Source organism: Ischnura elegans, chromosome 3 (genome assembly GCF_921293095.1).
Source record: "Ischnura elegans chromosome 3, ioIscEleg1.1, whole genome shotgun sequence".
Taxonomy (NCBI): Eukaryota; Metazoa; Arthropoda; class Insecta; order Odonata; family Coenagrionidae; genus Ischnura; species Ischnura elegans.
This window is the reverse complement of record NC_060248.1, coordinates 82,124,241-82,265,077: the sequence shown is the minus strand read 5'-3', so window position 1 is coordinate 82,265,077 and position 140,837 is coordinate 82,124,241. Positions and strand designations below refer to the sequence as shown.

The following is a 140,837-nucleotide window of genomic DNA, read 5'->3' as shown; positions in this document are numbered from 1 at the left end:
GCCATGAATTATCTGACTGAGAAAGGTAAGAGAAATTCCCACGGAGACAATAAACTATGTACCTATTTTACATAATAATGTACATGGGGATACTCACATGAGTATTCTGTGGTACAAGATGAGCATTATGGTTACAAAAATGCCACAGGCTTCGCCCACATCGTGACACTATTCAAATTTGCTGTGTGAATGGCAACAGAATAGGACCCAGGGTGGGTCCTTAGGAGGATACAACGCACAAGGGTCAGGAACCAAATATGTATCAGACCTTATACGCCTAGTCATCCATGGAAAAGGTGTGGAGAGGAAGGAACAAAATGGAAGGAAGTGCTGCTGCGATTAGGAACCCAATGATGCCTCCAGGGTTAGGATAGGGCTGGAAGGGAGGGGAAAGGGAAATATTCACCACTCCTTCATTAGGATGCTGTGGGCCACTATGTATTAGCAAAACCATACTTGAATGTTTCTATGGAAAGGAAAGATTTTCCTATGGAGAAGGATAGCCCTACCTTTTTTCCGAAGGTAAATGCATTAATGATAGTGAAAATTCTCTTGGATTAGGAACCAAACGGCAGCCCTCTTCCTTCCTGGACCACTGAGCCGACCACTATGATATCTATGTTCCTTAAGGGAGAGCTTGAAGATGTAGCATTAAATTAAACTGCCAGAGGAATTATGGCAATCATTGCAAATTTCTCCTCCAGCATTCAACCTTATCGTATTTTTTATCTTAGATGGTAGAGCTAACACCAAACTATGCCTTTGCTGTGTAAATATCACACATTAAGGTTATGGAAACTAGTCTCCATCCAAAGGGAACCAAAAATTTAAAATGAAAGACACACAATCAAAAAGCCATACAACAAAAACTTTCCAATCTGGGAGTGGAGAAGGGAGAGCTTAATAATGATAATAATTCCATGTATGATATGTTGCATAGACAATTTTTCCACTGCTAATAAAAATATATCCCCATATGAACTCTTCATTACAGAAAATATCCATTCTATTTTCAGCTCAATAACCTTTGCTACTCTACTCACACTGTTCTCTTCCATCTAGCTCCATCCTGTATTAAGGATTTTGTGAATCCGTCAACTTTGTACGTGGCTACAAAACCACTCGCTCTATCTGTTAGTAAGTCCTACTGACAGAATTGCCTCCTTACCGACAATTAGAATAAAAATTCAGAACATATAAAATGTCATCCAGTATACTCATAAATGTAGTTTTAAAAATCAGAAGAAGACAAAATTAAAGGAATTTATGCATATGTTTTTTATAGAATAAAAGGAAATATCTAATGGGATAAAATAAACCTTATAAAAACATTGAACCTAACATCCTTGCTTAATGTGCATCTATATCAGCTAGATATACCTACTCTTAACTATAAAGCTATCACCAGTAAATTACAATACCTGGGTAATGTAGCTATAAGAGAACTTGAATGGGGTGGGTGGAAGTAAACTATGAAGCTGTCTCTTGCTGAAGTCCCTTTTTAAGTTTTTACGCATCATACTGGAGATATCTTTCAAAAATTTCATTATAAATTATGTAGAGTTAAAGTAAACTATAATGGTTAAAACAATCTGAGAAATCATTCCTTACAACAATCCTTTTTTAATGTTAGCAATGATCAGTCAGGACATCACACTTTATTCAGAGAAAAATAATTAACACATGCTTCTTACCAGTCATTGTCTTAAAATGTTCCCAACTAACATTCCCAAAGGACATCTTAGCTCACTGCATTCAACACGGATGATATATTCACAGGCACCACACATAATTTTTATTTTGCACATCCGTAAAAAAAACAGACAATTTAAAAAAGATGTCAACAACTATGATAGTTCCCATGTGGGTACCCTGTAACTGCTAGAGAGAGTAGAATTAAGACAAAATAAAAAAAACTTTAGAGATAAAGAGTGTTTGGCATTGAGTAATTTGTACCACAAGGCAAATAGTTACTGCAAGTCAACGATTACTATCTCCGTGATAGTTTAAATGAAACAGAAGAAAAAGAAGAATGACACTGATCATGAGGCCTGGGATCCCAATTGACGCACTGAAGCAACTGTTTCAAACAAAAAGTAAGGATTAGTTGTGTGAGATTCGCACTGATTCCTTTGCTTTTAATTGGAATGCAGGAAAAAACATCTCCACAGGAGTTGCAACATTGAAGGGTGTTTGGTGTGAAATGAGAATGGGTCTTAACCCTTTTACTGCCAATGGGGAGATATATCGGCCCTTGCTGGTTGAGCGAAAACTGCCAGGGGCTGATTTATCTTCCTATCTGTTGCCTTATTTCACTTTTTTTCATGATTGTGGCCTTTACAATGACTGTAATTTAAGTGAACCATAATCTATCTATGGTTAGAAGATAGAAATATGTATATCTTGCAAATTGAGAAAAAATCTAGACGTATGAAACATTAACATCTGAAATGTTGCAAATTCCAGAAAATAGCCTCAGCAGTCTTCGTACATCCCACCTGAAATGGGCTGGCAGTAAAAGGGTTAAAGCCAATGATCAGAATGACACGCATGATATTATTTGATGAAATCTTCTCAGGTTTGGCACTGGATAAGGCTGTTTAAGGTCAATATTTTGATGAGAAACTCCCTCATTGTCATCAGGGCTAAGACTGACTGCAGAGTTAACTCCAAACTTAAGATTCTCAATAAAAGGATGACGCTGAGTCAGTTCAATGTAAGAAATCTTTTAAAAAAATTGGGTTCAAACCCCTTAACTCTTAAGGGCATACAGACTAAGGAGATTTCCCTCCAAATGAGTCTATCAAATAAGGAATTCCTTTCTGGAAACTCCTACAAAGTGCATTCCCCCACTCCAAAAATTCCCCCATAACATTTTTTGGCTATAGTCTTACTACCAAAGACCAATATCACCAGATCATGATGACAGAAACAGAAATAATAGGACAAATAACAAGATTATACATAATAACATGCAGTGGGGTAACTACCTCCCAAATAACCTGGGATAGATACCTCCCAAAGCCTCAGAAAAATAAAAAATAATATAAAACTATTCGAAAATGAAAAGGAGACTTTGTTGATTTCCACTAATTTATCTTGCCCGTACGACATGTTTTGAACCATAGAGGTCATTATCAAGTACTTAAGTAAGATAAATTAGTGGAAATCAACGCAGTCTCCTTTTCATTTTCGAATATTAACTTCCACATAGTTGAGCCTAATACAATTGAACGATATAAAAGTATTGTCTATGACTTCCCTTTTTCGATGATTTCCCACAAAATTACGCATGAAACCCAAATTTTAAGAGCCAAGATGATGTAAAAATGTGTTTCCAGGCATGTCATTTTTCATAATTTTGACCCCCCCTCTATTGCCTGGGGGAGGGGGGGGTCATCCCTTCTTCTTCTTCTGGGCCCTCCCATCCCTTCCGAAGCATATCCCTAGTTACACCTCTGATTATATGGGGGCTGTTTTTTTCAACCTCCGCCGGGTCATGAACAAAAGATGAAGTGATTGATTAAAAATTATTTCATTGCTAAATATAATCACATACAAATTGGTGGTGTCCTATCGACATAGATGTCTCGGCGATTGAGGAATTGGTCGTGCCTATTGACAATATTTACTTTACCTTCTTTGAAGAATGTTGCCCCAAATGACTTCCAATGAATTTTGCCTTTAATTTGAAGCTCATCATCCGTTTGAAAGTGCTTCCCTCCTAGTCACATCTTCATTTCAACATAAAGATGGAAGTCACATGGCACTAGGCCGGCATTGCACAGCGGGTGATCAAAAATTGCTGTCTCTCTCAGTGCACACTTGTTGGGAGAATCGATTGAGGCAGTTTAGTTAATGAGAATGCTACTAACAACTCACGGTAAGAAATGATTTGAGCATGTGGTGCGGAGGACGCGTAATTACCCTACCTGTGCAGTACTCGCGTGTCTCTGGTATGGTGTTTCTGCTGAGCTATCAGAGGTTGAAAAAAAAAATCCCTCGTATTTCTGTAGCGGGATGAGTTATGCGTGCTTGGTGAGAGATAGCCCTTACTACACTTGTGCTCGTGTCATTGTGGTTGCTGCTACTTGTTACATAAGTAGATACATCTACGGGAGAAATACCCACCAACCAGCCAGGTATGTACTCCAGAGGTGGCTGGCAGGGTATCACATGGATGAAACACATAGAGTTACATATAACAAACAGTATTGTAGCAATCACATTGTGTCGTGCACTTTTGTAGAAGCTTTTTCATGCCCTAATCCATCTATCGTCTCTCTCCTACAAAAAGACTGCCCTTGTACAAATGTGATCTCTGCTAACACAAGGAATGCCGCTGTTCTCCTGTCCAGACAAGGATACAAGGAGAGAAATTCTCACATTTCATACAAAAAATGCAGAAGTACAACATTTTTCAGGAAAAATAAAACCCAAAAGAATACTTATAAATTTATGAAAGTGCTGATTCAGCAATTGCAGTGCTCACTACATTTTTGGCACCTAAACCATCTAGGTTGCATGGGCTGGCCTGGATTCATAAGGAAGGAATCATCATAGAATATCATGAATTCTGCCCAAAAAATGTACACTTATGGAGGAAAGACTGCTATTACCAACAAGTTGGGAGTACTACCAATGGGTCACTGCTGTCACCAATAGTGGCTAATATTTTCATTGAGGATTTCCAAAAAATACCCATTGAGTCCAATGCTAAGAAACCATGACGAAGGTATCAGATGGAAAGATACTTTTTTTATCAGGGCAAGATGGATGCATGGCCTTTCTGGATGTAGAAGTATCAAGACACAAGGATACCTAATTCTCATGACCTCCCAGTCTACCAAAATGTATGATGACAGAAAGTTACTAGCAGTCCTCTTCCCTTCACAACCCTCAAATTAAAAGATATCACATGTAAACCCTCCTTCCCCACAACAAAGCCATTCCAGTTGAAAAGTCATGACAGTGCCCTTAGAAGGACATGTATTAGGACAGTACTGAAGGATAAGACAACAAAGTCAATTGGCTTTGCCATGTTATCTTACATTTGGGGATCTAATAAAAGGATTGGGATAATACTAAAGAAACACAATATGATACCTCCACTGCAAAAACTAAGCAAGAAAGAACTGAAAACTCACATACATTGTCATAATAATATAGGATTGGCAGTATAATTCATTAAATTTGTTCTCTAAAATATAATCATGTATCATCTCTAAATTCAATCAATATACAACAGTAACAAAGTTGATGAGGTAAGAATTTTGGGGCAGCTATGTGCATCAGTGGCTGATAGGTTGTGGGTGGTAAGATACTGGCACTAATGCAGTGGTATAAATGCCAATGGGAGGCACTATAACACAACTGGATACATTATGCAATTAGCAATACTCTACAATCATTCAAGCTGCAGACTCTCACATTCTCCTATAGGGAGCCCACTAAAGTAAAGGCATAATTGTTTCAGCTAATTGGTAATAGCATACATTTGCATCACCAGCCCATGTTAGTTATAATTCCTATAGCAACAATTAAATCAAAAATCTTGTGGAAAATATCATAACATTCTGCCTTGGTGAATCATTCAGGATATATTAGGAATCAGTCCCCCTCCATGAGATCAGAATAACAAGGGCATTTTAATTACAGTGAAAGTAAACCCTTGCAAATGATAGAATTAATCATCAGAAATTATGAATAGATGGATTTCTCAATAAATAAAGGAAATGAGAAGGAATATTAAAATTAGAATTGCAGGATATGAACTCCTGTGAGAAGTTTCAGAATATCGATGGCTAAGTTCTCACAACACCTGTCTCAAATTTGGCCATATTGAGACAGGTATCTGAAACAAAGTGTAATAACACTAAAAAAATAAAATACAAGCAAAAAACAACCTTATATACTTCACGACCCCTTATTATGTATATATATATTTTTTTTTATCACGAGATTTAAAATATAATATATAATATAGGTGATATAAAAAAAAATATATATGCAAAAAACAACTCTTTGTTTGCAAATGAATGCTTCTTTTTCGGTTTCGTGAACTTTTGGTTTTTCTATTCAGTGTACAAGTAAAAAAAATTAATAGTTTTTTGCTCTCCTGAGAAGTTGCTATTTTTGAGATACGTGTTGTTAGAACTTAGCCATCGATATATGTGTCCAAGAGTTTTCCAGCGACCTTAATGCCTCTTCATATCCTTTTTTCTGTGATTTTTCAAGTCCCCTGAACACAAACCAATTTCATATTCTCTCTTCCTATCCTCTCACCCAAACTCAACACTAGGCTGAATTTCACCAACTTTCTGCCTCCCTCCACATGCCACAGGTATTACATGGTAAGGTATGCCTAAATGCTAACACAAATTATTGCGTTTCAACTCTCCATAGAGTCATAACCCACGTCGTTGCTAACGGCTTTCAGGAGCAGCTGCGTGTTGCGCTTTGTCGTGTGAGCCTTCACGTCCATTACAAGGTGCATCATCAGGTGATGAGTGAAAATTCGGAAAAGGTTGTCAATTAATATACTCGTCCACCCTCCCCCATCTACTAGAGTAGTGAGGGGATGCTGATGTCAGCAGAACTCTCAGCCCTGTCCTTGAGTGGCTAGCGGACTCTTCCAAGTAGCTGGTGAATAACCTTGCTTGCAACATAGTCGCCGTTTTCTCTTCCTGAAAATTCTCTTCCAGGTCTGGCTGAGTTTAATGCCGTCAACTTGGTTGAAATTCTGGGGGCATTTCTCAATTTCAGTAGCCTCCCGAATCAGTTGTCTATGATAAAATTTCTCTTGGGCTGACACCTGCATCTTGTCGAATAAAATTTGATGCTGTCTTCTGAGTAAGCATGCTCCGCTACAGCCAACTTCTCCATGTCACGATTTAATATGGCCCGTTTGTGTTCTTTAATATGGGAAGTCATGGAACCCTGTCTGTCCGACGTAAGATTTCCCGCATGAGCACGGGATTCTATAAACGCCTTCCATGTTGAGGGGATGGAGTTGGTCCTTAGCAGAAGGAAACAAGCAACCCACATGGCAATGAATATCTCGGAGACATCTCACCATACTCTCAAATATCTTGAACATCGTGATTGTCTCAGAGACATTTCAGAGAGGTAATCATGGTGCATTAACCCTTAGAGTGCGGGAATGTTTTTATATATTTTTCATGCTGACTGCGGCATTTACCCAAAATGTTTATTGCTACCACGTTATCTTGCACTCGGGCACTCTCCCTGACAATAAGGATCGCTAAGGGGCTTAACCTTTTCCCTACTATACACGTATATATACGTGTGGACGTTTCCTGACCCGGGAGACGACGGCCGTTTATTTACGTGTGAGATTTTCCTAGCCTGGAAAACGAAAGCCGTTTATTTATGTTTTCTAGCTCTCCCCCTTTTAGGACGGTCGTGGGTATGCGTCGACTTTGTCTCGAGACCCAACCCTGCGGGGTTTAGGATTTACCCTCGGAATCTGGCAGCAGGTACCCAGATCCCTCGTCTTTTATAACCCCGCTTAGCGATAAGGGACAGCGGTCATACAATTGTTTATCCAGTCAGGTTTAGAAATAAATATTTGTTCATTTCTCAAGAAAAATAAACTAAGAATTGAATTATTTGTCTTATGAACCGCATTTACAATTTTTAAACGAAATTCTACCATATATATTAACTTATATCTTGAGTTATGTATAAACATCAGCATGGAAATGTTTATGCTGCATTAAATGTTTTATTATTGACCTTAGAACTTCGTTTAAATTTTGACAATGCTAAGAAAAAAATGAGGAATTCTATTCAAAGTCTGCAATTTACGTGCAAGCAACAATTATCCATTTGCTAAATACATATAAGCAATACATAAGTTGAACGCAAACCAATGCTGCAGGTATGGTCGTAAACCCGGCAATGAGGGAGCACAACTACTCTCGGAGTCCGAGATAATGCGTGGAGGGGTCGAAAGGTTCAGCGAGACCCTTCTTAGTGAATGTCCTCCAAAAATGCTCCGTACCACGAGAAAGAAGTCTCTTGGGGCTCAGTACAGCAGTCATGCTAAGACGAAAACTCCGCCGTCTCGAAAGGGTTAACTCTTCCAGAGCAGTCTTGGTGGCAAGGGGTGCCTCCTGCACAAATCCCAAACTCTCTCAACCTTAGGGTTAAGAAAAGAATTATATCTTACATATTTAAATGCTGTCGTTATTCCTTCCATGCTTATTTTTCGGAGCAATTCTAAAGTTGTGGTAATTAAAATCGCGACATAATTGTTTCATTCATACATGCAAAAACTAATAAAAATTGTTAGCATTCATTTTTAATTATTGATCCAACTGTCTTGATATTGCCGAAAATCTAGGTCCACTGGAATGAAGTTGTCTTCCAATGAGGACCATAGGATTCAAGCAGTGGCAGAAGATTGATAATATCCTTTTCGTATTTCTTGTACTATATATTTTATAGTTTTAATATATTAATTAAAACGGCAAAATTATTGTAGTCAGGCCATGAACTGAGGCCTCCCAGAGACGATCCTGAGATATCTCAAATGCATCTCGAATGTCTCATTATACATTTCGGAGACTTTCCTGAGATGTCTCATGTGAATAACAGCGAAGAGGTACGTGAAAATTTTCCAATTTTGCCCAATCAAAGGTCCTAAATGCGATATTACAACAAGAAAAATAAGGAAAGGGCGAATAGGGAGGGCCATGATTCGATAAGCATTCACGGCCATTTTACTCCATTAGGAAAATAACCGTTGAATCCCTCACCATGAAAGCAAAACATCTTTAAAATTTGATATATATTCTTTCCGAATATATCCATCAACACGTTGAACTAATAATAAAAAGTAACTATACATATTTATCTGTTGAGAGGTTTTACTTACGTACAACAGACCTCATCCATCGAAAAAAGCCCAGTATCCGGCATCTTTTCTTGTTTTGAAAGAATAATGGCTAATTTACCCGTCTTAAGGGCCATAAAAATGTTGAAAAATATTAAAAATTACCTCGTTAAAGCTTACATAGCGTATATGAGGCTTATTCGAGTTTGAAATTGCATTCTTCACGGTTCCGGGCTTCGTTTGTTTTTGCAAGGTGAAACATGCGAGAAGCCGTGCGTACCAGTGCTTTACAACCTCAGAGTTTTACAACCGCGACAAATAAAAGTAGATATTGTATACTCAAGCACTATGAACCCAAAAAAATTATCATTTAAAGGAATAGAGCAGCATAAAACATTCAAAAATTATAGAATTAATATTCACTTAGATTAAGGCTATTGGTATAATTGGTTGAATATGTCTATGAGAAATTCTCCCATTTTCGTGTCTATTTTTCTTATATTTTTGGGATGTGCTTGATAAAGGAGAGGTAAATAAGAAATATAAAGAGTATAAACAGATCAATGCATCATAAAACAATATATATTAGCTATGAGACTTAGAGGATTTCCTACAAATAGATGATAATGCGTGCCGCTTTCTATTTTTTTTAAATTATTTGTTTCATTTTATTATATTTTTTTTATAATTATGAATTAATTCAGCCGTGACCAGTGAAGGGCGGGATCAGAGGGTTCCAACCCCTCAAAGTGTTCAAAGAGTGAAGTCCAAAATGAATACTCTCTAAATTAATACCAAATTACAATGTATTTCCCCTTAAATTTTAAATCCCGATCCCTCCTTCCCAGATAAAAATCTGTTTATGTATCTGTATATAATGTGCCAGGAGTCTATTGGTTACGGTATCCCAAGGAGGAATGAAAAGTCATTTTGACATCATCTTGATGTCATTTTCAAGTCATGGCTTGGTAGTCACGGTGACCTCAAAATGGTCCCTTGAAATGACATCCTTCGTGACTCATGATGATGTCAATATGACCTTAAATGACTACCTATCATTTTGACCTCATTTTGAACTCACTTTGACTATTTGTGACCAAACCTATTTGTTCTTCTAATTTCCCCAGACGGCACAGAACCCTCCGTATCTAATTCGTATGTACATAGTACCCATTGACTAAGGGGATACTATGCCGCTCCGTCGCTTTTCGTCAATGGATACATTCCATTCGCGGCCTGTCGACGAAGCGCGTACGCAGCATGTGAATGTCCGCTACTAAGCACGTACGATTGGATACAAAGCGCGCAGGAACACGGCACTCAGGCTAATCTCAATCGATTAGGTCGAAATTAGTTATATCGTAACTCGCACGATCGAAAAATGTATCGAACGCAACACAATCGATAACTACCGACCGTAGCGAGAACCTTGATACGAATCATTATGAATTGTAAGTTCTCAATAGGTAAATAACACCATATCATGAATTCTAATTACCATGAAAGACTCACGACCGACAAAGTTTTTGTCGGTTGTGAGTTTTTCATGGTAATTAGAATTCATGATATAGTATTATTTACCCATTGAGAACTTACAAAACTTACTCGGCCACTTAAATAACTCTGCGAAAAATGAGATTCTCACGGCTAATTCACGCATCCCCAGCATCCAGAATTCTTAAGTGGCTCGTACTTAGATGGAAACCTTGAGATGTTAATGAGAGTAAATTCTTATTAATTTTGACACTAAATATAAGACATCACATAGCCCACGAGCATTAAAAAGCTTACCCTAAAGCCTGACGAAATAAAAGTTTTAAATAAAAATTGCCGATGAAACAGGATTGCTGACACATCTGCTATTAGTATGATCGAATTCATCAAAATGCAAGCAAAAATTAACGTATAGTTCAGTCTCAGCTACTAAAACTTACCCATATCAGGCGCTAAAGTATTTGAAAAATTATTTGGGATGAGTAAAAGTCTCTAGGTCACTGCAGTAAATGTATCAACCTATTAAAAATATGAAAGTCCTGCCAAATCACCAGCATAAACACTTGTAAAATAAAACATGTTATCTCTTAGATCACACCTCCGATTTTATACTTACTTTGCATGCAGTCACCACCGCAAGAAATTTTAAAGAGGCAGGAAAGAAAAAACCCACAGAAATACAATACATATATTATGTATTTTCTATTGTCAACCACAATAATATTTCCAATTTTCTCTTCTATCCCACATCTAATTTAGCGAAACAATTACTCTTATTCTCTTTCGAATAGAAAATTATTTAAAAGAGGACTGGTCGATACATACAAACTATCGTCAATACTTTCTCCGATGAACGTCCACTATCACTGCACCAACTTGCACAAATCAAATCCACATCCACAAATATGTCACTTCTGCCACAATGTCTGTCTTCTTGGCGACAGGTAACAGTGAAGCAATGGTACCTTCCTCCAATCTGGGTAACTTCAATTCAGCAAGAATTTTCTCCTCGTCTTCTCGTCCAAGGCCACAGATTATTTTCTGATATCACAAGGTGAATCTCACACACCTAAAATTAATAAATAATAAAATACCATGTAACTTATTAGGTCAAATCATTTCCAATTTTTGGTATTTCTGCATGAGAAATCAAATTACTATAGGCTCGTAAATATAGTAAATATTTGTATGCCTGATATTTTTATTGTTTTAAACTATAGCATAAGATAATTAGAAATGATGAAAGCCGACGTGTAATACACCATAGGGCAAGCTAAGAAGCAATATTCGATCCTATAAACTTGGCAGCTTATTCCTAGTTTCTCCTTTAACCACACGTTTACCGAATGAATTAATACAAAAAAGACAACTAAAATGCAAGAATTTTCAAAAGAATTGCTGCTACAATATTTTGAATCACCATTTTTAGTACTGAATAGTACTATAGTACTTCAGTACTGAATAGTTCGGGATGTTGATGCATCAACATCCCGAAGCCACTTCTAACTTAAAATTACATCCAAATAATTACAGCGAGAAAGAGTACATACCTCACAGTTTTTCGTGGGGGTGAAATGTTTTCTTCTTATCGCCCAAATGCACTTCTTCTTCAACTCAGGATCTTTTGGAAAGCTAAAAACTTGAGCCATGTCCCGGAGATTCCATTACATCCCGACATTACACACACGGAAGGCATTTTTAACAAAAATATCTCACAAACACGTTTCTGAAGCCCAGAGAATGAAATTAAAGAATAAGGGAAACTTCACCATTACCAGACACTCTATTTTTCACAAACTTAACCACAAAAATCCCTGAAATGTGGTGAGACGTGACGTAAACGATGCAACACGATGCAATCTCCAACGGCTTGTGAAGGCATGTGATCTTTCTAGGAGGATATGGCACGATGGCACCAGATGGCACCACCCGCGAAAGAAAATAGTCCCAGACCGAATACAGTTTTATCGATGAGATACAATTTTATCGATGCATATGAATTTGCCAGTCCTCTTGCATCTTTTTTCGTCATTAAAGGAAATAAAGAAACAAAACCTTCTAAGTAACTTCCTAAGCGCGATTTTTGTATCTTGATTGTCCACCCTCGTATTTAGGTACGAAAACTTCCTGTGCCGTCTGGGTCAATTCATACTAATAATTTCTGTATTTATATTGTCATTTAGGGATAAATTAAACACTTCAGATATGAAACTCCACCTTTATTAGGATTTATTGCAACAAAAAACAGATAGATTTTACAAGAAGAAATTCCTCAGGATTTGTTTTTAATTTTCCTTTTTGTGTTCCCTTTCTCCCTCTTCAAATACAAATCAAGAAAAATCATCTACATTGGCCATTACAGTTGATTCTGAAGCATTTCTTTTCCCTTCAGTTGCCTCTAGTTGCTTAAGCAATTTTGTTGAACCACCGCTGAATCTTTGCCTTCTTCTTAATAGGGAAATTGCATACTTTTTATAAACAGTATGCTGATATACTACAGTAAACACTTAGTACCGCAATATACTTTTTTCCGCTTAAAATTCAGTTTTTACCCTAGAAAATGACTCCCAAAAGTCTCCCGAGTTTCGCGGGCTAAAAAATACCGCCCCCACTAATCTTTGGCCGTGACGTCATAGTTCAGTACGAGTCCAAGATCCAAGCCCAGTAACTGCAGGTTTGGAAGAGCCACGTTGCGTTTAAAGGAGAACATGGCTGAAATAAGGAAAAATTACAAGTGGTGCATTGTTCCTCTGTGCAATAACACCCCAGAAAAAATTTTCGTCTGCATTCCCACGGAGGAAATTAGAAGAAAAGCCTCGATGCATGCCGTCTGTCGGGATGAGCGTAACGGAAAAATAAGAGTATAATAAACGGAATGATAAACCCGTGTGCTATGTGAGCGAAGATAACTTTAATATTAATAATATATCCATATTTCATTGACTGAATAACTTGGAACTGAGATTTTTCGATAATTCGGCCGCCGTAGAATAAAAACTCAACTTCACAACAAAAATCGAGATAGGTGTTTCTCGATGGTTATGATGGACTCAAATTATTTATGGCACTTGTTCAATTTCAGTTACGGAAGGACATAGAAAATTCCATGATGTTTAAAATCAAGAGAGGAAATATGAAAATACAGAGCAACGTTGATCCTCATGCATTCGCGAGTGCCAGCCAAGAAGACAGCGTTTTCTTCTACTGTCGGCGTCAAAATGATGTGCCGCAGTACTTTGCAAATTTATACCCTGGCTTCACTGCATGCTATAATAATGAACTATATGTCATTTTAAAGGAAATTTTATCCTAAATTCTGATTTATTTTATTACAAAAAAATTGAAAAATGTATAGACACGGCCAGTGCAATATAAATGACTCCGCGCACCGAAAAATTAGCCGTTTTGTCAACTTCATGAACTTTGCAACTCAACCAAAGGAAAACTACTACGTCTACAGCATTCATCTTCCACATTAATTTACACTCGTCAGTGCGGATTAATAAAATGGCTTTTGGGTATTTTTAGAACTTATATTTTGTTATAAATTATAATGAAAATATTTAAACATCGTCTTGTCCCAAAGATAAAGGAAGTTGTAGATGGAAAAAGAATGGAATCCAGAGGTGGTCACAAAAAATGAATCGCAGCATTCTTTGATTTTATTCTACGCCGGCTTGCTTTTCAGAAAAAGTTGAGTCACAATGAGGAATGTTCCGCGGCCCTTGATTTGGAAACTGTGGAGATAGAGGAAGACGTGTGGATCAGCAATTTCCATTTAGTTGGTTGTCAGGATAAACCAAGGATCCATTTAAAGGTTGTTAGGTTATCGTATAAAGATAGGACTGATGTGCACCACAGGGGAAATGGGATGTTTGAGGGAAAGTCAAACCCAAAGTTGTCCAAAGAATGTGCAGTTCTATGTTGCTCTTTCCCAGTTAAAACCAAATAGAAATTGGATTGGGATGGTATTTTCACCACGGGCTCCAGTGATAGTGAGAGTGCAGGTGATCATGGTCATCGTCGAAGGTCATCCCTCTAGGATTTCCGATACGGAATTTTTAAGTGACAACCGATCGCAATGACGATGAGCTCGCCTTTAGAGTAGGTTTCAGATATATCGTGAGAAAAGCTCCCGAAATGTATTAAAGACTCTGTTTGGAAAATATTAAAATTTTAATGTTACTTTAGGAAGGCCTTCTAATTACAAAAGTAACTTATTAACACCTGAAGACGTTGTATTTATTATATTAATCGAAATGCGATTGACCGATTCTTTCTGCAGAATAGGAAGTGGTTTCGGAGTTTTGAGTTACAAGATGGTAGATTGTGTTGGAAGTTCGTCTATATTATCGCTACTAAATTGAAACATTAATAGTCTGGCTTCCTCAGAGCTTCCTGTCGCCCTCCAGGCAAGGTATTTTTAAGTTGAAAGTATCATCGACAGCTTCGAGGTGGAAATAAGTTCACCGTAAGACTCTCTACCGGACTGCCAAAAGAATACACATTTCACATGAGTATACGCTTTCGCCAATGTTATACGCAAGTCTCACTTTGTTATGAACTATAAAACATTTCAGATGCACATCGGTTGGATCCTTTAATTGCGACGATGTTGCCCGGGCGACCACCATATCGAATTCCCATCGTAAAAAATGCCCCAGATATGATACGCTAAATTTTTTTCGCGTATAGAGGCCGATATTCACTTTTAACATTGTTTCTTATGGGATATATGTTTCGATTAATGTCATTTCGTTTATCGTCACATTTTTCAGGAACGTTAAACGAGGACTCACTGTACTGGAACTAAGAAATGCCTCACAACCAAGCCGTCGCTTGTGTCCAAATGCCTACGCTGCTTCCTTCGCTTCCTCCTACTGAACTATGACGTCAATTTGCCGCTAGCCAATCATCGGGCGTTTTCGAGTCCCACTCGTATTTGAAAATTCTCTTGAACTTTAATGAATAAAATATGGCTAACGACATCAAAAAGTAATAAAACCTTTTCACTGTGAAACGCAAACATGTATTTCTACATGATTTTGGAGCTCACAACTGTTTCTGAAATGTATGCAAGTTCCCTATTACTTTACCCTGAGAGAAATTCTTCCATAGTGGGACTGCAAACAAAGGAAAAAATAACATCAAGAAGCTGAAAGTTTCTAATTTTGATGATACATTAAATAGAAAAATTGATACTAACTGCAAATAGCCTTATTGTTGAACATAATTTTTCCAAGCTCTCCATCCCAATTGATGCAGCGAGCAAATTCATTTGTACACATATTTCTGGTCACATGGGCTGAAAACTCCATCAGTATGATCAACTGCAATTTGTCTAAGATGTTAAACCTGTGAGAAAGGAAACCGAAATACATTTTAACTTTAACATATGGCACAAGAAGGAAAAATAGAAGGGTTAATTTGATGGATGGTGTAGAGCGGATAACAGTCAATTTACTCACAAATGATTTGAAGAGAGATGAGGTTTTTAGGAGCTCTTCAAAGTTGTTTAAATCCTTCTTGTCATCCAGAGAAGTTTTGGCATATTAGCTGCTTCAAACATCTCATCTTCTGGAGTAGTATAAAGCAAATTTTCATTTCCTTTTCCTCTCCTGTAGGTTGTAATCTCTCGTCTCGTTTGTAAAAACAAGCGTAAATAATCCGAGAAATGGCACATTACAGTGAAACAAACGCTCCATTGTTGATTTGAAATGAAGACCGATATTTATTATTGGCTATTATTTCCGTGGTGACGCACGTACAAGCTCTCACCGATAATACTATTGAAAACGAGGAGAAGCTTAATTATTTCTTATGCAAATGTAGCAATCAGCGACGATGAGTTATTTAAAAAAACCGCGGCGCATTCTAGTTTAGAAATGGCGCGTCACGGATTTCCTTCGAAATATTTTGGCGAACTAGGTTCGTTCCCGGGGACTTTCTTGCGGTAAAAGCGAGTAATAGACCATTTTTAAGGAACAATTATCGTAAAACGTCATTAAATCTCGGACGAAAATCGATAAAAATATCGAGAACAAAAAAGTCACGATAAATATCATCCGATATCCATTAAAATATTACGAAAGATATCATCAGAAACAAATGTCGGAGCCCATAAAAATCGCCTACCGATAAAATACCACGATGTATCATTTCATAAAAAAATCTCCAGCCTGATAAAAATTTGCCTTCAGATAAAATATATCATGTTATATAATTCGATGAAAAAATACCTCCTATTTAATATCGCGATGTTTCATATATTAGTGAGTTTTTAACGCACCGATTTATGGTCTAGCATAAATGAAGGCCAACCCTATATACATATTCTAGCCAATAACATTTTCCCAAACTAATTTCCCGATGCCAAAACATGATAATTTATCGTGCACGACGACGCGATCGGGTGATAAATCACGATGTTTTGTCGCGGCTGCGGCTTTTATGAGACAATAAATCGTGATATTTTATTGGAGCAGCAATTTTTATTGGATGATATTTCGTGATATTTTAGCAGTGGCGATTTTTTTATCGGATTATCAAGCGTAGTATTTTATCAAATAGCGATTTTTATCAGGCCCAATATTTGTTATCGGATTATATATCTTTATATTATATCGAAAGGATATATCTACCTTATAATATAGTAGTTCCGTAGTATTTTAACGGAAGACTATTTTTAACGATTCCGATATTTTTAATGGCTCAGTTAATTTATCGCACTCTACATTTTCATTGGACGATATATATCGTGATATTTTATCGGTTCCAAAATATTCTATCAGTCCCGATACTTTTAATGGGCCCTATTTATCGGACAATCATTTATCGATAATGTACAAAGCTCAAATTAGTATTCCCGATATAATTAATTATCGCGATATTTCACGATATATATCGCCCAGGGCAAGTGGCGCAGTCATGTCTTGGGGTACCAATATTAATAATTATCTGTAGAACTAGCCCAGGGAAAGGAACTGGCCCCCCTCCTTAAGGTGTGATATTCGCATGCGCGGTTGTGTGATTAAGTGTCAGGGGTGAGCTCTACCCTCACCTTTCCAAACCAACCTTCAGGTTGGAATGCGGGGAGAGTGAGTATCGTAGAGAATATTTGACAATTTTTTTTATAGATTCTCACTTTTAGTGAAAACTTGTACAAATGAATTCAAAGTCAAAATGACGTCACTTTGACATCAGAATGACCCGCAAAAAGTCACCTTCACAGTCCTGACTGAATAGTGACTTTTTGTGGGTCATTTTGAGGTCAAAGTGATGTCATTTTGACTTTTCTTCCTCCTTGGGGTAGGTTTATGTCGGGGAACATCAAATATCAATTTTTAATATTTTTTTCTTTTTTATGAATTCAAATTCCTTGTTTTCAAAAGTTTGATTACATTCCATTCCATCCCACTATTCCAAATCTTTCTTTGTCTTTTTTGGGAGATGTTTATGGCTAAAAACGTCGTTATTGGGTCTGTAATCGATTGATTTCTATGAAAATTCTAATTTTTACTATACCTTTCAATTTTTCCTTATGTCATCCGATTTTTAGCGACTTCAATATTTTTGCTTTATTTTTTGTAATAGCTATATATTGGAACTAAAAATGGACTAATTGGACTAACTAAAAATTGGACTAAAAATAAATGGAAATACTAGTATTTCCGTTAATTTTTAGTACAAAAAGTACACTTTATACTATTCAACACTTTCATTCATGGTGCCTGCATTTTACTTTGCTCAACTATCTAGTACGAAGAATGTTAGGGGTATTTTCTACCACTGGTATACATACCCAACAATCAGGGGTATGGTGGATGGGGAAAGGATGTTTGATAAACACAATGATGAAGCTCATGGTGAAATGCTTTGTACTGCATATAAAACTTTGCAGTTACAAAAGTAGATTGATCTTTGATCACATCGACCACATTGAACTAGTGGCCAAATTTTCCAACCAAGTCCAATCCATGGTCGTAAGTCACAGGGAGATAATCAAGGAGAAAGCAAACAAGCAACCATTACAATTGCTCCGTCAGTTTTAGTCCTGAACGGGATGGAAGAGACAGCATAATGACCAAGACGAACGCATAGTCACAAGATGACATGTCATCCGCTAAGAATATATTCCTCGAAAAGAATTTTTCTGCATTTCCCGGTAAATCCCTTAGTTGGGGTGCTCAAAATGTTCATGACGGAAGAAATTGCATTTTTCTCTGTTCTATTCTACTCTATGCTGAGTGGTTATTGCAGTCTTCAGGAAGAGTATTTTTGGGAGAGTGACAATGACGTCTGAAAAACTCTGGTGTATAATGCCATTTGCAGGGTTTCAAAATATAATGAGGGTTTTTTTCACTGTGCAGATATAAATCAGTAAGATAAAAGCCGTAAAATGTGCACACAATTAGGCCATTCATAAATATCATGATGGCACTGGAGCAGTTCGGAGAAAAAGATTACCCAAAGGTATCCCATTAATTGAAAAAAACAGCTAGCTAAGCAGCCCTGCTGCTCCCATGCTTTCGCACAGGAGAAAAACAAGAATATTTTTGTTGTTAGATGGAATAACTATTCAGTGGTGACTGTCTTGTCATCTTGCCATGGTGTACACCCACTCACAAAGGTCACTAGATTCCCACCTGTTACCTCAAAAAGGGTACAAGTTAGGCAGCCAGCAGTGTTCTCTAACTACAATATATACTGATCTCACGGATCAAAATATCAAAAGGTACAGGAATGTTATCTGAGGAAAAAAATGGTGATGGTCCACATAAAGCTATCTCCTTGATGCTGTTATTGTAAATGTCTGCATCTGTATGGAAAATTCTGGTTTAAACATACCGCAGTCAGCCTTTATGCAAGACATAGGGTGGTTTCCTATTATTTTTTTATTGCCTAAATTGAAAGATTATTACTCCTGGAGTACGCATTTCACGCTTTTAGATTTTTAAATACCGATATCTATTTTTCGCAATTAAATGAATAGTGAAAATTTTCAAGCGCGCGAAAACGCGACGCTTAAGTATGAATGTCGGGAAGTCTCTCCGCGTGACGTATTTCTGGTTCCCCCTCCCGCCCTGCGAGGTGACCTTGAGGCGAGGCTTAGCTCTGATACGACGCAGGCTGCTAGCGGCTAGCCTAGTACCCTGCTGGCTGGTAGCGCTTGGCTTAAATAAGGATTATTAATAACTTATCAAACGAGGAAAACTTTCCGACCTTAGCCAGTTTTAATAAGTGATTGTTAAGACATGTTTCCCTGAGCTCTGCGCCTCATGCATGCAATGGTAACCTCAGACGACGTATAACTCCTATCCTCTCGTATAGAAACTAGGTCCCTGTGACGTCACGTGGAGTGGCATCGCATGGGCGCCAATCTGGCCCTCTTCAAATGAGGATAAAAATGGACCATTGCCGTTCGTCTAACCCGGTATTTCTAAAACAAAATAATTTGTATATTTTGAATACACTAATGGTGGGTAACGAATCGCAATCAATGCCTTTCGTTTTCTTTGATGAAGGAAACCACCCTATTGCACAAGTGTTTTTGTAACGAATATGTATCTTTCCCAAACCTGGTGGTCGTGTTTGACATTTGCTATCAAGTGCAACCAATAATAGAGTGTCCGATGACATACTAGGTATGATGGCAGGGATCATCAATTTTTCCCGTGTGATAAACACCAATGTGCTTACAAAGAATGTTCTTCCAGCAAATGCTCGAAATATTGTAATTGTGATGTAGGTCTTTGACTTCAATAAAATTCTGACTATCATATATATACTCATGAAAACCCAATTTATAGTATTCAAAGACTCTACCAGAAGTATATAGGACTAATTTTGCTAATAAATTCATTGATAATGCGTTTTTCCATTCAATAGCTGTTCCCAAAACTGAGTTTTATATTATTAAGTTCCTTGGACAGCTAAAAAAAATGTTTAAACCGAAAAAGTAAAGTATAATGATTTGAACTTACTTCGCATTGACAAATGAAATAAGTATTATGGGTAAATGCAGAAACATATTTTTTATCATGCAATAAAAATGAGAATTATGAAGGTACGAACCATATTTCTGCAGAATGCAGACCAGTGGCTGGAATGGCTAGCATGTCCATATTGACACACACCCTCAAGCAAGAACGAATCAACAGAATTTTAAAACTAAGTGCTTATCAGAATGCTTGGCGAGTAATTTAGCAGTTTTTAAAGGAAAAAGAAAATAAAACTCGAAAATAAACTCCTCTGTTAAAGGGTTAACTTCAGTGATCATACAGGGACAGGTATCTTAATGCGGATATAGACCTTTAGCCAGTAAAACTAAAATTCAATTTTCAAATTTACACTTTAATTTTCTCTCTCCTTTTCTCTCAGCATCTTGAGCCAAAACTAGGTTGACACATACATACAGCGTAAAGATGGAAAATATGACAGAACACTGACAATTTTTCAATGAAATATAGAGAATCCACAATGATCAAATACACAAATATCATGATAAAATTCGAATTTCAACATGAATTACAAATGAAACACTCAGTCTTTTAAGCACCAGAAAATTTTCTGTTTTTTGATTGATGATGATTTTTTTTCAAGCTTATGTCCTATCACAGTGAGTAACAGCATCAAGAATGTGCTGGTAGCTCTGCATGATCTCAGAATCTTCAGCAGTCAGGGGCTTGAGACCCAAGGCATTGTCCTGGAATCAATGAAAATTCATTATAAAAATTATACTACTACATATGTATTTACAAACAAAGCATCACTCTTCTTTCTCAGTATATTAAACAGGGAAGCATTCCTTTGAAGGATATGTGACTTAAAATTCACTCCTACTTATTTGTAATAAACTTCAAACAATGGGCGAATCAAGGAATTGTTGTATTAGGGGTACCTTTCCGTGGTACCATGGTGACGTGCAAAATCTCTATAGTAGGCGATATTTATGTAATATGTCTGAAGTCTGAAATGAAGTCTGAAGTGGCTTTCATGTATTCATTTATTATTTATAAAGATTGCTTGCTAAACGGATTAAATGAAAACTTTCTTTGGAGAGCCACTTTAAAGATTACCATCTTATCAATTTGCAAAGGAATTATGTGGGGGGAAGATGATGTTCCTTCCCACCCTCATAATCTGCCTAAGATTCAAACTGGGACTGGGTAGAATGCATTAGAAAAGGGCTCTTCAAGAGATTCAATCAGAAAACTAAATGCTTGTTTATCCCATTTTTCCAAGTAAAAGGACAGTATGTATTCACAAAGAACTCTCTCAAACCAGCAAAACATTTTAGATTAGATAATTACAAAACAGTTTGGTTATTTCTAACTTACCTTGAATATAAGATCCTTGACACCCTTGTATGAGCCAAATAATTGGAATACCTCAGGACGCTTGTGGAAGAGGGAGCTGATGGACATTAGGATGTGGCGCATATTGGCAATCTCAGAATCAGTCTTAGTAGCACTGGTGACCACCTGTAGTGCAGATTTAAAAACATGGTAAATAAGTTCACAACTGTCATTCCAATGCATGCACTACAAATGCTCCATATTACACTTATAAATAAAAGCTCAATTAATTTACATTTGAATAAAAGCAACGGAGAATAAGATGGCCAAGTGATTATGGAGCACCTATGAAATAATATTTCCATTTAAATTAAATAAATATATAGTTGTGACTATATTTTTTCTAAAGTTTCATGGAGGTCTCAACTTTTTAGTCACATAGGTTCACCCATTCGATGAGAGCGCCCACTCACTTGTTATCCGTTTCCATTACATGGGAACAATAATCGCTCATTTATTACAAGTATGGTTTCTCTAATTAAAAAGGCGTACTTTATATGAATGCAGTGTTATTTTGCTTACCATGTGAGGAGGCACCTTGGCCAAGTTACAGCGAAGATAATCAGACACTGGAGCAAGGCCACCATCAGGACAAACAATTTTGAAGTCATCGGAGTGGAGACCTTTGGACCAATCAGCAAGTTCACCAGCCTCATCTGCAAAGAAGAGGTGGTTCATTACAAATATTGTTTAAGCCAGTATAAAGCATCACAAACATTGGGACTGAATGTTATATATACATATAGATATATTGCATGATTGTATGCTGATTTCGTATGTGGTAGGAGCAATTTAGTTGTCCATGAATGCTACTACTTTTTCACCAAAGAACTGAATTCAATGGTGCATTTTTCGGGGAAATTAATCGCTAAGTACCAAAAGAGAAGTATAATTTAGGCAGATAGTAATAAAGCCAGTTTGGCTATTAAATATAGTGGAAAATTACGAAGCCTATTCCTCCAACATCAACATTTTATCAATTCATTAGATGCAATATAAACTCCAAATATTTACTATTTCCAAGGATGCGTTACGAACTAAAACAGTTCAGTTATGAATGATATTAAGTATCCAATAGACATAGGTTATGGAGATAATAGGAGTCTGAATGTAGAAAATACATTGCAGGTAAAAATATTAAAAATATTGAGTATATGAGACATTATAACAACTAGGTAGGTACACAGCTAAGAAATCAGACCTACCCGTGTTTTCTTTCACAGTGGTGTGTCTGACAAAGGCAACATCTCCAAGTCCAGTAGCAAGGCAACGGAAAGCTCCAGAGTAGCCGCTGTAATCAGTTGCACTGGCATCTGAGCATCCCTCAGGGCAGAGAGCACATAGCGAGTCAGGGGCCTCAGGATGGGCTTTCTTGATATCTGGAGTACAACTTCCACCAGAGAAAAAGGAGGTAACTGATTCAGTGTATGGGCACTGAGTCTTGCTCACAAGGTCATGCTCCAACATGTAGTTCAGGGGGACATTCCAGCCTGTAAAATTGAAACAGGGACTTCATAAGAGGAATATTTCTCATGTCAAGATTGGCATAAAAATAAAAAATTCATAGTACACATTAATTATCTAGGAAATTGATCTGCTATTAAGGAGTTTGAGTAAAGAAATAGAGAGAATAAATATTATATGGATTAAAGTGATGATAATGCCTCACTTATTTGTATGAATAGTGGTTAGGAGTAATTTTGGACAAAAAAATTTTAAAATGCCAGAAAATTTTATATTGAAATCCAGTTGATAAATATTAAAGGTGCATGTACACACCAGCAGTTCGGCCATAGCCAGTGTGACAGGATTTATGTCCTCTCAAGTCAGCAAAGGATTGGACAGTTGAGTTGGCTCTGACAACAGCCACAGAGTAGTATCCAGCTGAGTGAGGTTCTGCGCTGTAAATCTCAGCAAGGAAAGGCTTAAGCTGATATTTCCTGGAAAGATGAAGAAGCAATCAATAATTCTGAGTAAAGTATGTTTCAAGCCAATAAAACATGTGGATAAATCTATCATTTTCCTAACAAATCAGGAAGAATTTGGATTGATTTTTAGAATTTCCCAACTGGGAGGAAAATAACCTTTGCATGCCCATTCCACAATATAAAAAAAACAATTAAAAGTATGACTGATTTCATTTAAGCAACTATACCTTCTAGCTTAAGTACAATGGTAATTCTCCTCAGACAAGTAATTCCATAAGGGCTTCAGATTAAGGAAACTGGATGAGCATTTTGAGGCATGTTTCTCCACAATGAAGAATGAAGATGACCACAATGTTTCATGCAGCCATTACCCCTCTTGCATGAAGTATATATTGCAAGAACAAATCATGTGCAGTAGCTAGCAAAACAATACACTTACTTTTGAGCAGTGTGAATTTCTCCACCGTCAAGAGTAACCACATCAGCTTCACCCTTAGAAATGGCAGCCATGCATTCATCAGAAGAGTGTTTCATGACGCATTCCAGTCTTGGTCTGATCTCACGGGGGAATGCAGCCAACTTCAAGGATTCACATTTGGCATGACCAATCTCAGACCATGTGCAGAATTTCAGAGGAGGAAGAGTTCCAAGCTCACGGCTTATGACATCAAGGTAACGAGCTGAAATCCAATCATTAGTAAAATAATTATTTACTTCGTAGAATCACAGTTAACACTGTAAATCAGGCTATGATCATCCCCAGAATTATTTTAAACTACCATACTAATGCAATCCCTCTCTGGTCATGATTTAATAATTGCAGTTTCAAAGAAGAGCTCTCATATTTAAACTAAGTTCTTAAAAAAATGAATGGATGTTCATTTTTTTAAGCACAAACTTAACAATCTTTTTATGCAACTTAGCATCTTTTTATGTGATTGATAATACATGAATAATGATAGAATTAGCTTGACATCAAGATAGTAGCAGCCATAATTAATTTTGAGCTGATGTATCAACTCCTCACAAATTCTAGTTAAACTGAGATTCTAATAAAACAAAATAGTAAAACATCTGACAAATTTGTGGGGTGCCAAAGCCCATATATGTAGTCTCCCATTCTATCCACAATCTAACTTTCATGAGGGCTTTGAAAAGTAACTCATGATAGATTACCCTAAAAATGATGACTCACCCTTCTTGAGGTAGTCCTCAGGGGTAGGTGGTTCAGGTCCATTCTCCACAGCAGTGGTGATTTCACGCAGGGCAAACACTGAGCTGAGCCAATCACCAGGTTTGCCATGAGTTTTGTCTTGCCAGAGATGCTCAGATTCTCCCATTTGAACAGCTTCGGTAATTTGCTCCCTGAGGTCTTCCATTTCCCTAAAGGAAAACAACGAGAGCGATTGCAATTATTAATGAGCAAAACAATCATCGACAAAATTTTCCATTGCGATGTGCAAAAAGTGAATTTAACGTCTTGGCTCTCATAACAAAGGCAAATGATCTGACAGCATAGTGACATCATATGCCATGCAAAAAATGGAGAAGATGGGTATCTTCAGAATTTAGTTAACAGATAAAATCTGGATCATGAGTGACAAAGTGCCACAAGTGATGTGAAAATATTGAGTAATACATAGACTAATTTTTATTCTCAGGCTACAGAACAAACAATCAAGAAGTACTGCAGCATCGATTTTCCTCACAATCAATGAAATAAAAGTTTGCTCTCAAAAGATAGGTGGCTTAATAATTATAGAAACAATATTGAAATGTCTTACTCAGCTGCCATTGTGTGAGCAATGTAGCCAGGCCATGGGCGTCCAGCCCAAGTGCATGGTTGGGCGGTCGTGAGAGGCTGCTTAGTGCCATCTGGGCAGAGGTAAGAGTAGAGGTCCAGGTTCATGAGAGGATCCTGCTCCATCTCTGGGGTTCTCGAGAATGGAGGAAGCTGCAATTGGAGGGTTGAGTATAAGCATTAGATTAAAAAATTCTCTGCAAGATCTGCAATCAGAAAAAGAAGAGGTGTCCAACAAGAGAAATATATTTCAACCAATAAGGCAACCGACTGAGATAAGTCCCTAATTTTCATCTGAGATGCAAGCTGATGTAAAGTGGCTCCATTCATAATAATTCTAAATTGGTGCGTCCTAAGATATCGGGTGAGATGGTGCAGAAACAATCCATCACTGTACTTATAATATAATATGCAATTTCCAACAGCAAACGTGATAGGAAAATTATAGGCGACAAGTGAAGAGAATTTTTCATGTGGATAAATGAAACCAGAATTTTCAAAAATTTGCATGCAATATTTTTTTAAGGAGTTGATTTCTGTATTCACTTTTCTTCTTCGTAAAAAAATAGATCAAAACATTTCGAACACGGCTTAAAAGTGTGCCCAATAAAATTACATATTCAAATTTTTTCATTCCTGATATCAACTAATACACATAAAAGTATCAACTTTTGATGCTTTAATATACACCTAGATTCGAAATATAACCACTCTCGGAAATAAATCAACGCATCAAGAACAAGGGAGTATTTTGGTCGTTTTTATTTGGAGGAAAGGATTTTCTGAAAGCCTGAAGGGTATGCAATACCTCCAAACAGAACAGGGGTGGAGGAGTATCTTTCCGAGAGCACTGAAACGCAAGGGATGAATAAGTACAACGCATACGCACTGTACATTGAACTGGTAAAATCAACACTTGTGTTGGAAATCCACGTCAATGATTACATATTTTTTCCATTTTCCCTGGTACAACAGACTATTGCTCCCTCTACCTCTTTTCCCTAATCCGCCCCTGCCCTTCTCAGTGAAAATGTCTCTAAATGTCGTGGCTCAGAGGGCGCTGCGCGAACAAATTATACCTTACCCAATATCAATAAAAAGTATACCTTCTTGAATGGAAACAAGTAAAAGTAGGCAGTGGCGCAGCGAGGGGGGGGTTTTGGGGGATAAAACCCCCCCCCAGAGCTCAGAGAAATTTTTAAGTTTAATCCATTTTACAGAATGGATTAGTATTACTTTTAGGATAGTGCTAGGATTAATCAAATATCCCTCAGATAGCCGTAAAACTCGCCATTTTGAATCATTAATCTTAAAATTTTTCTGCTGCAGGGCCCCCAACTCCCACTTACCCTGGCGGGTATGCAACACCCCCACATCCGAAGTATTAAATGCGCCTAAACCCCCCCCCCCCTAGCCTTAATTCTTAGCTGCGCCCCTGAAAGTAGGTACCCAAAACTTTTCCCTTGGAACTCTCCGTATCGGTGGTGACATGTTCCCAGTGGCCTTCCCCTTTTATCCGCGTCTGATTGGGTATTCATAGGACGCATCATATAGGTTCGACCGGTCTTTTCTCTTGAAACATTTTTTTTAAGTTCAAGCAACCATCTTGAAACATATATGGTGAGGACCAAAGGTAAACTTTTGGTAAAGTGGAAATATGGGAAAATGTTGAAAGTATACCATCAAAAGTTTAATCCAACTTAAGAATTAAACACATGTAATGCGTCAAGAAAAAATAACTAAATACGACCGGTCAAAAGGGACTGCTGCGTCCAATCAAGCGTATTCCCACGAGAGAAATCTATAGGCATGTACGGTATATAACTATGGGCGGAGTGTAGTTTTCCTGACAAAGGTAGCGCACACTGGCCCAGCACTATTGCCTCTCGCGAAAATGTTGTCACATGGTCTAGCACAAAGGGCAAGGCCACAGGAACCACTCAGTAAATCACGGAACGATGCACAATCACAATGATTTCCATTCACGATCCTTCAAAGAGTGTTCCGCCCTAACCTATTCACATATCCCACGAAATTAGTTTCTCAAAGGGGGGAAGATGATTGCAGTTCGACAATTGAACGGCTTGCCGCGGCAGCGGATATCCTCGGGTGGAATAGCGAAACTATTGTGCAGCCACGGTACAAGAGCGAAGTTCTCGCCTAATGGAATGGAGTAGGAAATTGTTTAAAAAAAGTTTTCATCGTTCACAAAAATTCAAAAAATTGCGAGCAATTAGCTAAATGGTAAAGGGATCTTCGTATTAAAGTGAATCGATGTGACACAACATGTCCGTAATCAATAAATAAATTTCGATTATTATGAGAATACAATGAGAAGTTGGACTTCCGGCTCTTTCACCGTTAAGGATTAGCTACAACTGACGTTACATAGCTAGCCATAAGAAGATAATGCAATTGGTAGCGAAAGCCGCTGATTTATTAGCTGACCTGAGTATGCGGCAGTGAGTGATAATGAGAATAAGCACCCTGGACAAAAAATACTTTTTCCCGGGATAATGTTTTCTTCTATGATTATTCATTCATGCATGCATTCGATGGTGGTCCTGATGCATTCGAAATATCTAAATCGCGACGGGTAAAAAAAAACGAAGAAAAAACTTAGGCCTGCGATTTTTCATGAATTCCAATTGAATAAAATAATCTAATAGTTTCTGGTTGTAGCTCATGGCCGGCATTTCGGCAATTGAGACAAATAGACATTGCATAGGTAAAATTTTATTTCGGAAATAATCTATCGCTAAATTTGACCTGTTTTGATGGAAAAATGTGACAGAAACAGATGCAGTTTTCGTAAAACAAAAGCTATCCCTTTCTTACGACAAGGAAAAGAAGTCCATTGAATGGTAGATCCGGCCTCTGAAGATAAACCCCGCGAAGTCGGAAGACTTCGTTACCGTTGATTCCGTGGGTTTTGATTCAAAGATCACTAACTGTAAGGCGAAGTAATGCAAATTGGTGTTGCTTGTGATCTGAGGCACGAATGTTACTCGTATAGCAACACTCGTAACGAAGATGGAGTATCATTAATAATTTAGATACTCACCCCGAAGAACTGCCTGACAACAACCACCTTGGTCCAAGCGACATCACCGCGGTTGGGTGCGATCATACAGCGAATGGCGCCGTCATAGCCAGAGTACTTGTCTGGGTAGTTACAGGCCTCTGGGTGCTCGCAGAGAGAGCAGAGGGAAGAGTACTGGCTCTCTGAAAATCACAAGGAGAAGGATATTAGGAAACCATTTGCTGTCATGCGGAGTAAGAAATGTGTCAATTATATCACAAGCAATAGATTTACAAAAAAGAATTTCTGGCTAATGGAGTATTTTCCCGGTTGAAAATGTCGAAATTCACATCCGCCTGGAAATCTTCGGTAGGTCGGCGCAAATGGTTAGAATTTTTTCGACAATAGTCGCTTGCTCTTTTCAAAAGCAAGATTGAAATTGGGAATCGGCAAAGAAAGATTTAGTCCTTTCCCAGGGAATAACTGCGTGAAGGATTATCAGGATTTGACAGTAATGCAGTTTCTGACCCGGTGGCGATCCCGAGAACTCTTAACGAACGGGAAATCCGTAGATGAAGAATGCATGACGAAGTTTGAGAAAAAAACAATTCATGCATACATTTCCCTGTGTTTTGCCAGCCATTTATCTCAAAGGGAGAGAAAGCAAAGTGCACCGGTAAAGCCTGCATAAAAATATCCTAAGTATCCATTATTAATCGACAAGACCACATAAATTGTTAGGATGAGAGCTTGAGCATGGCATTTAAAGATTCGGCTATATAAATGTATATACCAGAAAGCCATCAAAAAGATCTAGATATCTTTGCTGGGAATCCTAAGGATCAAACACAAACAGGGACATGCAGCTTGGGTCTCTGCTGAAGATTATACGTTTTCTCCTCTCTTGAGTTCCGAGAATTACCTTTTTTCCAGGATGCTGCATTTTTTTCGGAACATTTCACTCAATTAGAGGTGAGAGGTGCGTGAGCGCTTAGGGCACATTGGAATCAGAGGCTTGCTTGACCCGTTTGGAAAGAACGGTTTTGTGCGAGAGAAAATAAAGACAGAGGAGGCGTATACTTACTCAGTCGTCTGTTGGTTTCCTGGTCGGGAGACCAGTCCCCGACAAGGCATGCCTGGGGGAATGTCTGCGATAGGGCCCACAGCTCGTTTTCCCTTTGAGAGCGTGGCACCGATCTGTCTGGCTGGGGCAGGATGCCCATAGCGGTCAACTGTGGAGACGGAGAGGAAATACCTAGATAGAGATTTCTCATCACACCATAAACAAACTATTACATTTTTTTAAAGGTGAAATGACAGAACGTCACTCGAAAGCGAGGACAAAAAATACCTAATCATTTAGAGCATGCTTTCCCAAAACTCTTTTTGCGGAAAAATTAAGAATTACCACTGGCGCATCGAATTCAATTAAAAAAAATAGCAATCATACGCAATTCAAAACTGGAACACGTATTTTCATCTCAATGTTCTTTACTTTCACATTTACTTTCTTTACTTTCTCACTTTTTTTTATACAAAGAAATCCATAATAGGGAAGTGCACTAGTGTTTCAAATGCACCAAACACATTTTTTAAATTAGAGTTCAGAATAACATAATGTCGTAAAACCACAGTTTAAATCCTAATAGTGAATACTTTATTCGAGATGACCGTCTGAAATATGGAAAAATTCAAAGGCCGCGAAAACGGGTGTCCATGTTGAATATTGGCCGTGACGTCACAAGGCAGTAGCAGAAGGCAGCTTCTACACCGTTTAGTTCTACCACTATTATTGCATAGAAAAATTACAGAATTTGAGGGTATCCGTTTTTTGCTGTCATAAAATATCTTCAGAATATATATGTGGCTGCTTCTCTTTTGAGTAAACGACTTCATCATTGCGTAATATATTAATATTCATTTACGTGTCATCTTCAAGTTTGGAAAGAGTAGTACGAATAGCACATTGAATCTTTAATAAATGGATGATGGCATTTATTTTTCGCTGGGTATATTTTGACACAATGCCGTTTATCATGCCAAAACTTTTTTTGTAAGAACCGAGTCGAACTAATAAACCTATTTCAGACGTTTGCTGCAAGACTTATTTGTTGCGTATGTATTCACGCCCGCGCCGGCCGGAACGTTCGCCCTTCGCAACTAGAATTATGGGATGTTAGCCTTATTTCCGAGCTGGCTGGTTGTTGCAATGGTTCGCTATCCAGGATGGGTTCAAGAAAAGATAATCTTGGTTGGGAGAAGGAAAATTCCAACGATTTATAAATGGTATACCAAACTTTGATGTATTTATGGTTACTGAATTTTTGAATAAGGAGGACAGGTTCAACGCTCCATAGAAATGCGAGACGTTAAGGCTAACAAGGGGAGACCGCGTACCTTGCTGCATCTTTTTCAATTAGGGCGTTGGTTAGGCTGTAATTAATTAATTTTCATGCGTTGCTTTTTACAAATTATATATATAAATCCAAAATGTCCACTATTTCCCAATGGGCCGGTTGGGGTAGTGGTATCGTGCACGATTGTAAGGATAGATCTCACCCGAAGGACCGTGGTTCAAGATTGCGTCATGGCATTATTTTTTGTTGTCTTCATTGTGATTATACGGCATCAAGTTTATCATTAATTATAATTGCAGCAATCATTGACATGAGACAATTTTTTTTATCATCATTATGGCGTTTAGGTATTTTAGCAGTGTCATTACAAACGCAGAGATACGATGACTACAAGGGTTGGTGTGCGCTAAAATGTTAATTTTTTCTTTGCTTATACTGACCAACTTCCACATTAAAAATGAGAACCACTCTTGCAAGAGCACATACCATTAAAGGCTCGCGGCAAGCAACAATATGCGTACAGGCATAATTAATAAGAACACAAAGCGAATATAAAATGCCATATATCTCGAACACTTGTAATTCACATTACTCCAAAGGGAGTTTACTTACTCAGTACATACCTCAGTACCTTGTACTCAGTACCTACCAGTTTACCTCAGTAGCAGTGCTAAAAGAACCATTCTGAAATATAATTTCAACTAACAAATAGGATGAAATAAAAGTTGATAACCCTGGACCGGGCGCGCTGGCGTATAAAATACGTCAATCTTTGAAAACCAAGGATTTCGACATTGTACGTACATTCTGGGCTATAATGGTCTCGTGTATTCTTACAATGTACTTTGACTGCCTATATTGCGAGTTTTCAAAGTTCGAGGTATTGTAGCTAATTTTTTGGATCAGCAAGATGAACCCGTCACCAGTGGAGTACAAATTACGCCGCGCGACCTGCCGTGTACCTTTATATCTGTATCACCTATAAATGTACTAATTTCAACAAATAAAGATTAACTTTAACAAAAATCGTTTGTTATCATATATGCACATATCATGGGCAAAGTACGCATTTTGCCCGGTCGTGTAAAAAAACAGTCGCGCCATAATTCTTTAACCAAACTACTTTCAGTTTATAAATTACGTAGGTCTACGCGGAAGATGCTATATTTTGACTCAACACACTTTCTGATGTGACTGAGGTACCTATTAAGTAAATTATTATAATATAAATATCAATTTGATCTTACAATACCTTCAAATGATCTTCAAAACAGAATATCATCGATAGGTAAGAGTCAGGAGCAGCCTTGAACCATTTATTCCGTATAGCTTGTGCTTAATGCACGGGAATGAATATCTTCTCCAGGCTTTTGTTTCGACGTCGAGATGAAATTTGGAACAAAAAATCATTTATAATTCTATTTTGAATTCATGTTTTCGGTACTAGACGACATTTTTAGGAAGCAAACTCCACCGATTCCCGGAAACTCTCGCCGCGCTAAAGAAGGCGACGGAATTCAACGATACTCCACTGGTGACTACTGCCTTGTGACGTCACATCTCAATCAAGATGGAGGCACTGTGTTTCAGCGCAGCATGAAATTTTCCGACTTTCAAAACGTTTTAAAGTGCATACCCCAGATGCAGAAAATAAAAGTGACTATACTAATGTTTCTTTTTTAGGCTAAACTTTCAAATTCAGCAATAAAAAAAAATTAGTGTACTTCCCTATTTTATGGTGCAGGGAAATGAGTTAAATTTATGAACATGGAACGATTCTGTCAATAACATCGAAAATAACAATAGGGTATAGTAAAAAAATCGACTTTTTAAATTAAGAAAGCGAGCTTACGTCATATTTTCGTGACGCCATTAACAGAATTGAATTCAAATAGTAAAATTTTGTGGCTGGATAGAACTATTTCGAGTGACATGTCAACAACATGTCACTCGAAAAAACCAAAACCATGTCAGGTTCTAGATGTGAAACACCAAAAGCTGGGTCGTAATTAGGCCTATTAAATTTTTTCTGCGTCAATTTCCTCATTTTTTCAAACTCGTTGAGCTCTAGTTTTATAGCGTATTAAAGAAAATTAGAACGAACGCATTGACGAAAATTGGATTTTTATAAATGTAGAAAAATATTGAGTAAATTGCAGAAGAGTGACCGAGAAAATCAAAATAAAAACATATTACGAATGAATTTTAGTTAGTCGTCCATGCCTCAGGTTGTGTCTGTAAGTCTTTTACTCCTCACAACATTCATCCGAATCAGGGCGTTTGTTGGTCGTATAATTTTCAGGATATTTCGGGTAGTATACCGGGTATCAGTCGATATATCGCCCGAATCGGGTGACGAAATGTCTCCGGTTACAATCCGCAATCTTGGCCGGTATAACGACCGAAGGGCTCCTACTTTTTCATACGTTCGGTGGGAAATCCTAGTCAAGCATAGGAATATTTTCTTCCACTTGGTTGAGCGAGGGAGTGGCGAACGATTGACCTATCTACGCTGAAAGAGAGAACACAGCGTCATATTCCCCCCGAAGAATCTCCGCGCTCGCTTTCAATGGATCACCACGCCACCTACAGAGGATAAACAAGCTGCGGCTCGGTCTTACGTCACCGCACCTTGGCGTAGGTCACTTTCGGAGACAGAACGACGGTTTACATTTACGGGCTGGCGGGATAATCAGGCCAGCTTCAAGTAACTGATACTTCCTCCCAGGCTGCATAACAATCAAGTGTCAGGACTGTGGCCAGGATCAACGTTTAATTAACCTTGAGAACGTCTGCTCTGCGTCTCAACGCGATGATGATGATGATATAGTGACATAACTAATTGATGACATAGTGACATACTAATTTCCCGCGGTCACAAGTTATGAAACATTTTACACTGCCGTAAATTATTTAGTAATTAAATATTCCAGCGTTACTAATCATACCATTGACACTTTTTTATACATATTTCACCTAAAATTTGAATTTGGTTTGATTTTAAATTCTGATTTTCATGCCAATAAAAAGTTAAAATTGTTGATTAGAAAGGTAATGTCCCGAAAATATGCCCAGATTTTTTGTAAACAGATAGATACCGATGGATTCAAGACATAAGGCTTTAGAGAGGTAATAGTTGAGATGAGTTTCACAAACATATTAGTTGTATATTATTTCTTATCAAACTAGGCCAATGCCAAGGGGTAACGTGATGACTTGATTCAACCAAGCTCTTGCTTCCAAGGCCTGAGACTCACCTTGGTCAGGGGGATCTTGTAGCCAACGGTTCGGCCGACCCCGGTGTGGCAGGATTTGAGTCCACGGAGGGCGTTGATATCGGGAATTGGGAGGTCAGTGCGGACAAGAGCCACGCCTCCGTAGCGCACATCGTCTGCAATAAAGAAATCATTACATTAATAAGTAAAGTGGAAGCAACAAACGAAATAAATGATTCTGTAAAAAGATAGATTAACGAAGAGTGATAATTATGCCGCAAGCATACTAAATCGAAATCAGTCATTAAAAGTGGGATTCTCAAAGGCGTACTAGCATTGTGAACTAATTAAAAGGCCTAGCGGAGAAATATAAAAATAAATTCACACTTAAAGTTCTTTTTTGTGAGACTTCAAAACGAGTTCTTTTTTGTGAGACTTCAAATTTTAACAAATGAAAATCAAGGAATATATAATTTTGGGGGGGACATGAATTTCTGGTTCTGGTTGTTACTCCCGTGTTGCCCCCCAATTCTCTCGTAAAAACTTTATGTGTACGGATAGTACGAGACGAAACTGAGTGGTAGATTCCAGTGTGACCAATGTTTTGGAATACCCAACGAAAATACACGGAAAATTGAGTTCAGCACAAGTTTTAACATAACATCTTGGATTGTAAAAATAACTTTATTGTTCCGATTGTGAAAAATTGAAATAAAATGCAAAAAAAATTCAATAGAATCGTAGGAAAAATACACGCTATACATAAAAAGCTAACTCTTTCAGTTTTTCAGTCACTGGTAGACAAACTGAAATCCAAACGGATAAAGTCAATGACGAGCGTTTACAGCCATAGTCTCTCAATGCTCGCGTTTAAGGTCGGCACACCACTCCCCGTGATCTGAGAGCATTAGCAATGAAAAACACTTCGTGCCATTGCTAATATGGAACCCTTCCACCGCGTACAAGCTTCAAGTTTCGATTTAATTAAGATCTGAGAGTCCTGAGTACTTACCGTGTGTGGCATTCTTGTCACGTATCTCCTCGAAGACCACAAAGTGGGAGTTGGGGAGATGGTTGGCGACGTACATGTCCTCCGGTTCCGCCGGCCCGAAGTCCGCGCTGCCGTCGCGAATCTTTTCATAGCATTCCACCCTACGGAACAAGATAAAAATCGTCAAAAAATTACAAAAATATCACAGCGATTATTCCTCTTAGTTTCCACATGTACCTACAACCGCTATCCTTGCAAACACTTCCAAGTAAAAGTTATCCAGTAATTGAAAAATACCCAATGAACACGTACTATTATCTCATGTTCTTTTTTCTGAATAATTCCTTTCGAACATTCATCATCGATTCCGTTAAATTTTATCGCCAAATACATCGCACTCGTTCTTTTCCTTTTCTTTTTCACAATTTCTCAAGCACACCTCTCCGTACTTCTTAAGCTAACGTTTGCTTTTGTGGTAGTTTTGAAAGGTTTTTCTCACTCATCTTCTTTGATGGGAGCTTCAATGCAGAAGCTATCTTTGAATATGATTAAATAGCCAATAACCCTCACGTTACGTGTTGCATCGCAAATATAAATTATAAGTTTCTCATTTTATAATTTCATTTAAGTTTCGGACTAAACGAAATTAAGAATTATGAATCAAACCAGAACTAATTCTTTCGGCTGGATTCAGAGAACTCACCTGTCTCTCACTGCGTAGCATTGGAGACGAATGTCTTTTCGGGAAGCTTCTTCTGTCATGCGTTGGCATGCTTCTAGGTATTGGGTTGGGACACACACTTTGTCTGTGGAAAATAGATACGAAAAATATTATATTATAGCATAGAAATATCAATAAAATATAAATAATAATGAACATGAAATAAAAATAAATAGCGTACAACTACTTTCACTAAATTTCCTTTTTAGAAAACAGTGCCCAATAATAATGGTTATACATTCAACATTGAAAGAGTAAAACAATACATCTATGAGTTGACGTGCTAAAGCTCGTGATTATCACCACCAGGAAAGATCTTTTAATATTCGATTAATATTTTTTTGTTGTAGCATCATTTCACACCCAAAAAGAATAAAGTTGAACGTCGCCTACATGTACACAGTTCAGAAGATCATCCATACACACATTGCGCATTAATGTCATAATTAGGAGTGGTTATGACTTCCGTAATACTCGGATGAGAATGTAATTCCGTAATTTCTGACATTATTCTATACAAATGCATGACGAAAATACATGACAAGTAATGAATTATTTACAAAAAAAAATATGCATAATTTCAAGTATTTCTCTACGAACAACGCCAGCCATTTAGGAATTATCCATAGTGGTGCCCACGATAAAAAAGCATTACTAATAAGACTTAAATACTTTCGAATTTTTTGTAACGGCCAGCGGGAAAATGCACTGTGTAGGAATGACCGACCTTGGCACGCGGAAAGCCACCAATCGTGTATTATGCAAGCTCCACGGTCACCCGAAGGGGATTCACCGCTTTGCGAGGCGAGGGGAAATTTCGAGCCGCTCATTCAGCAATGGTGGAGGGAGAATTCGACTTAGGCAATCGCATAAACTAACCCGTTCGCACACATTTACGGCGCAAATAAACACTTTACTCCTTAAGGCGTGATCTGAGTAGGGATGATGGAAGGGTTACTTTAAATAAATTATAGTTGATTGAAGATTAATAATTAAACGTACCCTATCGATGACGTTAAGGCTGACGATATGGTATCCAGCCTATCCATACAGTTTCTACCACCTCCTGATAATCATTTTCCCGTAATTTCAGTGAAAATCATAAAGATCACTGGATAAAATCCCCGATGAATAATTAACATTTAATTTTCTCGATTCGAATAACATTTTTTATATTTTTTAATATTCACAGAATGTTAAAAAAAACTTAGTTTCTTTTCCAAAGATTCTAAAATAAAATGATTTCCGAGTAAAAAAAGAAATTGCGGTTGGTCGAAGTTTGATTTAGCACTTCTACGACGTAATTTTACCGTCTAACGGCCCTCAATCGCAGTAAAGAAAGACGAGAAAAATGATGTGCATCGATTAAATAAATCAGTACTAACAGAAGTCTGAAATGGAAGCAAATTATTTTCGCCACAGCTCTTTTTGGATAGGAAACTTCGAGATTTAAAAATAAGTCTACATCGAAAAATAAAATGTTTCCAAATGCGTAAGAAATGCCTTATTCTACTTCGAAAGTGAACACTTTTCATGGTTTCTAAATTTCCAAAATTTCAAGCGATTTTCTACTGGGGCTGAACATTCTCGATTGTCTTGAAGTCTCGATTTTCTGCGAGCATACACGATATTTTCAAAACAGGCACTTTGATGATATTTAAATTCTGGTTTTGGAATTTATCATTTTCAAGATTCAAAATAAGGACCCTCAAAAAGATCTCCTGACACCACTAAGGTAATCTAGCCCGGAGGTTAAGAACTAGAACGAGGAGCATGCGGGTAAGATAAACTATTTATCACCAATAGTAATTCCTTGCGAAATAGGATTAAAGGATCGTAAAGACTTCAACATTGTTATCTGCATTCACTAAGTTCCTCTCATGAAGACATATTTCTTAGACCTGTTACACAAATTTAAATTTCGGGTTTCAACCAGTGATGCTGGGAAATGAAACCACGTCCTTAGACGATAGGGAACAATCCAGATTTCGAATCATCGGTGTCCAAAATTCAGCAATTACTAAGTGCAGGAAAAAAATGTTTTTCTACTAAAATATGTCGAGAAATCCTGAAACCGCTCATCAGCAACTAATTAATTTAAGGATAGCCGTTTCTACACATGAATATGGGTAATAGGAAATAGCATCAAAGAGCATTTGCAAGGAGTGCATTGTTGTTTGGAGGTGAAAGTTGAAGAAGGGAAATTCGAAATGAGACTGCTGAAATGTGAATATTGAAGGCAAGAACAATCAGAGACAAATTTGGAAGTTTTAAGGGAAGTGAAAGAGAAGAGAAGATCATCGATGGAGATTGAAAAGAGAAAAATTAAATTTATCGAACATGTCATCGGACACAATGTATCTATAAGAAACACACTTGAAGAGAAAGAACTAGGCAAGAAAGGAAGAGAACGGAGGAGGAAGAAATGTTCGGAAGAGATTGAGAAGAGACGAATTCGTGGCTCTATCAGCAAAGCATCAAGATGACGATGCTTTCACGAGATGCCGACAAAAAACACTTCCATATAAGTAACGAAACTCACTAGTTAAAATAATCACTTGCAATTTTTCACGATTATAAAATTTATTCCGATCTAGGTTTCGATGTTACCATATCACCTTCAGGTACAAAATGTTTTTTCACGCGGTACCCGGTACAAAAAGCATTTTGTGCCTTGAAGATGATGTAGTAACATCGAAACCTAGGTCGGAATAAATTTTATAATCGTGGAAAATGTTTGGCGTTCATTTCAAGATAGAAAAATTCCACTCCATCACGCTTTGAAATTCGGATTTGATACTCACAAGTCTTCTTGGTGGGCGCGGAGGTGACGAGGACCGCTGGCACCAGGAGGAGCGCGAGTAAGCGGGAAACCTTCCCCATGTCTGCACGGAGAACGATCGGCTTCGAGGAGAGAGAAAGAGAGAGAGAGAGGTGCGAGTGTGGATTCTCTGAACAACCCCCAGTGAGTGTACAGCCGAGGATGCGACAAACGCTTATATACCCGCGCGCTCCCGGAAAAAAACCTGCAGACGAGTCCAGTAGCCTTCTCTTCCTTCCTCCCTCCCCCCCTCCGGATCGCCTCCTCCCCCGCCACACGTTCCTTATCGGCCCCACCCCTCTCTTACGTGAGGTCACTCCTTCCACCCCGATCGTCTCCACGGATTCAGTCACGAGATGGGTTATAGGTGGGAGGGGAGGGAGGGAGAAAGAGTCAAGGTCAATGCGTCCTCTGCTACCACCCTCATGGTGATTTTATTTCGCGCGCCCCGCAGATTTTTCCCCTAGGACTTCCCCTATTGTCATATCTGCTTTCGCTCCTCCCGTGGCGAGTGTAAGACATGGAAAAAACGGTTAAACAAACACGTTCATTTTTGCGGTAAAAGGATTTTTTTCCATGTTCATACTCGACCTGTGCGGTATTCGAGTGTTGGTCATTGCAATGCTGATTTAGGGATCTATAAAGATACGCCAATTATTATAAAGAGAAATCAAGGAACAATGATTGAAACGAGAAAAATGAGTAGATGACCAGGGGGACCAAAAATTTTAATGTTTAATTGCAACAAAAAATATTTTTCGTTTATACCAATGAATGCTTTAAATTGAGAAATCATTATTTCGCTCCTTCCGAGGTGAAGGTAAAACGGCGAAAGAGCCATAAAGACGCATTGATTTTGTGATACTGGAATCTGTTTCAGTTATCTTTTCTCGTCCCGAGCAGAATTTCAGTGCTGGTTATCACCATAAGTACTGATCTATGAATTGATAGAAATAGGCCAAACATTATTTTTTAAATCTGACAAGTCATTACTGAAGCTGAACGTAAAAGGTACCGTAAAGGATCAGGGGCATCTAAAACATAAATTTTTCCTTTTAATTTAAAATTGCTTCATTTGAACAAAATGAATGCATTAAATAGAGACAGAATTATTTACAGGCTAGAATGGAGTGCCTAGACATTTTAAGGGACAAATCGTATTTTTCGGCCGACGTCACCATTCTACATTCCTTTAAACAGAAGAAAATTGATGCATGGACGTAAATTTTCCAGCATATTGCAGTAAATATGCTCTTGCACACATTTTAGGAGGATTAATGAATGACGGTGCTCAATACTATTTACTTTTAATTTTATTTCCATGCATATTTATCCTGGATTTGCTAAAATTTAACGGAAGAGATCGAAAACCATCGTATAAATAGAACTCAGGCATACATTTCCAACATAGCTAGGTAAATTCATACTATTATATAGCGAGAAAATTAGCAAATACGTAGGCATTAATTATTTGTTTCGCACATTATAGGCCAATGAACAAAAAAGGAGAAATTGTCAGCTAAGTCAGATTTGTAGCCGCTGGGAATACCGGAGAATGAGGTTACGTGGTACTAAATCGATTTACATAGCCGTGTTAGAGTCTATGAAAAGCGTCATCCAGAAATATACTGCAACATGAGAAACATTTTATGCAACCGGAAACAATGGGTAATATGTTGAAAATACATGAAAATAAAACAAATATAATGTTAAAGGAAATCATATTTTACTCGGGTACAAGAATTTATTATGCATAATATTTTCAGATATAAAATTTTAAAAAGATTGTCCTCCAGAAAGACCAAATTCACGGACGAGTATTGATATGCAAAAAATATGCTCATGTTAGTAAAACTTCGATGCGAGGCCAATGCGGCTTCCATAGGAATAAAAGCCGTCAAGTTAAACCTGCGTTCATCACATTCAAAATAGAAACGTTTTCTTCTCTCGGTACATACTACCACTCTCCAATTATCAATAAAAAAATCGAGATGAGGGCAGTACCGTGCTTCTAAAAATACATTCAAATATACTCACAGCGAGAAGTTTCGGAGTTCGTAGCCGACGCAAGCATATGAAATCATCGCTCAGTCACAAAAAAGAGCTTAATCTCCCCCCAGCGACAAACACATTTGATGGGTCTATTTGGATGTTTTCAACCGAGAGAGGCAGTAATGCGAGTGTTAAAAGTCCGTTATCAAGTCATTAGTTGAGAAAGGACTCAAGTTCATGTATGTCTTCTCCATACTTGACAGGAATAAAAAATAATTAACTCAATCAGGAGTTACATAAAGGCCATAAAACGTGTAGGGAGACTGATTGAAGGAAAAATCATGCGACTTCAGCCAGCTCGAACAACGAAACGAGAGAAAGATGGACAAATAGAGCTAAACTCATCGCCACACTTCGCAGTGAAATTAAGTGCACTGGTGTGAACAAGAAACTACACACGACAGTGAAACGGTCGTTTTCTGGCTGCTTTTGAATCCTGAGGTGCATGAATGGTAAAATGAAAGAAGCTTCAGCTTCGTGACCAGGGAAAAAAGACGTAATACAGAAACAGAAGGACAGATTAATGTGGAAAAGGGTTTTATATAACCTTAAATATTTCACTGTGATTCGTTAATTATTAAACGAAAAATACATCACGAAAACTATACACATTACATCCCGTTGCGCGGAAATGTTGCATCCTCTTAAGACGCCGGTCACCTCTGTTGTCATGGTAAATTACTAAACCAAGACCTTTTCTTTTTTCCTAGATTGTGTTTCAAAGAGATTAGGGTAGCCTTTTGTGATAATCACGGGAGTTACAGCGTGGATAGCGATGAAATCATTCGTCGCCTCACAAGTATGTATGGCTCCAACGCCACAAAAACGGAGAACAACCTCCGTTTACCTTTCTCCTACGCCATGTCCTTATTATCTTTCCGCTTCGAATAGGAGGATAAAACCTCACTTATCTATGAGTCGTAATGCCACGCTCATCTGCGTGAGACCTAGGGCAGAAATCACATGAGCGTTAATCATTACGTAACGTCAGGCCCATTGTCTCTCACGAATTTGCGTCTAGCTCCGAAACAAGGAAAGTGAACGCTTATGGAAATGGGAATGAGTGATTCATATCCCCCGAACTTCTATAGTTTGAGACCCATATTTACGTACGGGCTTTTGTTTTAACTGATGAAACAGTAGTATATAATTGATACATTTGAGTGAAGTGCAGATTAAATGAAGTTTCTCCAGATGTACATCAGACACATCATTTTATAGCCACACAGCTCAGCTTATTCACAGAAAATAGATACTAATGGTGAAAATAATATTCGAAATTACATACAGACGTAATAGTTCAGTCTCCCCAGGATATTTCATGCTTAAGCTCAAAGTTAATAAATGGAGCCCTATATTTTAAGCGATTCGGAAATTATATGAATATTCGGAAAATGTATCTCAAGATTGCACACACTTCTACAGCGACATTCCCTCTATCAAATGGCATTTATGTTAATCAAATTGGGTTGACTTCAGCAACATCTCCATGTATACATTTACCTGAAGAGTATTCATAAGAGGACGAAAGTGGGATACGTCAAGCTTCGCGAACTGAGGCTTAGCAAAAAAGTAGTTGGGAAAGTGCTAGATCAAGAAAAGCAGTTCAACAATTGGACAGAAAGGAAATGGACTCATAAGAAATAATATAAGGAGGAGAATTGCGTTAGCAAAGGAGGGGTTCATAAATCGGAAGAAGTTTATGAGAGCTCAAGTGGGCTATGAAAAAGTTAGTAAGAAGTCTGATCTGAAGTGTAACGCTCTAAGGTGCGGAAACGTAGAAGGTGAGGAAAGAGAGCGAGTAAAGATTGGATGGGTAGGAGATGTGCGAAAAGAGGAGAATGGAGACGTTGAAATAGATGGGACGGAAAAGGAACGAGTAAGTGATGCGCATGTTGGTCAATCAAAGGAAAATTTTGGAGGAGATTTGAAGGAGATAGAGGGACGGAGTGGAGTGAGTTATAAGCGGGAAGGAGATGCTGAAAAGCGTATTGTAGGTCATAGGTGGATATTAGCGAGGTTAGGAAATATAGCTCCTCTTATATGTTATGCAAGCGGGAATGGGGCAGGAAGAGAAAATAATATTTATAAATAGAATGAACAAGCACAGTTAATTCATTAATTGGTGTATGTTCCGGAGTGAAATAAAAATTAGCGCATAGATGGGTATTATATTTGCTTGTATGCCCTTTAAAAATATAGATTTCCGGAATTCCTCCCTAGTTTCATCTTCAAAGGCTGACCGAATGAGTAATTTCTTCAATGAAATTCACTCATGACTTATCACTTGAAATGGACGGTATCTCATCGTTCGCGTATGTTCCTCGCGGGTACGTCGAATTCATCGGCTCTTTCTCAGAAATATCAAACCCATGCTTAATTTTGTGACCCCTCTCGATTGATCTTTGTGTGATTCCATTGCTCTTTGTACGAGGACAAAAATGAAATACGCTCATGAGTCTTATCAGCAATCAATGAATTCATGAGGAATCGGATTTCACAAACAGTGCTTACTAATCGGAGGATTATTAATAAAAAATGATAAGCAGGTGTGCTAGTGCGAATTGTCTACAATTAGATTAATTATGGGTGGAAACTAATTCGTATTTGTTTTTCCATATATTGGCCTGAGCCTTTCTAATGACTTCGAACACTTTAAAGGAACGGGAATTAACAAAGTGGGAACCGGAAAAGCAAAACGAGGAATACCTTCAATGATAAGAGGTTGAGAACTGACTGACAATTGCGTAAATTCGCTGTCGCCCTACATGTTTATCTTTTTTGTAAATTGGAGACTTTTGATGAAATAATAGAGACAGTGTTGGTGGATTTAGCACTTCAGAAATATGTACACCAATTTCAAAATAAAGTAATGGTAACCTTGAATCTGCCTCTACAACGGTGATACAATGGTCGTAATTTTGAAAACAAAACAGAGTAAAATTATAGCGAATTGATAGATAAAGTCATTAATACCCTGCAAATTTATATTTGACAGACAAGAGGTTGGGTAAACTGTATCCGAGCCTTGTATTACCGGACTATGAAGTGATGTCGTTCCTTACGATAGTGCAGGATATTAAAAGATTTTAAATGATAAAACCTAGTGAAAAGACAACAACATTCTTTTTTTAATCGGATGAAATGATTACCTACGGCTTTTTAACATGAATAGATAGTCTTTTAGCCCAAAATGAGTAGGCGGAATTACATTATTTTTCAATTTTGATGGAAATAATTTCCAATCACCTCCACTTTCTGTAAATTGACGAAATATCTCGCTGAGGACCGTGGCCTTTCAACACAATTTATCACATAGCTATTAGCGTAAGGGACATATGGTTAGTAACTATATGGCGAACGAGACGAAGGTAAAATCTCAAATAACTAAATTTTATCGCATTTGAACTTCCTCCAACCGAATTGCTTGGAGACTACAAGGAGAGAAATTCGTAAAATTTCAAAATCTTTCATTTAAAAAATAAATATCACATTTACATGATATAAGTTCAGGGGATTGGAAGGAAAAAACTTACACTCACTTACTCGGTGATTAACCCCCAAAAAATAGCTCGGAAATTAGGGGATAAAGCTCAACCCCACTAACCAAGGATGAGTGATTTTAACTCAGGGGGCCACTTCCCTTCCCTGGACCGCCTAGCTCTATGAAGTGGTGCCCATAGGCTTTTACCGGCATCAAACCTGCGACCCTTTGACCGAAGATCAAATTTCCGCTCCCTTACATCGCCGAGTTCCATGGAACAGGAATACGATATCCGTTCCCATAATGAAATTTGGGATGCCGAAAGCCTCGAAAATGGAAGGTTCAAACTAGAAATACTATGTGACCTAGGCCAATATGAAAACGCCATCATCAAGAGAAAAATCATAATAAATAGCATACGAAAAGAAGGCTCCCCCTTTAGATTACATCCATCTATCCTACTTTAATATACATCACGCGGTGGAGGAGCGAATCAAGCCTGGGTCAAGACATATTAATGAAACCGGTCGCGCGGGGAATTTTGTTGCTCATATTGTATGAAGCTTTCGTTTCCGCTGGTTCTTTTCGGAACCGTTACTTCAAAATAAAAATCAACTCTGTTCTTCCTGACACGAGATCATTTTTCTGGCCGCCTTCGAAGTCATCGTTTTTGGTGCTGGAAAGTAACGGAGGGATGCAATCATTTGTAAGGCCACCCTTAGTAACTTCCCCTCGCAAGTGGAAGGGCATCGTCCGAGGGAGATCACAGGGAAGTCCCGGGGAAAATCACTGTGAGATAGCCGCTGCCCCGTGAAGATATGGAGGGCATCTTTGATATTTACGGGGAAAACTCGGAGTAGGGCTTCACATAAGAAAGAATGGAGAGATTTCAAAAATAAATTTTCCAAAAAAAAATATAAAAGGCCAAAATATAATTAACCAAAATTTTAAATACCTGCTCTATTGACAGCCAATGTAACCACTGAATTTACAAACTGAGCAATAATTTAATTGATTGCCACACTAATTTGACGCCTCCAGTTTTTATTATTTGGCAAAACAATAAAATAATGGCATAGAAATCATTTCCAGCGTACTCTTCAAATAATTGTCTGAAATTGTGTTGATGGATAATGAAAATTGGGGACCTAAATCTAGACACGAAGTATTTGCGAGGCAAAACATTATTAGTTTTTTAAACCCTATTTATGTTACACTAACGGAAAACGAAACGAATAATATGTTTTTACTTCTAATTTTTGCTAAGGTAAACACGCATTATACCACCACAAACAATGTTATCATTTCCCGTAGTACTGAAAAACCACCACCACCACCACTTCGTGAAAAACCTAGCTCCTACCAATTGGCAGTGGTGTAGTCGGAGGGGTGTTAAGTTCCGCTTCCAACACCCAAAATGTGTTTTAGATAGAGGTATCTTATATTTGAGGTTATACTCATGTATCTAGGATGGTATTCAGATTTATACCAAAAAATTCTGTGTTAAAAATTATGTATATACTATGTAAATTTAACATAGATATGTATATTTACAATCTTTCATTTTTGAAACAAATAGAACATGAAAAAGATTCTTTTGAGTCGCAGGGATGATACTTGGAGAGCTCATTATAATTTCGCTCTAGAATTGTTTCCTTGATATGCCTCTGCCTTATATAACTATTATAGTTACACTGCCGGTAAGATAGGGGAATATATTACTGATTCTTCTGCCTGCTCCCTTGCCACGTTGAACTTCCACTTTTAAAGGCCATGTAAAAAGAGATACTTGAAAATATATTGATCGATGAAGACTGCAGTGGTTCGATAAAGATTAATGCTGCGATTAAGAGTGAAACGACAACGACCTCTCAAGACCCGACAAGGCGGATGCAGGAGTGGTTGGGGAAAGACGGGAGGGGCCGAGGTGATGCTAACCAGTAGTGGTGGCGAAGTGGAAGCAAAGAAGGCGAGAAATTGAATGAGCTTCATGACGCGAAAATACGTGAAACGAAAATATCCTCAAACATAAGCAAAATCAGAGAACATAAAGAATTATGAATGTAGAATGGATCGACCAAGTAAGGGGGCATCCATTAATTACGTGAGCGTTTATGGGGGAGGGTCTAGCAAGCATCACTTAATTTAATTTTCCGAAAAAAGCAGTGTAAAATGTGATTCTAGACCACGATCTTAGTCATCTTAATTACTAGTCTTAACCTACCTTAAATAAAAATGATTAAACAAATTGTTTCTTTTTTAATAAATTCCACACAACGAAGGTACTATTAACGCATTTACATTGAAAATAGGCATTTTGAACAATCTCATGTGAGATTAGAGGGAGGGGGTCGAACCAAATCTCACGATTACTCACTAAGGGGGGAAGGGTGGTCCAAAAATCGTTGAAATCACCTCACGTAATTAATGAACTAGATAATGAGGAAGTGCTAATAAGAGTTAGAAAAAAAAGAAGTCGTAAAAAAAAAAAATAAGAATTTTGTCGGCCACGTCATGAGACATGATGTCCTCATGAGGACAATCGTCGATGGACTGATGGACGTGCTGAAGGGCATGGGACGGCCCCGAATGAATTACATAGGACAGGTTATCAAGGATGCAAAAGAGAAGAAATACGTCACTATGAAGTGGTAAGCTGATGGGAGAGCGGAGTGACGAGCTGCGTCAAAGCGATCTTACAATTGCTGACTTATGATGATGATAATGGGGTCAGTATGCGTTTCTAGCATGTGTAATCATAATTTCCTCCGCAAGTTTATCAAATTGCTTTCACACAACGAATATTTAGGAAAAACAATGATTCAAACTGACGAATGCATATTGAAGTTAAAATATCAAATGAAATAATGTTTGGTGAGAAAATTACTAAGCGAGAGCATTTAATGTGACAAGTTAGCACCATATCAAAATATTTCAAACGAATCTAGTGTACTCGCAGTGACAGAAGTGTGCAACGCACCACAATAGGAGCACTCTAAAAGTCAATTTTTAATTGCTCCAAGTTTTAAATTTAACGACAGTTGTGTGACTGTCTTAAGTAGCCAATCTATATGCAAGAAATTTTACGCCACTGTGAACAGGTTGGTAGGGTAGTTAATGAAAGACCACTAGCTCTAAAGGAGGCGGTGAAGAAAATTAATATCACTGACGCCGTCAGAACCATCCGAATTTCAGAAAACTGGACTATACAGAATATTTTTTTGAGAATATTGTATCTTCCTCAGCACAGTAACTACGGAATTTTCCATTGAGAAAAAACATACCGAGGGGAAAAAAGCTATAAATGACTATAGAGTCAAAATATGAAAATAAAAACATCACTAGTGCTTTTTCTAAATTGTCAGTTGGGTCAAAATCGACCTAGTGAGACGTTTGCAACCTGGACCTGGGAAAGTCGCAAATTTATTCCGACTGCTCAATGACTCGCCGCTGAAGATGAGAAGTCGTATGTAGATCAGTGAAAGCCTGAGGAAACTGAAGTTAAGCTATCCCCATTCAGCGGCAGTAACGTATAGCAGACACTTCGTCGAAGCATAACTTCGAACGGAAAACGTCTTGATGAAAACGATATAAATGATAAAAAATTACGTTTTTTTTAATTACTAAAAAGCTTGCAATCCAAAATAGCAAATCACTGTTTGAGGATTCCTTAAAATACGAAACTTGAATTTTGAAAACACACTTCCTGAGTTTCACATCTGACAAATTGTGAGCATCACTGTACCGAGGGAAAGCAAAACGATAAAATATAACGGGAAAGAATCACAAATTTTTTCTCTGTAGTTGACATGCTCTTCCCTTGAATGGAACTCGAAAGAAATTCCGAAAAATTTCTTCCGTGGTCGAACAATACTCTAGAGAGAAAATGAGATAAGCCACTTGAATGAATACTTAAAAATATATATTATGAATAGTAAAATACTTGATTAAATGCCAAAATTTAGGATATCTAACGAATATATGAACATCCATCCTCAAGAGAAATAGAAGGAATTACTACTATTAGGCTATGTACTAATTTCCTCTATTTTTAATGCACAATAATTACATACACTCTAGAAAGAGAATTGATTTCGAAAAACCATGGAAAAAGATGAATTTCGTCTCCCAAAATTGAAGCACAAGCACATTATCTTGGTTGGAAATATTTCCCTGTGATAACCGCTTCTCTTCGTAATTTAGGCTAATATTCTGGCGAAGGTCACCTTCGCTAGAATATTAGATCTTTTAAAAGGCTCTTTTACGCCAAAACATTCGTCACGGGAGAGTATCCTACCGTATACAGCCACAACATTCTGACCTACTCAAAATTTTGCTTCAGATGTACTCGAACCACTTGAAACGTTCTGGGGCAATCGAAAACCAATTACAGGTCAACGCCCCTAAACGGTAAACCAGCGACGGAAAAGCCAATAGTTGTAACGACGTATAAAATAATTCTTTGCTTTTTCCTCTCCGAGTTCTAATAACTTATATACATATGGCGAGGATTTAATTCCCTTTTGGTCCTTAAAAAAATATTTCTTTGACGATGATGGCACATACGGAAAACATTTGTTTTTTCTTAAACATAGGAGCTTTGCGTCACTAAGATCCAACGACTACATTTTGGCTATTTCACATCTACCGTGTAGCTACCCACAATTTTTCAGGTCTTTGGGCAAGATATCTCACTGCTGAGAAAGTTCAAACTCGACTCGCATCTCATTAATGGTATCTCTCATGAATTATAATTTAGATAACGATTTTCGATTCCACATTTCCATCCCCTATGAAGTTGATAAGCCTCGCGATGTTCTGGACTAATCCAACCAAAGCAGGAATTTCTGCGCATTTGTAGCGTAACTGAATTGGAAGTGATGTGATCGGTTTTATGAGTTACCCATTCTTGCTATCTGCGGTTGGAAGAATAGAATTTTTAAATTTATTTTCACCAAAGTTGACTTTCGTATTCTGTTACCAACGTACTTTGTGCGATGCAGGCGTTGATCAGTGGTCATGAAAACTAAGTAGGACAATATTGTAGGACTTTCATCACTTGGTTTCACTTTATAACAGTCCTTAAAGCCTCATCGTATTCTGTATCGTTATTTCGTACCTTTAAGCTCTTTACCCATACATCACAAGTGGACTTTCAATTTCCATCTCGTATTTCCTGCATTGCTCCATTTAGTCAACAGCTGCACCTAAGCGAAACCAGTTAATTCAATTGATCTAGCCATTTTAAGTAAATGCGCGAATAAGCGTTCATCTCTAATCAAGTGCTAAGACGAAAGAAAAACTAGAGAGTTACCATCGTATTTAAACAGTTCATTATTCAAAATGTAAGTAGCTTTAACGACTGACGACTATTGTACTAAAAAAAATTCAAAACCCGAGAAATGTTGAGCTAGTGATGCTGTTTTGCTCATAATATTTTCAGAAATAAAAAGTCAAAAATTAATGATAAAGTCAATATTCGTTCTCTTAGAGGTGATCGCTCGAAAAAACACTTCCAACTTACAGCGATTATGCAAGTATATAAAAATGGTACGGGATCACTGTACCCAGATTTTGATTGGTTTTACGTGAAAATACCATGAATAATGATACCAAATAAGAATATGTAAAGACAGAAGATCAACATTTTTTGCTACTAATCCTCAAATATGGGAGGGCTCAAATGGGCTGTTTTCGGGGCGGTAGAGATAACTGCAATAAATAAAAAAATTCGGCTGTCTTTCTCCCAAAATATTCCGTCCCGTAATTCATTTACTATTTCGGCCTGCCAAGCGGTGGTCACGCGACAAAAAGAGTCCCATAATCAGTCGAATTGAAAAAAGAGCAATTCTTTGCTAGTGCCTCTTACTTGACACCCAAAATTTCTCGGTCAAGTTCTCAGCCAATAGCGCGCGGCTGCCTTTTTCCTACTTTTTTTTAGGAGTGTTGATGGGCGAGAGGCGAGCCACATCTTGATCCGACCGGAGAAGGCATGGCGCAAGGAACGACAGGGGGAATTCCCTCACGCGATCGGAGACACCACGTGCGCGCAAATAAAACTGTTTTCTTTTTCTTGGTAGGTATGTAGGCATTAGGCGAGCGGCAGCTTAAGTCATTCGCGCCATTCGCGCGCAGGAAAGAAGGGTTAGATATATGTAGCGGACTTAGCTTGCTCTTAACGTAAGGTGCCAAGTGGACCACGGCTTAACGTCACATGGAACGGACGAAGAGCTGAACTTGAAATGACCGCCAAAAAGTAATCGAGGAGGGATCGGAAAATTGCTGAAAATTCTCTGCCAACCTCGGGATTTGAACGTGGTCTGAGGGGATAGCCAGGTGGGAGTCGAAAATGCGTGAGGTGGAAATTTTAGCTTTCTCACCACGTCTCATAATTTTGCAGCGCGAAATAATGATCTTTTTCAAAACGCTCTCTCGGTTTTCAGTGCCAAAATATTTATCCACAGAATCGAAAGTTTTTCACATCTTTACAAAAACCACTTCGATAAGTCCAGGAATGTTTCAAGTACAAGAAATTCCATGAATTTTCCCAGTTTTCCTATGCATAATAAGACGTCGCGTCACCACGTAAATTTATCAGAGTTGTAATTAAATGCAAACTTGGCGAGTTACTAACGACTCATTCTTTGCCAACGAATTTCAGGAAAACCTTTCGTTGAGTAGAAGGCTTTTTACCTCCTTCAATTCCTTCCGCTGTCACAGAAAATTATGACGAAAAATTGAAAATAAATAATTATTGATCGCCATCCCAATGTCTATGGTAGTACTAAGCATCATGTATCCAAATATCGAAGATATATCTGTGCTTAAGGGGGTGAATAAAAATCTACATTTGATTTGTATAGCAAAGATAGTTTTGGATTTTTTCCTGACATTTTATGGCCTTCTAGTCACAACGAAATTCCCTTAAAACCGACGACTTTCCAGCATTATCAGGAGTTTCCATCCGACTCAATCAAGTGTTTTCTTCGTATTAAGTTTCTTTATTGGCAATGAATCCAATAATAATGCTAAATTTTGTAAAACTAAACGAAAAAATTAATCCAAGATTCCAAAATGTGATAGAGCTATGGTTTTAATAAAAATTATTCTAATTTTAATACTTAATAATGAAAAAAACTACGAAAAATTTCAAAAAGATAAAAGTACATTTCTGCACTTAATAGTTAAATGTAAATAGCACGTTGTAATTCTGTTTTGATGTTAGCTGGATGATATTTTCAAGGGAATCACAGTCAACTTCACTTTATACTACTTCTTCGATAGAACTTGGTTTAGAACTTGGTGATGACGAGCATTTTAATAGTATAATCAGTGGCATAAAAATAGGGGGGATGAGCGGATAGATCCCCACCCAAAGCCTCAGAGAAATAAACAAAAATATTTAAAACTATTGTCTATTTTTGACTTGTAATAACTACATCTCCATAAAATTAAATTTTAATTCCCAAAATCATATAAAATGTATTTCCAGGCATGACAATTTTTCCCGGATCCCCCCATGCCTGAATACAGAACCTTCACAATTACGTTTTAGTATCAACAAATGTCATTATTCATTTTTTATCAACTCTAAGTATTTACCCGAACAAATAATTTTTCACTTGTATTAAGCAGGATATTATACAAGTTTGGTCCCATGTACAAGAAATTCCTTTGGAACAATTTTAAATTTGGTTTGGGCATGGGGATCCAGACAACCCAACGAAAATTAATAAACTTGTGATAGAACAACTTTCAATTATTTCTGTTGAAGCTCAAAAATTCAATACTGGGTGCTCAGTATAATTCACTCCGCACCAAAGAGAGGTATGGAAGAAGAGAGACCATGTTACTCATTATCGATGGGACAATTATGCTGAGCCTGAGTACAAAATAAGTGGTATGTAAAAGCACCCAAATCGTCCTCTCAACAGCATTAAAATCTGTACATGCATTGAAACATACTTTTCATCCCAACGCGTTTCTATGGAGAGAATCCTTTGAGTACTGAGACTAGTAAGGATTTATTTTAGGCATATTTTGGAAATGTTTCCTAGCTGAGAAACTTTGACTTACATGCTCCCCTGGAAAAAAAGCCCCGGAACGGCGCACGACGACGCCGGCGGCCCTTGGCGGTCGTTTGCTCATCATCAGTCTGCTTGCCGCAGCACTTGCCTATGATGAAGAGAGAAAAGAAACAGTCAGTAGTAAGAAAGCCATAAAATAATAAGATACTTGTAGCCTATATTTAAAAAATATTTTTAGGCTTATTAAAACTATGGCCTCAAAATTTTATAACTAACAAGAGAGTAAGAGTAGAACAATTTTATTTTGTAAGAGTAGAGCAATTTCAAAATTATAGAAATACATACGCAGTGATATGATTAGATATTTCTATTGGTGCTCAGTAATATAATAAAGGTTGCCCAATATAATTCAAATTCAATTCAAATATAGTTCATTCTGCACAAAAAAGAGGTATAGAGGGAGAGAGAACATGTTACTCAGAGGGACAAATATGCTAGTAAAAAATTATTGGTACATTAAAACACCCAAAAATCTTTTCAACAGTGTTGAAATCTGAATATGCATTGAAATAATTGTGAATACAATCTTAAATAAAGTTTATTATCTATGCTTTTCTTCAACTAAATAAAAATACCTGGGAAAATGCATAAAAAATCAGTACGCAACGACCATTTCTATTGCACCGAGCTCCACTACCACCCAACCCTTTCCTCCGCTTAATTACCCCCTCAGCACCAAAATATCCCCGCTCCCTTACCCAACTCCGTCTTACTTCCTACCCCATTACTTCAATTAAATTCATATGTTGCTCATTTTTCTCGAGTTTTTACCCTGATAAATTTATTTTGTAGCGAAACCATGGTCAGTAACGAAATCTCACGCTGAAATTGCCAAGTGTCCATTTCTTTAGCTTCTGTCATTTCTATGGCCTCTGCGATGAAATGTGTCTCTTTAATCCACACTCTGCCTGCATTTCACATTTAGGAAAAATTCGACACCACCGATTTTATGGGTGAAATCAGAGCGAATTTTATTTAAATATCACTTTTTGACTCACATATAGAGGCCACCCTCAAATTCTATAAATGAAGTAATGGGTGACTATGGAAAACATTTTCCGAAAAACTTAATTCCTGAAAAAAACATAAATTACGGGGCACCAAAAAATTACATAAATCGACCCGAAAAACTAAGGGGAACATTTATTACTACGATAAAAAATACCGGAGAAGGTATCTTATACCACATTAAAGAGAACGCCTACCGGTTGCTATGCAGTTATTCCAACGGTACGTATTTAATCAAAATATGAAGAAATTTTAAATTATTCAGCGCGGATATCACTGTATAATCATGTTAAAAGGTTGTTTTGCTGCTTACCTAGGCATGCTCCCATCACTAAGCACTTTTTATCGCAAAAAATCGCAAATTGTACGCAAGAAAGTTTTCTTCGCACGTATCAGTTCACTAAAGCGAGAACAGTAACATTCCCCTAGCAACGCCGTAGATAGGGTTGTGAGAAAGAGCATTGTTGTGAGGAATAACAGGGATTATGAATTATTCACGCATCATGAATATGATTTTAGAGCTAAAATGTGATCACGATCATAATATCCATAAATTCTCAACAAATTGATAATTATTTTTATTATAGCTACAATTATTACGCCAACGAATAGGCAGTGTTAAAATTTGTGTTTTTAATTTATTTGCATATCGGTTTACTCACGGTGGATTTGCCTTGAATTCTTTTAGTCTGTCTTACTTAATGTACTGTTGTTTAGTTTATACATCTTATAGGCCCATCTAAGCTCAAGAACTGATGGAACTGAGAACCTAAGAACTGAACAGATCCATCCCTAGTTTTTGTTTTAAATAAAAGAGAACAAATGGCAAGCGAATGGCCACACTATTTTTAATCAATTGCATGAATACTACCCTTTATCCTTGGTAGCTGCGTGTTCCATGAAAAAATGGCTCTCCACAGGTATTACTAAGTGGATGCATTTGAGGCACACCTATTTTAGCAATACAATGTAAATCATCATCTTTTGATAAAGATCAATCAGTATAAGATGTATTGCTAATCACCGGTTGTCGACGCACCAAAAAATACTACTCCTTCAGCAATCTATAGGATGCTATAGTGGTTTAAATGAAAAGACTTTATAGCACTAAGATTCACATCCAAAACGTCGAATAAGGATTTGCTTCGAGCCAAAACGACGTGGAGAAGTGTCGAAATGGAACAAGTACTTTTTATTCAGGGATCACATGTGACAAAGTAAACAATTTTCTTAGATAATACATCATCATTTCAAAACAGCAAACAGTATATTACATAACCACTACAGCATGGGTAAAAGCTTGAAAACGAAGTCATACCAGCTGCTTGTCTGATCCAAATCAGCTCTTCAGTAAAGCTCTCGCATACGGTTCGTCAAAAGTATACTGTTATTATAATAAAGATAAAGAAAATTAACAGCTTTGATGGCTTATAATTGAAGCTTTTTTTCATATGAAAATGGTCTGGAGCAGTTATCCACTTGAATTATGAGCCTATGGTACGTATTTCCATAAGAGGAGCCACAACGCCGCGCGGGAGAAAAGTGTAAACATTTCTTAAAATCGATTTATGAGTTGCCGCTAAATTTTATTTTGGAATACTTAGGCAGATATATCAACATTATAAAATTAGAGGTTGAGAAAATTCTTAGATGGAGTATTTGATAAAAATTAAGTACCAAACAATTATTTTTAACATTTAAACATAACACTAGGATAGGGCATTTAAAAATGTTTACGCATTCAGTGTCGCAAAGTTTTAGCTTCAAAATAAGCCACAACTCATGGCTCTACGACAATTTGGGGGTGAATTAGATGGAATGATAATATTCAAGTCCCACTTTTGGCAAAAATTTGAAAAAATTAAAGTACGCATAAAACGCACAAAATGTTTTTTGAGAAACGATCATGGGGTATTAAGTTTGAGGTGGATGTAGAATCATACTGAAACTTTCATAATAATCAGAATCTCTGTGGCACAAACGTTTATTGAACTGAGGTGGAATGACCCATATAAATACAGGACGCAACTATCGGGGGGAAGGAGGGACATTGCCCCCTGAACCACGAGAATTCCCCCTCCTACGATTTGAGGGACTGCTACGCCCCTGTAGTATTATGACAATAAGTGAACGATTCAAATATTGCGATCACGAATATTACAAAAGAGGATCCTCAAGTTGCCTCAAAACGTGCTATCATTCGACGCGCATTTAAATGGGTTTACCAAAATCGTCACTCGCGTAGCTGACGGACAAATTGATACGAGTTTCACGGGGAAATACGGTGTAATAAGGGGTTTTAACCGAAATGTATATACATATATATATATATATTATGATGTGGCCTATCAAATTCATAACTTTTCAACACTATTCCACGCAATTACTAACATTATACTGCAAAGTATTGGAAACAATGGATCGCATGGCACTCATCGTGGCACCGCGGGCGTTTTTGAAAACCAATTAAAATGCCACCTAAGTGGCAACAGGAACGAATGATGTGGCAACAGAAATTCTACGGAATGGAGTTGCACCTCCTCTATGCAGTACCCTGGATTGCGATGCATAATTTCCATTTTGTTTGATTTTTCAAACCCCGTATACTAGTCCGAATGAAAACCGGGGCAGTGTTCCGAGATGATTTTCTCGACGATGACATCATCTTCCGTCCCTCGAGTTCGCGAACGTCGAGAGAAGAAAAAAAAACCTTCTCCACCCCTCGAATCTCTTCGTTAGCTCGCGTTTCCTTTCTCATTCGCGGACCTATAATCCCCATTCGCGGGTCACTTTCTCCTCAGTCACGGAGAATCAATTTCATTCCCTGACGTCCTATACGTGGGGAGTCCCCTTCACTGCGCTGCTCCGAAACCACGCCTTGAAGCGAGGAGACGATGTGCGACTTTCTTCGAAGAGATCGTCAACCAGCCGAAAATGGGGCCTTCGGCACGGGGCTGAGGGATGAGCAAGCCCGTCCAGAACGACGATCGATAATTTATGAAATCGCGAAATCTTTTCCGATGCCGAAGCGAAGAGAAAAAAATGTATATTCGTATTAGAAGAAACGAGTCTTGCTTCCGGCTCCTTTAGGGATGAACTTGACTGATGACATCGACTGGAATGGAGCGATGCACTTTCAAAGAGTCGATCTATTAGCAATAACTACTAGCTAGCCTTACGGCGAAAAGAAACCTAGTGGTTCTATGGCCAGATCTCTCCGCAGCATCACTCAGTAGAAATTACGTTATGACAAGACTGGACTGGATTTTACGGGATAGCTTTTACTTTAGTTCAAAAATCTTGAAGTCTATCCGTTATGAAGCTTACTAATCATGCATTATAAAAATGACTTTCGTGCTTTATCCGATTTATTGAATATTAAAGCTTAAGGCATTAGGGCAATAATTGATTTCAATTTTCAGCGTCTATTTTATTTACAGCATATGCTTCATGTCGTCGACTTTCAACAAAAAAGCAAGAATACCATATTGACATATCTTTATATACTGATTCAGGTTTCGGTAAGTTAGCTCATTATCAAGGTAAAATAAAAATAAGAAATTGTAATAATAGATTAGTTTTTTCGTGGACAATGCTGCCAATCAAACATTACCATGAATTATCGCTTGCGACTTAAAATTTTATTGTTTCCTCCACGTTTCCTAACACCTCAGCACTGATCAGATATACGTAGGTGCGCTGATATTACTCAAAATAAGCATGGGAAATTCATGATGAATTCAAATGAAAACCCAATAAAAACATATGAATTCCATATCGATGAAATTCCAAATATAAATATTTCATTCCATTTAATGAATAGTATAAGGAACTTTAACTCCGAAAATATTTGCCTTTTCAGTTTACTCAGCACCTTCTTAAGGAGTCAATGACTGAATGACATTTATAGGTGAGTGATCAAATTTAGAAAATTTAAGTAATTAAAAAATTTCCAATGTTAATAATGATAATTTCTATCAATGTAATACTTGTAGTTTTGCCACAGATAACTCCAAAAATAAGTGATTCTGAATAATTAAATTCAACCTATAATTCCAACAAATAGGCCATGCAAAACGCACGAAACGTGAATGCAATTTGTTAATAACAACACTCTAAACAAATTTGAAGTGAAAATCTTGGTTAGATGATACTAATTTGAATGGCTTTCACCGGAATGCCATTGGAGTCTGGCTTTGGTTACGACTGACGGAGACTCTCCTAGATGTATAGCGGAGAGTTGGAATTTGCAAGAAGGCTGCCTTTTCGGTGATCTTAAAAAAAAAACTCATCCTTTTAATAGGGGAGAATCGGGTTGGTGTGGTGGTTAGAATCTTGGCTTCACAACCTATGGGTCCGGGTTCCAATCCTGGCGGTGGCAAATAATTTTCAGAGATTACCCGATCTTTGATTTGGTGATACGTGCCGAGGATAATTCGAATGGGACATTAAGCCGTGATCTCCTAAAAGCTCTTCGTTAAGAGCAGCCTAATGCCGACGCCGAGTTTTCCTCCACCCTTCCTTTCCTACCCTTCCATCATGACGAAATTGAACAATTCTGTCGGCCCCCCCCATACCTTTTCATAGGTTATGTCAACGCCACGTATGCATTTCAATAAATTGGGGAAAAATTTAGAACATCTGAAATGTTCCTGGAATGCAGTTTGCCGTTTTCGGTTACTTCCGATAAATGCGAAATCCTTCTAAATTCGGAAAGCAATATGTTATTTACCAATTGTTTTAAACTTAAATTGGTGACGCGCGCATCTGCTGCAAGGAATTTTCTAATCATAACAGTTTTCATTTTCTATTAATCAGCTACAATTTTCAAAGTAAGAGGCGTAGAAAAAAAAGGCACGTAGCCAGGGGGATATTTTTTGGGCTTCGGTCCCCCCCTTGAATTTTTTCCTCTAGCGGCGACTACCTGCGATGCATATGCTGAGGAGACCAATAACCCCAGAAGCACTTATGACACTTCATTTTTCCTTATAATACCACTTCATTATGTCTGCCGATATGCGACGATTGAACTGAATGACGACGACGAATTGAATCTTTAGCATTATGCAAACGAAAAATAAAGCCGATTTAATGAATGAAAAAAAAATTAAGTATAGGCAACCCGCATACCACTTTGCCTCCCCCTCTCCGAGGCAAATTTCTGGCTAAGTACCGTTAGACTGGATCTAGGTACTTTCCGATTCGAACAGAAAAAATGAAGTCATCGATTCCATGCCATCTGCGCGGATTAGAGTATGAGGTACTACGATGCCTCATACTGATATTCGATTACTTATAAACATACCCTCCCATACCTATAGTTAGGTGGTTTGAAGCACAATTTTATGAAAGAATCGCTAAGGTTGCGGGGTAATCAATAATTTGCGCAAGCGGTAACTTGAAATCATCGAAAATCTCCACTGGAACAGGTGCGCATGGATGGAATGGTATTTAACCGCATGGAAATTAAACCCGTCAGCAATCATCTATGACCTGATTCGATAGTAAGCGCCTTCAATGCAATCAGCAAAAAGAAGCACTTACAAGCATAAACGCAAGTGGTGAACGGACACCAATTGTTCTGATTTCATCGCAATTTCATGAGTACGGGAAGTAGATTGGAGATCTTAGGTGAGTCTTCTATGATGGCCGCTCATATATTTATCATCCCTGTGCGTTCATTTCTGAGAATCGAGCTACGAAGTTGGTCGTCAGCCCACAATACTAAATAAGACCAGTTTTCCTCCTTCTGACACCGGGAATCTCATCTCACGACACGGCCGGTGACAATAGAGGAGGAAAAAATGAACCCTATTCAGAATGCGGAGCTCATTGTCGCGCTTAAATAAATCAGACGGGAAAACATGGTGGGGCTTGATTAGCATATTCATGAATGCCGACCGGCGTACGAGGAGCATCTCGAACGATACACCATCTTTTACCACTCTTCTGTTTATCTCTTCGTCACCGACAAGGACAAGTGCTATCCATTGCTAGACATAGTAAACATAGGAGTTGATTCAGCTATGGTTAAATTGATGGAGGAATAATAAATTGGTAGGATCTATTTTAGTTTACCATAAATAGAAGTAAATCTGAAATATATTTTAATTTGGTTTTATTTTGTAAAACGGTTATCGAACTTCAGAGCATTGTCAGTAATGTTGATTTTTACAATTTTTTATGATTGGACGCTTGCGAACTTGCGATTCAATTCTAGGCGTCAACGGCCATCTAGATTCGATAGTTGACCTCCATTTAAAAGGCCGAATACGTCGAATCGGAAACGAACCTGCAGGCGGGTAAACTTCGACTTTTACATTTCGAAGCATTCCTCCATCGAATCCAATCAAACTATTTTCATTTTAGTCAACTCTTTGTCGAACCATTTACACCATTTCAATTTCAGCCTGCAAGCAACAACAGTTGTTAAATTAGTCATCGGCCCACAGTTCTACAATACCTATCGACGGGCAACATTACTAATGGAGTGATATTCATGACGTAGGGAACGGGAATAGACGATTTCTCTATTCAGCAAATACCGTGGTGAAAGCATGCGGGGGAACGGCCAAGATTAGGTTAGCCAAAACCATATTTGAGCCAGTGATAATTTACGGATCGGAAACATGGGCACGGTCCCTGATAAATGAACATATACTGAGGATATAGGATGGAAGGAGCCTGATAAAGCATCATCATCAACTGATTTTCTGCTCACTGGCATGTCCCAAACACCTTGTTGTCCCAAGTTGTCTCAACCTCCTTTCCCGTGCCTCATCCTTGGTTTCCTCAGAAATTCTTTTACACCTCACTTCACCTGCCATATTCAGCCTTCTTATTTCTCTTCTCCTTTCTCCTTCCACTGTTCCCTCGAACAGTGGCGCAGCGAGGGGGGGTTTTGGGGGATAACCCCCCCCCCAGAGCTCAGACAATTTTTTAAGTTTAATGTATTTGAGTTATTTGGATTAATAATACTCATAGAATACTGTAAGTATTAATAAAATATCTCTCAGAAGACCGTAAAACTCGCCATTTTTGACCGTTTATCTTAACTTTTTTCTGGTGGAGGGCCCTCGCACCTCCTGCTTACCCTTGTAGGTATGCCACACCCCCAGACACCCCAGTATTAGTTGTGCCTGAAACCCCCCATATCCTTAATTCCTGGCTGCGCCCCTGCCCTCGACTGCTGTACTCGGTTGTTGTATTTAAAATCCCCTTGCCTCTCCAAATATACCCGATCCAATTTCTCTTTCTCTTCTGCATAGTTCTCAATAATTTTCTCCTCTCCCCAACTCTTTCCAACACCAGCTCATTTCTCATTTTATCCACCAAATTCACTCTCTCCTGCCCCCTCCACACAAAAGCATTGATCCTATCCCTATTTCTTCTTCCCAACGTCCACGTTTCGCATCCATACAACGAAACACTCCACGCATTGATATACACCAATCTCTTCCTCAGCTCTAGGTCCACTTTGCCGCATAACACCTTTCTATTTATAAATATGATGTGCTAAAGTGATCCGATCCCTTGAAGGACTTGCAAAAATGATGAAGTAGAGAGATGGAATAGTTTTCCGTATGAAGAAGTTCATGAAAAAGAAGCTTCACATGGGTATAAAAACACCGCGAAAATTCTTGCTTATAAGTTTTTTAATGGAAGGAATAGTTAAGACAGGATAGAGAATATGCAAGGGCGAAGGCAGACGATTGAGACATAATTCTGACAGGCCAGTCTCTCCACCAGTTGTAAGATTCATTTGGAAGTATAAGGATCATGAGTCATGGAGTCATTATCAAGACAGTCCCAGCAAATTCCATAGAAATGTAAAAAATTCACTCTTACTGACATACTGCGCACATTTTTTCTAATCTAAGGCAGTTTACGAAGAAGGAATTTCTCACGATTACGCGGCGCGTTGAAGTCTCACCACAAACACAGATTAGGACTCCTAATCATCGACCTCTACGGTCACGACATGACCCTCCATCATCCAAGCAATTAATAAGGCAACCGGCTGGGGGAATTCCAATACAGATGGCTCTCGTAAAAGCCTTATCTCAGCGTCGAGACGGGTAGCAGGCACTCACTTTGATATTTTTTTAACTCAAATAGAAAGCTCAGCGATTCAGATTGCCATCGAAACAGTCCATGCGTAATCGCTCCTGTTATTTTTCTCATAGAGGAAGTATAAACGGTATTTCCCAGCGATGAATATAGAGTAAACGGTCGATATCACTCAAGAAAATCTCAGCACTTCTAATATCATCAGCCCACATGGAGCAGGTTCAAGGCCTCAGAGATCGAAGCATTCTCCCGGGATTTCTGGCAATTTCTGTCGACCTCGCTTAGAAGATAGAGTAATTATGTAATTAGTATCTGGGTTACAAAACTGGAAACTCACTTTACATAAAATTACCTAAATTGTGGCACTGACTGTGCCTCGCTGCTTCCATAGTAAATTTTAATATGACTGGAAAATCTTTGCTATTCTAAAATTTTCGACAATGTTGTAAGAGATATAATGAAACGACTAAATTTCAAAATGTAACGTTCGAATTGAAATTTTACTCCTGAGTACAAAATGAGACCTAATTATACCATATGATGGCCTATATTTGTTACATAATAGACGAAAATAAAATTATAGAGTCACAAAAATATGTACTTTCCCATGCCTCTAAGTGATGATAATCAAAGAAAGAAAAATCGATTTCCTAATAACACCATTACTACGAAGCGAAGAATTATGCTGGCTAGCATTCATCATGAAGTTCGACTGTTAACGCTTTAAATTATTCCGTGCTTAATTTTATCATTAAAATTAAATACGATAAAATAGTCTGTAAATACATAAACTTTACCCGCCTAATGATCCGTTTTCGCCTTTTTCAAATGAATTTACGAAGTTATTTGCCAAAAGTATATTTATATTAAGGCTACTAGCCGGCATCTCACTGTGACCGGAAATATGACAGCTATGCGTGATATAATCTCTCTTTATTTCTTGCTCTTAACAAGTCGATTCTCTCAAAGTCTGGCACCCGTCACAAAGACGGTGGTATTCACGAGGGTAGAAAGCGATTGATGGAAAACTGGTAAGGAAAAGAGTATTATGTGAACAGTAAATGGCTCGAAACTAGAACGTCGCAAGGCCGGAGGCAAAGTAAAATCGTAGAACCCAAATTGGTAGATCATGGGACGAATAGATAGACTAGATCTCACTCGACGCAGAAAGAGCAAAACATCACTAAGGCATGTGCTTTCATCGAAAAGGAAGAGATAAACCCGTAAACTCGGCTCAAGATACTTAAGTATTGACTGATGTCCTACACTGCGATATAAAGGCATGAATTTGTTACTAAAGTAGTTAAAATAAACCTATCGGATCGAATAAAATACTTACCGAACAGTAAATCGAAAATCTAAAGGGTGGTAATCAAGCAAAGAAAATAGAATTCATTATCATTTCAGTATGAAGAAGCGGAGAGCTATACCAGCTATCAATTTTAATCCATGCCCCATTTATGAATGATTTGAACTCGATTAAAACGAGCTGCGAATTAAACAGAAGTCTTAGAAACAGTAGAGAAGGGCATAATGAGATCCTACAAATAATTTAAGCTTTGGAAACAAACATCTCGAAACACTTAATGACTTCAATATTTCCACAAGCGCCAGCGTTTGCTCCACTGTGACAGCATGCTTTTTAATCAAAGTGTTCAAATAAATATTTTCAATGCAACAAAATGAAGATAAAGTCAAGTATACTAACACAAGAACCTTAAAAGACATTAAAAAACGACGTAATAGTGGGAACTTTGGTATAACCATTAAGTACAAACGAAGAGTACCTACATTTGAAATTTGTCTTGTATCTAAAAATAACTTGTACACGCATGTGGCATAATAAATTACACCATTATTTATACACACCATAATTTTTTAATTCTAAACACAATACAAAACAATGGAGAAAAAGGTACTGCACAAATTAAATATCTAGAAAGGTAATAGTAAAAAGAATTTGTAATATGGTGTTACGGGAAAAACTTTAATTGGTAGTGAAGGCTTCTCGGGTTTTTCACCGGGTAATCTCCTCCATGGTTGCCGACGTTTCGGTGTACGAGTCGTACCTTATCCTCAGGGCTGAAATTCAGCACTATCAGCACACAACGGGAAAACCTCATATCTTTTTTCACCACCCATAATTAATTTATAACGTATTATGTATAGTATATTTATAAAAATACATTTTCCATCCTTTTCGTCATTCGTTTCAACCACCACCTTCGCCAATTATGTTTTTTTTTGTATAACGAGGCTCTCGCTCGTAATGACCCGCCAAAAAAGAGAACGACTGGTAAGAGCAGGTAAGCAATGAAGTCAGGTCTAAATGGCAATATATTTGCAGAGGTCTTCACTTTGAAAGAAGTACGTTGTATCGCATTTGGAAGGTCATAAAAACCGAGCTCACTGAATGCACCCACTTGCACAAGAAAAATCATTGGGAGAAATCCTGAGAAAGGATAATATGAAACTTGGATAGAGAGCCAGACACTAAACCGAATGGAAACGCTATCCACAGGAAGGAAAGAATTCAAAGTTTTACTAATCACACTGAGCGTCCATTAGAGTAGCCATGAAAGACGGTTTCCCTTGGGTGTAGATGGGTCAATCTCCAAAAAACGTACATTTTCTAAAGACAAATTTAAGAAAAAATAATTTTTGCTTTTGAAAGAACTAAAATTGTGTCGTTACAGTTTGTCAATAATTCAATCTAATGCCGTAAGCAGCAGAGATCGTAAGTATTATTTACACTGTTTTTTTTCAATGTTTACTTTTGTGCTGTCTACGACCAAGATATATATGTCCACGGACACAGCAGAAAAGGAATGTTGTGCTTACTTACGAGAAATAGTTTGTTTTATTTGTCATTGGACATTCTGTAACAAGTCATAGAGTATCATCATGTCCGTTACCATCGGTCATGTCCATGAACTGCAGAGTTCACAAACATGATGCCCACGGATATGACGATTTCCTCTGAATTAAGTTATAGTTGGAACTGACGGATAAGTTAGGAAAATGTCCTTACTACATTGAACTTGCATCTTATAGCAGTAAAGGACAACTCAATTGTAATTAGTAAAAGATTTTACTTTTACTAATTTTTACCTGTCCACGGACATGACTGATGATCTTGGCTCTTTCAACAAACTGAACGAAAATTTTTCTTCCAGCGATAAAACATTCACTGAACTAAGTGTAAATTCAAACAACCTAATAAAGCTTACAATCTCCTTCCCTACATACTGGTTGCTTAGGGCTGCAACCATCTCCTATGAATAATTTCACCTTTTTCCCGTGTGTCCACTTAGACATTGCTTTTTTGGGGAGGACATTGTTTTTTTTATTTTATAATAAATATTATGAAATAAAAGCTACCCAAAAAAGACTATTATAGAATACTTATATTGTTGTAACTTCGTTAATGACAGATTTTATATTAAGTTATAGTAAAGGTTGTTAGTACAATAAACACCTCTTGGAAAATCTATGTGGGACTGTCCACGGACATGACGAATCATAGTCTGTGGGCATTAAATTTGGGGAATATAATTTTTTTTCTTTACTAATATGTCACTAAAATTAGTAAAAGGGTACATAAAATTATATGCCAGTTTAGTTTTGATTTAATATTTTTCAGTTTTTTTTATGACAGTCCACGAGCAAAATTTTGTACGATTATGGGAGAATGGCCCAGAAAGAGAGGTATCCTCATCCTGTACACCTTAGTAGATATCTCCGCACCATAGGAAAATTCGGGGAGAAAAAAGAATGCCAGGCACTGGACCGGAACTCGAACATAAAGTCAGCAAAACCTGAGAGCATTGCTATGACACTCGATTTCAGCACTGCCTAATATCGCTCCAATAATAAACTGATACGAGTGTCTAAAACTCCCACGCAATTCCACCCAGTAATTCAACCATCAACGCCGCTGAGGAATAAAAAACGCTCACAAAGTCGTCGACGGTTGACACCCTGTGAATGTAATAGACTTGAAAAACATAGCGCAAGCGATAGGAGTGCTAGTATAATAATTTACATGTAAATATAAAATATGCTAAGCTACTCCGATCCCTCAGAGGAAAAAATGGTGCTAAAGCCCACTTCGAAAAACACACAGGCACACCTCAAAGGCTTTGCAGTGCCCAATTTGCATGGCAGGACGACACTCAAATACGTAAGTCACACAAAGCCTCAGAGACGCTCTTAAATGATAATATCCGCGGGCCTCCGCCTATTGAAGACTCAACGACCCGATGACTCAGCGAACGACCTTCCATGTCCTTCTGGAAGCTCGCGAGGAAGGAGAAGTACCCTTGCGCCCTCCCTCCGGACCACCAATGGCAAACGCCGGCCGGTGCGTGCGAGCGCGGTTCACTCGATGGAGCGGTGCCAGCGAAGATGCTCCGCGGCAGTGAACAGCCGCTGTTGCCGGGTGGACGCTGCTGCTGTCCCACTGTGATAGGAGCCATTCCCGACTACTTGGCTTAACCCATTATTAAGTTATTTTTGTCTAATATTCATTTAGAAAGTAATCAACAGATTTAGGCGTTACTTGGTGGAACGATGAGATATTCATGGTTAAATAAAAAACACAGTACTATTCCACAACCTTATATTTTTGTAGTCTACTAGTTTCAACGTTACAACGTCATTATCAAGACTGTACTTCAAGACTGATAATGACGTTGTAACGTTGAAACTAGTAGACTACAAAAATATAAGGTTGTGGAATAGTACTGTGTTTTTTATTTAACCATGAATTTAGAAAGTAATTATTCTGGCTAAGAAGGTTCATTTTAACTTATTTCTGCAATTTTAAAATTTTTACAATCAATAGTTTAAATAATACAGCACGTCCGATATATCGGACGGTCATTTTTCAGTGTTGATTACATATTCAAAATAGTATAGAAAAACTTGATAATATAGAAAATAAAAAGATCACATTTAGAAGAAAAATGAGATAAAAGTTATCAACATATTGAGCGAAATACTACAATAAAAAATAATTTACTTACCCGTGCGGGTGACTGAAAATTCTTTCAATGCCATGTCTCATAAAAATGCTTCTCAAGTCGATAAATGCAATGAGTCAAATAAAATATTAGTGGGGCGGTGAACTCAGACATCCATTTGAACTTAATATAGTATCAAAATGTAGCGCAAGTCAACTGGAGCCCAGAAAAAAATTAAATATGAGTGTCCGATATATCGGACGCTACGAACTAATGGGTTAACTTGTATTATTATGACCCAGAGAATATGTGAATATATTCCAAAATCCACTACTGTGATCGCGCAGCCGTCATGACATCAATTTCAAAATAATTTCGATAGTGTTTAACAAAAATGTTAGGTAATTAAATCCTCCTACCGATTTTGATATACTTCAAACATGCCGAGTGAAATCATTTATGGATTGTTAGGGTATAGCACCATAAAGATCGGGAAAAAACAGAAGGGATTAGGGAACCTGGATAGCGTAGTGGTCTGCGCTGTGGCCCCAAAAGCCATCGGTCATTAGTTCAACTCTTAATCGAGGGTATTTTTTCCCACGGCGAATAATATGATTTCCTTCCTATAGCCTAAAATTAAAATCCGTAGGCCAGTTGAACTGATGAAGGCTTCAAGTTAATTTACGCCGCTTTAAGTAGTCGAAAGCCAGAAGACACAGTCAATTCACGCTGCAAGTTAAGCTGCAATCAGTGGGAGAGCCAGGAATTTCGTACAAGGGGGAGGGTCCAAAACCAGGTGGTTTCGGGGATTTTTTTTAAACAGCGTAATAAGTTGATGGTTTTGAACTAATTACAACAACACTTCTCATAGTCGAAAAAACTTCATTTTTTCAAAATCTTTCGTAGATTCATGACTTTCAATATTTTGTTTTCTTTTACGATGAAGCAAAGTAATTGTTTTTTTAATGCTTCGAATTCCGGACTCCTCTACCCCTTCGCTACGCCACTGGCTACAATCGAGGCTTTTCTACATTGGGGAGGTGCAATGGGTTGCTTTGATTGGGTGAGGATGAGCTGCTGGAGGGACCCATATAAGAGGAGTCACTCGGCGGGTAGGTCGCTTGGCAACAGCAAAATTGGAGACCGCGGGTCGTTTGCCCTTTGACGGAGGCGAGGGGAGCGGGCGGGTGTGATGTAAAACCACGAGGATGTGTAATCGGAGGCAGGGAAGAAATGATGCGAGGCAGAACCGGTACGATGGGTATAGGAAACCCTTACTTCTTCCGGAAATCACGAGTGCAGTAGCAATGAAACAATTAGTTTTCTCGTGCGCGCACTACATTTAGAGAAAATAAATTATGCAATAATTGAAATTTTTTGAATCGATTAATTATGATTAGTAAATACAACTCACGGATCCAGTACCTTTATTCTAGAAGGCTGTTTTGATAGGATAGGATTACGATTTCCAACTTCTTCGATGCGGGATATAAAGGGCACCACAAAATTGCACCAGAAAACACTGCTTATGATCCATGTGAACCGGACGCAAAAGATAATGCATGCGCTCTTAGACAAACTAATTTGAGGCGGACGTTCCTCCCATATGTTAAAACTGATGGTATGGAAAAAGCTTGTGTAAGTAAAATATATATAGATTACATCTTAGGAGCGGAGAAAAGACAAGATAAGTTTATGGTTAGGTTGAGTAATTTTGAATGAAGGTACCCAATTAATTTTACTTTTATAAAAAATGTGAATTAAAAAATTACGAATTAAGACAATAAATCTGCAGAGTTAAGAAGTACTAAGAGAGTTCTAAGCGGCGGGTGATAGACAGCATGAGCGCTAAAGTTTCCTCATTTCGGGGGGTGGGGGAGGATGCTGTCGCCCTAGACATACTCGTCACGTCCCTGGCGTGGGTCACTAATAAACTAAGAAAATAATTGTACCAATAAGAGAGCTTCCATAAAACAACAAAGGGTAACTATAACAAAAAACAGTAATGCACTTTTAAAATAAAGTTTTGTTTTAAAGCCATTCACTGCATTAAATTCGATTTAATGTTTTTGGAAAAACACAGCATACCCAGCTAGAGGGGATTTATTCACTTCATAGACAGTCATTGGTGGAAGAAGCAATCAAACGTAACAGAGAAAGCAAAGAGACCTTCCACAAATTAGAGATTGTTGGCAACATGTAATTCTAACTACGGAAGAATTCCTATCCAATTAATGTAATATACCAAAGAATCTCACACCAGAAATATAAGTCGCAAAGTTAAATAAATTGAACGTAATTGTAGATAGAGTTAATTAGCAATTTATTAATCAAACAGGAATTGAACGGAAACAATGGAAAATAAATTATGGATGGCGTAAGAGGACCACGCGACAAAGGTTTTTAATAAGACCAAATAAGACGAAAATGATTGCTGGCATATAGTAATAGAAGAACAGAACAAATTCGCAAAGCCTACTCTCCAGACATTGGTAATTATTAATGAAGACAATGACAAAGATGCTACCTTAAAATTGGGAAATCTAACAAGCATATAATAAAATAGTATGTTACAATATCAATATTTAATGAGCTATACGAAGAGGCGAATGCAGATGAGCAATATTTCACAGAAATCATAATAAAACAAGCAACTTGAAAAAAATTCAGTGGAATAGCTTTGAATCAAACATTGAACGACAAAAGTAATTTTCAATGACGGATTTTTCCTATAACTACCGCGTCGAGTTTCCTGGAAACCAATTCAATGTTTAATTCATTGTCTCCTTTCACCATGTGCAAAATTGAAACATTTATTCATCATTCAACCCTGTCATTTTCTCCGTAGTTCACCAAGTATTTTCACAATTAAGTCTTGCTTAATTTATTCATTGATAATACCACCATTGAACTCAACGCGTTTTCCCCTGCCTGACTTCTTCCCGTCGAATTTACTCAGTATCTCTTATTCCCTCCGATTCCCATGTATCATAATCAATTTCCCAAGTCTCACGATTTCCACTGAAATTTGGGCAGAAAAGGTTACACAGTTTTAGTTGAACATTTGTCATTAACAGATTATTCAAAGACAATTATTACTGAAAATCGTGTAGATAGTTTATATTTTCAATCAGCCATTACTTTTCACAGTGCTGAGACAGAAAGTATTCAATTTTTCATGACGCAATTGGATTCTTTGATCCTTATCTTCCCAACTTTGCACTATTTCCTTACGGACGCAAGAAATGGTGGGCAATGATAACACATCGTTTAGACGTGCCGATTGATCGGGTCACGCTAAAATTATCCTTCACCACATAGCCTTAATAATATTTGTGAAGGACGCTTTATGAAGATGCATCATATGTCGAGGGAGTCCCACACAGGGCTCAATGTTAAGGGGCAGTACATTGAGGTCGTGGACGTCACACGCAAGGGCCTCCCTGGCCAGCTACTCCAATGAAACTAGTAAGACACCATAAAATAGTACCCTCGCAAATATATCACTCTATGATCACAAATAAAAAATGCATCCGTTAAAAGTATTTGAGAAATATGACACAGCATGGAGATAAAATTACATTCAACCTCGTGAGCCCGGATTCATTGTCCGGAAAAAACAGTAGTCATCGCAGTTAAATAACAAGGTGAAGCGGAGGGAAAAATATGATGTCGGTATATCCGAATTTCACGGTTGAGATTTTCAAGGCAATTGTTTCGGAAAATTTTCACCTCGGTGAATTGAGTAAATTTAATATATCGGAAGCATGACTTTCAATGTTTCAACCCAAATGTTGATTTTTACAGGTGTGGGTAACAGTGGCGCAGCGAGGGGGGGTTTTGAGGGGATAAACCCCCCCCCCACAGAGCTCAAAGAAATTTTTTATTTTAATCCATTTTCCTTAATTGGATCGGTATTACTTATAGCATGGTGTTAGGATTAATCAAATATCCCTCAGAAAGCCTAAAACTCGCATTTTGAACCATTATTCTTAAAAATTTTCCGGAGGACGGCCCACGCAAATCCCGATTACCCTGGCGGATATGCAATACCCCCACACTCCTAAGTATTACTTGCGCCCAAACCCCCCCTACCCTTAATTCTTAGCTGCGCCCCTGGTGGGTAAAACTCACCCAACTATACGTCGCTGTTCAGTGAAAATCGGCGTTGGAGGGTCGGTTACAATGACAGGATCACCAGCGATCTACCGCGACATTCTTACAAGCGCAATATCGCAAGACGATGATTTCACTGCGGGCTTGCACAAATGATGAAACTGTATTTGTACCCGGGACACCTTGGTCTATTTCTCGGAATATCTACCTGCCTACCTGAATCAATCGTGAAAATATTAATTTTCCTCCTTTTAAGGCAGGATTTTGGATTCGGATCTCAGGAGAGAATTTGTCTAAGTTTCCGATGTTATCCCCACTATTGTGAACAAGTTCATTTCATACAATAGGTAAACAAAATTGTTATGACGAAACAGTGACGAAACGCAACACTGCTCAGCGAGGAAAAGCTTACAACATTGCTTTCCTGAACGCTTCAAGCTAGTGCATCCTAGGTTTGAAATAAAAAAGATGCAAATCAAATAGTGAGATCATCGAGGAGACACAATAATAGCGGAAGGATTGACACAACCTGACCTAATCATCACGAGTAACAAAAGCGAGGAATTAACTCGGCAATGTATGCGATCTCGAAGATTTATTCTCTATTCATGCACACCATCACTTTCCGAGAACACCGAGTCAATTAGCCAAGGATCGTAGGTTATAACAGCAGGAAATCGTAATCCACGTTCTTCTTCTCCTTTCTCTATACCCCTTTTGCTAATAGGCGTCGGGGTCCACCGGTCACTTTCTAAACTCCCTCCTATTCTGAGCGAGCCGCTTCTCCTACCTTGCACCTTGATGTTTTTCTTTTGCATTGCTTGCGTATATAGTTCATCAAAATGATGAATAATAGAGGGCTAAGACTGTCTCCCTGCTTGACACCTTTCCTCATATCAAACTCTGTTGAGGTTTTCCCTGTTATTCTCACCGCTCCTTCCACATTTACGTACACGCTTTTGATCATTTCGGTTAAGTCTACGGATACCCCTTTCTTTTACCCACATTAAATATCCAAAGACTTCGAAGAGTTGCTCTCTGCATTCCCCCGATACATTTTTCCAATCGTATATCCTCCTTGTTCTTCTCACAGTCTATTCTCATAGAGTAAAACATATTCAATGCTCATGTTTGGTCTTCGTTTTCGTTTCTTTTTTCTACATTTTATCTTTAGTTTCTTTTATCATCCCTGAGATAATTCGATGAATTTAAACTCTTATTTTATATTCATAGGTATTAATTTAAGCCTTAAAATGTTAGTACTGCAACTGTATTTCCTCCCGTTGCCTACATCTCATAAAGAACTATTGTTAACAACAGAGCGAAAGTCTCTACATTATGGTCGATGCAGTAAGATTTCTGTCATTTTTAGTAGATTCATTTTAGAAAAACGGCCGCTCCTCAAGTTTTTTTCAAATAAAAATGCATAATATTACTTTCACGATTCATATATGAGAAAATTTGTCTAGATTTTTGGGGATCCCCTCCAATGGGATGGGGGTCGACCCTCTTTTATTAGACAAGTGAGGTCTCCGGAAAAGAATGAAAACGCCGGCGTTTTAACATCAATACTTTAAAATTTTGACACCAGTGCTTCAAAGTTTTTTTCTAATAGTACTCACAGTACTATGAACAGTTATTGAGGATCAGCCAGGGAAAATAAAATCTGTTATTTGCTGGAAAAATTTTAGAACTAGGAATTTGGGTAGGAATACGAAATGCGATCTATGCATAAAGTTCTGCATCCACATGAACAAATTTTACCGTTAGTAACCACTGAGAATAAACCAGTAGCAACCGAAACTAACAATTTCGAAAAATTTCTGGTCGTTTCCGGGGACCTTCACGCTGTCACGAGGGGAAAGTGATGAAAAACTTCCTCGTCGTAGAGAAAGAAAAGTTCACCAAATATGCGCCGTATGTGGCATAACATTTTTTTGCTAGCGATGATCATTTGAGTCACGGAAGGCTGAAACAGGAAACGTGCAGTAGTCGAATCGAGAACAATATTACTGTCAAATTTGTCGAATCATCTCGATACATTGTATAAAAGGAAAAGCGAAAGGGCACTGTTGTGGTAATGACTCCAGGATGGTCACACAGATGAGCACTGTCAACGTGAAGCGTTTGTTATGAAAAACATTTAGCTATAATCGGCGAATGGCAAATGATATCCTTTCTCAGACGAATCTACGTAATTTCCCAGGACAACTCTTATGTTGCACATATGTGCGCTTGCTCACGGGAGTTAATCTGTGTCTGAATGCTGAGAACGATTGTACCATCCGCATCATTCTTTGCGTAAATACTTGAAACCCTACAGCGGAACTTACGGTTTACGGAAGTTTTAGGGCACTATAAATAACTCTAACGTGATTTCAGGTTCGAGAATCCAAATAACCACGAACATCGCGCAAATAGTAATTTTTGTAGTGTATTTTTTAACTTAGGTTTCTTTGTTATTTTTTCTTCAATTTACTTCATTTTTTCGCCACTGCAAAAATGTATATGAACTTAACTCATTCCACACAAAACAAGTGTACCCTATATTAAAATATTTTTTGAAAAGACAATTAATGCCATTAATAAATTTGTTTACTCATTTTTGGTTCACAATTCCTTGGTCTTAGTGACACAAAAACTACACAGGCCAACAAAGAAATTTTGTTTGAAAACTTTTTTATTTTAATGGCTGATCTTAATAGATTTTGATGTGCCGAATCCAAACCTGGACTTAGTTTTTTTGTATCAACCATAGTTTCCAAGCGATATGTATTTAATATTTAGTCTAATACCCCTATACGGTATATAGGGAAATCACTGAAACACTGTTATATCAAAAAATTGTTTGTATTTACTGTTCACTACATCGTGATGAAATTGTTTGCATTTACTACAGCGTGATAATACAGGGTTCACTTGTCAACTGGAATTGGTCTACATTTTCTTTCCCTTTTTTCCTTGAAGCTTCTTGTGTAGCTTTTTCTGCGATGAATCGCTTGCTGAACTTCTCGGTGAAGTACCAACAGTAATCCCCATTATCTTCGTTCATTAGACCTACTTTTTCAATGTTATTATAACTATAAAAAAGCTGTTAAATTCTAAAAATATTGCTTGATTTCATAAATTTAACGGTAAAATGTGAATAAATGGTGGGTGATACAACTTTAAAGCCATCATATTTGGATTCAGCAACTTTAAAAACATAAGAATAAGGTATTTTCAGTAAAAAAGTTTTTTCATTGTTGGCCTGTGCTATCGATTTCTTGGTACGATTCTCAATTGAGTTCTTTTTAGGTAATTAAAGAGCATAGGTAAAATCCTATTACTTAAATACCAGCACCGCATCGCCAAAATATTCGCCACCCCAACCATAACTCTTAATAGAACATCACAAATCCAAATAATGGTCAAACTCTAAAAGTGAGTCCACCGAATCATCCGATTTCAACGCATCCAAGTACCCGAAACTTGCAACCAACGCATATAGGTACCCTTCAGAGGCATCGAAAACCTTTCCCGTTTACCACAGAAGATAAACGCGCACAGCAGAGCGACCGATTGACATACGAACCGTGAAAACGATAACCCACCCTCACCGCTTGCCAAAGTGCAGCTGAAAACGACAATGGCATATTGATGACGGAGGGAAGCAGAGAAGTATGCTTGAAGGAGCTTCCGTTTGCCAACGTGGGCATGTTCAAAACAAATCTATTGCGCCACGCCGCTCAGTGGATGCGTGATTCGATTACCGATGGGCCCAAAGGAAAAAAATATATCCCCGCACCCGCGGTTTGAACGATCGACTTATCTGCGAAGGGAACAAAATGAGAATGTATCTCCTGAGGTTATCGGCAATACTTCGTCTGCGGTGAATCCCCAGCTAACATTTAAGCCCATTCGTCTTGAGCCGGCGGAGAGACGCGAGAATGCGTACGTGCGTTCTATTGCGTCATTCGCACCACCGCATTGGCACGCATACCAAATGAGACACGGATGAAAGCATAAGCATTTGCAGAGAACGAGAGCGCGAATGAGAGGGAATTTAGTGGAGCATATAAGAAAAACCTTCACGTCTTGTTTCTCCACAAAATGCTGCAGTCTAAATCCAAATGCAATCTTCCTAAAGTTGGTGGTTTCCGACGACACTAATTGAAATTTGCTGACTGTTTTGAATGAATAAATTGAACTTTGTTTTTTCATAGATTTTTTATTTAAAATACGACCATGGTTTCGACGGTTAAAAAATATAAAATACCTATAATTAATAAGTATAAATAAATAAATTACGGAAAGTAAAAAATTCAGGGGAAAAATAAAGTTTAATTTATTAATTAAAAAACGACAATGTTCCTCATTCATAAATAAACAAGAGCAATTTTAGGGTTCTGCACATGGGGCCGAGATTGAAATAGCAACATCCGAGATCACGTGATGAGCGTGGGTACTCATTGGCTTGCATGGCGATAGCCATTGATCATTATGAAGAATTTGAGTTTTTCCCGGCGTATAGTTTAAGGAATAATTCTCAGGTTTTCCTACCGTGTGTGATTTTGGGTTATTGGTCCCAACGTTTCGAAGGCTGAGTCTGCCATTGCATTCAGGGATAGAATGTTGAGCCTAGTTCTTGTCGGTACACTCGAGTGCCATTCGAGTGAGCCCTGAACGGTTCTTTCTCGATTAGTAATGTATTCTTATGTTCTGGTTAATGATTACCTTCCATAAAATGCTTAACTGGAAGCTTTTGTCTCAATTGATGTTCTTTTCTTCGAGGCTAATTTGTATCACTTCTTTTGCGATGCGATCCCATGATTATCTTGATTCCATGAAGCTCAGCCCAATTAAAAGAGGATTTCCATTTCAATTAATACTCATGAAGGGGTAGAATCCATTTTTTAATAAATTATGCTCATTAGTATTTTACTTGCAACGTTTTTCCACTTCTAGTAATAATACTGAAGTTGGGGTTTCAATTTGACTCCATCTACTGAATGCTTCGCCGCCGCCTTGAGCACTCAGCTAAAGCCCGAATCACGCGATAAAGTTTTCATGAGCTTATAATTTCAGCTAAACTTTAGAAAAATATAAAATAAAGCTAAAGCTATAATGCTACTTATCACACAATAACTTGTGCCGTAATAGGTCTCATTATTTTCAGACCTGCGATTCGATATGTTTACTATATCTATTGACAGGGGGAAGAATTCGGATCAGAGTAGGCAAAATGCGGAAATGTAGGATGTCTTATAACAGTTTAACAACTAAAATTTTAATTTATAACGGCAAGGGAAATTTCAATGGCGAAAAATATAGCATTGATATTATATTGTCAAAACTAATTTAAAAAGTGGTAAAAATCGCTTTACTTATATTATATTCCCTCGGCGAGCGAGATTTTTAAAAAGTATATCGCAGCTTAAGCGATCAGTATTGTCGCCCCAGATATTCTCTACCCCTCCACTTATAATCCTTGCTACGTGCTAGACAATATAGGTCATACTCCAGGAAGGGAATAACGAGCACGCAAGGACAATGACTCGGACTCGGAGGATATCGCAATGATACAAAAGGTTGTTGTTGTTGTTGAATTAAAAAATCATTGCATTAGGTAATATCAATATTCTCTAAGTTATGAATTAACAACATTTTCCCCACAAAATGAACCTTGTGCGGCCCACAAAATTATTGGCTATAGATATTTTTTTTTTAAGTTTATGTAATAGAGGTGGGGAAGTTATCAGCCTTTAAGTGGGTGGAGCGTAGGCCTTCTGAGAGTAAAAAATCCTGTCAGTGCGAGGGGCTCCGGAGAAAGGCCCTATTCCCCTGGATGTGTAGATTTAACGCCTCAAGTCTTACGTTGGGGTGAGCTCTAACCTCACCTACCCAAACCAACTTACGCGTTGAAACATTGAGTATGATAATTAAAATGCTTTTAAGAAAAATGTATATTAATTAAATAAAAAACTAAACATTCATTTTCAAAATTATCATAAAAAAGTAGTGGTATTTATGTCGCGAGTCGCCGCACGAATCTCGCGCTGCGGCACCGGAAAGGTTGTCGACCCTTGCTCCACAGCGACGAAAGGTACAATTGCAGGGGAAAGAAATCTCGGCAACACGATTTTCATTTTTATTAACCTCAGACATACAACCAAAATCCCTAAACTAAGAATTTATGCTGACAAAAAACTTACCTAATTTGATGATGAAATTGATAATGATTGCCCAAAATTGAAATGACTTCGTAATTGCACGTTTTATCCCTTCTAATAACGGAAAATTTCATAACCTTTCTTCCAAGAGATCGTTTAATTGCTTGAATGGGAATCATATGATATTTCACCCTTAAATCAATACTTTCACTAAGCGTCATTCCTACCTATTGTCAAGAGTTATCAATAAAGTAAGAAATACAATAAATTATAAACGCTAGGTATTACGCCAAACTACGCAAAAACGCGTCCATGAAAGAATATATCAATGAAAAGACGCTAAAAATAAAACTATAAAACGATAAATATGAATTTTACTCCGGAAAAACTTCTCTCTTAATCTCTTTATCATAGAAAAGGTCAAAAATCCGAAGACTGCGGTTTGAAGCAGCTCTCCACTCAATTCTTCCATTAGCTAATGTTCGTCTGCGCCTTATAGGCCATACGAGAATCTCCTTATTTGTTCTTCACTTCCACCTGTCCTTCAAACATGATAAATTATTCTATAAAAAATAGAGGAATATTAACTAATACAATATAAAATAAAATTAAGAGCCATTAGGCCAAAAGTCTCTTCAGCTTGCGCCATTTACATTTTTTTCGGCTTAACTACAGAAATCTTCCTATATTACAGCCGAAAAGCTTCATAATGGCAATAACCAAAGGACTTCCTGGACTATTGCATACGTTACTATCTAATATCTATTCTTTTAATTCAAGTTTCCATCGTTAATAAGCCGTAAAATTCATAAGTTATCAGTTAACTTATGAGTTATTTAGCAGTTTTGAGTACAAAATTTACGGGTAGTGCAAAGCAGTATTCAAAGCCACGCACGCTTGGTAGTTTATGTCATCTGTTTTCTTCATACTTTCAAATATGTCCGTGTGTTAGGCCATGGGCTCGGTTCAAAATCCCGCCACTACAGCAGCTGTTGAGCTTTCGTCCGCTCGCACTGCTCCCGGTAGTCATACCCTTAAACTATTGATTTACGAAATAACCCGCATAACCTAGCACGCTTACATGCCGGCGAAATCACCGCGGGGCATGATGTTTACCTGAACCTGCTAACGCTCGCGAAAATTTTCACGGTATTGATCCAAAAAACACGGGGATCCCCTAAACATCCCAAAATTATTGATCGCCACGCCAGTCGCATCAGCTGTGAGTGCGTGTGCGGACGGGAAGACACTGAAAAAGCTTTCCTAAGATGAGCGACGCTGCGGTCGTCGACACCTTCGTCGGACGAACTCCCAGCATCAGCTTCGCAAGCCGAGGAGTTCTTTCGACTCACTGCTGTGCAATGTAACGAAAGCGCAACATCAACATGAGGACCAGGGCGAGGCGATGGTGGTTGTACGTCATGTTCATCCTCGTGGTCCTGTGCCTCCTCTTCGCTCTCAGCCTCAAGATCCAGATTGCCATGATGCAGATATCCGGCTCGAACCTACTCAGGCATTCCGTGGCGAGTCGAAGGGTCTCGGGAACTCTGTCCCCGTCCATCCCCATGCTGGAGGAACCGGGGGGCGTCGCCCTGTGCGACCTGCCGTGGTTCGTGGAGGCGAGACAGGCGGCGTCCAAGGACCAGCAGGCCAGCCTGCTCCACCTGTGCCCCGACGCGGGCGTGTTGACCGTCCAGCAGGGCGGCAGGCTCGGTAACCAGATATGGGAGTACGCGTCCGTGTGGGGCCTGGCGATGGAAGTGCCGTGGTTGACCCCCGCCATCCCCCGATGCCTCCTCCGAGCCATCGACGACGCGTTCCCGTTCCTGACCCTGCCCGAGCTCAAGGTGCCGACCCTGAGGAAGGGTTGCAACGAGATGGGCGGGATGACTCCGCAGCCCGAGCCGACGCTGTCGCAAAAGGACGTCCTGAGGGTGCTGAAGGATTGCCAGAGGGAGAGGAGCGATGGAGGCCAGAAAAATCGCGTCCAGTGTCAGAAGAACATGGTGTTGGAGAGGTAAGGGAACCGCGGACAAGGTTTATTTTATCGCCTACAGATGGGCTCATGCAAAGCGACATTTGAATAGTACCCAATGTGTTGGGAGGGTATTGGAGAAAATGTGAAAATTTTTATCTTCAGAAATCACATTTACGCTATTTTGGAACTTAAAATTACACAATTGATGGGTCAGCGGGAAGTTGTTCATTTTAAACATATAGGTAGTATATTTTTCTGCAAAATTTAAAAGTTTTGGGGAGTTCAGGTTCCCCCTGTGTCCCCCTGGCTATGCCACTCCACTCCATACAGACTTCCTGATCTCTTGTGGAAAGAGTTCTTCTCTCACAATAACCAAGCTCTAAAAGATGCTTGCTTCAAGAAACCAATATGCACCATGAAGAGTGGTGTACACAAGAGGTGGGAGCTGTCTCTTCCCCTGTAATTAGGTTAAGGAAAAAAATTTTAACTGCCGTATTACCGGGTACTGTATTATGAATCAAGAAGTTTAATGAATCACATGTCAGGGCATGGCTGAGGCATGCAGTGATATTCCTTAGCAGTGCTCAATTTATAAAATTTTAGGTTCTGGGACTCATACCTACCCACACATTAAATCCACACAAGATTTCCAAATATAAGCCCTCCAAAAACTTATGATTTTTTTAAACTTGTAATAAAAGTTACAGTGAGGAACTATGTTTTGCCAAGTATAAAAAACCGATGGCATTTTAAAAACTTATTTATACACAATTCTCACAAATGAATATTATTAATAGTACCCAATTTTCTCTGAGAAACGCTGGAACACCATTCCAGCCAAAATTAAGCACTACTCCTTAGTATGATTTATCGTTTGTACATATTTAAACATGAAACATAATTGGTTGTTCTTATTTAAAATGCAATATGAAATAACTCTTGAAACAGCACAGTATTTCCCTTTCCCTTCACTGTAGGTGGATCTAAGGGGAGGGGGGGCACAGGGGCACGTGCCCCCCCGCCCTGGGCCCGTAAAAAATATGCAAGATTTTTAATATGGTCCCATTATCATTGCGTTCGTTTTGTATTACGAGGTATCCTTGTGCTGCCCCCCTCCCCAAAACAAAATCCTGGATACGGCCTTGCTTGTGATCTCTCCAGAAAAAATTCTGGATCCGCCACTGCCCTCCACCCTTTTCCCATCCCCTTCAACCTACGAACTTCACCCAGAATTTCCTCTTCAACCACCTTACACAGTGACCACAAGTAACTTTAGGATCAACACCAATTGCTGGCCTGTCAATGTCCATTCCTACCACAAGGACTCTTCTTAGCCTGCAGTAACCGTGGGTCACAATCCTTTCTCCCACTTAATTCCATCTTCCATTTTGAATTATCCCCCTCTCTCTTTTGCCCCTTCCCTTATCCCCCAAAAATTGGTCAATTACACCTACCTTCTTATTTATTTTATTTCATCGGCCAAAAAGTGGGGCCTTACATCCTAATCTGACATTGCTGAAATTATGTGTAATTTTCCTTAAAAATTAATTTTAATTCAGCCCAGGTTCAAATACAACAACAACATCTTCAGAGAGCAAATGCTTATAAAAGCAGCTAAATCATATATGCATCATAGGCATGGGTGGATTCAGCATCAAATTTGGTAGGTCATGACCTGGGTGTGATGAGTATGGAATACCCCCAAGGAGAGAGAGGCTTTCTCCTCTAAATGTAAAATATTTTTCAGGGAGTGCTACACTCTGCGATAAATAGCCTGACTTCCAGTGCTATCCATCCAGCATGACTTTTTTGGGTTTCCTCCATTTAGTTAGTTTGTTATGACTAAAATTTAGGTTTTCGTGTTGAAAACATCCGTAAATCCAAAAGGGGAATTGTGAACACACTATTCACCGCAATGGCTTTTTGTTGAAAATGTTCCTTCATGAATGTCTCCATCTACTGAATATCTTACATATTCTGACTATGCTTAATTCTCTTCCTTGATTTTCTAAAGCTGTAGTCATATACTATAAAATGCAATATATGCCATAAAACCAATTATATACTATGCTTCTGGGATAAGTAATGGATATCTATCCCATTCCAAAAGAAAAATTCTACGTCTGACAGCAGAATTTTAAGAGACTTTTGGAAGTTAAGTTTTTATTTTTTTCTAGTACCCATATAGCCCTCCAAGAAATTCTTTAAAAATGGATTATCAGCAATGAATTTTTTTATTGTGATTTTATAAAACAAAAACTTTTTTATGGTGGATGCAGAAATTTTTTTTTATATGATATTAACCTTTCCTGTTGTGAAAACGATCATGTATATGGGTATAAAAATTAGATAAACTATTAATTTGGCTTGCATATTAGCTACAAGCATCCCATCAATATAGATAGTTATTAAGGCGAGCATTTAAAAGTAATTACAACTAAAACAAAACTGGATATCACTTAGAAAGTGCTAAAAGTAAAGGACCATGCCCTAAGATTTTGAATTCAATTACAAAATAAATACTGTTTATAGAAATCTATTGGTAGTAGCCAGTTGAAATATTAAATTTATTCACCAATTTGAGGAACCAAAAATTTACATGAGAGGTCACCTTTTTCATGGAATTCCCGTATCATCATTTTCACCAAACTACATAATAATTTAAAAAATAGTAAGTTACGGTTTTTCCTTCCATCAAGCTCACAAACCAGAGAATTTGCATTCCTGAGCTCTCTTTTCCGTCAATTAAGTTGAATTTAGCAATTTTGATGGTGAAAATACTGAAAGACTTTTTGCAAAACAATTGCGACTTTTAAGGCAAAATTAAGGAATTGTTTTCTGCTATAATTTTTACATTTAAAAAATATTTTTATTAAATGTAATTCCTTTTGAACCACTGAGAAGTAAAATAATCAATGATGAAAAAAACTTTGACTAATCCCGGAATTTACTTGCCTTTTCATATTTTTCAGGTGGGTTGCCCTACCAGAGTTAGTACTTCCTCGAATATCCTTGCTACGAGAACAAGATTTTCGCTTCCACTCGTACCTCACCGATTTAGCCACATCATTTCTCATTGCTGTGACAAAGAAGACTGGTGCATCAGTCTTCATCAGCATTCATGTTCGCCGAGGCGACTACCATGAATACCTTTCTTCCAAGCACAATGCCTCACTTGCTCCTATTTCATACTTCGATGAAGCAATCAGCATATTCGACCATCATTTTATGGGTGGGGACAAAGTGGCATTCATTGTTATCAGTGATGATATTTCATGGTGTCGCCAGAATATAATGAATCTTCATGACAATATCTTCATAGCATGGGACCCAGTTGATGGCTGGAAAGAGAAAACTGAGAACTTAGCAGGTGTTCCAGAGAGTGATCTGGCCCTGATGGCCATGTGCAATCACACGATATTGGATTATGGTTCCTTTGGAACATGGGGTGCCCTACTATCCGGAGGTAAAACTATTGCCTATGGTATAGATGGTCTTCTTTCCACCAAAATAGCAAATCTGCTTACACACTGGAAGGCATTGCCTGAGAAAAAATCTTAAAATGGTACTGACCATGATACTATTAAATGTTTGCTCAATTTCAGATTCTTATCTGTCAATTTATCAATGGCCTAAATGATGTCCATCTTCAATAATTTTCTTTGTGGAAATAACAATAATTAATCTGTAAATGAATATATTCTCTCAAAAATAAATATGTTTATGAAAGTCTTTAGTATTGTTGTGTTTTAAGTAATTGGTCCATATGGAATGTAACTCATTTTAGAATTGGAGGCAAATGTTGATTGTTTGGTGCCTCATAGAGAATTTATGTGACTTTTTGTCCTTCTGGGCTTTAAGTCTTCAAGGCTGTGATAGGGACCATTCTGTTGCTGGCATATTAGTGTATTGGCAGGTGGTCGGCCAATCCCAAGGAAGAGATTGGCCATCTGTATTCGGTCCCACCATTGTGAGACGTCTGCAGCATTCCAGAATTTTAACCCTCAGGGTTTGGAAGCACAAAGAAGAACACTCACTCAGTTTCAAAAGGTAAGTCATTAATTTTGACGGCAAGAAGAATTAAGTGGTCTTACATAATAGGGTAGTTTCCTTCAACAAAGAAAACGAAATGCATTGATTGCGATTCCTTACCCACCATTAGTGTATTCATAATATACAAATTATTTGCTTTTAGAAATCCCATTGTAGACGAATGGCAACCGTCAATTTTAACCTCATTTGAAAAAGGTCAGATTGGAGCCCATGTGATTCCACTCTACGTGATGTCACAGGGACCTAGTTTCTATACGAGTAGATAGGAGTTTTATATTGTCTGAGATTACTAATACATGCATAAGGCACAGAGCTCAGGGAAACATCTCTTAATAATCACACATTAAAAATACTTAAGTTCGGAAAGTTTCATTTGTTTGATAGGGGAATAATAATAATAATTTTTTCACCCAAGCGCTACCTGCTAGCAGGGTACTCAGCTACCTGCTAGCAGCCTGCATCATATCAGCGCTCAAGCCTCACTCCAAGGTCACTGCACGTGCCGACAGCTGGAACCAGAAATATGTCACACAGACTTTTCCCATCATTCCTACTCAGCCGTCGCGTTTTCGCACGCTTGAAATTTTTCACTTTTCGTTTAATCGCGAAAAATAGATATCGTCATTTGAAAATCTAAGAGCGTGAAATGCGTACTCCAGGAGTAATAATCTGTCGATTTAGGCAATAAAAAAAATAGAAACCACCCTCTCCTGTGACTGGATACAAGTCGTTTGCTTGCAGCAGATTTTTTGCCTTCTTTTTATTATAATATATTTATTATAATTCTATTATAATATTTAATATTTTCTTTATTAATAGTGCAAATTTTAATAATTTTGAACTATGTATGATTGTATACGATTAAGGAAGACATAATATCTGATATTATTGCAAAATATTTTTTCCACGTGGTGGTGTGTTATGATAAATTTTCTCAGCATAGAGTGTGTTATGGTGCAGGGGCACAGCCAGGAATTAAGACTAGGGGGGTTTTACCCACAAGTAATGCTGGGGGGCCTGGGGGTATGGAATACCTGCCAGGGTAAGCAAGAGGTGTGGAGGCCCTTCCCCGGAAAAATCTTAATATAAATGGTTCAAGTTGGTGAGTTTTACGGCTTTCTGAGGGATATTTTATTTATCCTTACACTTGTATGTAAGTAATATTATGTAATCCAATTAAGTAAAATAGATCAAACTTACAAATTTCTCTGACATCTGGGGGTGGTTTTATCCCCAAAGATCACCCCCTTGCTGTGCCACTGTTAAGGTGTGTTACAAAAGTAATGCAATAGGGTAGTTTCCGTCATCAAAGAAACGAAAAAGCATTGATTGCGATTCGTTACCCACCATTAGGGTACATATTCATAACATGCTAATTATTTGGTTTTAGAAATCCCAGTTTAGATGAATGGCAATGGTCAATTTTAACCGCATTTGAAAAAGGCCAGATTGGTGCCTATAAGATGCCACTCTACGTGACGTCACAGGGTTCTAGTTTCTATATGAGTAGATAGGAGTTTTACATCGTCTGAGATTACCAATGCATGCATGAGGCACAAAGCTCAGGGAAACATCTCTTAATCATCACCTATGAAAACTGCCTATGGTTGGAAAGTTTCCTTCGTTTGATAAGGTATTAATAATTCTTATATAAGCCAAGTGCTACCTGCTAGCAGCCTGCATCTCAGCGGCGCACTTATCCAAGGCCACATCACTTTGCGGCAGCGGGAACCAGAATGACGACACACGGGCTTTTCCCGGCATTCATGCTCGTTTTCACACGCTTGAAAACTTTTACTTTTCATTTAATCACAAAAAATAGATATCATCATTTAAAAATCTGTGAGCGTGAAATGCATACTCCAGGAGTAATAATCTTTCAATTTAGGCAATATAAAAATAATAGGAAACCACCCTATTATTTTTCTAAAAGTAATTTAATGAGCAGATATGCCAAAACACTTTAAATTCTTCAAAGCAGGTACAGTCCATGGGCTTTCTACGTATTTTTCCAGTGGCTATGACTTGTATGCGCCCAGGAAGGCCCTTTCCGGGACCTCTCCCAAGGTCTTCGTCACTATACTGACTGTCTCTCTTCTATGGATAAGAAAAGGGGTTCATTTCATGGCTGCCTTAATCTAAGGTAACAGAAATAAGTCTGCTGGGGCGGCTTCAAGACTATAGGTGAGTTGGGGCAATGTTTGGCCAGGAACTCACGGACTCATAGAGCGTTGTGGCAAGGCACATATCGATGATAGTGCAGGTCGAGATTGTGTTGCCAAGTAGTGGAGATGTCTTTACTCATCCTGGTGACCGTTTTTCATAGCCTTTCCAGCACATCCATGGAGTAAGCAGAATTAACTGTCTGTCCTTGAGAAACAAATTCCTGTGGACCACTTCTTTGCTGTCTAAAAAGACAGGGAGCACAAATTTCACTTGTAATTGGCTCATTCTTGCCTCTTTGGGCGAGAACCTCTTCCTTACCCTCCTCAAAGGCCGTGAATAACCTCAAAAGTTGTGCATAGGACAGAGAAGATTCCCTGTAAGCCTCATGAATCTCTCGAAATTGAAACTCCCCGGTCTGGATAAAGCATGAGTAGGGTAACTAGGAATTTTTCTCAGGGGGAGGGGATCCAAAACCAGGGGGAAAATTTTTTGAAAAACAGCTAGTGTACTAAGTAGAGGGTCTTAAACTAATTTTTACACCTTCCATATTCGAAAAAACTTCATTTGTTAAAGAAATCTTTTCTAAATTCATGATTTTTCAGTATTTGGTTTTCTTTTATATGAAGGGAAGTAATTGCATTTTTATATTTTAGAGCCTCTCCCTTGGTATGCCACTGCGGGATGAAGGCCGGGACGAGGGGAGGTATTTTCACAATTTCTCATGTTCAGCGGCAATTTCAACAAAAAAAATTATTTTGGCTGAAGAAGACATGAGACTATACCATTATTATAAAATGCCAAGACATAAAATAAGTTTGATATGCTGTATCCATACAGCTGGTTCTAGACATTTTTCCAGTGTAAGCAAACAACATTTAGGCCGCTCCCCTTAAAAATGATCTGAGAGGTACAATATTAGCACTGAACATTGGAGTGCTTAGGCCCTTTTGCTTGGTACCCTACACAGCCGTGTACTTTGCTTATCACTTAAAACGGCCCAGTGTATCCAGCTGTATGGCATCATTTTGATCCTGTCTTCAGTGATTGTTTACTGAGTGAAGACACTTTAGTGCTACTGGAAATAATGGCTGAAAAATTTTCAGGCATCTGAGTTTCTTTTCAATCTGGCCAGTGCTTGAAATGATTGCTCTGGCCAAGATAATAATTCATCTTCTTTGTTGGAAACATGTTACTATAATGTCTGTAAGCATAACAGTGGTGCCTTTTTAGTAAATTGCTTGTATAAATCTTGAATGTGAATTATTTCCTCAATTGATAAAATACTTTGAATTTTAAAACAATCTATCAGAATATTCTGTCAATGATACGGAAAATCTTATCCAAATGTGTTGACAATATATATCCTGGGTTCATTTTGCAAAATTTATCTCTTACAAAAGTCACATGTTTTCACATGTATGTGCTGCCAAAGTTGAACTAATTTTTATTTATGGCTATCTTTATGTGAAAATTTCTTTGATTTTTTTCTTAGTGAAACATATGAAATTGATGTTTTAGCGGGGCTTTTGTACTTCTTCCTCCGCTTTCGTGCAGTAAAGGAAAGATGATAAGGAATACTTATTTCATTACCGTTTCAAAGTTCCCACGACTAGATATTATCCTTGAGTGTAGGCAAGGTTATATGTTAGTACCAGCCATGCCACGATGGCGCTAGCAACGAAGGTATCACTTTTAACGAGTCCCTTCTTTGATACAATTTCTTGTGATGTTTCATGTTGTTTATATGTGATGCAGGTCAGAACTGAGTGACTGACGCTACCAGCTTAACTTCAATGTTTTCCTTCCAAAGTGGCTAAAATGGGTGAAAATGATTTGATTGGAACTAATTTATCGTTAGAGTCTATGAAGGTAATTGCAGAAAGTATAGGAATTGCAAACTTACCGGATGAAGCTGCGAAAGAATTAGCCGACGATGTGTCTTACAGATTGAAGAGGGTCATACAGGTAATTTGAATTTTATTGATCCTTTCGCGGTATTCTTCATTGTTTACTTTTTCAAAGTAAATGTTTTATGAGTTGATATTGTTTGAAAAGGATGCTGCGAAGTTCATGCATCACGGAAAGCGACAGAAGCTAACCACAGCTGATGTGGATAATTCGCTGAAAATAAAAAATATTGAGGTAAGTGCCGTTTAAGAACAGTAGCATTTGCTCAAGTAGATGTAGTACAAATTGTGGATGCTATTGGTGGAGCTAATATGACTACAACAGAATGTTTAAAAAATAGGAGCAAAGATAGCGTGTCTTTGATAGTAAGTTGTGTAGAATCTCTTAATTTTGTTTTAACACAATGCCGGGAAGATTCTATTTGTTCAATTGTTTCTCCAGCCATTGTATGGTTTTAATGCAAAAGACCATATACCATTCCGGTTTGCCTCTGGAGGAGGGAGAGAGCTGCATTTCAATGACGAGAAGGAGATTGATCTGAATGAAGTTGCAAATGCTGCCTTGCCAAAACTACCATTGGATGTCACTCTAAGAGGTAAATCAAAATTGAAACATATTTTCTAAGTTTCTTGTTATTAAGATTCACCTTGCCAAGAGATGAGCAGGAGAGATGTGGAAGATGGGTCATCCGTTTTTATCAAGTCCTTTCACGTCTAGAAAGCTGTAATGCTCATTATGTTTGTTAATTGTGTATCAAGGAAAAAGCTCAGGGGATGAAAGTAAGGGAGAGCGGCATTTCATGGTTCTTGGATAAGTTTTTCTATTACGATCACTAATGTATGGCTTTCATTCACAATTATTGTCTTATATAACAGTAAATTAAAATTGAAACACCATTTGCTTGTTGGAAAATGAGTTTGAGTCAGAAAATTCATTACTGACCATGTTTTCGACTCATAATATGTCATTATAAAGGTAAAAATTCTCAAAATTCCTTCCCTTAAATCAGAAAAGTTAAGGCCACGAAAAGTGAGGTCTTGTTTTAACAGATGGCTAGGGGAAGGAGATGCATTGAAAAAGGAAGGCCATCTTAACACACAAAGACAATAGTGATGTGAATTCAAAGAGCTAAAATCAAAGAGTTAAATATGTTTTGAACCATGATGAATTCATTAGTGGTGGAGGTCCATTGAAGAAAATGTCATTCATCCAATTAGCATGAAAAGTCTTCCTAGCTTTGATTATTTTTTTACTGCTCAAGAAAACCCAATTTTTTCTTTTGTTTTCTATGGGTAAAATTTCCACACCAAAGGTATTGTGCGATTTCATTCCATTAGGGAATATAGATGCTTGCTCATTAATTCCTACACATTTAGCACATTCTTTACATGTGATAGAAAACGTCCATTTCATTTGGCCAGTAGACCTAGAGTTACAATAACTTCAATGGAATAAGTATGTGTTGCTTTTGTTCATATTTTTTAAAATTTGGTTATTTTAGTTCTTAAAGTACAGAGAGTTATGACCCTAAACTCTGTATAGACTGCCATAAATTAGACCTATATTTTGTAAATTTATTGCATAATGATGCCTCTTGTTTCATTTTTATTCATTGTCTAGCTCACTGGTTAAGCATTGAAGGTGTTCAGCCAACAATACCTGAAAATCCTTCTCCAATATCTAAGGAGCAACTCAAGCTTGAAGGCATTGATCCAGCTACTAAACTTGGGAAAGCTGCGAAAAATGATAGAGCAGATTCTGTTCCTGGAAAGCCAACCACTGGGTAAGTTTTTGCTTAAGAATTTTGTGAACAATTTTATGAAATGATTGGAATAGTAGCATTACTACTTGCTTGGGATTCCAAATTAAAGTAACTTTACCCTTTAACTTACCCCTTTAACGACCCTTTCGGGTCGTTATATTTCATTATCCCTTGAGTGCTTGTGTATGATTTTATTGCATGAATCTTAGCCTCATAAAGTTAGGAATTTTTGTATTTTCTTGCAGGAGAGCTCAGAAACTCAGAAATGTGGAAACAGTCATGGTAAAACAATTAGCTACTCACGAGTTATCTGTGGAGCAACAGTTATATTATAAGGAAATCACAGAAGCATGTGTTGGTTCTGATGAAGGGAGACGGGCAGTAAGTATTCTTTTGAAGTTAGTACATATTTTAAGGTTAGTATTATTTGGAGAAGTCTGTGATCAATCTATTGTCTATAGCATATAAAATATATTGAGGGAAGGAGCACAATTCAATGAACTTGTAAAATGAAGTTATTTTGGTTGGTTAGTATAACATGTACATTTCTTGTATTATATAGAAGCTCTAACCAATGAGATGATCACTGATACAAATGATTATGAATAAAAAATTACAAATGTTTTACAATTTGTTGGTGATTGAAGCTTTTACATTGGTAGTATTAACAATTGAAAATAATATAATTTTTCAGGAAGCATTGCAGAGTTTGGCTTCTGATCCTGGTCTTCATGAAATGCTTCCAAGAATGAGTACATTTATTGCAGAAGGTGTCAGAGTTAATGTTGTTCAAAGCAATCTAGCTTTACTAATTTATCTGATGAGGATGGTGAAGGCCCTGCTTGACAACCACTCTTTATACTTGGAGAAATATGTAAGTTAGTGGTTTGCGTCTTCGCCATGTTTTAGTGTACATAATTGAAGTCTCGGGCATTGGCTAAGTTTTCTAAAGATGAAATATCCACAAACATCTGAAGCCCTTTCTCTCCTGAAAATATTTTTTTTTCTATAGTAAGTTCCAAATAAATTCTGTAAACATTGTGGACAACTCTCATGATACTATATGTGTGCAAGAACTTTTATTTTTTCTCATTTTCCTTTAAATTTCACCTTCGGTTATTATCTGGTTGTTGCACTCTAATCTACAATTATATATTCCAAAGTTATCCTTATTGAACCTTCTTTAGCATGTGTCCCTGTGCTCTCCCACAGCTATGAGTGACAGTCTAGTGTCTAGGAAGTCACAGCAAATATGTATTTGGTAAATCGTTGGAATGAAGTTCGTTTTAAAGAAGGCATTGCAATGAAACCTTGATAGATGGTAGCACACTGTATTAGTGTCAACTGTTGAGCAAGAAATGGTATGCATAGGCTAGCTAGTAGAGGGAAAATTTCGGAAAAAAATCAATACTACAATGATTTGGACTCAACATTGAGAAGTATCTGGAATTTTTTGTGCTGAGGTGTACTAGACGGTGAAATGTGAAAGTTTAAAGTAATAATTAGTGTATGCTCAGCATAAACAGTACTCACAACAGCTTGGAAATCAATTTTGTACTGCATCAAGGGCTCATTGTATCCTAAGGTGAAGGTTGAAGTCCCTCGATTACTATTGCTGTCTTAACTTTCCCTTTTTCTTTGTCTGTGCTATGCGAAGGAGCATATGTATGTACAACATAACATAATAATCAATGATTTTGCTAATTCAATTATACAAAAATGTTATTTATATAAATGTGTTTATATGGGTTAATATAATAATTGTGCTAATATTCATAGTTTTTTTACTTCATTGGGAGTGTATTTATTTCTTACCATCTCTAATGTGATCAATGCTTTTCAGCTTCATGAGCTTATTCCTTCAGTGGCTACATGCATAGTGAGCCGTCAGCTTTGCATGAGGCCAGAAATGGATAACCATTGGGCTCTCCGTGACTTTGCATCCCGCCTAATGGCTCAAATTTGTAAAAATTTCAACACTTCAACAAATAATATACAGACAAGAGTCACAAGGATGTTCAGTCGAGCATTGCAAGGAGATAAAATGCCTCTTGCATCGTTGTATGGAGCTTTGGAGGGTGAGTGACATTTAACTTCCTTTATCTTTGAAATTTAGGGAACATTCTATGAAGTAATGAGGTAACAGTTCTATCATAATGAATCTAATATCTTTAAATTTCTAATTTTCTGCCTTGCTACTACATAAGTATTCTCTTTGGTGTGTATTTAATCTCATGCTGATTTTTTGCCCTTGTACTTTACATGTCTTCAATTTGTGGTAGAACTTGAGCTATTGGTTTAATTTTTATTTGACTTTAGGGTTTATCAAATCAATAAGGCATGTTTATGTCCATATCAGAGTCAATAATAATAAAATAATCATTGCCTATTCATTTTCTTTTTTGTAACTGAATTTCATTTTTGGTACATTGTTTGAAGTAATGTGGATAGCCACCGATTGTTTCCTTTTTGAAGATGACAACTTAAGATATGTGAATATTATATGTAATCCTTGCTTAAGGATCTATATGTACATGCATTTTGAGGGAAACATTATTTCTCTTCCTGTCACAGGACTTGCTGAGTTGGGTCCGGAAGTGATGAAAGCATTCATTGTACCGAAGCTGAAATCTGTCTCAGAAAGACTGGAGACTTGCTTAGAGGGTCCCCTCCTCAGTAATGTGGACAAAATTGCTGCAGGACACGTGAAACATCTCCTTGTGGTAACATATACACTTCTTATTTGATCATAATATGGTTATGTTTTTTTGTGGACTATTCATTATTATGGCTGTGTGAATGGGGATATTTTAGCCGAGTGAGATTGATCATCAAATCGATAAAAAAATCTTGAATTTTGATCAAGATGCATACTTGAGATTCAAGATTTTCATCCTCACTAGAGATCTTTTCCTCTGAAGTGCTGGGCACTTCTATTTCTCTGTAAAAAATATTCTATCTGTACCAAAATTTTGCCATTTATTTATGGTTCAATAAGGGCCTGGACAGTTTCAGTATTTGATGTTAAAAAATTTATGGGTATGAAATACATTTGAATATATATATATGAACTGCTATGGAAAGAGAGAAACCTTGCATCGACATTAGTAGACTCCTAATAAAAGGTGCCAAGGGGACCATGGCTTTACATCAAATATAACGGATGGAGTGCTGCATTTGAAGTGCCCTCTTGAAGACGCTCAAGCAGGGATCGGGCTGCCACTAAAAAATCTCTTCCACCCTCTCCATACTATCATCCTATGAATTACTGAAACCGCGCTATTCTTTTATGCCCTGTACATATATCATCCATGTATTTTTGGTAACTCGTAGAATAATAAGGAAAAATTATGATGAACATATTTTCATATGGATGGTGATCATTGGGCATTGAAGGGGATTGGTGGAAGAAAAAAATGGTTAGAATGGAAATTACTGTTCAATATTCGATAAGACTCTGTGAGGTCAATGTATTGTAATTGTGCAGAGTCATGCAGTAAATTGTTGGACCATTGTATTGTGGATTTAAACCAAGTGATTTTCACTATGAATATGTCTAACTTCAATAAAGTGAAGCTTGAATTAATCAGTTTTTTTCAAACCAATTTCTTACTTTTACATATGACCAAAGTTGTCAGTCAATAATATAAATGGCATACAGAAAAAAATGATTAATATGAATGCATTTACTTCATGACAGAAAGTCTTACCCCCGTTATTGAAAGTAATGCGTCAACCTCCTGATCTTGTGGAAGAGTACAAGGCTGAATTTGGATATTTGGGCCCAGCTCTACATGCAGCAGTAGTGAAGGCCCGGTCGCAACCACCACCCCCATCTTCTTCATCAGTCAGTGGCTCCTCTGGTATGTCTATCACCCATCCAGTGTGCACAGGGCCAGTGAATTCTATTGTAATCTAAACCCCTAGCTCTCAAAGGAGTTTTTTTTAAATGTTTTTACAAATTACACCATTCATTTCTTCAACGAGGAATGCATCTTTAATATCTGATAAGGATGATATTTTCTATGAAATGTTGAGTTTTAATTGTGTACTCTTTATTTTATAGAGACTTTTATCTGATTGTTTGCTTTCATTTATTGTTAAGGCCTGGTTACACGGTGCATTAACCCGTACGGGTTAATGTATGAATGCGTGTCTGTTTGCATGTCTGAATTCATGGACGTTTGCGTGAACGAGGAGCATGAATGAGCGGTTACACGGTACATGCGTTCGCACAAGTTTTCACACATTTTCTCGTAACGCGAGGCATTTAGTTTTTGTTTATTCCCTTTACAGTGTGCAAAATTTAAATGTGAAAACAGTATCATTAGGTAGGAAGCAGACGATACCTACCAGAAAATAATTCCCTTTTCGTTGTTTCATGTAGGACCAGGAAATTTCACATACTGGTAATATATTTGCGCTGCCGTGTAAACAGTGGTTTTCATTGTAGTTGCCGAAGTTATTTCATTTCGTGCCAGTAATATTTATTTATATTTAATATTTATCGTTATCGCTCGCTTAATGCTATATCTCAATAGTACTCTATTTATTTCAAACCATTATCAAAGTTAATACTTAGGCTGAAAATTTGTAGACGCATCTTGTTTTTAAGCCGTGTTTACTTGACATTTTTCTGTCATCTGTTTCACTGAGTGTAGATGATGTATGAGAGTAGATATTTTTAATACTTTGTTCTACTTTTGTCCGGGACGGTTATAAAGTTAAGAAGATATTTGCTGTTGATGGAAAAGATGTTGGTTTAGAGGTCTTGTCGATTTATGAACTTGCGTAATGTGAGTCGTATTTTTGTGGTGAGCCAGCGCATTCCCACCTCGGACGTATAAAAGGTAGAATTGTCATTAATTCGTAAGATATAAATTATGTTTAAATGTGTTCTATAAGTCGTATGATAGCCGTTGTATTTCACAAATGTCGCGTTGAAAACTCTGTGACAACCTCATCGATTGTTTTGTTCCGGCATAATACAACCAATAAGATACCATAGGCATAAACTTGGTATGTCCGGCATACATACAGGGATAATCTATGCGAATATTAGTGTAGATGCAAATGGTGAGTTTGTGGTAGGATTCAAGCACTTACGATACAGTACAAATGAACAAATACGCGTAAAGAGTTACTGAATAGCCAAGACGGCCGTGGAATAGCCTTGCAGATGACAACTATATGTGTCGTTTCCCACCAGGTGGCTCTGTTATCAACTTGTGCGAATGCATGAACGAAATTAGAACAGGTTCTATTTTCCGTTCACGCGTTCATGCATTTGTACATTTTGGGGTGGTTACACGGTGAATTTTTCCGTTCATTCTCGCGTTCATACATTTAGACTTTAACCCGTACGGGTTAATGCACCGTGTAACCAGGCCTTTAGACTCTTACATTCCATCTAATTTTTAAATTTGTCCGTTCCTGAATTTTTCCAATTCACTTTGGAACTAATGCTGAAAGAAATACTCATGCATTCATTTTTTAATTTCCACCTGTGTCTCATATTATTTGGCCTTTTAGCTTATTTTTCATTGAACATCTCCGGCAAATGTTCTTTTATTAATTTCTTGATAAAATATTCGTGGAATAGAGGAAGATGCCCAAAAAATTCTAAAACTTCAAATTTTTGTATTTAATATCTCTCTTATATGTTCTTCTTTTAAAGATATACAAATAAAAAAGAGATACATATTTGTATCTGAATTTTGTGAAACATTTTTAGGATAAGTTTGTATGGCAGTTAAATTTATTTATTCATCATCCATTATTTGATGAAGCATATAGGTTTTCACGGAAATATGCCTTCATTGTGCTTCTTTACATATCAATGTGACCTCAAGTCTCATTCCATAAAAGGATAAAAATGCTCAAGATTTGAAAATAGCTCTAAGTAAAATATCAAAGAAGTTATTAATGATATTTTTTTCAAGGTTTTTTGCTTCCTTTCTTGAAATATGACAAAAAATTGTGTATTAACATCTTACCTTTCTTCTGACTATGAGCTAAGGATTCACTTTTTATGAAGCATGTCTCATGCTGGTGGTTAGCTTTGCCTGATTTTACCTGATAAGTAAGGAAACTGGTTTTTTGAATGCTACTCTTGTGTAAAAATTTGCCAACCTAACATATTCCTATTTTCCTGATTAGGGAGTAAAGACTGAAGGGTAGTGATTTTCTTTTATAAATACATATGTATAGATTTCTCTAATAAGCTTTTTCGAAAAGCATGACTTAACGAGGTATTGATTGTTATTCAGTGTGAGCTAAATTGCATGCGGATCCAGATTTTATGTTTATTTTTCATGATGCACCATTCAGCGTACCATTCATGTTTTTGTTTTTACATTTTTTCTGTGTTGGATGCCATAATTGTCTGAATATAAGCCCTAATTTTTACAAAATATCAGCCAAAGTCAGTGTTGCAGGACTATTTTTGCGCACTACTGAGGTTCATTATGTACATGCATCCAAAAAAATGGGAAGATTATTGGAAAATAATGCGTAGATGTGTAGGAATATAATGTTGCCTAATAATAAAAAAACCTTAAGTGTTTTCAAAATAAATGCAATTGGACTAAGTGATAATTATGTAACTGATACTAATACGTATTTGTATTTCACAAATATTGGTAAAGACTAGTCCATAGCTCTGTCTTATGTAATAACTTCTCCGTTTCCGATGCAGACTTGGTAAAAAATAATAAGCAATATTGTAAATGAAGTACGTGAAGCACTTTAGTGAGGAGGAATATAATGAGATAGTATATTTAATAATAATTAAGTTGAGCTAGTAATTGGTTTGAATGAAAATTTGTAATATTTCTATTGCCGTGTAAAGAGGAGTGAAATTCGTATGAATGATCATCAGAAAAAATTCCCCTTTCCTGGGCCGCTGTGCAGACCACAATTCTATACAGGTTTGTGGTTTCCCATGGCAACTGTACCGAGGCTTATGGTACTATGCAGATGTTAGCCCCATGAGATCCATCCAAAATGTCAACGTGATGCAAGAAAGGACTTCCATGAAGCCACTAGCCTGTGCTAAAGCCATGCATGGTGGTGATGTGAAATACAGTAGAGCCCGCTTATAATGAAGTGGAAGCTGTTCCTAATCGAAAAAGGCCTTTTTGCCATGTAAAAAATTCTGCTGTTAATGAATGCATACTGAAATTAGTCCCACTCATGACGTAGTTGGTCTTGCAGCAATATGTATTTTATATTTTCATCTTCTTCTGAGCTGCTATTAAACATAATGGCAATGTTATATTTGTTTTAAGACAGTTACTGCTCTAACAACATCTAATTATTTTTACAAGGACATTTACGCTTAATCCGAAGGGTAAGATTTTCGTGGAGGGTACATTATTGAAGGAGGGTCAGTTTACCAGGAAACGTTTCTGATTGGGTTGGTTCTTAAAAAATGCCACACCATGATTTGCCTCCATGACGTGATTGTTAACTCTATCCTACCGACAGCTACAATCGGAAAATGTTTTCAATGCTGCGAGTAGCATGAGAATATTTTAAACCTCTCTGTACAGATGTCTTTTTTGGGGTAGAGTTACCTTGGTATTTTCGTCCCTCAGATTTGGGCGCCTGTCCCTTACCCCAGCCACTGGCCCACACCCTCTAACCTTATCACAGCTCGAATCCATGGTCAACTTATTGCATTATCAGTGTTTTTTTACCTGAACATTGTATTTGATTTTCAATAATTTACTCTTTGAAAAGAATTACCAACATGTTTTTAAGCATTGTGGAATTTTAAATGGGTTTCTAGCTCTTAGCTTTTCTCCCACTCTCCGTACTTCCCAGAAGTTCGTTATTTTGAACTCTAAAATTTCATTTAGAAATTGCTTATGCACAGAACAAAATGAAGAATTCATTTCAATGCATAAAAAATTATAATATGCAACAAAATATGTCATTAAAAAAACTATTGACTATATAACCACTTCGCAACTGATTCCTGCGGTGAGGATGATCATAAATGAGTAGGAGGGTTGGGCTTAATTGTTGGGGAGTGGCCCTTAGCTCTTGCTAAGCTGGTCACTGGCTGGGCCTGAATGCATTCAACATTAGCTACTGCAGCGGTCACTTCCCTTCCCTTGTGTTGGCTATGACTGATATCAGGTTGTTTGCATTGAAAAATCTGCAACAGGTAAACTCGACATCAGGCCTTCTATGCATGAAATTGCCTGTCGGCTCCACCAGACTTCCGGCACGAAAGAGTTTAAGACATTTGGTATTGAAGGGTTCTTGAATAGCTAGGGCACTTGTCACTTAGGTGGAACTTAAATCAGAATCTTTGCAGTTGGTTATATATAATTGGAATTAAAAATTCAGTTAATATGTGTGAATAAACTTCATAATTTATATCCAGTTATGCCTCAAGGTGAAAGTATTGCCATCCCTTGCTCCCAAGGTAGGTTTTGTCATCCTTGTTCGTGGAAATGTCAACTTTTTAAACAATGGGATATTGTTTTCTTAAATTGCCACTTTGGCAAGTGTTCAATTCCATTCAAAGAAGAATTTGTGAAGTCAAATCTCATTTAAACATGATCTATTTATAATGTTGATTTAGTATAGATTGGCTGGAAATAAATGTTTGTTTCTTGTGACACTTGCATTTCAGCATGTCATCATCAGTAATTGCCATGTATATCCATATTTTTAACTCTTGCTTTTGTTTTTACTTGTAAGAGAAAGCCTTTCTTTCTGAAATTGATTTTTCAGGCACAATCAGGTCTTATTCTGATGAGGTTGCACTGTATGTCTATATTTTGGCTCTTAGGACTTTCACAATATATCAAACAGCGGTTGAATATGAGCACATGATTATGCACCTTCCCTTGGCTTGTTTGTGGTTAAGCTGCTATTTTGATTTGTTTAACGAACATGTGCTTATACATATATCTCTTTCTATTCTGGCAATCCATCCCATTACCTGATGTCTGCTTTCTTTCAGAAAATCCTGGGTGCTTTTAGTGACCGTGTAATTGATTACATGCATGTGAATACTAATTACTCCTAGGTCTCCCTTTTTCACATTGCTTAAGAATCCTTTAGGGCTTGGTTACACAATACATTAACACGTTTAATGTCTATTAGCATAAATGCCAGGATGAATGTTAAAATGCTACATGTAACTGTCCAAAATACACAAATTCATGAACAGAAAATTAATCACATTGATCAGGGATGGACGAATCATGCATTTTTTTCGGATCCGGATCAGGTACTTGATTCCAGACACGAAACAAAAAAAAAGTCAGGCACAGGCTGATTGAGGGCCGAATGTGGTTTTCTGAAATCTGCAATGTAGTTACTTTTGACATGATTATTATCCTACGATGCTGAGATTCCCCCAATGATTATTTAATCTCTTGAGAAGAGTCCTACTGTGTGCCCATAGTATTTTGCTTTAAAATTTTCCACGGCTGAAATTCTGTTGAATAGCGTCTAAGATTAACCCTAGAGATTTTAAACAAAATGGTTTATAAGTAGGACAAGCGTAGTAGTGCAATGGAGCATGGGAAGAGAGGATCAGAACTTTTTCCACTCTCTCTTACGGGACACTGCATTCACTGAAGCATTAATTTTAAATTTCGGGTCCAGATCCTATGTCGAATTTGGATCCGAGGTATCCGATCCGACCATCCCTAACATTAATGCATTTGTTCATGTTCTGTTCTAGTACACCTTAAACGTTTATCCATTTAGTTATTAACTCATATTGTTTAATTAATTGTGCAACCGAGCCTATTGACGAGAGTGGTTGCCTCTTTGTGTTTCTAATTTTTGTTGTGGAAATTTTTCTGTATTATGCTACAATGTAAAAATAACATGATAGCCAGTAAATTTCACTGAGTGAATAATCTTTTACCTAGCCAGCCTTTGAGTTTCTAAGACAGTGATTAGGGAGGCCTTGGTTTGAAATAAACATTCTTTCAAGGTTTTGTTTTACCTCTGCACATGAACTATCTGCAACCCTAATATCACCTTGTATGTATGCATGAGCTTAATGGGATAGGGCTCTCATTAACCAAAGATGCTTCTCTCTGGGAACTATGGTTTGCCCTCTTCTATTAAGCTGTCTTTCTCCAACTACTCACAAAATTTTCCATCTGGTTTTAACTAGCTATCAAGCAAATCAGTAAACTGCCTGGGTTTTCAGTCGGGGGCTCAGCAAACCAGCAGGTGCAGCCACAGGCAACAAGAACAATTGTGGTTGGGGGTGCAGCAGGTGGCGTGACTGGTGGTGTAAATGCAGTGGTTGGGGGACCGGGTGCGAGGACAGTTCAAGCCCCAGGAGGATCTCAGAAGTATGTCATTGTTACGTCAAGGCCATCTACACCAAGTCAAGTAAGTGGAGTAATGACTAAGACATGTATAATGCAGGGCTATGTTATATGTATTTGAATTTATGCCATGCATCGGCTCAATGCACACATTCATACCTATGTTAATCACAGCCTTTACTGAAATAGTAATTATATTTATGAGGCATTAATCCAATATTTAGAATATTCAATTCACATAGAAAATGGTGACATGGATATTAAGGCCAGTGGTCCATGTTTCACTAAAAATAATATTTCTGATTTAGATACTTCAAGCTACCAACACAATGGGTCAGTCTCCAGGCACTGCTGTTATGAAGCTAGCTGGTGCTGGAACTAGCATCGTTGGAAGTGGCGCCACTCAAAAATCAGTAAGCATTGTAGGCTTGTCCAACTCTGGTCACTCCGTTACTCCTGCCTCATCGGTGCAATCAGGATCTTCTTCGACAGTGGTGATGTCTAATGCAGGGCAGCAATCAGTTGGGACACCAAAATTGGTGGTTGTTGGAATGGGTGGACAAAACCCTGCTAATATAACACCATCAACATCCACCGTTACTCAGGTGAGCCATTTTTATTGATCGATGAAGGATTTTGTTTTTTGTCCTGATCAGTGATCATTGTGAAATCATCTGAGGATTCCACTAAGTCAGCAATCTGGCTGCAGCTAATGCTTTGGTGGCTGACTCGAGCATCTTTTTTGGGGATAGTAATAGAACCTAAAAGGAGTGAGAGATTTAACATGTTCACTGAGGATAATGGGTTAGGGTGATGGCCATCAAACATTGGCAGTAATGCTACTATAAAGACTTGGTGAGAAACCTGAGGAGACCTCATTAGTTCTAGAGTTTATGCAAGTTCAGCCCAATATTGCTCATTCATATTTATTGGTAATGTAATGGGTACTATAGTATGTTTTTTATTTTCAGCTTGCTTTAAGCATAGCGTGAGAAATGCATGAATGGTCTCTTAATAAAAAAGCAAATGTTTCAGTTTGATTAGTTTTGAATATTACCTATTATGTAGTCATCATGATTTAAATTATTTCATTTTCATTGTCTTTTACAAGCGTAAAGAGATTGATTTTCTGAATTCTCAGGAACTTTCATGCGTGGGATCTAGGTTATGTATAGTAAATGCACTTAATGTTTGACTTAGCTGGGTTCAGACTCCATCTGCAAAAGAAAGGTTGTCAGTCCTCAATCTAGAGTGTAGTGTTAATTAATTTATTATTTTAAGGTAGTATGTGCGTAGTCAGTTTAAGAGGGAATAGAGGTAAATGTTTGTCTTTCTTTTTAGTGCCAAATGTATTATATAACACATTCTATTTATTTTGCAGGTTGGTCAGCCAGGCTCTGCAGTCTCAGTGAAATCTATGTTCTTATCCTCTCCATCAGTGGTAAAGGTGGAATCACAAGTTAAAAATGAAACAGAGGAACCAATGATGCAAGATCCGCCAAGTCAGTGAAGTGAATATTCATTTGATCACCACTAAGTTTTTCATTTTCATAACTATAAACATATGGTTTGAGAAAAGGCTGATAAGTGAAATAAGGATAGCAGTGGTGGTTGCTAGATAGAAAAAGACAAGTCAGCCATCAACTGTGATTCATGTGAGACTGAAGGTGAAATCATGAGGGGGAGGGTTTGGGGCTTGTGACTTCCTTCTCCTTTCATCATTGTCCATGTGCAATCTTATTCCCTAATTGGCCTGTATCACCGTGTTCATATCCATTAAAATCATGTTGTTGACTTTTTTTTGGACAATATTTGATTAAAAAATGAAACATTAGCACCTTAATCCTGTAAGTAGTCAGAAATTCTACAATAATTCTCATCAATCCCATGGAGAGATAGTCCTACACCAAGTCACATCATAGAAAGTTCTGCAATGAAGGTATTACAATAAATGATAAATTCTTGGGTAACACGTATGTACATCAGAACATCTGAAGGCTTTCTTTACTACATACTGTGCATAAACAAAGAAAAGGAGGGAGTTTGATGAATCCTAAATCCTTACACATTTCTCCTCTAACTAACCAGTAACTACACACACAATTTTTAATACAATTGGAAATTTATTGCAATATATCATATCTTAGAAAAAAACCAGAGGTCAACGTAAAAAAATTGATTTGATGCTAAGTTACATGGCTGGTTGCAGTTCTATACATATAAATTTTTCTTTAGTAGTAGGGTCCAAAGAATTCTATATTTATGCAAGAGAACCGTGATTCAATGAACACAGGTAAAATCACATTTTGTAATCAAGGACAGTTTTCTGCAGTCCAAATGAAATTTACAATCAGAAGTATAGGGAAACTTCATTATTAGGAAATTTCACATTCACGAATGAGGTCAGACAAGTCAGTTTTCATAAACATCAGAGAATGGTGATGAGTAGTCCAAAGAGTGCGAATAGGGGAAGAGACTTAAGGACGAATGCAAACACAGACCTCTGCTCTGCTGAAATTAGGAAACTGTTCCATACTGTGACTCCATGTTTGCTCAAAATTATCTCATGAATCTCTAAAAATTTATTCCATCAAGGATGCATACTTACTACTTGATCCTAATTTTGCTTTCCATTCTGATTGGAACTGAACTTCCAGTAGCCAATGAAAAATTTGCACCATAGGCATGGAGTGGTGAGCCGTTGCACTTCAGCAAAATTTGCTTCCAGTTACAGTCACCCAACTGCAATCCTTTTCAAATATCTTTGCTACTGGCCCAGTCATGCAAGCTCAGAATGTTTGGAGCGGCATTGCAACAGAAGGTTGGACCCACGACACCAGGAATGTGGGATAGAGAGAGAGAGAGATGGCATTGCCACATTTTCTCAAAAGACTTTCAGTGGATGGCAACAAAAGAGTGCCTAAAAAATCTCTTCCCACTTGGCAACGCAGCTAAATGATGAGGGCTGTGCAAGATTCTCGAGCACCCAAGAGTCTCGGTGGGTGATGAGAAGTCTTGAAGGGGCGAGACTTCTCAAGTCTAGTAAATACTCTCGACCCAGCCTTGCTGTGCCGAGAGTCTCGTCCCAACAATGCCAAGAAATGAAAGTCTTGTCTCAACGGTCGAGACAAGACTCACACAGCACTATGAATAATTCATGAAGCATATATGTACTATGGATGTCTGAAAGCGACTGAATTTCCCAGGGTCTAGGCTCTGCCTATCGCATATTGGTTGGTTTTCAGGAAAACTTGCGCTCTCAGCTCTCACATCCCAAAAATACTAGGGTCTGTCTTTATTGGTAAATATATTTGAAATGAACTCTAGTGCTAACTACACTGAATGACAGTCCAGATAACTCGGATCCCTCGATTTCCGGCCAAGTGCTTTAGCCAGTTAAGCTACCGAGGCGTCATTCTCCCCTTCAGTCAAGGCGAATGATTTTTCCTCTCTTGTTTTTCGCACAATTTGTGCATTGCGGGTGACTCCGTAAAAGTTATCACCGCGGCTAGTCCCGGTATACTTTAAGTCCAGATAATGATCCTTATCAGTGACCTCTGTGTCTTCTAATCCTTGGGCCATTTTCAAGTTGTATGCACTGTGACTTAGTGTGGGAAAAATACTAAAGTATGCATCCTGGGTAGACTGGTGATGTTAGATTAACAATAACCTCACGGCAGCCACATGATGGGATTTTAGACACTGCAAAAAAAAGTTTCACAATTTCACCGCAAAAGTCAGAGATGATTAAGGATTCCAAGTGGTGACTAATGATTTCATTCTGAAGAGAAGGAAAGCAAAACAATCGCCTAGATGGTTGTCTCTTGCATTCACATTGGTCTTGAGGAATTCGAGGCAGCCATTTCAAACTGTGTACAGTTGCCACACCTGCTCACTTGCATGACTGCGTGCCAGTTCCCTTTATGGGAGCTTTTATTTTTAAATATTAAATATAGAGATGGAGAACAATTGAGCCCCATGATCTTAGAACTGTCATGCATTAGTTGCTTCCTGGGCAATGTGTGATGAAACCGTAAGCTGTTGTCTCACAATTTAGTTTCTGACATCGCAAGGTCATTGACGAAACAAACTTCTTTCCTAGATCTGTGATCTAACACAGCCACTGGGGGTTAATTTTCAGAAGCCAGAGCTTAAGATCCCAAAATATGCTCAGTATTAGAAATATGCAAATACAAAATCATGGAAAATTTGGTAAAAAATAAAACTACATATGCATTAATGAATTTCAAGATTATGAAATCACTACTTCTTCGGTCTCTTGAATTTTGTTATATTGAGGTTCTACTGTATTTAGAATCCACACTTATGGAATGAGAAATGAATATATCCTTGTACTGATTTTGTGTGGATACCATGATTCTAATTTTGTGTTACATACTTAACGTTTTTCTTCAGGTATTCGCAGTGAAGGAGAATATAAATGAAAAAAATGTTGAGAGTAACACCTCCACCTAGAATGGAAATGGAATTAAAATCTTAGTAAAGTTCTTGCATATGCTTCTGGGAGTTTCCTATGTGATACTATGTATTATAACTTCTGTTACAAGTAGACAAAAGGACAACTCCCTGCAGATGAAATCAGTCTTGAATGCAAAACAAATATGTAATGAATTTCAAGCTCGAAGTTATACAAAACATCAAGGTAATCAGAGCTTTTTTAGTTAGCATATGAGGAATCATCAGGAAGGAGCAATAATCAAGCAATGATCAGAAATCTTGTACCTGAGAAAGATGAACGAACATGAACCAATAACCCAACCCTGACTAGAGATTTTGGCAACCTTTTCATCAACCAGGTATTTTACTGATTTACATTCAATAAAATGCAAAATGCCTTCCTCTAACACAATGTTTACTAATTGACTTAATATGTACCTGACTGGAACACTAGGAGCAACACTGTATATGTAGTGACTTGAAGAATTTTGTGTGCCATTGTGATAACTATTATAAAAAAGGAGAATTACAAAAGTAATTATTTAAATATGTAGTTATATCGTTGACAAATCTGATGTGATAATGAGGCACACATAAAGTTTAATTATTTTATATTTAATATACCAATGCACTATTTTTGCGAGGAAAATTCAATCTGAAGGTGCACACTATGGGCACAAAAGTGTGGATAGCACAAAAATTTAGAGTGATAAAGTTAGGGGCTGCCGGTATTTACATGAGAGAAATTACACACAAAATGGGCAAAAAGAAGTCAGCATTCACACACTTACTTTTAAATGATGCTATTTTTCTTCCTTTTTATCTATTTCAAGGGGCTAGTGCCACAGGTATTGATTTCCCACAGGGTCCTTCAAAGTGAAACCTGTAAATGTAAAGATTTCAAATCAGTTTAAGAAATTCAATGCAGCTAGAAAATCAGTACAAAGTGATTTCATCACTGAAGAAAATGCATGGATGAATCATCAAAAGGTTTTATGTTGTTTAACTCTGAGAAAAGCACTAAAAAAACCTATGACATTAATTTCACTACATACAAAGCTGTGTCTGCAGCACCCCTGACAACAAGGAATATGATTGGTGAGTAAACAAAATTTGTTTTAACTCTTTCTGGCCACAAATGGGATGGAACCCAAATATGGATACATATTTTTATTCATCCCAAGAAAAAACAAACAGGTGCTTACGTTGTCTTTCTTCTTGCAAATGACCTTCGAAGGGAGGACCATTTAGGTCTATTTCTATTTATTTACTCAAACGATTGATTCGAGAACTTCAATGTGATGATAACTGACTAAATATGAATTCATGAATCTGTACTTCACTAGCATAAAAAAATTAAAGGATAAAATACATTTCACATAGGTATAACCAACTGCAAAAATTCTGATTTAAATTCACCAATGACACAAGCCATTGCAGTGACGAGTGCCCTAGCTATCTAAGGACCCCAATGCAAAGAATTTGAATCTAACAGAGTACATAAATGCTTATGCCTCACACAGTGGCAGCTTGCCCATGAGGACTCTTGGATGCCGCCCCTCTCAAAGACTTCAAAAAGGAAAAAAATTAAGTACTCATTCAAATATAATTATACATCTAATTGACCAAAGTGTTTTTTCATAGGCATACATCGAAAATGTAGGAAAAACACACAAAAATAGTGCGAAAAGTTTGTATTTGTGGCCGTGGGGTGCTGGCCAGAACGTCCCAATTCGTCACCATGCCGTTATATGAAGAGTGGTAGTGGTGGGGGCTGCTGGTGCTATGACGCGTCTAAGCTTGTGCCTTATGGAAGTCCTGGGACGCCGCCCGAGCATGTGCAGAGCGACGTATCTAGTGAGTTGACATCGCCGCGCCGGCCGGCAGCATTATAATCTGGCATTGTTTGGTGCTGCAGTGTTGCAGAATACCTTGTTTTGGTGACCAGTTCACTTATTGTGTGTAAATTGTTTTATCGAATGAGTGATTGGTGTATGATGGTATTGGTAAATTGGCCTAGTTGTAGTTGAGTTATTCAAGTTAGTGATTGTTAGTGTTTTTTTTACGTGTTAAATGTGTCAATGTCATACCTAAGTCATTGCAAATATTTTATAGATTTTACAAAGAACTCAATATGATTGCAAAACGAACAACACGAGTGAACAACAAAAATGTAGGCGCTAAAACGTAGAGTTACGTATTTTTGTTTTTATTTGCAAAATATCACAACAAATATGCTTTTATTTTTCAAGATCCATACAATCGAGAGTGCGGACTAAGCCGATCCGCATGACCAAGTCTACTGTATATGGTATTTATTATTCAAGCTTTATTAGAAAAACGAGGTATTTTTGTTGAAAAAATGCGGAACATATGGCATCACAAATTTAATGCCTAGATTGCCTTAAAAACTCACTAAAATACAAAAAATATTAAAAAATTTTGACCCCCCCGGTGGAGTGTGCCCCCCCCCAGCATTTGACCCACTAGCCTCACATATAAACATGCAGAGAGCTCAAAGGGATAGATTGCAAATTTGAAAATCACCTAGATATGAATATGTACATGGAATCAATGACTCACTGAAAGTTGTCAGTAGCTGGGGTTGTTTCAAGATTGAACTCAGCCACAGGAACACCTCTCGCAGCCACTTGGGGAGCAAACATGGCAGCTGGATACACAATAGATGATGTGCCAACAACCAGACACAGGTCACAGGAATTCAAATGTCCAGCTGAAAAAAAACATCAACGCACCTTGCTCTGAGTTGCTAAATAGAGCTTTTACTAGTGATGGCTGATTAAGTAAAGTACTTTTCAAGAGATTGAAAATACGTGATCTGGTCCATGATTACCAACCTTTTGAGATCCAATCCCAGTCAGGCAGTATATTTCATGTTTATTATGAAGGAGAAGGGTTATAAATTCATAAGGAAAAGGTAGGCATTCATTTATAAGGTTACATCTATTGATTAATGAACTACATGCAAACTATTTTGGTGGACTATGGTGGAAAGTAAAAATAATTTATTCAGGAGAAACAAAAAACTAACACCTGATAATTTCATTTAGATAACTGGCAAGCAGAAAAGAAGAAATTACTTGTTAAATAACAACTAATATCAAGTGGAAAAGTGTGATGTTCAAGTCCAGTCATCACAAGTGCCGAGGGTTTTCAGTTTTCAGGTATGTACATGCAATTTAAATTTTGTACATCTAAAAGCATAAAAAGAATCGCTAAGTTTCCTAGCATTTATGAACAAAATTTAAGAAATTGAATTTAAAAAATTTGCACAAAAATGCAAGGGCTTGGCTTCCTGAAATTTTGTTATTCACGAACTACACCGAAGCTCGAGAAGCAGTTCTTAACTTCTTACAAGAAGCTGCTTTGAGAAGGGAATGCTAAAGTTCATCTCACAGATATGGAAATTCATCAAGCTTGAAAGCGACTACATCGAACAATAGCAGAATGTTCAAGGTTTCTTACCATGTAATATATATTGACAATGAATCTCAATGACTAGGGCAAAAAATTGGAGACCTTACTGATCATATGCCCCTTGTACTTTGGTTTGGTTATTGGAAAATCCAGAGATGTGCACTCCTCACCATTACCTCAAGAGAACTGATAAGTAAAGCTGTAAAAGCAATAGTAATTCAGCACTATGCACAATATAATTGTGTAAGTTTTCATCTTGTCTAAGAAGCCATCCTAAAATTATGTAGTTGGATAAGAAACATGATTTTCTAGTTTAAATTTTGGTTGACACTTTATTGAAATATTCATAACAACCTTTGACTCATAAATGTGAAGGCATATCAGTTCATATCTCTGTAAGTGGAACATCATTGTAAATTTATAAATCAAACTGAGACATAGATAAATTGTAAGTGAGGACTCGATGAAAGATGTAAATTTTTTCCCATCACCTAAAAATGCTTCCTTCTTGGAAGTGTTAATAAAAAAATAATTTTAACATATCAGTGCAATTGCTTCATGAATTATATTTAAGACAAAACTTTTGGCTTCTATTTCGAGTAGAATACTTCATGATTTATTTGGGGAGGCATCTTAAGGGGATGATATCTATGACTCTTGAAGTGCCCAAAAAATAATTCTAATATGCAATGAAAATATAGTGCTCAATGGGTATACTAACCAACTTCATCCAAAACATCTTCAAATAACGACTCCCCAAACCATACCACATGTGGACGGAGTAAACCTTTGCAGTTCCCACAGTGTGGAAGGTCTTCAACTTTAATGTCTGCAGAATTAGCATCAGGATCAGGGGCTCTGCCAAAAGGAGTGAGTGACAATTACTAAATTTTATCTGTCTTAAAAATTTAGAAACAAATTTAATGTGAACCTACCCTTTGTCTTTCAGTGCAGGACAAATAGGGCTGTCATTGTTGACTTCAACATTTCCACATTTAGTACATCGGGTTTTAAACAAGGATCCATGAATTTCTATGACATTCTGTGCTCCAGCTCTTTGGTGAAGGCCATCGATATTTTGAGTAATAATCGTAGCTTGTTTCCCTTCACTCAAATACCTCTTTTGAAATTCAGCAATTGCAATGTGAGCCTGTGAAATAATATAGCTTGAATGAAAAATTATCGTGATTAGTTGGCATTTAAGTTTTTCCCCAAACAAAAGTGAAGCCAATAATATGGATATAGCAACAGCTTGCGGCAGAAAAATGAAGAGATGACAGTGTACACTGTCAGATATATATTAAGGCAATCAGCATAAGTTTAGAAACTAATGATGAGATGAAGGCAATCATTACCCTGCCAAGGGTCCATTGATTCACAGAAAGGAACAACAAAGACTAAAATAGATGACATTATTCGATCATAAATTAGGTTACTTGTAATTGAGTATGTACACTGTAGAAATTGATTCTAATTGCAAATGAATGGGGTATGCCTCTATTTGAAGGGGATAGCATGTATTCAGGTAAATAATGTGAATTAGAAATTATAATATATATGATTGGAGTTCTAAACAGTAAAATGCCAACTTAAATTAGTTATGCAGCACGATTGCCTTACTTTCGACTAAGTATTCTTCCATAATCATAACTATTTTTCTCATCCTTTTCTCAAGTGCCTCAATAACCTGGTGGTCATTTAAAAATATCTTTCGTCAATCCCTAAAGCCATCGAGTCCGTAAATATCACGAAAAATTGTCGCGGTAATCTACCGAGAAACCTCCCAAACAATGCCACATTTTGTTTCCTACTCCTATGGACACCACTACACTAAGAGTGCACGGATAGCAATACAAATAAATCTCAATCCTGAAGGCCATGATCGTGAAAATATCAAAAACGGCCTTACTAGATTCCATAGCCTTTCAATTTTTTGGATATTAGAAACTAAAGCAGAAACACAATAGTGTTTTATCAATTTTTGAGGAAAAGCAGATGACTAACCGGATTAGGCTCCTTTGTCAAAACCAGCTCTCTCCTGTAATGGTAAAATTCCCAAACTAAAGAAGGATCTCTACTAAAAGCACCCGGTGTGGCCAAATTCGTGGCTTGATACTTTCTCCAAAACCCTCCATCTCCCCTAAAAGTGGGTACACCGGATTCAGCAGACACTCCAGCACCACTGAGAATAACCACATCCTTAGATTTTTGCAACCGTTGACGAAAAGCTCCCATATCAGATATTGGTCGGGAATTTGAAGCCATCGCTAAGTCGTCACACACTCTATGGTATCCTGCCAAAGAGTTGCGTACTCTAGTACCTATTCTAAACATTCGAATGAAAATAATAACACTCGCGTTGTCTTCAACTTAATGAAAGAGTAACGATACAAAAAAACAGTATTTTCGGAGTTTTGAATTAACTGCCATAGGCCACAGACTGTACTAATATCAATTATACTATCTGTTTAACTCAAAGTTCACGAGTGACGTCTTCGAATGCGGGTATTGTGATTCGAAAGTCGACATCGTCGACATACTTTTGGTTTTCGTTTTTCATTTATTTTCAAATTTCTCTAATCGAAATTGTGTGCCGCAGCCAGCTGATTACGGTACTCTGGAATAGTCATGGCTGCGTTAGCCAAACTTCACGATGACTTTATTTTGTAAGTTTAGTATATGCCATAAATCATTTAATTTTTTTCGCATTGAATGTGGCGTTTACGCTGTTATTTATTTTGGTTGACTTCATTTCCAGATATACTACCCAAGAAAAGTTTTTCATTGAACCTATAGGCGCTTCGAATGAATTACTAATTATTGACCGAGTTAGCCAAGAAGTCTGCGTTAAAGGTATTTTAGACTTAAAAATAGTTTTATCTGAACCTTTTTGTCACCTCTGATGATGCTGTGATTTACGTGTGGAAGTGCAGGCTGTACTTTGATAAGCACCGACTTTAATTTGCAGCCAATCAAGGACAAATCCCCCCTATATCCAGTAGCCGACCAATATGTGGTATTATGGGAACAATAAGATTATTAGCTGGTCATTATTTAATTGTTATTACCAAGAAAAATAAAGTAGGGGAAATTAACGGCCAATCTGTTTGGCAAGTCGCTGAATGTGACATTATATCCTATTCAAGAACTTTGTCTCATATTACGGAGAAGCAGGCAAGTCTGATGGTAACACCTTGTATTGGAGTGTTGTTGTGTGAAGATGTGAGCCTTATTCTTGTTATTTTTATAGATTCAAGAGAATAAAATTTATCTGTCAATGATTGAAGCAGCACTCAACGTCCCATTTCTATATTTTTCTTATACTTATGACATTACTCACACTTTACAAAGGCTTCACAATACCTCTCCCGAGTTCTTGCAGGTATGTTCATAAAGTTACCAATTTTGATGAGTTTAAGTATTGAAATGTATCTGATTATATAAATCACTTATGTTTTCTAAATTTTAGATGCCATTACATGAACGAGCAGATACCCGTTTTGTTTGGAATGGGCATTTGCTTCAGGAGTTTTCTGTCCAGTCAGAACTTCACCCATATTGCCTGCCAGTAATACATGGCTGTATCCTTCGCAATCCTGATCTTATTTTATTGTTTTGATTATGTAAGCCTTAAACCTTTTGTCATGATCTATATTGAGTAATTTGCATTGTATCTTCAAATCATCAGTATCATGGGTAATTGTAATTCATTAGTTACTACCCTTTTAAAATAAATTTTACTACTAGTAATTAATAATTATTGTAATACCTTTGGAAACATCAGTTAAGATTTTTAAGAATATTCAAATGTGCTCTTTAACTCTATCAAATCAGTTATTTCCATCAATCAATGTTGTCTGAATGCAAAGCCTTTCACTTGGTCTTTGGTGTCCCGACGATGTTGCTACAGAGCTGGAACGAGGCTATTCATGAGAGGAGTGGATCCTGAGGGTCAAGTTGCTAATTTTGTGGAAACAGAACAAATTATCGAATACAATGGTGATCGGAGCTCATTTGTACAGGTGAGGAGGTGCGAAGCTAGGAATTAAGGCTGGGGGGGTTTAGGTACAGGGGTGTGTGGAGTATAGTATACCCACCAGGATAAGCCTTAGGTGCCAGATTAATAAATTGTGGAATTTTAAAGATAAATGGTTCAAAATGGTAAGTTTTACGGCTTTCTGAGGGATATTTTATTCATCCTTACACTATTCTATGAGTAATATCAATACAATTAAGTAAACTGGATTAAACTTAAAAATTTCTGTGAGCTCTGGGGGAACCCCCAAAACCCCCCCCTCGCTGTGCCACTGTGGTATGTTTTGGAGATGGTGTCTATGGTTACTTATTTTATGTTTGTAATAGATTGAAGTGCAATACGATTGAAGCTATGACCAGTAGTCATTCTCATCAGTTGTGATGTGGTGTGTGTATGTTAGAATATTTATGTGTGCTTATACAATGCAAATAAGGCTCTTCCGGCCTCTCTTGTAATGTAGTTACATTACTGTCCATTCATTGGCCTTTTTTGTTTCTTAGAAATTGTTTACCTATCACATATTAGTAACATTCTCTAGTGTAAAGCCCAAGAAGCTGCCTCTTAAAATCTCTTGAAATTTACATGGAGTTCGCAGTATGGAAAAAAGGTCTCTGATTTAGTAGCCACAGAGGATAAGCTAAGGACTCATGCTGCATTAATTTCAATGGTGTGAACAGCATCCCAGTGCCACAATTTGTCTAGGTTACCTTGGGTGCCCTCCCACGTCCTCATGACTAAACAGTGGACAAGTTTTGGCCTGGAGAGCAGTAATTCACCAAAGGCTATTGGGAATAAATATAAAATCTTGTATTTTCAGTTTTTCTATCCACATCTGTATTAAAGATTAATGGGCCGAGAAGAAAGGATTGACCAAGAGGTCTCAAATTTTGTGGGCCTTAATTTGACTTGTGTACAACTTTTTTGAATGAGGAAATTTTTCCGGAAAAAATAGCTTCATTCCATTTGCCCCATGCATGAAATAACATACAGCAATAGCTGCATAAATAATTTTTAAATAATATTTTCTAAGTATGCATTGCTTACATTTCTGAAATTCTACAGCACAACTCAGCTCCAATCAATTTCCAATTAGAGCCATTGGTTTCGAAGCTTGCAGTTTTTTTGCACTGTTTACAAAATTTTCTTTAATTTTGGTGTCACAAACAATTTGTTGTACTGAGAATAAATTTAGAAGCAACAGACTTATCATGGTGCTAAGATGCACTGGTAGTAAACTAATACCTTTATGTATTTATTCAATCGGGATTGAATTGGGGATGAATCAGGTTCAAGATTCAGCTTAAATGTGTGAGAATGAAAGGCAGTATGCATTGTCAGAATTATGTGCATGTTTGATTTTAGTGAGGTCGTATGAGGTCTTTCGTTTAGTCCTTTTTTTTGCTAGTTTGGTATAATTCCTTTTGTGTACTAATTTTTTTTTGAGTGGGGTCATTGTTATGCATACTGCAATACTTTTTCTTCAATCCCCAGTGCTGCATTGCACATATCTTCAAGCATGAATTATGGAATGGAATGTATTTTGGATGTTACTCCATGTTCTCTAATCTCTAACCTTTGTCACTTGCAGATTAGAGGTTCTATTCCCCTGTTCTGGAGTCAGTATCCTAATTTGAAGTATAAGCCGAGGCCAAGACTGAGTCCGAATGTTAACCATGGAGGCGCCTTTTGCCGACATTTTGATAATTTGATATTTAATTATGGGAAGCAGGTCCTAATTAACTTGGTAAGATATATTAGCTGAACAAGGTACAATTGTGACAAAGTTTTCCGAGTAGTATGAATATATTACAGTTTATGTACATGTCTTTTTGAAAAAGTTACCTTCTGCTTCTTTAGCATCATCCATTATTCCAGCATTTTCATCAATAGTTCTTCAAGCTTTCCAATACCTGGTGTCTGAAAGATTTTGTGCCACAGTAAACCCATTAGCTTTTTTTTTTACCAGCATAAATAATTTTGTTGCTGGTTCCATTGTTTCTCTTGCCCTATCCCACCCGTAAAATCAAAGTAATTTAGTGGTAGCTCCTCAATCGGCTCCTATTGCTGTTTTAACTACATATATTATTAATCTTTGATTTGGTTGCTTTAAATTGAGGAGCTCCTGTGGTTATATTTCTTGCAGTTTGTGATAAGGTTATCATTTACTTACCTTAGTTTTATGCTTAGGATGTTGCACATGACACAGTAAAATAAGTGCTTAATCATCAATTTCAGATAGACCATAGGGGAGCTGAAGATGTCCTTGAAAAGGCCTTCAAAGAAGAAGTAGACAGACTAGGAAACTCCGATATTAGGTATAGTTTTTTTATTTTCTTAGGCGTACAGGTTCTGTGCTGTTATGTGTCATTTCTCGGTAAATTTCTTAGTTCACATGTAGCAGGCAATTGTAGCTGCATTTTATATTGTACCTCCCTGAAAAGAGCAGTTTTGATAAGTACCTTATTTAGAGCCTTGATTATTAATCTTTCAATAAACTGTTCATTGTATCATCAGACTATTTCTTACCTTTCCAATCCATATAAAATTAGTCCTCTCTGTACTATGTACTTTCTGCTCTACTCGACCTTGCCTTGCATCCTCTCTTCTTTAATTCCTACTCTTCTCCACCTCAAGCAAATGTTTTTTCAATGGAATATGTTTAAGATTTGGAGAAAGCATGACAGTGAAACTAATATTAAAGTGGATTTGTAAATAATTGTGAATGGATTATCTGATTTGGTGATTCCCCTGAGAATTAACTGGATAAATTGCTCTCAGGTTTCTAACTTGGTGAAAGAGTTTAATATGCGTGGTGTTTTAGGTATGTCATTTTTTTTAAACCTAGGATATGAATATAAAAGAACCAGCTCACCCAGTAGCAAACCAAAGAAAACTTTATCTAATGGATTATCTATCTTTTTAAACAATCTGTTTGAGCTTTCCCTACTTTTGGATAGATATTAAGTCTAAATTGTATTTTTTTAATAAACTTAAATATTTGTTGAAATGCTAGTGTAATTCACAAAAATAATTTTTTCATAAAATATCAAACAGAAAAGTTATGGTAAATCACGTAAAGTTTGATCGATCTTAATCGCAAATTCATTTGGTGTAAAATCCCAACAATGAATTTATTCCATCATTGTGGAGTTTTTTTGCAATATATTTATAAATTTGCTTTGAAGCTTAGTTACTTTGTATTCATTTGAGATTTATCCTGTGGTTAAGTGTAAAGTCACTGAATGTGACCAATTTGTTACGGATGGTGGGTTAGCTTCTAGATATGGAGATTAGCTCTGAGATTAGTGGGTGTATTTGTTGAATATTCTCTCTTGGTCATAAAGCAATGGCATTCTGAGGTGATATTGGTCCATCCCTGGGTAAGGTGAAACGTAGTGATGGGAGGCTGAAAAAAATTATGCTTCCCATGACCAGAAGGAGAGGTTAGCAGCTCTTATTTGTATGAGTAAAGGTGGAGACCAATATGGTCAGTGCAAGTATGGTAGTATTTACTTTAACTGCTATAGTAATCCACTGTGGAAGTCAAGGAAAACCACCATTTTATCGTGCTGAGATGTCACAGCTGCCCAACGTTTCTATTTCGTATTAGATGTGATGGTATTCTCTTGAGTAAAATACTCAGCATGTTAACAAGTCCACTATGTTGACCTCTGGGTGAGACCTACCTGAGAGATAACATTAGTCATTTTTGATAAAATTTTTAGAGTAGGAACATGAGATTGCTTTCAACCTACTGAAGGCTTTTGCACCAAAAGGTGGACATGCAAAGAATGAACCTTACTGAGCTTAAAAGTTTTACTGCACTTATTATACTGACATGGTGGTGTGAATGCGGACATTATCTCTCTGCAGCTTCTCTGGAAGTTATGGAATTATTCCTAATACCAGCATAGCTCTTTGTAATTTTGTTGGAGGCTATTACCTATTTTTTGTTGTATATTTGGCACAGGTTTAATCACATTATTAAATCCTCTTACTCTAGATTTAACTGCACATAATGTGAATTTTCAAAACTGCAAAGAAACATATTTTTTTGTTCTTTTTTATTTATCTACTATCCTGCTAGCATAATCAGTGTGGGTGCATGTGAGTAGAGTCAAATTCCTGTGATTTAGGTGCAGAAATACCAATGCAGCATTAATTGTTTCATGTATGACTTTTTTCTTACAGCCATGAACTTCTATACTAGTAAAGACATTATCATTGCTATTTTTAGGTGTGTAAAATCTTGTTTTTGATTAATTAATAATGGCCATATCACTTACACAGGTATGAATCTTTTGACTTCCATCATGAATGCCGAAAGATGAGGTGGGACAGGCTAACTGTTCTGGTTGATCGTGTTGCTCATGAGCAGGACGACATGGGCTGTTTCCTGCAGACAAGAGATGGAGCTGTTGTCTCCCAGCAAGAAGGGGTTTTTAGAACAAATTGTGTTGATTGTCTGGACAGAACGAATGTAGTGCAGAGTATGTTTGCGAGGAGGAGCCTCCAGTATGTTCTTGAGGTATTTATTCCGGCTTATTGACCTCATGTAATTTTTTCATTGAAATTTGTGTCATTAATGTGAATAAATATAAGTTATTCTTATAAGATTTTTCTCCTTTCATTCTAAATTTTTGGTAAAAAATCAATCTTTTCCAAAACTGAACCATTGTGAATATTTTTTATAAAACTTTCTAAAATATTTAGAAAACTGCATCTGCAAATATTAATGGTAATTCTATCTTTGTCAGTTCTAAGGATAAACTTCTCTTACTCAATTGTTAATATTTTATATCATTTCAGACCTTCTAGAAGTGCTAAGAGATGTTTTTGTTTGTTTTGCTAACCTTGTTATTGACATTTATTTTCCAAATTTGCATATATTGTTAACTTAACTAAACTTTTTTTAGTTCAGTTAATAAGTTATATGTCAAATGATATTACCCTAGACGATGGTTGTGGGCCAATGTGAAAGTTATTGAAATTTTCATAATGCCCATGAGAACAACCGTTCATAAAATTTGCTTGGTTTGTGAAAAATCATGATTTTTAACCTCTTGCTCGGTTTTTTATTTCCCTCTAGTGAAAAGTCTGTCCTAATAATGTATTGCATGTTATCAATAATTATCTTTTGTTGATAGGGGATTTACTGAAGGTCAGTACTTTTCATTCAAGATAAATTGATGTGTGGTCATATGAATAGTTAATGTGAAGATAGGTTTCGATTTTGACTTATGTACGGAGTAGAAAGAGTTGTATTTTATTACCAGAGAAATGTGTAGTCTTCAAATATCAAGCTACATATCTCTTGCATATTTTGCAGCTTTTTACGGCTTCATGATTGTGGCATGGTATTTGCATGAGTTGAAAAATTCTCCCGTAAGAATTTCTTCACTCTTACAAATATGTAATCATAATTGCTTAACAGTACCAGTTAACTTCAAAATTCAAAGTTCATCATTATGATGAAGATAGGATCAGGTGATGAATCTTCTTCCTTTCTTTGAATAAATACCTATTACTATTTTACTTCTATAGATCATCATCAGCAGACTAGCTACATGGTATGATTTATTTGAAATCAACCAATAATATTTTTGCTTTCTTAGTGGCACAGTTGGAAAAATTCTTTTGTGGTTGCGTTGTAAGTTTATTTTCGTAGGCCAAGTTATGATTGTTAATCATTTTTATTCTGCTAACATTTAATTTAATTTAATCTGCTAATTTAAAGAACATTTAAATTTAAAGAACATTTAATTAAATTTTTTGTAATACAGTAGATTCCGGTTAATTGGGACGTATTTGGACTTGTTCACTTTGCCCCAATAAAGCGGCTGCCCCAGTTAGGCGAATTCTCTTGTATATTGGCATAAAAAACTTTGAAATGGTAGAAAGAAGACTAATGAATGTTTATAATGCAACATAGGTTTATTAAACTATTAATTTGATTAATAAATCAGCGAGTTTAGTTAATTAATTATCATTTTTAAGAATTATAACAATTTTGTTAAAAATATTTTTCACAGCCATGGGCGATGCTGAATGAATGTCTTTTACTTAGTCTTATTTAAGAAAAGTCCTATCCTCTAAGGGATACTATGACAACAAGAGCTTTCAAAATAGGGCAAGAATAGGATCATTTGTGAAAAATAAGAGTAAATCGAAGGAGGAAAATAAAAAAAAAATAGTATTCTGAAAACAAAAAATTTTAATTTCGTCGCGAGTATAGAGTCTATGTCGCCGACTCATGGCCCAATAAAGCGGCATGCTGTCCCAATTAAGCGGAGAATACTCTGGGATATTCCTCTATTGGGTTCTGTTCTTCAAGATCTGCCCCAAGTGACCGGTGGACCCATTAAACGGAATCTACTGTATCTATTTCATATTTGTCTTTCTTTTCCAAGCACATAAATCCATTTTTATCTTTCAGAAACTGGGTATCCTGAAACCTGGCCAGCAGGTTGAGAGTCAGTTTGGATTTGAATCACTTTTCAAAAATGTTTGGGCTGACAATGCTGACATAATTAGCATTCAGTATTCAGGTACTGGGGCTCTTAAAACTGACTTCACTCGTACTGGGAAAAGGACGCGATGGGGTCTAATGAGGGATGGAGTTAACTCTGCCATTCGTTACTACAAGAATAATTTTGCCGATGGCTTTCGCCAGGTACGTCTTGAAACCTTAAAATTTCAATGTTAAATTTGTGTACCAGTAATGTATTAGTATGAGAAATTTGATAGAGCTAAAAAATTCTCATTGGATTAGAACTTCATCAATAAGATGTCATTATTGATAATGCTTAAGATTTCTATTCAGCTTCAAATTTGAAACTTCTTCATAATGTGAATGTTAAGGATCAGGGAAAAATTCTCCTTTAATCATACCCTACTAATAGTTAGCTGGAACCTATTTTCACATTATTGTTAAAGCAGTAGGTACATGTTATGATTGAGATTACCATTGACTTTTCCTACAAGATGGCATAATTCTTTTTCTCTTGAATAACTTCCCTCATCCATGTATTCAATTGTGGAGAACTGTTAACTTGTTGTAATTACTGGTGTTTAATCATTTTATAATATTTTGTGTATTGCATTTTGAAGTGGCTTTAATTTGCATGTAAAAATCGGTCTCCACTGATGAGGTGGAAGAACTGCTGCTTTGGATGCCGGCATATAAAATTTTATTTACAAAAAAAAATGTTCTTTAAGTAGTTGCATTATTGTAATGTTGACCTTATCTTTTGTTTTAAATGCATATTTATGTAGCTTGAGAAGGAAATTACCTGAAAATCGAAATTGAGGCGTAGAATTCAATTATGTATTTATTCCAATTTTTGTAATTCTTATGTAACACTTCTTTGCTGTGAAAGGATCATTTATATGTCTTTCTTTCATTTCAGGATTCAATTGATCTCTTTCTTGGCCACTATGTTGTTGAAGAAGGTGAAGGATTGAACAAGCCATGTCCTCTTGAAGTAGAGAAGGGATGGAAATACATCACTGTGAGTGAACTTTATCTTTGTCAATTAAAAAATTGATTGAAGTTAATGATATTTGGTTTTTATCAGAGAATTTAATCGACGAGAAGTTACCTGGAAGTAACAACAAATTAAAATGGTGCCTGTAATGGGTAGGGCTCCTTGATTTTCGCAAACTCGAAAAGATCTCAGTTTTTGATCCCCAAGAAGTTCGGACTACAGACATGAACCCTGATTTAAAGACAAAAAATTCATGGCCTGGAATTGACGGAGACAGAGAAGTTGATGTTGGGGTTGGGAGAATTACAGAAATTACTACAAAAGCAAAATTCCCGGGGTTCGGTGGATATAAGTAAAGCAATCCAGGAGCTCAAATGCCTGTGACATTGTTTGCATCTAAGTGCCTTTAAGCAATTTGGATCCCTTCTGCAAACGTGGACTTTGGAGAAAGGTGGAGAAAGGTTTATTTCCTGCTATTGCACTGTGTTAACAGATAAGATAACAAATCTAAAAGATGACAACTTGATCACAATAGCAATATTTCATTTGAAATTACAGACATTTAAAAGTAATTTCTCTCTATGTAAGCTGGATATTTGGATACGCGAAGGATAAAATATGTAAAATAGGTGAATTCAGTCAATATTCCATGTATATTATATCTTAAATTATTCCCGGTCAATAATATCCTAAATTTAAGGCAGTGGGCCAGTGGAAGGATGGCTCTCAATCAACATCAATTATTTTGCTGTAAAAATAACACCGATTTCAGGGCAAAATAACATCGCTTTTGTAAAAATATAACACCACTTTTGGCTATAAAATAACCCCATCTTTTGCATGTCCCTAGTTTTATGCTACAAATTTGCATACACAAAGAGACTTCATTATTTTTTATGTTGGTAAATTGCTAAGTTAAGTTTGAAGTTTTCACTAATATTTTTCTGTTGATGTCATAATTTAAGCATCAATATTGTTTATTACCTTGTGATCAGTATTTCCCTTCAATGTGTGTTGCTTAAGAGCATTTGGCTCAATAAAAGTTAATTTTTTTTCTTGGAAAAGGATGTTTTATTCGATTATTTTTTTATCGCCTTTATCACAAAATAGGTCTTTTTACCGACTTTATGTACTGAATTTCGGTCCATTTTCATGCCGCTAAGTGAAGGTTTTATTTACCATAATCTAGGAGCCCTAGTAATGGGTAGTTCACAAACAAAGTATCCATTAAAATATGTGGTGAATTGTTCAAAATTGAACTATTTTTACTTAAAATTACCTTCAAAAATTGTGTAATTTAGTGTGTCATGTTTCCAAGTTCTCTTAGCATTTCGCATTATCCTTGTTCCACCCTCTGAGAAACTGGAATTCTGTCATGAAAATGCTCCCTCAACCCATAGTCGGTTGATTCAATTTAAATGAACATTTTTTCATTGAGAATTGTACTACATATCAGTGTGATTCCAAAATCAGTGTGTGATCAGTGTCAATAATAATTTAATTCATGAAAAATGAAAGTGTGTATCATGTGGCGTATTTAATTTAAAGGTATTATTGTCAGTAAAATTCATTTTAATTACCTGTTGAAAAATATCCCTAATTTTTTTTGAGTAAGCCAATGCTATATCTATATTTAGTTCTTTTTGTTTTATTGTTTGGTTTAGCAAAATTTTCCTTCTTATGGCATGTGAAATATGTACATACATGCATGGTTTAATCCATGTATTTGCATCACATATTTCATTTTAATATTAGCATTAATTGCTAATTTTCACTGCGAGACTATGGTTGGTCAATTAAATAATGTGGAATGATGAAGTCATGGCTTTTCTTTTTTTGAATGCAGAAGGAGTAATTCCAATAATTAAATATTGTTGAAATGTACTCATTGCCATCATTTAATGAAATTTTGTCGAGTTGAGAAGTTATCTTTTTTTTGTTGATCCACACCGATATAAACTGTTTGTATTCCACTATTACGAATGCTATACAAGTGCTTAAATTGAAATAAAAAAGCCTGCGTACGAGTGTAATTTGTGAATCTTTTACTATTGCTAATATAATAATGAGAATATGTTGCATACTGCAGTATCACCGATCTAAGCAGGGAATATCATGGTCGTGTCACTTTGAACTGTGATGTTTGGAATTCAAGTTGATGATTAGTTTTTGCATTTGTGTCATATCATAACAAAAAAGGAGAAAATGACCACTTTTTCCCCAGCCATATCTAATTTTGATGTATTTGCTGCTGCTTTTGTTGCTGCTTTGCTAAAATTTATGCATTCAAGTTGCATTATTAAATATTTTTTATTCACTGAAAGTAAATTTATCTTGCTGGGGTGTATTTTCAACAATATTTTCATTACATCGGGTGGTATAATTGTAGTGCACCTGAATCTTTTGGTAGTTTTGCCTTAAACATTTTTTAGTTCTACAACAGTTTAATACAACCAATGTTTGCAAGATTTTTTTAGCAATTATGATTCGCCACATTTTATTAGATATCCATATTTATAGACTCAGTGTGTTAGTAATAGATGGCATTTATGAAAAATAACTTATGTTTCTTTATTCAATTATTATCATTTGTGTGTTTTTGTGCCAAGTTTAAAGTCTTAACCTAAACAAGAGGCAACTTTGGATTATGGCATTTGGGCTTTTTACTTTGGACACTCCAAATAGCAACCTCTTGACATGGTGCTGCTCATTTTACAGTATGTTTGTATTTATGGATATATATTATTCAGCACTGTTTGACTTTGACATCAGTTTGATACCATTTTCTCCAGTGGGCATAAAGACCTTAGTTGTAAAGTAGGTTTAAATAGTTTTAGCAATTTATGATATGCGAACTAAATATTCTTCTTACCAATGTTACCAATTAATATGGTTATTAATCTTTCATAGATTGAAAACTGATTTTCAAAGACTTATTGCTAAATTAACCCTTTCGAGACGGCGGAGTTTTCGTCTTAGCATGACTGCTGTACTGAGCCCCAAGAGACTCTTCTTTCTCGTGGTACGGAGCATTTTTGGAGAGCGTTTGTTAAGAAGGGTCTCGCTGAACCTTTTAAGACCCTCCACGCAGGGACTTCGCATTATCTTGGACTCCGAGAGTAGTTGTGCTCCCTCCTTTCCGGGTTTATGACCATACGTGCGGCATTGGTTCGCGGTCAACTTATGTATTGCTTATATGTATTTAGCAAATGGATAATTGTTGCTTGCACGTAAATTACAGACTTTGAATTGTATTCCTCATTCTTATCTGAGCATTGTCAAATTTTAAACGAAGTTCTAAGGCCATTATCAATGCATTTAACGCAGCAACAATTTCCATGTTGATGTTTATGCATAACTCGAGGTATAAGTTAATATTTGTCGTAGAATTTCGTTTAAAAATTGTAAACGCTGCTCAAAACACAAATAATTCAATTCTTAGTGTATATTTCTTGAGAAATGAACAAATATTTATTTCGAAAATTGACTGTATAAACAATTGAATGACCGCTGTCCTGTACCGCTGAGAGGGGTTCTAAAAGACGAAGGGTCCGGGCACCTGCTCCCGGATTCCGAGGGTTAATCCTAAACCCCGAAGCGTTGGGTCCCGAGACAAAGACATCGTAAACCCACGACCGTCCTAAAAGGGGGGGGAGCTAGAAAACGTATATACACGGCTTTCGATATCCTGGCCGGGAAAATCTCACACGTATATATACATATGCCCGTCGTCTCCCGGGTCAGGAAACATCCACACGTATATATACGTGTACAGCAGGGAAAAGGTTAAATAATGAGGTATAACTGAGAAAGTGAATTACATATTAACAATGAACCATTACTCGGAAAATAATCAATATTTTAGGAAATGGTTTTCCATACATTTTTTAATTAACAAGCACTATGTTTACCAATTCTGTTAAAATTTGGAGAAAGTTAGTGTGGGAGGTAGTCTAAAAAATATGAAGTGACCCATGCAAATGTCAATATTTCCATAAATTCTAGTGCCCTGAAACCATATTCGAATGTTAAGAATGCATTTGCATATCAGTGATAAACTACATAAAACTAAACTAAGCTATATAGCAATATTTGTCATGGTGGGCACTTACCACACCAGATCATGCGTTTTGGTCTTATAATTTTAAAATCTGTGGGTGAAGTATGCTGTTCATTTATTCTCCTTTTAATCTCAAATTTTTTGGTGCTGATTTTCTAATTTTCATTTCATTTCAGTTCCCTCTGGTCCTGCTTGTGGCAATAGCCATGTTCTTTGCCAGTGTACTAACTCCTTCTGGTAGGTATATTCTGAGGCTAAAATTTTTAATTTTTTAAGGACCATTGTTAATGATTAATTATGAATGCACACATTTGTTCATACTTTCTTTGGGTTGAGGGAAGGTCATCACTTGAAATGAAGATCAACTATGCAATAGGGTGGATCGGAAAAATTGATTTTTTTCCTATCCATCTGGCCTAGTGAAAATAAGTTGTGGGTCTGATCAAAAATAAGGCCCTAAAAATTTGAGACCTCTAGGTGAACCCCTGACTCGCTCAAATGCTTTTAGGCCATTTTATGGCCATTTCCTGTAGATTTTGCTGAGTTACTGTTCTTAATGATAAATTGGGGAGAGACCACGGTACCTCCATATATATCTGACCTTACCATTGTTGTAATTCAAAATTTGTTGAAGCAACGTTCATCTTCGAAGTGAAATATTACCCATTGTATTACCCATGCGGTCGAAAGATTCATGAAAGAGGTTACCTAAACTTTGTTGACAGCAGCGAAAGATGAGGAACGACACTAATGTAAGAAATACAGAAAAGACTAGAGAGCAGTTAATTGAGTAAATTTCGTGATTGTTCCTCCACAGACGATGCTGAAACATCAAATATTATTTAGACTAATGAAGAAAGATGCACTCGGTGTGAATTTTGGTGCATTTAGGGTTTGGGAGGGGAGAGTGGTGGGTGGGGAGGGGACTTGAAAGGCCTCCATCAAAATGACATTAAGTCATACCCCTCGGACATTACTGGAAGAGAACCACATCACCATAGTTCCCAAATCTTTCTAGCTACTTTAGTGGCCACTTTGTAGACTGAAGGCTCTTTGCCTGCGTTCTCGGATATAAAAAAATCATGAGCATTACAAAATTATTTCATTACTTCTCTAAAAGTTGGAAACGTCATTTTGTTTAATGCCGATGAAACGCCAAAAAAGGCACAAGTCTTCTCACCATGCATTCTTTTTTTTACCTTCTACCATCTGTCAATTTAAATTATTAAAGATAAGCTCCGTCCTAGCAGAATACACGGGATGAATTTTGCCGTATTCGGGGCGTGGGAGGGGGAGAGGCACGAGAGGAGGGGAGGGGAGTAGCCTTCCGCTCTTATATCAGTGATGCTGCGTGGGGGTTGGAATATTTTCTTTGTGGACGCACTTTTGCATTTTGTGGCTTAACGGATGGAGATATGTCAAAATGCACAAAATTTTTCTTGGCAAACTATTTAGGGGATTACCGTAAAACATTAATTTTTTTGATGAGTGACCCTCCCCCCTAAATGACATATGAGAGTGTCAGGGGTTCACCCAAAGGTCTCAAATTTTCCAGGCCTTATTTTTGATCAGTCCCACATATTTTCACTGGGCGAGATGGATTTGAGAAAAATTGATCTTCCAATCCACCCTGCCAAGCAAGGTTTGCCATTTTTCATACAAACTTCAATTAAGCTATTGATTGTTTGTCATGAAATTTTTTGTCCATTTATTAGGAAACTATTTAATCTCTCAGGGATTTTTTAGTTCCAGATTCACAAGTTTTTATTTTGTTTAAAATATAAATTATGTACTTATTGAGATGTTTTTTATTAGTTTTTTTTGGCAATGAGGATGGTATAACAAAAGCTCCAAATGTTATGATTGGTGCTATAGTGGTATGAAAAGAAAACGGGGAATTATTGACTCAAGCGATTCTTCAAGAAAAATCTCTATGTATCTCTATAAATTTATATCTCGTAAGTGTACCTGGTATTGTGCTTTGATGGAAAAATGCGGAGAGAGAGTGAGACATTGTTTTATAGCTGTCTCTCTTATTACATACTCTGTATTCCCTGTCTACTCCTGCTTTTTTGATTTGGTCACTACAAATTTTTTTGAATGGATCCAGCTGACACGTGGATGAGCATTATGTGAGAAATTTACGCAATTTTTTATCTATAGCACTGAGGCTATTGCCAGGGATAATAAATTTTGACTTAAGTGTTCATTTGAGGTGGGGGTGTACTAATGGGAGGGGGGTTTCAGTTGGAAAAGGTGCTGTAATGGCAACAGATCTCAGTTATTTTAGATATATGTATATTTTTAAATATGGCATGAGTCAAGGAATCCATTTTTTGTTTTCCTCACAAGAGGCCCAAGATTGGGTACTTAAGTGGTACTAGTGTATTTGCTATCAAACTAATAATAATATATTTATTCTTAATTTATTGATGAAGCACAATTAAATAAATTAAGGGTGGGTTTGAAACTGTCATGAAAAGGGTTACCTTACATAATCAGCTGATGTTGTTTTGAATGATACCTGGGGGATTTCATCTCAAATCAGGCAGAGGGGTGTCAGGTGACCATCACCGATTTCTCTGAAATTTATATATGTGAAAGCAGTATCCTTGTGATGAATAACGATGACTTTATCTCTGCTCAGAACTGAACCGTCATAAAGTTACCGCCCCTTGAACATTGCAGTGTCAGGCCTCAGAGTAAAAAATGAAAAATCACATAAATGCTGATTACTAAGGAACCATTGCCCATAAAGCAGTGATTATTGTTTTATTGTAAAGAGAATTCATTTATGCACATTTTGGCATAACCTGCAAGTCATTTGAAGCAATAATAAACAAATAGGACTTGTTTAAACAATAAAAATTAGTCATTATTTAACAATTTATTACTAAAAAAGGCCACCTTTTATTTTCTTTAAAATTTCTCAGCAAGTAGTTTAAATGTTCTGCTTTCAATTAAAAAAATAAAAAAAGGTAGTATTTTTATACTTTTTGTTTTAAGGCATGTCAAAGTTAGGCATGTTTACGACTATTTTACACCAAGATTGCATACCTTCAAGGGGGGAAAAATGCAGTTTCCTTCTACTTAGCATTCATAACAGTGAAAAGTTCATATCTGAATGATTGGTTACATCTATTGACTGAAAGCAAGTCCAATCTTGTTTACTTCCATGGCATCCAATGTATGCAAACACCCACTGCTACTGGCTGGAAACGGTGAATGAGTCGCAATTTGCACAGAGTATTTTCCAATGGCAGTTCACATAAGTCTTTCTTCTACTTTGGGCCATGTGGAACATTTCGATGGACCATGTGTATGCATAAATGAGACACTAATGTCATTCTCTTCTAAAGACACTGCAGTGATTTTTTAAATCAGGTTTGACCAGGTTTTTCGGAAACACACAATGAAGTCATTCATGGTGAGATTTTGAGTACTGTACGTCATTACATATATCTGAATTTGTAAGTGTCACAGCCTGTTTGATTATGTGGATTACAGAGCGAGCTTTAGTTGTCCCGTGTCTGTTAACTACCAAGACATGAAACTGTTGACGCCATGTTCAGGTGCTACTTTCACCTAATTATTTTTTTGTTTAAATTGAGCTTGTTAACATGTGTAAAATGCAAGTTTCATATTAGGCAAGAATTTACTAACTTAACGAAAGTGATAAATGTCAAATATGTACTTCATGGTAAAATAATATCTCAGCAGTTTTTGAAGAAGCGAGAGTGAAATGTCTATGAGTGACCATGTTCAAATTTTATCATTCTTTTCCACAAGTTAATCTAAACAACATAAATTGGTTGCTTTTCCAGTTTCAACCAAACATACGATTGACATATCATGCAGAGCTAAAAAAACCTCGGAATTTGGGGCAATGCTGATGTATACTGCTGGAATCCTCTTCCTCATAGTGCTCAATTTTACATTGTGCTTTCATTTTACTTGGATGATGATAAAGATTGTTCTTGTGTAACTCCTAATCAGCAATATGTGTTCACTGCCATTGAGAATCATTCAGACAAAACATTCATTCAGAGAAATTCATTGCCGAAGTTTAGGATTGAACCAAGAAAAGTGTTTATCATCACCATATTTGGAAAAAAGAAAGGGAAGCTATTCAAAAAGAGAAGTTGGTAACACTAATTGGTGTGGAGTTGGTGCTTCATTTCAACTTTTCCGAGAATTGGAGTGTGATTCTTCCAGATTAAGTACAACCGTATGACTGGCAAAAAGTACAGATATCAATATTAACCTGTGTGGAATATAATAACTAATGTATGCAGGCACTTCAGATGATTTCTCACAGGACACTGCACATGCTTTTCTTAGGACGAATCAATAGAAGAACAATAGAGTAAAAAGATATCATATGGAGAAATAAATCATATATTTTAGAAAAGTCAGCCGCTAATTAAAAAAAACATTTCAGATATTTGACTTGGAGAAAAGTCTTAAACAGGAAGAAAGTCATTGGTGGTTGTTCAATGCAACAGGACATGAATAGGGTCCTTCTGATAGAGTTGCAAGAATTGGTCAAAAATTATGACACAAACTGAAACCTGAGATATTTCAATTGTGGCAAGTAAATTCAAACAAGTCCTTTGTACAACATGTGAGTATATCCTTGCCTAATATCAAACTTTTGCATTTTAAACATGTTAAACTAGCCAAATAGGGTTCATTCCTTTCATTTCCTTCATCAAAGAAAACGAAAGGCATTGATTGCGATTGGTTACCCACCTTCATTGTATTCATAATATACAAATTATTTGATTTATAGAAATCCCTGTTTAGACGAATTTTAATGGTCAATTTTAACCTCATTTGAAAAAGGATAGATTGGCACTGATGCGATGCCACTCCACATGACGTCACAGAGACCTAGATGCTATACGAGTGGATATGAGTTTTACATCATCTGAGATTACCAATGTATACATGAGGCACAGAGCTGCGGGAAACATCCCTTAACAATCCCCTCTTAAAATTGCCTTTGGTCAGAGAATTTTCTTTGTTTGATAGGGTATTAATAATCCTTTTTTAAACCAAGCACTACCTGCTAGCAAGGAACTCTACGCTACCGCCATGCTCGGCAGCAAGCAGCCAGAGGTCACACGGTCATAGGAAACCACCCTATGTAGACAAAAAAATTATTGGGTGAAAGGTGCACATATACATGGCATCAACAGTTTCATGTCTTGGTAGTTAACAGACACGGGACAACTAAAGCTCGCTCTGTAATCCACATAATCAAACAGGCTGTGACACTTACAAATTCAGATATATGTAATGACGTACAGTACTCAAAATCTCACCATGAATGACTTCATTGTGTGTTTCCGAAAAACCTGGTCAAACCTGATTTAAAAAATCACTGCAGTGTCTTTAGAAGAGAATGACATTAGTGTCTCATTTATGCATACACATGGTCCATCGAAATGTTCCACATGGCCCAAAGTAGAAGAAAGACTTATGTGAACTGCCATTGGAAAATACTCTGTGCAAATTGCGACTCATTCACCGTTTCCAGCCAGTAGCAGTGGGTGTTTGCATACATTGGATGCCATGGAAGTAAACAAGATTGGACTTGCTTTCAGTCAATAGATGTAACCAATCATTCAGATATGAACTTTTCACTGTTATGAATGCTAAGTAGAAGGAAACTGCATTTTTCCCCCCTTGAAGGTATGCAATCTTGGTGTAAAATAGTCGTAAACATGCCTAACTTTGACATGCCTTAAAACAAAAAGTATAAAAATACTACCTTTTTTTATTTTTTTAATTGAAAGCAGAACATTTAAACTACTTGCTGAGAAATTTTAAAGAAAATAAAAGGTGGCCTTTTTTAGTAATAAATTGTTAAATAATGACTAATTTTTATTGTTTAAACAAGTCCTATTTGTTTATTATTGCTTCAAATGACTTGCAGGTTATGCCAAAATGTGCATAAATGAATTCTCTTTACAATAAAACAATAATCACTGCTTTATGGGCAATGGTTCCTTAGTAATCAGCATTTATGTGATTTTTCATTTTTTACTCTGAGGCCTGACACTGCAATGTTCAAGGGGCGGTAACTTTATGACGGTTCAGTTCTGAGCAGAGATAAAGTCATCGTTATTCATCACAAGGATACTGCTTTCACATATATAAATTTCAGAGAAATCGGTGATGGTCACCTGACATGATTTTGCACTATCTGCCTGATTTGAGATGAAATGGCCCACCTATCCAATTTATAGAACAAGTTTGTGTGCATTTCCCTGTAAAATTACGTGTGTGAATGCATTGGCATGGTATACTTTTGATTGAGCGACCTGCTCTTTTTAAAATTATGTTATTGAAGTATTTAAATGATGTATCTAGGCATTTATTGTGGTTTTGCGTATAATTTATTTCTGTAGTGATATATCATTGAAATTATTTTTCCTTTTTTTTGCAGAATATACCACTGAGTCATTGTTGTTCCTGATGTTTTGGGGCAGCATGGTTGTTTCAACATTTGTTTTTATAATGGCTTATGGTGTTGAATTTGTGGACCATCCTAAACTTTGTAAGGTGAAAGGTGATTAAGGGGATGAGTCTTAATCAGCTTTTTAGTGATATTAATGAGAGCTGTACAAACATGGTCCATATTTGGTTTCTCTTATACATATATATATTTTGTTGGAATTTTTGTTGACTAATTTAAAATGCATTTTATAGCAATAATATCTTTATTTGTTGATATGAGAGTCATTAGTGCTTGAATGAAACCATTTTTCATGGATTTTTTAGTAACTTTAAGATATAGCTCAGTGCGAAGAAATAGAAGTATCTCTGGCCACCGAGTCTTTTGAAATTGCACATTACAGAATAATTTGTTTGAAACATTCCCATTTAGTATATATGATGCGTATGAATCCATCCAGGTGTTCATAAACCAATTTAATTAAGTGCTTGTGTATAGCAAAGAAATTTGGAATTGGAGAGGAGTTGAATTCCAAGTTTGTTACCTTAAAATGCTTTGAAACGTGAAAGTCGCATATAAAATCTCTCTCTCTCTCTCTCTACTTGCTCAGAGGATTCATGATTTGTCTAAATCATTGTCTTTCATATCACTCTATCGTGTATAGTGTGTATTTATGTTTATTATATTTAATTTATATGTATTAGTGATGAAAGGCTCATGATTGACCATGGAAGTTGGAGTATGGGATAAAAGATGGCTACATTGTTTTTAATGTAACAGTTGTGTGGGGTAAGGTTTAATGGAAGTGTAGTGTAAATAATCGTCTCAGGATCAGTGTAGTAAACAAGTCTTTCCAAATTTAGAATAATAAGTATATAAATTTTATGCAAATTTGTTTAATTTTCCCTTCTCATCTTCTGCTAAGGCAATATGGATTAAATTCAGCTTTTGTGCACTTTTATGGAAAAAAAAGTTAATTTTTGCTGAAGAGAACTAGCAACTGGATCATGTTGCCTGAAAATTCCTGACTGGGTCAAATTTCATAAAAAATTTTTGAGTGCTTGGCTAAGGATCATTAAACTAACTCCTGTGTAAGTTTGTGGTTGTTGATGACAACAGTTTTGCTAGCACTGCTGCTAGCGTTCGACCTGAAGATGCTAGCAGCCTGTTAGCGAAACTGTTGTCATCAACAAAGAACCAGATGCGGAAGAATGGAGATATGTATTACGTAATTGTTTTTGCATCTATAGTAAAATACTTAAAACTTAATTGTCATGGACTGGATCATCAATTTTTAAGATTATTCCTGCATGTGTTTTTTTTACAATCAATTGATATTTTTCCCATGTGTTTTTTTTACAAAAAATTGAAAGTATAAAACTGTAGGAATTTATACTTTGAATTTATGCAGGATTAATCTGTAACCTCTTCCTGTGTTGTAAATTCAATTTATAAAGCGTATCCACATTGCAGCAAACTAAATCACAGAAGTGTGATACCAGATCTTCTAACAGAGACCCTGAGGAGATGGAATAATTAATATTTGTTGTAAACTGTATTTATCATTTGGGAATTCTACTCCTCAGAGGTGATGCAGCCATATAAATTTGAAGTGAAGCTCCTCATTATATAGCACGTAAAGTTGTTTTGAAGGTTGCTGCATGCAAAAATTACACATTCAATAATTATGTTAAAGTTGTGGAGCTGAATACAATGCTTGTAAACTGTTTTGTGGGGTGGATTTGGCAGCAGGCTTATTTGCGAATGAACAGCTAAGGAACTCCTAGATTATCAGTCATGCGATGGGTGCTTACATTGTCTTATGGAGAGACAGTCCATCCAGAAGCATGTTTGGCATGTTGAGAAATTAACCAATCCATTATGGAGATTTATTGAATGCATCAAGGTGAGGAAGATGGATGTTAATATTCGTTAACTTTGTATTTCATTGTAATAGTAAGTTTTTCACTCAACCTCCATTTCCTTATGAATTTAAGTGATTTTCAATTTAGGAGCATTGGAGAATTATCTAATGTAGTAGCATCCTTGTTACTGAAATCAGGGTGTGCAGAGACGAGGAAAATCGGGAATGGTGCGCGAATTTTTAGTCCCTGGAAAAATGCATGAATTATTTATTTATTTTTGCTCCAGTCTGGAATTTCAAATCTTTTTTATTTTACAAATCAATTTCGCATAAAATTTTGCCTGTTCAACACCCATTTTCTGGCATAAAGTATGTTTATCGTAATTTTAAGTGCATTAGCTTTGGAAAATATTTATAGCCATATAGAAATGTGGAATGCCAGACAAGACAACAGAATTGAAATGACTTGCACTCTTGGCTCAAGGAAGATTCAAAAACACGAAGAATAGAATTCCAGGTGATATCAGTATCTACTTAGGAGATCGGCTTGCATTGAATAAACTTAAATTTTACATACAGCATGTGTTAAATAACCTATTCCTTGTCAATACATACAGTGAAATGTCTTTATAACAAAATCCCGGATATATTTGCCGAAATACGTTTGTTATATTAAATTAACTAAACTATAATGATAACTACTACTACATGCTACACAACCAACAAACAACCAACAACAACCAAGAATAAACTTGAACAAAAATAATAATAGTAATTAAAATTATTAATTATAATTACTAATTATTAATTATAATTATTAATTAATTATAATTAATTATTAATTAATTATAATTAATTAATAATAATAAAAATATTAAAAATTATTAAATATCTTATATTTAATTATCTTATTATTAAAAATTAATAGAAGATATTATTAATTTTAATTTGGATAGTAACGGACTTACTGTTGGTTGTTGTTATATACTACTTCCTTATATAATTAACTTAATACGTTTGTTAAGTTAAATTTCATTACATTGAAATGTGCGAGAAATATTGCATGAAACCCATATGAATGAAAGTCAAAGAAATCAAAAAAATACTTAATGGAACTTCCAAAATACATATTTTGGGTAATATTAGCAAAAATAACTAAAAATGATACTAATGTATGTACAGTAGACTCCCGATTATCCGGGCTAATGGTGGGGAGGGATGGCACTCTAGTAATCGAAAAACACGATAACCCAAACTGTCACTTAAATGTCTTGCAATGCTCATAATTTACATAAAACAAACAATATATTATTATTTATGCAGTTATTCTGTTATTTTAGAGTGTTTCCCGGACTCAATGAGAGCTTTCTTTGCAAGTTCACGATCTTTTTAGTGGCGTTAACATGGTTTTACTCGTATTATAAATGCTCCATGTAAGGCCTGGTTTCGAAAACCACACATCTGTGGCTGTGTGATCGCGGATACAGGAAAGTGGCATGCACAAATGTTTCAAAACCACTGCTCAATGTCAGAAACTACAATGTCAGGCACCACACCACGCATTCAGGTCTCGCACAAGTTGCCTGGGTTACAACTGCTACTGGACGTGTGTATCCGTGATCACTGAGTACAGTCGCGCACTGCGAGGCTTGGAAAACAAACACGGTGCTCCTGTGAATGCAGCTAGCGAGTGATCGCTTCCGTTTTACGAAGAGAATACTGACGGAGATTTTGCATGTGATGATTTGCGATGATTTGAAAAAATTGAGAGAGAGTGAAATATCATGCATGGATAATCCGCAACCCGGATAAACCGCAGCTGGATAATTGGGAGTCTGCTGTACTAACCAATCATATCTTGGATGTTGCTCACTAACGAGGAACAGGCTGTGAAACTTATTACGTCTATACCACATAAATTTTATTATTAACACTATTTACAGACTTATTCCTTTGCGGAGAATGTCAAATTATAAATTTTTTTACATTCACTGTTTACAAATCTATTTACAAGCGTCACTTCTTAAAAATATCAGTCATTTTTTTTGCACACTGTGTTTCACCAATGATATTATTCACCAATGACTTCGTTATACTGAATTACAGCCAAAAAAATCTTTTTTTTAAACTGGTACCCTTTTACATTTAACTATATAGGAAATGTCAAGGGGACGGAAAAGAATTTTGTTATTCTGAATATTTTGTTACACTGTTGTTCGTTGTAGGGGAAAGTGGAGAAAAACTGACCGGTTAACCTTTTTCATTCAAAAATTGACCTTCTGTTGCTAATATTCTTTTAAATGTGGTTATAGTAACATTTATGCATATAGGGTATGGAGTATTAATTTAAATGCATTTTATGATAGTGATTACGTATATGTTTGATTTTTTTCAAACATTGACAAAATGATGATTTTGCCCCATAGGTGGGGCAAAACAGACACCCATAGAATTTGTATTTGCAAAACCTTTATGGTAAAATTTTGGAAGAATTATTTTATGAACACACTTTTAACACGTGTGTGATATTTCTTAACATGAAATAGTAAATTAACAAAATGTAAGGTTGGATATGAACTTATGTACAGAAATCACGTATGAAATTGTCATCATCATCTTCACAATTTGAGCACGTCTTGTGAGCCCACCCTTTGTAGTTCAAGCATTGTATCCAATCCACATTATTCTTGGAACTTGGATACAACTCATTGCAAAATATGCAAGATTCCTCGTCTCCTTCGTCACAATCATCTTTATCTTCAAGAGCATCCATCTCAGTCGGTCATGCCCCACTCTCCAATGATGGTTTTGCCCCTCAACACACAGCATAAGAAATACGGCAATACAAGCGTAATCATTATCAACTACTCGGCTACACTGGCTTAAAACACTAAATTATCATATTAACTTACTGTTAGTAAATCAGATTGGCATACTAGCTGCCATATCCAAAACAAATGTAATAAAAATCCTTAAGAGAACTGTTTAAAACTTGAAAAATTCACAGAAACTAAATGATGGCCACTACGCAAACGAAAACAAGCTCGATCTGCCGGTACTGGCGGCCACTTCAACTAGTTGATAATGTTGCTGTTTGAAAGCAACAACTACCGGGTGATTTTAAAATGGTCGGTTTGACCCGCCCAGTCGGTATTGCCCCACTCTCCCCTAAAGACATTACACTGTATATATAATATTATTTAACAGTATAGAAGTAATTTTGGGTGTTTTAAAATTCTCATCCATTGTAGTGATGGCTTAAGATCGATTAACCTGGAATTTTTTAAAATTTCCTTATAAAACCAGGAATAATCCACAAATATGTCTACTTCGATTGACAAGACACCTTGTGATACGTAAGCTCATTATCTATGAGGACAATGAAAACTTCACATGAGCTAATGTTAAATGTAAAAGAATATATAGGTATGATATTGCTCTATTCACCCTTAGTTGATGAGTCAGTCATTTTATGCTGAAGGCTATAGAGAGGGAATCCCTTGCTTTCATTTAAAAAAATACCATTAGTGCGAATTGAAGTTATTTTTAGCGGAATGATTCAGTTTTACATGCAGTTCACTGCTAAAGATAACACTAATTGGAAACTTTTTGTTGTTTTTAAGTGAAGAAATCTACTGTAATGCTTTTTTGTTATTTAGTGTCTGAATAATATTGGATTTTTTCCACCAGTCATGTTGTAGTGAATAGCATTTTTCATGGATTTTATGTCCTTCAAAGGAAAAAGCTAATCATACTATTTTCATTTTGTTTCTACCTTGTAGTGAATAAGCCCTGTGTCCTTGTCAAACTTATATTGATTTTCAGTCCATTTGCATTTTTGGTTATTTAACTAGTTCGTATGACGTTTTGTCAGTCCTCTATTGGGGATCATCAAGGATATGGTTCCCTTATCATGCTCTCACTGATGAATGATCAATCATTCAGTTGCGTCCACCATTCAAGCACATCAAGGACTGTTCCCTTTGCTAATGGGGATTAAAGATAGAACAGATCAGTTGTTTCAGGGTCATGTCATAGAGAGAGTTAGCATGAGTTGGAAACTTCGAAATGTCATAAAAGTGTTTGGGCTGTGAGATTAGACTAAGTAGACACGTCCAACTAAGTACCTACAAGTTTTCAAAATCCGGAATCCGTGCCTGCACACGGGTTGAATCCTCTCTTTTACCCCGTACTGCTGTAATGGCCCAGTGAACTTCCTGTGGGGAATGTAATTTGGAGCAAATAAAACGATCCACTGGCATTTTAGGTGCAGAATAACTTTTGGGGAGGGCGTAGAGAGAGAGAGGGGGGTAAGGAAAACAGCAGTAGTTTGAGCGAGTGTTTCTTTTCGCCGGAAAGTCCTCTCGCGGATTTGGAATTTGCCGCGGGCACTGCAGAAGTTCCAATCGGCCGCTAGTTCCCGCCCTTATATATATCTATCTATTCTCTCTCCCCTCCCTCCCGACTAGGTCATTGTGTACGTATACCTTCTATCTACTACGTTTTATTTACGCCGCTATTACTTGCGACAAGCGGAGAGATGCACACACAGGTTTGGTTCGTGAAAGAAGGGAGGAATGGATGGAAGGAGGCCATTGGATGAAAGGGACGACTGTCCGTGTTACGGGGAGGAACAAGGGAGAACTCATTTGCGTGAAGGCATTGCTGCGGCGGGATAGGGATAGCCTCGGCAAAAGACTACTTGGCAGGTAGTACGCCGGCGAGACGGAGTGGCGCCACGAATCCGAAGGACAAAAGCTCCCCGCGCCCATATAGGGATCCTTCTATTCCTTTGACCCACTTCCGTGTCGATTTCATCCCCATTCCCCTCTGCCTCCCTTTTGTTTTTTATTTAAAACTCCTCTCTCTATCTTTCTACTCCCTTTAATCACGGGCACGCAAGGACCGCTTTCTGTGTTTCTCTTTTGTCGTCGTCGCAGACGTCATCGGAAACCACGCGGTCCGGGATGCATAAGAGGACGTTGATGGGAAGGCATTAACGTCTGGCATTCATTACAAGGGATGCTCTTTTCGCCTTTTTAGGGAATTGCTGCCGTCACTGCGTTGGGATTAAGGGTGGACCAACCTCTTCCGTGGATATCATCTTCTGGGAGCAGGTATTTTTTTCCCCCAAGGGGTTTTCTAGGTGGTTTTCCAGGGGGTTTTCGAGGGAATGGTAGGTTATCGGGTCGCGAGTTTGGTTAGGCAACTAACCAGAGGATTTCGAGATTGACATATATTGGAGATGTATCTGGGCTGGAGGCACTTTTTCCATGAAGATATCCGTCGGATTCCCTGTGGATTTTTAAAAGTGGTATTCAGAGAGAATTGCGATTTTTCCATTTTGAAACTTCAATTTAGTATGGCCTCTATCTAAAACTAATTTTCGCTCCTTGGGAGAGCGGTTGAATGTCAATATGAACCGCTGACTATGCCTGAAGAGTTAGGCCATATTATGGCCCATCCCCGTTTTCCCCATACGACATGATATTTGGAGAAATTCTAATGTTCCGTAGCACCTGAATTTCCCGTAAATTGTCTTAGAGGATCTATAGTAAAGAATGTTTTAAAGTATATTTGAATGTAGCACGTATTTGTAGAAAAGGTTAGGAAGCAGAATTTCTCAGCGATATTTCTCAGGTAAACAATATCATCATGATTGATATTTTTGTTTGATCTAAACTAAATGAAAACGATTAATTTTTCCATGAATTGCTATGCACCCATGTTTCATCAAAAAACTTCACCCCCTACCGTTACATTATAATTGGTGGATTTTCAGTCGCGCCTTCATTACGCCGAGTGATTCATGAAATTTTTTTTGAGGGAACATTTGGCTATCACCGCCATTTCCGGTTTTAAGGATTTACTGACAACCGACTTTCTGTTTAGAGGAATTTCTAGCTATAGGGGGGGCCTAATGAAAGCTCAATCTAATTCCTTTTTATGACTTATTGCCACAGCCAGAGGTTAAGAAATCATATTTATCCTGCCTTTCTGCTGTCACACCACTGCCAACGTCAAATATTGTTCTTTGACCTGTTCATAAGTCTTCATTTACTTCGCATGCCTTTATCGTCGTAATCATGAAATTTACCAACGTGAGAACAATACCTCTTCTATGGTTTATGATGTCATTTTTTGTGATCTACTTCCCTGACTTATCGGGAGCAGCCCTATGTGCCCTACTATCTTGCTTTTGTCCGTAAAACGTTGAAGTTGGCGTTGGGTCGATAGCTGTGATTGCTCTAGATGTGATGATAGTGTTCCATCTTGCTAGGGGTGTCTTTTAGATTCTGCGACAACTTTTTTTCTCCCTTATTTATTTTAGTGCTTTAAGTAAGGCACGGTAAACACAATCTTACTCCATGAAAATTTAGCAATAGGTTGGATGTGGACCTCAATTTTGGGTCATCACCATCTGTGGCCATGCCGTATAAATTTTTACGGTGAAAAATTTTCATCTCACTTGGTTGAGAAAAACAAGCTGTACTAATCAATTGCGCTTTTTCTTTCGAAGATTTAACATTAGTAATTTTGTGAAATTGCTATTTTCAAATGAATGAGACTGATTGGCGTGAATGGATATTTTCCTTAGGTGGTGGCTGATAATCTATGATATGACTGACATCTGGGGTAGTTACATGATGGGATGACTTTGAGTGGTTTTCGTTCATGGGGCAAGTAGGTAATTGCTTGGGACATATAATTGCCCTATAGTAGTATAAGCAATTCGAGCCATTTAGTGAGGCCAGTGCACCACCACCAGTGTATGGCTTGAATGGCTTGCTGTAACACCGCCTCCCTGCCCTCTCCAGGGACCAGTACCCCAGGAGTTTTATCCCCTGCCTACGCTCTTGGTGGATCTAGTAGGAGTTGTAAACTCTCCTCTCAATAGGAATACCATTTTATTGAAAATGAGGACTCTTGAGGAAGTTTAACCGTAACCACTCTGAATATTATAGTCCATATTGTATTTTTCTACATCTATTTTTTAAAAAGAAAATAGTACGTACTCATAATTGCCAATTTTAAGTGCTGAACTTATCTCTATGAAAAATGAAACCAAGAAGGCAATAAAATCACATACCGAACGGTAACAAAAAAAACCGATACGTTGGCCACATACTGAGTATTTATTTGGGTAGGTAATTATTAATAATTTCTTAGTAATTATTGAGTTATTTCGGATGCAATTAGTTGATACTATGTCAGCAAGATTTTTAACTGAAAGAGAAAAGGGAACTATTTCTATTAGGGATAGATTTTATTTATGGGATTTTAACATTAGATCAGGCAAAATTATGAGCCAACACAAAATAGTTTTGAAGTGCGCAATATTTTCAAGTTCGGAAATTATCAGCAAAAGTCATCACAGCCAGCAGCCGTTGGTTCAACAGTTTTTTTTCTTCACAATTTTGTTTATAATATGACGCGACGCCTCGTATATATCCCTCGCATAAGAAACATTGTATGAGAAGTACATTAGAAGTCCTGTGGTTAAGATTACAATTGTATATCATGAGTTTCAGAATATTCATATACCGCAAAACGTTTATGACTTAATGAGAGTCTCGCTTGAATTAAATGTTTTGAAATTCTAACCAACTAAAATAGAACCGCTTCAAAAATCCGAAGCGCCAAGATTGGTCTCAGGTCAATCGATAAATCGCTAGAGGAGCTCAATCACCGACCTTTGACTTTTTGAAAATTAAGAAAACGGATAAACGGAACATCGTAGTTGGCCGCATCGTCAGGCATGATGACCTGATTGATACAACCATTGGAGAACAGGTGGATAGGATAGCGGGGTTATGAAAGGAAGGGTGAAACATAAGTCAAGTCAAGGGCATGGAACCCGAGTGGGTTACTTAGGACTGGCCATTAAGGTTGCAAAAGAGAAGAAATACGTCCCTATGAAAAGGCAAGCTGATGAGAGAACGAGGTGGAGAGCGGCGTCAAACCATTCTCATGAATGATGAACTCTGATCAAGCAAATTGGTACCTACCTGCAATAATTAATGATGTATGGGTTAAGTGGTGTAGAAATTACAGTGTAGGAATAGAAATAAGAAGTTTGAGAAAAGAAAAATGAACAAGGAGCCATGAATCATGCAGTACGTACTTGCTCTTTTTATAACTGATTCATTAATCAATAATTTAAAAGAGGAATCTGACGTATGTCGTCAATTTTTTGAATCGATAGAATGTGTCCATATTTTTTTTGCTAGCGATTCTTCCCTCCTCTTTGATGTCGCCGAAAACTTCCCCGAGGCTTTCACTAAAAATAAAAAAAATCAAGTGTGAATGGTTTTTCGAACAAAGATGTTGTCATGAAATGACACTGAGAGGAATTGTAAAAGACTGAGGAAAATGGAAGCACCTACTTCTTCTTCGATATGGCCAACGGAAACGAATGTCAAAAACAAAACGTTTTTCACTGAGAGAAAAAAGATCAAACGCAGAAAAGGGTCCAATTTGGAGGGGTGCTCGACCGGAACTTTCGCTCCGGAAAGCCATGTGTATGAATTAATGAGTGCAAATCTCGTTGTTTGCTCTTATTTGGAGATGGAGTATGATTTTGATGCCTTTCGTCATTGAGGGAAAACGAGAGCTCATTTGAAAGAGGAGAAGAATGCTTCATTAAACTTGACCCTGCGGACTTTTGCTGTCCTATATCTCAATGAGCCTTGAGTCGAGTTTCAGGAAAACGAGGCGAGCGAATGAAAGTCGCGATGTATATCCGGTAGCATCGACAGACGAGGAAGTTATTGTCCCCCATGTGTTGTGAAAGCTGATAAAACGTAAGGAGAGAATTTATGCACGAATTGAAATTTATTTTAACGTGATGCCTCACCATAAAGTTAATTCAGTAAATATGACCAGAAAACGGTGGTGGGTAATTCATTAGCACTTATTGAAAGAGTTTTTGTACCAAGAACACTTCACGAGAGAGATTATCTATGAAAATTTCCATACATTAGATGAAAACATGTGAGTATAATTTCATCGAGAAACTCATAAATTAATAGAAATAAGGTTATTTTTAGTTGTAACTTAAATCATATCCTTGATCAAACCTCAAAGAAATTAGGCCTCATTTAAAATCCATTATAGCTCTGAGGTAATACATCACCAAAATTAATTAATCCTAATTACCATATATTAATAATTAATCGGAACTTTAAACCTAAACCTCTACAACCCCGCCGATTAAAAGTTATTACGCTTTTAAAATGTATTTAGGCTTACAAATAGCCTAGAAGTCATATGGCCTTCCTTTCGTATCTTTGTTATATTTAAAATTAAATCATTTTTGATAGAAAATTTATGTACAAAGAGAAGTCACTTGAGGTATTATGGCCTGATTTATTATTGTCTCATGAGACGCTAATAATCTAAGATACAGTAATAATTTCAATCCGCCTCATTTTTTGTAATCGATACTTTCATGTGAAAGTATTTCACTATCACCTTTTTGCTGAAACATTGCCAATGGAGATTTTCTGCGCAAGTTAATGCTAAAAATTCTATTTTCGAGTGAAAGCTTTTGTGAAAATTTGAATAGATATTTAACAGGAAATGCCTATTAACGGCGTTGGAGCATAAAGACATTAGAACCATGAACGTATGCTCAATGTAGTGCGAGGAAAAAATAACCGTCCATTGTCATATTATTTCATCGCGAAGCTTATGTTGCTGATTCAACGAGAATAAAGCCCTTTGAATTCCCCATTTGGATTTAAATTAGTTCATTTATTTGAAAAAATTCTTCAGTGAAGGATTGATGATTTATAATTTTTTTAAACAATTATTTTAAAATTCCCACTCGTTCACAAACAACTCACAAAAGCTCGTGAAGGGGTAATACCATAGAATAGGGACCTTCGGAATGCCGTAGAACCCTGTTCTGCGGTAATAATATACTCAAAATTAAACTTCTAATATTGTTGGCTCATTCTTCCTACCAAATTCCCTCTCTCTCTTTTTGTATTATGGATATTTGTTTTTTTTTACACTTTTATTCATGCGATGTACGAGCTGCTTTTCGAACTATATATTTTTTATTGATCTGGCCCCAAAATCAAGAAATCAGTCTTTCATACCCTTTTTTTCTTATAGTTTCTAAACTGGTTGGTTACAGCGGAAGATGCATCTTATTGAGGCCATATCCTTGCAGGCATGTGAACTACTAATGGAAGCCTTTTATCTTGGAGTTCACTGACTGTGACGAAATGAATTCAATAGTAAATACAGTGGAACTTGGTTACAACGTCATCAAAGGGACCAGAAGATTTTTAACGTTATATCCGAGTGACGTTATAAAAAAAGCAGCCTTAAATCTGAGTGA

General features: G+C 37.1%; 5 protein-coding genes and 1 long non-coding RNA gene across 9 annotated transcripts; 3 read left to right on the top strand and 3 right to left on the bottom strand.

The window, feature by feature from the left end:
* Positions 1-15,411: 15,411 nt before the first annotated feature.
* On the bottom strand, positions 15,412-16,272 carry LOC124155047. The gene is made up of 3 exons (XR_006864107.1): positions 15,823-16,272; positions 15,561-15,709; positions 15,412-15,477 (listed from the first exon to the last, which is right to left on the bottom strand). It is a non-coding gene; the product is annotated as an uncharacterized LOC124155047 (long non-coding RNA).
* A 4,414-nt stretch (positions 16,273-20,686) lies between these two features.
* Positions 20,687-38,729, bottom strand: LOC124156069 (transferrin). Its single transcript, XM_046530380.1, has 14 exons — positions 38,551-38,729; positions 35,729-35,831; positions 35,047-35,186; positions 34,077-34,210; positions 29,547-29,694; positions 28,505-28,665; positions 25,424-25,593; positions 24,835-25,022; positions 24,079-24,319; positions 23,491-23,651; positions 22,917-23,201; positions 22,234-22,367; positions 21,694-21,837; positions 20,687-21,059 (listed from the first exon to the last, which is right to left on the bottom strand). Exons 1-14 carry the CDS (start codon positions 38,627-38,629, stop codon positions 20,958-20,960), a joined length of 2,190 nt encoding a protein of 729 aa, XP_046386336.1. The 5' UTR covers positions 38,630-38,729; the 3' UTR covers positions 20,687-20,957.
* Positions 38,730-77,256: 38,527 nt separating this feature from the next.
* On the top strand, positions 77,257-82,212 carry LOC124155046 (galactoside alpha-(1,2)-fucosyltransferase 2-like). The gene is made up of 2 exons (XM_046528792.1): positions 77,257-78,517; positions 81,451-82,212. Exons 1-2 carry the CDS (start codon positions 77,886-77,888, stop codon positions 82,037-82,039), a joined length of 1,221 nt encoding a protein of 406 aa, XP_046384748.1. The 5' UTR covers positions 77,257-77,885; the 3' UTR covers positions 82,040-82,212.
* Positions 82,213-86,420: 4,208 nt separating this feature from the next.
* LOC124156066 (transcription initiation factor TFIID subunit 6) lies at positions 86,421-100,479 on the top strand. Of its 2 annotated transcripts, none has more exons than XM_046530375.1 (12): positions 86,421-86,662; positions 86,753-86,839; positions 87,047-87,200; positions 88,226-88,388; positions 88,613-88,748; positions 89,062-89,241; positions 90,211-90,445; positions 90,942-91,090; positions 92,068-92,230; positions 98,557-98,744; positions 98,989-99,285; positions 100,062-100,479. In XM_046530375.1, the coding sequence occupies exons 1-12, from the start codon at positions 86,516-86,518 to the stop codon at positions 100,188-100,190; spliced, it is 2,028 nt and encodes a 675-aa protein (XP_046386331.1). In that variant the 5' UTR covers positions 86,421-86,515; the 3' UTR covers positions 100,191-100,479. The 2 variants fall into 2 exon arrangements, with proteins under 2 accessions (XP_046386331.1, XP_046386330.1); XM_046530374.1 differs by having other exon boundaries at positions 86,422-86,662; positions 98,521-98,744.
* Positions 99,298-109,100, bottom strand: LOC124156068 (NAD-dependent protein deacylase sirtuin-5, mitochondrial-like). Of its 3 annotated transcripts, none has more exons than XM_046530378.1 (6): positions 108,581-109,100; positions 107,512-107,726; positions 107,298-107,434; positions 105,722-105,872; positions 103,930-104,021; positions 99,298-99,441 (listed from the first exon to the last, which is right to left on the bottom strand). In XM_046530378.1, the coding sequence occupies exons 1-5, from the start codon at positions 108,908-108,910 to the stop codon at positions 103,967-103,969; spliced, it is 888 nt and encodes a 295-aa protein (XP_046386334.1). In that variant the 5' UTR covers positions 108,911-109,100; the 3' UTR covers positions 99,298-99,441; positions 103,930-103,966. The 3 variants fall into 3 exon arrangements, with proteins under 3 accessions (XP_046386334.1, XP_046386335.1, XP_046386333.1); XM_046530379.1 differs by lacking the exon at positions 99,298-99,441 and adding an exon at positions 99,457-99,897; XM_046530377.1 differs by lacking the exon at positions 99,298-99,441 and adding an exon at positions 102,275-103,152 and having other exon boundaries at positions 108,581-109,099.
* A 38-nt stretch (positions 109,101-109,138) lies between these two features.
* LOC124156067 (phosphatidylinositol-3-phosphatase SAC1-B) lies at positions 109,139-129,507 on the top strand. The gene is made up of 13 exons (XM_046530376.1): positions 109,139-109,242; positions 109,335-109,429; positions 109,545-109,750; positions 109,827-109,958; positions 110,046-110,157; positions 110,411-110,598; positions 112,201-112,356; positions 112,848-112,927; positions 114,903-115,140; positions 117,049-117,285; positions 118,022-118,123; positions 122,336-122,396; positions 128,614-129,507. Exons 1-13 carry the CDS (start codon positions 109,205-109,207, stop codon positions 128,742-128,744), a joined length of 1,776 nt encoding a protein of 591 aa, XP_046386332.1. The 5' UTR covers positions 109,139-109,204; the 3' UTR covers positions 128,745-129,507.
* The last annotated feature ends 11,330 nt before the right edge of the window (positions 129,508-140,837 follow it).

Coding starts and splice junctions, on each gene's coding strand:
- LOC124156069 (XM_046530380.1), bottom strand. CDS start 38,629: ATGGGGAAGGTTTCCCGCTTACTCGCGCTCCTCCTGGTGCCAGCGGTC. Junction 28,666..29,546: donor GGAAACCAACAGACGACTGA/GTAAGTATACGC, acceptor TGTGATTTTCAG/AGAGCCAGTACTCTTCCCTC. Junction 23,202..23,490: donor TGGCTATGGCCGAACTGCTG/GTGTGTACATGC, acceptor TCAATTTTACAG/GCTGGAATGTCCCCCTGAAC.
- LOC124155046 (XM_046528792.1), top strand. CDS start 77,886: ATGAGGACCAGGGCGAGGCGATGGTGGTTGTACGTCATGTTCATCCTC. Junction 78,518..81,450: donor AAGAACATGGTGTTGGAGAG/GTAAGGGAACCG, acceptor CATATTTTTCAG/GTGGGTTGCCCTACCAGAGT.
- LOC124156066 (XM_046530374.1), top strand. CDS start 86,516: ATGGGTGAAAATGATTTGATTGGAACTAATTTATCGTTAGAGTCTATG. Junction 91,091..92,067: donor ACGTGAAACATCTCCTTGTG/GTAACATATACA, acceptor ACTTCATGACAG/AAAGTCTTACCCCCGTTATT. Junction 98,745..98,988: donor GGCCATCTACACCAAGTCAA/GTAAGTGGAGTA, acceptor TTTCTGATTTAG/ATACTTCAAGCTACCAACAC.
- LOC124156068 (XM_046530378.1), bottom strand. CDS start 108,910: ATGTTTAGAATAGGTACTAGAGTACGCAACTCTTTGGCAGGATACCAT. Junction 107,727..108,580: donor TGACAAAGGAGCCTAATCCG/GTTAGTCATCTG, acceptor ATTATTTCACAG/GCTCACATTGCAATTGCTGA. Junction 105,873..107,297: donor AGATGTTTTGGATGAAGTTG/GTTAGTATACCC, acceptor GTTTTTTTTCAG/CTGGACATTTGAATTCCTGT.
- LOC124156067 (XM_046530376.1), top strand. CDS start 109,205: ATGGCTGCGTTAGCCAAACTTCACGATGACTTTATTTT. Junction 109,751..109,826: donor CTCATATTACGGAGAAGCAG/GCAAGTCTGATG, acceptor TTATTTTTATAG/ATTCAAGAGAATAAAATTTA. Junction 122,397..128,613: donor CAGTGTACTAACTCCTTCTG/GTAGGTATATTC, acceptor TTTTTTTTGCAG/AATATACCACTGAGTCATTG.